A 144,179-nucleotide genomic window follows, 5' to 3' on the forward strand; every position below is an offset into this window, starting at 1 on the left:
TAAGATGTAGTCATTTTGGAGTAAGATATAACTCTAGTCCAACAATTAGTTTTCAGATTTCTAAGTACAATAATTTATTTTTTAAGTGACTCACATTATGAGAACATGTTATGGCAGTCTTATAAAACTAAAACAGATTTTGGTACTGAAAACTAGGGTGCTAATATAACAAACACTAGAAAATGTTGAAGTGAACATAGAATTAGATCATAGATAGATGTATTAATATTCAGATACATAGGAGAGAATCATAGATTGCTTGAAGAGTCTGCTAGTTTACCTATAGATGATAAAGATGATTCTGCTCAGGGATAAGTTGAAAATCAACAATATGTTACTGGAAACTTGAAGCAAGGTGGTCCTTGCTGGCAGAAAATTTGTAAATAATGCACTTAGATATGTACCTAAGAAGAATTCCAACTAAAATGTTGAAGGCACAGCCTGGGGTCTCCTTACTTCTTGTATTAAAATAAGAAAAGGAGATGAGTTGAAGAATCGATGGTAAGACAATTAATTAATTAACACAAATAAGAGCTAACAAACAACAAAGCATTTGATGGTTTAGAAAATTCTTTACCTATCCCAATAATGTATTGTAGAAACAGTGCCAATGGTGTGTCAAGGCAACATTTTGCTAAGAAAAAAAATTAGGTCTGTGACACTCAGAACAAATCAACCACTCAGCAGAAGCCAGAAATGGTGATGTGATTATCTAGGTGAGCTCTGTGGAGGACTCTCTTGCCTTATGCCATAGTCACCAGAGAATCACACAAGAGACTGAAAAGGTTTTGAGACTATTATTTTAGGAGAAACACTGCCAATTTGTATTGAAGGGAACAGAAATGGGATACAATGAAGGAAGAATGACTCCAAGGAAGAGCCACAACTTTCTAGCTTACAGAGGGTGGGGCTGCTACCAAGAGGTGGCAGAGCACCTCTTCAGGTCTATAGAAAACAGTGTCTAAGCAAAAATCCTTAATCCATTAATCTTAGGCCTGAAAACTCAATGAAATTTCAAAACTGTGTTCCCAAGTTGTTTCAAACCAATTTTTCCTTTTCTTCCTTCCTGTTTCTCCCATAGAAATAACTATTTTGTGTTGATAACTTGTTCTTTGGTCTTTACCTCAAAAAATGAGAAGGAATTTTGCTTCTGGATGGATCATATCTTAAATCTCCACCATGCCTGATTTAGATGATAGGTATACAAGATTTGAATTTGATAACAGAATGAATTAAAACTCTGGGGGATACTGGAAGAGGTAAATGTATTTTGCATGTAAGGAACTTTGGGGCTAAAGGCATAATATGGATTAAATTATGCCCCTTCCAAAAAGATATGCTAAAGTTCTAACATCCAGTTCCTCCAGTGTGACCTCATTTGAAAATGGACCCATGGCATTGTAATTAGTTAAGATGAGGTCATACTAGAGTAGGATGAACTCTCTATCTAATATGATTAGTGTCCCTTTAAGAAGAAGGCCATGTGAAGAGGGATTCACAAAGGGAGAGAACAAAGGTGGAGAGATTGGAGTTAATATCTGCAAACAGATGAACATCAAGTACCAGCCTCTCACCAGAAAGTCAGAATAGATAAGGATTCTCCTGCAGGTTTCAGAGAATGTTTCCCTTCCAATAGCTTGATTTTAGACTTCAAGTCTTGAGAACTGTGAGATATGCATTTCTTTTTAAATTGAGTAGTTTTTATTTCTGTGTCAGGGAAACTCTAAAAAAGTATTGCAGAAATATATATATATATGAACACACATGTATTACATGCAGGCTTTGCAGCAGGAACCAATAGGAATAGATAGGAACTGTGACATTCAAATAGCAAATGATCTGTCTGAAGGTTGCAACCTTTATTTTTCTACTGGATCATGGAAGTGTGGGTGTGAACCTTCCAGTTTTTCTAGAAAAACTAAAAAGTTGCATTTAACATAAGATGCTCTATATTTTAAATTATCAACTGAAATCAAACAAAATTGAAGATAATATTTGCCAATGATTTTAATTTCTAAAATTGGTGTTAAAGGTGGAAAGAGTAAATATAGTACTAATCGTGACTGAGAATTTTCTTGTACTTGTCAGCTATAGTCACTTTTGTTAACTTTTTAAATGTATCAAATAAGAAGTTTTTCTAACAGTTTTTATCTTCAATCAGAACATCTGAATATAATATAAAGGAGGAGGATCTGATCCATGATATATGATGTTTTATTCTATCTTTATTATTCTAAGAGAATGTCATTCTTATTTTTGATTAATAAAATTTTTCAGCATCATTATTTTACTACCTTGCTCAGCTGTTGGAAGCTATATGTATGAAAGATAACCAATTTGTTAAGGATCAAGAGAGCTATGGAAAGAAATGCATAGCAGAGAATGGAAATTGAGAAAGATTGAAGCTACAGTTTAAGCTGGGTTGTCAATGATGGTTCCAGTTATCTGTTGCTGCATGAAAAACTACTTCAAAAATTAGTGGTTTAATTTAGAAAGCATCACTAATGGACTAGACCAAACAGGGATTGAAAACCAAGTTGAGAAAATATTCCACTTAGAAATAAATTAAAACATGAGAATGAGGACAGCATTCAAGAACTCTCAGACATATCAAGAAACCAAGCCTAAGAATCCATGAGTTAAGAGTAAGGATCTGAAATACAAAATGAAGGGAGAGAAAACATATTCAAGGAAATTATAGCAGAAAAGATCCCAAATCTAAAGAAACATATGAACATCCAAATATAAGAGATATACAGAACTCCAAATAGACATGACCAGAAAAGAAACTCTCCATATCATATTACAGTCAAAATTCTAAGCCTGTGGAACAACAACAAAATATTGACAGCTACAAAAGAAAAACATCAAATTACTTGCAAAAGCCAACCCATCAGAATTATATAGATATCTCAGCATAAACTCTGAAAGCCAGGGAAGTGTGGAATGATATAATTCAAGCATACAAAGAAAATTACTGCCAACCATGATTCCCATGTCCAGTGATGTTTATTTAAAAATTGATGGAAAAAAAGACCTTCCATGATAAGCACAAACTAAAGCAATCCTAACCACTAAGCCAGCTTTGTAAAAGGTACTTGAAGGAATATTACACAGAGATGATGACCAAAAACAGTCACAAACATAAGAGCTCAAGTAAGAACACATTTTTTGAGGATAACAGATAAGTAAACGAGAATTAGCAAAGAACCAAATATGTTCAACCAATAACCAACAAACTCCAAAGAAGAGCAAGGAAGAAAAAGAGCAAAAAGTTCTCAAATCAAAAAGGGAAAATACTCAATGGAATTGCAGGAATAAATAAACACCTTTCAATAATAACCCTGAATCTAAATAATCTTAACCTTCCAGTTCAAACATGCAGATTGGCTGATCACATTAAAAACAAGATCCAACTATTTGCTGACTGCAGGAGCAGACACATGTAGACTAAAAGTGAAGAGATGAAAGTGACATACAAAAGTAAGCAGGAGAAGCTTTACTCATATCTGTTAAAGTAGAGGTCAAGCAAAAATTAGAGAAGATAAAAGTCACTACACACTAATAAAGAGAATGGCCCATTAAGAAGGTACAAGAATTATAAATTCAAGGGCATCAATTAGAGCCCCAATGGTTCAATTTCCTTGAATAGGCTTTCTATTCCTTTAGTTTGTATTTTAGTTCATTTTTCTAGTTCATGGATTCTTAGGTCTGGTCTTGATCATGTCCAAAAACTCTTGAAAGTTTTCTTCATTCTCATTTTTTTTCTTTATTTCTGTCTGAATGTAATATTTTTCAATTTTCTCTTCTATGCCATCTATTCTTTCCTTTGCTAGGTCTAGTCTATTGATTGTACTTTCTATTGTATTTTGATTTATTGAGATTTTTAAAATTCACAACATTTCTAATTTTCTTCATAATGTCAATATCCTTGCTGAATTTCCTATTAATTGGTTTTATTTTCATAAAATAAATGCTAGGGGACATAAATGGACAGCTAGATCCAGATACAATAATAATGGATAGAAATGTAAAACAGGTCCTGTTAGGAGGTGGGTATAAGTAGGAGAGGAAGGGTGAATAGACAGTGTAAAATATGTTGAATAAGGTCAGTACATTTTATGTACTTACATAAAGATAGAACATTGAAACATTTTGAAATTATTTTAAGTAAAGGAGAAGAGGGCGGGGTGAATGAAGGTGAGGAGTACATTGTAAACATCAATGAAACTTTCATGAGATCCATGAACAACTATTCTATGCTAATAAATATGTCTATAGAGGAAAATTTTTAAATCACTGGAAACAAAGTAAAAAAAGTAATCAGTGAAATCTTAAATTAATATCTTAAAGACAATCCTCAAGGTCTTAAAAAAGCAAGAACAAGCTAAACTCCCAAATTAGTATATGGAAAAAAGTAATAAAGATCAGGGCAGAAGTTAATGAAACTGAAAATAGAAGAATGATACAAAAACTCAGTGAACCAATGTGCTGGTTATTTGAAAATATAAACAAGATCAACAAACCTTAAGTCAAACTAACCAAAGAAAGAAAGAAGATCCGAATTAATAAAAGTAGAAATGAAAAGGGTATTGAAACATTTTGAAAAAAAGTTATATTCTAATACATTAGAAAATTTAGAAGAAATGGATTCATTTCTTGACAAGTGATCTACCAGAATTAAAAAACAGTACATAAACAACTTAAAGAGATCTATAACTAGCACTAAGAAATAGTCTCCCAACAAAGAAAATCCCAGTACTGAATAGATTCATTGTTGAATTCTACCAGAACATTAAAGAAGAGCTAACACCAATACCACTGAACATTTCCCATAAAATCAAAAATAACAATAAATAACTTATTCTATGAAGCCAGTATCACCCTGATGATATAAAAACTAGATAAAGATACAATAATAAAAACAATAGACATATTTCATTGATGAACATAGATACAAAAATTCTCAATTAAATACTTGCAAACAAATTCAACAACCCACTGAAAAGATCATACACATCTGAGTTAGTTTCATTCCAGGCATGCAAGGATGGTTCAACAAATGCATATCAATAAATGTAGTACAGCATATAATCATAATCAAAGACAAAAATCACATGATCATCTCAATGGATGAAGAAAAATCCTTTTATAAAGACACTAGGAATAGAAGGCACATGTCTCAACACAATAAATGCTGTACACAATAAACATGTAGCCAATGCTGTACTAAATAAAGAAAAATGGAAAATATTTTCCCTAAAATCTAGAATGTGACAAGGATATCTACTCTCATCATTGTTATTCAATAGAGCACTTGAATTCTTAGCCATGGCAATAAGACTAGAGAAAGAAATAAAAGGGTACAAATAGGAAAAGAAGAAGTCAAAATAGATCTATTTGTAAATGGTATGATCTTAAACCTAAAAAATACTGGAGACTTCACCACAAAATGCTTAGATCTGACAAACCTTTTTAGCAAAACAGCAAAATACAAATCTACAAAAATCTATAGATTTCCTATATATCAGTAATGAACATGCTGAGAAAGAAATCCAGAAACCAACTCCATTCACAATAGTCTCAAAAAATGCCTAGAGATAAACTTAACTAAGAGGTGAAAGGCCTGAGGAAAGGACTTGAAGACATTGGAAGATGGAAAGACTTCCAATATTATTCCAAATAATATTGTGAAGATGTCTGTATTATTGACAGAAATCTACAGATTTAATTTGATTACCATCAAAATCCCATGATATTCTTCATTGAAGTACAAAAAAACTATCATAAAACTCATAAAGAACATAAGAATCTGAATAACAAAGGCAATCCTGAGCAAAAAGAACAATCCTAGAGGTATCACAATACCTAACTTCAAATTATACACGCAGAGACATAGGAGCAAGAAATTAGCATGATATTGAAACAGAACCAGATATATAGACCAATGGAATAGGATTAGTGGACCCAGAAATAAATCCACAAAGCTATAGCCACTCAATTTTTTGACAAAAGTACTAAAAATATATGGTGGAGAAAAGACAGCATCTTCAACAAATGGCATTGGGAAAACTGAATAACCATATGTAGAAGACAGATATTAGATTCCTATCTCTCACTATGTGCAAAAATCAGCTCAGTGTGGATAAAAGATATTAATTTAAGACCTGAACTTTAACACGATTACATAACAATATAGGCAGAACCCTTGAACATGGAAGAATAGCCAATGTTTTTCTTGATAGGACTGTAATAACTGAGAGAATTGAACATGAACTGACAAAGGGTACTGCATCAGATTGAAAAGCTTCTGCAGAGCAAAGGAAGCAATTACCAGAGTGAAGACTCAGTTTATAAAATGGGAGAAAATTTTAGCCAACTTTTTAATCAGAGAAAGGATTAATATACAAAACATGCAAAGAGCTCAAAAAATTAAGCACCAAAGTAAATTAGTAGTCTAATTAATAAATGGGCAAATAAATTGAAAAGACAATTCTAAAAAGTACAAATGGCCAGTAAAAACATAATTAAATCAGTATCCTTAGCCAGAAGGAAAATGCAATCAAAATGACAGTGACACTCTATGTCACTGTAGTCCAAATGACTATCATCAAGAAAACAAACAAAAAGAAACACTGGTGAGGCCACGAATAGAAAAGGAACCTTATACACTGTGAATGCGAATGTAAATTAGTGCAGCCACTATGGAAAGAGTATGGATGTTTCTTAAAAACTAAAAATGAAACTAAGATATGATCTTATTATACCATTCCTTCATATATACCAGAAGGAATGTACGTCAGCATAACATACCTCCTTAACCATGTCTTTTGCCACACTATTTACAACAGCCAAGTTGTAGAATCAGCCTGGGTATTCATGAACTGATGAATGGATAATGAAAATGTGATATATATATAAACAGTATAGCACCATTCCTCCATAAAGAAGAATACACTTTTGTTTTTTGCAGAAAAATGAATGGAACTGGAGATTATCATATTCAGCAAAATAAGCCAGACTCAGAGAAACAAATACTGCGTGCTTTCTCTCTTTTGTGTAATCTAGATCTAAAGTGGAAAAGGACACATACATAAAAGGCGGACCATGTGTGGTGAACCCCTGGGAGTTGGGATTGGGAAAAGAAAGAGGGGAAGGAAGGGAGAAGTGATTAAAGCACATGTCTACACATATGAAAAGATCATAATAAAACCAAGTTAAAATTTTTTCAAGAAAGCTGAAAATGCGGTGGTGGGTTAAGGGGAATAAGAGAAAAGTACTAGAAGGGGAGAATGTGATCAAAGTACATTATGATTACTCTGTAACACCTCCCATTATATCATTAATACAACTAATAAAAATAAAAATAATTTTAAAAAAGAATGATGGGCAGTACATACTGTACTTAATTGACCTTATTTACTTAAAGTGATGAGCAATATATTTTCTGCAAAATGGTGCCTAAATCTGATTTCAGCTATTTTTAATATACACATTAGGTTTTAGCAATTTTGCCATAACTTCTCACTTTTCTTAACTCTATCAATATCATATTTATTTGTCAGAACTCTCTATGTGACAATTGCTGAAATAAATATTCTGATTCCCATTTAAACAGAAGATAGTCATGACCTATGGTTTTAAATACTTTCTATCAAATAATACCTGCAGTCCAGTTTGCCTTTATTCACAACCCTCATGACAGGTGATTTCTTATTGAAAATTACTCACTGAATCTTTTTTTGCCTCTAGATGGAAGACTCTTTTTACTTCCAAGAAAAAAAAATGCAAACTGACTGGCAGTGTGAGTTTCAGCCATGTGAAAAATTTATAAAGACTACATTTGTAACTCTGCATGCAATGAATATTCATACTGGCTGCAGAAATGAAAGGATAAATATTAATTCAATTTTCTTATTCTCAATCATTACGGCAAAATCCTTTTACAGCTGCAAGATTTCATTTGTTTTGGTTTCAAATAGTTACTCTAATAAATTAGCTTTTATTCATGTGAATATTAACTTAGGTTTTGTGTTTTGAAAGAGTGAAAATGCACTTAAATAAGAAAATCAAAGAATTTACAAGCCCTAAAAAAGGTAAGAAAATGAGCAGAATATAAAGCCAGGCTCCATTGCAAAAGCCATTTATATTATGTTTGAATAATGGTTTGTAAATGAAAACATACTATTTATAACACCTTTAAAAAAAGAGAACATTTATAGAAACTATTTATTTTTCAATGGCTTAAAACTTACTGAGGAAGAAAGTTTATAGATTTTTCTCAGAAGGAGCCAGCTTCTTTCTGTCTGGCCTCCTATAAACTGTTGGTAATTAACAAGCTGTCAAGTGCTCCTCTAAAACTTCCATGTCTCTAGTTCCCACGGGTGCCAACCAATATAACCACTTGTTTCAAATAACCAGATCCATACTATAAAAAGAATCATGTTTAGGTGCCTGCATGCTTGTCTCTGTTATCAGTATCTCTAAAATCATTTTTGGAATGCAATTTACAAATACTCATTTGCTTTATTATAAAAACATACCCTTGGAAATAACATCTTTCTAAAACTGAGTGTTTATTTTTACCATGGTTTCAAAATGTATTTATCTCTATAACCGCAAGAATAAAAGACACATCATTCTATCGATTCTGTATCATTTGCTTTCTTTCCATGTTGATTTGCCCCAGTTTACCACAGGGCACCATGATCCCCTAGAGAACAGTTGAAACCTGAATCATTTTAAGGGACTGACTGTTTTCATTTACTACTACCTATCATGGAAGAATTCTAGGGGATATTTGGGCCTCCCCTGCTTCCCAGTCATAAGGAGCTTACAGTTGAAAGTACTTTATGCTATGAAAGTTCAGAAATATTTCATTCCATTAGTTAGAGTATATTTTTTAAGATTTCAAAATGTCTATTTTGAGAAACAGACAAACAAAAAACAGAAGAGTTAAGCTATAGATGTAACCCTTCTCTTACTGCACTATTAATCTTGTGGCTCACGTGTTGCTCTTTCTAGAGCTGTAGAAATATGTTTGAACAGTTTGAGAAAGAAAATTTGTGTAAAGTCTACAAATTAAATAGCAATGATAAATTAACATCATACCCTAGTTAATCAGTGCCCTTTTGTTCTACTTCCATTGCATTTTATGGGCATGAACTGAAACACAAAGGGAGCAGCCTCTGACATGGTAAGACTAATATTTTTGAACAGCAAGTAATAGGTTATGACTGGAAATGTGAAGACAATGATATAATGATACACCAGTACATTTACAATGCCTGACATGCACTAAAATGCCTCTGCAACCTAGGAGTGATTAATATATTTTATATGATAGCCTTCTTCCCACACTCAGACTTGCATCCTTTTAAAGATAAGAAATGCAATTACTTGAAATAAATACTTTTTCCAGAGATAAAGAGGCCAGTTAGGCAGAATAAAGACTACCAGGATCACAAAAGAATTTGGGACTAACTTTACTATAAGGTTATTAAAATAGATTTAACTGACTTAGTATTAGAAGCCTTCCCATTTAATTGAACCTTGATTCGTATGTTTAGAAAGTGACAATCCTGTATAAATTGTTTAATTACTAGCTTAAAAAATCCATTCATAAGAAACACTCACCATTCATTCTCCCACATTCCCCACTATATTGTTCTGTCACTATATATGGTTACCTTAGGTTTTGTGTTTGCTTACTAAGAAAATTGTAAATTTTCTTCCAGTTTCTTTATTCCAAATCTTTTCATCTTATCTGGAGCATTTCTCATGGCTCAAGGCTATAAAACTTTCTTGAGGGAGGAATAGAACACTACATAAACAAGCATGTTTTTCTGAAAAAAAAAAATCCCTGAAGTTTTGTAAGCAATTTTCCTACTTGTTTGTGTAGATTTATCTTTTGTTATTACTCAACAGCATAATTCACAAAGCAATAAAATGAAGTGGTTTAGTTCCAGTACATTTAGTATTTTTTAATCTGTATACAAGTCTATATCTCTACTGTTTCGTAAAAGTTTGTATACATTAAACAATAATTGTTAGTAATTAATCCATGCCCATTATCCATGTTTTATACCAAAGGCATCTAGGAACATAGGTTTAGGGAAGTCATTTAAGAGGCCTCGTTACAAATAGGGAAGATTATTAACAAAGTGTAATTTCAAAGGCTATACAAATTACAAATATTTAACACTCCATTTGAGAGTCACGTACATAATAGAATGCACCAAAATTCTTTCAGTTTTTTTCAATGACTCATCTCTTACTCACTGCTTGTGATACTAGGATCATCATCACACTGCTTCAGAAGTAACAGACAGGTAAAAACAATTTCAATATCACCTAAGACAGATGTAAATTTTAGGCAGATTTAGTTGTAAGCTAAAGTACACTTTATAAAAGTGTGGTAGTATGAACTGACAAAAGTAATCATTCTATGTATAATTGTCAGATTCTTTTTCTACATATTAGTAATTCCAACTATCAAAGCTTGGAGACATAGGGCACAAAGTAGGCGACCCATTCTTTTCTCTGAGGTGATCCCATGTCTGTCCTCAGACACTCATGTTAGACACTCATTTTAGGCACTCAAACTATCACCTTCAAGAATACTTTCTTCAGAGTATAAATACCAGCTCTAGGGCTGAATACCTAGACCCTGTAGTCAGAAATAGTGACAGTGCTCAGTGATGGGAAGGTCATATGCACAGCAATGTGCTAGACTTCAGCACTATTATCCAGGGCATACCATGTTCTTAAATTAAATGTAGTGGAGCCTCTGGAATCTCTTTATGACAAGGCCAATATTGAAACCATTCATTTCACCAGTATAAAGCACTTTCTGACAATCCTACTAAAAATAGATATTTCTGATGGATATTTCAAAGTACTTAGTACTGATCTTTGAATTGCTAATTTCTGACACAAATAATCCAAGTGCTAACTATTTTTTCATCAGACTATGAATATTCAAAGTTTTGCTTATTTTTAAAGTAAGTGTTTCCTACATAGAATTCAACTTTGGTCAATGAACAAAGGAAAAATAAAACACTGTTGAATATACTATGTGCCAATTGTTAGAACAAGGAAACAGGTAATCAATTACTACGTAGGTATGGAAAAGAAGATAGTGAAAATAAGTCCAAAGGAGTTGATCTGAAACAGGTAATAGAAGCAACAGTAAGAAAGTTTCCAAAAGCCAGGGAGGGAAAAGCAATGTTGCCTAAGGATGAAAAGGGTACTCATAAGTTGTAGCTGTTCCAAGGGAATTGGGTGTAACCCATCGGCAAGAATGCTGAAGAGTATCTGGAATGAAAAGGAAAGTTGAAAGAAGTGATCTTTCATGTTACTTGCAATATCATAATTCAGTGACAACCACTTAAGTCTTCTTATTTCTTGACTATGTAGCAAAACAAGAAAACACTGGTTAAATTGATACATACTTAGCATCCTATTTATGCTTTGGTTTTTATAGGTAGATACAAAATTGACTTGTAGCTATATGATCCATCTACAAAGAGAAACATAATTGTTATAGCCTCATGAGAAGTCAATTTATATTTTAGAAAACTTTAAAGTGAACTTCATATAAATAGAGATATATATGTATATGCATTATACACTTATTATAAATATGTTATATATGGATAGGTAGATATAAATATAGATACAGATATATTAGTCTATTTTGTTAGGAATATATAGGGCTCAATGAGCCAGGCTTGAAAATTATTTAATTTATCAAATATATCAAACTAATTTTCTTGATTTATTTCTATATAAGGTATTATAGACACAAATAAAACATTCATTTAACTCATCTTGAACGAATAACAAAAGGTTTCCTTGGAAGGTATGTTTTACTGAAGTAGGAGTTTCTAAAAATAGAAAAGATTTATAGTATAGAAATGCTACAAGAGTAAAGGTAATTCTGAATAGAGTGAGCAGCTTGAGCAAGTAAATGCATGTAACAAACAGAACAATGAGGGGGTCAGACAACAAAAAGAGCATTATGGCTAGAACTAAAATAGCTGAAAATATCAGGAATTTGTGAGGTCTAATTTCATTGCTAAATATTATGCAGACGTAGATGAAGTAATCAAATAATATTAAATTAATGTTTCAAGATAATAGTTATCTGAAAGTTATTCACATATTTAAGTATAAATTAGTGTACCCACATTGGAAAACACATAATTTTGGATTGCTAAGCTGAGTAAGTGTATCCTTCTTGGCCCAGAAATTCTACTCAGATGTTTTTATTCTAGAAAAACCTTATGCATGTTCAGGTAAAATAAGACATGGACACTGGGAGAAATTTTCACCCCTGACAAAAAAATTGTAACCAGTTGAACATAATACCCCACAATAAAGAATGATTTACCATGGACTTTTACTTTATACAACATGGCCAAAATTCAGTAAAAAATTATAAGTCATGCCAAAAGACTAAAGAGTAGTCTGAAAATACAAAATGAATACATCAGAATGAAACTCAGAAAAGACAGAGATTTTTGGAATTATCAGAGCAGGAATTTGAAATGGTTATGGATAGTATGCAAATATTTCTAATGGAAAAGACAAGCAACACGATGGAACACCTGAGTAATTAAGCAGAAGATGGAATTGCTAAGAAATAATCAAAAGGAAACATTATAAATCAACAGCACCATAGTAGAGATAAAGAAGATATTTGATGTGCCCATCAATAGACTGACAGCCAAGGAATGAAACAGAAAATGCTTCATAGAACTTTCCCAAACTGAAAGTAAAGAGAAAATAGAATTTTAAAAAGTCGAATAGAATATCTAAGAAGTACCAGATAATTAATAGTCTGCAGTATCTATTTGTCTATCTATCTATCTATCATCTATCTATCTACATATCATCTATCTCTCTATCAATCATCTATCTATCATCTATTATTTATGTATCATCTATTATCTATATGTCTATGTATATTGGGAATATAAGGTGGAGAAGAAAGAAGAAAGGAAAAGAAGAACTATTTGAAGGAATAGTGAAAAATACTGACTAAACCTGTTAGGCATGGAGGTACACAATTATAATCCCAGAACGCATGAGGCTGAGGATGGAGGATTGTGAGTTTGAGGACAGCATGGGACACATAGCGAGGCTCTGTCATGAAGAAGAAGAAGAAGAAGAAGAAGAAGAAGAAGAAGAAGAAGAAGAAGAAGAAGAAGAAGAAGAAGAAGAAGAAGAAGGGGAAGGAAAAGGAGAAGGAGGAAAAGGAGGAAAATAGGAGAAGGAGGACTGAGAATTTTCCAAAATTAAGGGCATCTGGGAAAGTTAGAGATTACCAAGCAGAATAAATGTAAAACAAATACAAATAAAAACTACACATAAGCCTAGTATATTCAGACTATAGACATTGGAGACAAAGGAAAAGCTTTATAAATACTAAGACAAAAAGAACATCTTCATTATAGAAGAAGTATAATAATTGTAACATGAAAATCACCAATTTTCAGTTAGCTAAACTAAAGTTAAATACTTTTTCTGTATGCTAGAAAGGTCTTCACTATTTTGAGAGCTAAGGACCCTTAAATCATTATTCTTCTGTGATTGTTATCACTACAGAGGTGGATTACATAGTTCCTTTTTTAATGCTATCTGCTAGATTCCCTCATTATATTTGCTTTAGAAAACCTCTTCCAAAACGAAACTAAGAACAATTGTAAAAAACATTAAAATAATTGGCTGTCTTTGCCACTGGAGCTCATAGTACAACCAAGAGTGCTAACTACACGTTCCTCACACTTATGCATTATAAATAGAGGCTTACTTTGATCTTATATAGGACAGAGATTCTTACAATTTTTCCAAGGTGACATTTGATAAAGCAATTTTCTACATAATAAATGTCAGGCACACAGAAAAAAATGTCAAAAGCTAAGGACATCCAGTTTTCAATCTAGTCTTTTATCCAAGCTGTGAAACTTTTGCAGCTTATGCTACATCTGATAACAGTTACCAACCAGTTTTGTAATAGACAGTACTTAAAGAGTAAACTACTGTGGAGGCAATGCAATTTATTGGTTCACTTCATTTGGTGTTACTGGAAAGCTCGGTTGTTGTAATTGCTGAAGATTAAGAAACAAGTAAGATCAGATTTAATGGAGACCAAAAAAAGTTACATGGCATATTTGTGCAAGGGAAAAAACATAACTTTGTATGTTTTAACTTCTATTGGTTTGTTTTGTTTTTGCCTATTTTGTCTCATGTCAATGTAAGAGTTAATAAAATATGAATTTTAGTGAGTTTTACAGTACAGATACTCTATTATTGAATTGAGCTATAGTCAAAGTTTTCTGATGTGGAGTTTTGGGCTCACTGGTTTTGGAAATGAGTTTAGAACTATCTTGGATCTCACTAAGGACAACCTAAGCCAGGTACTTGAGAAATAGATTGATGATATCAAGTATCTGCAACCTGAGAAGTTAAGTAGATATTTTAGGCCAATTTTCTTTTCACAGTGCCTCACCAGCAGTAATTTATAAGGTGTAGCCATTGATTAATTCAAATTGTATGCATCAGCTTGAGCAAAATATGACTTCATCAACCTTTAACACTGACATCTACAAAATGACTCTGTCTTTTCATGAAGTTAAAGTTGATTGTTAGGATATTTTACATCATGAAAACTTTAAATAGGAAAGAACTTCTTTAAAAACAGAATCATTTAGAAGAAAAATTTTCAGTGACAATTTTACTATTTTAAATGGAGTTTTGTAATAAAATGACAAAATTTGATATTAGATGTATAGTTTGAATATACTCATTTCTCTTCATAAAGTATTACTTAGTGATATAATTCATAATTAGATTAAGTATTGAATTTGGGATGGATAGCAGAAGTGACAGATTTCTAGAATAAAATGTCCGTTAGTTTGCATTTTTCTTCTTCTTACAGCTAGAACACAAACACTGGGATTTATATTGAAATCATGACTTTTAATCTATGCACTTTGTTATCATAATCTATGTACTTTGTTTTATTTTATTGTTATTTTTATTTTATTATAACTAATATAAGCATGTTATGCATAGTAATAAACTGATAAATATTAACACATAGAAATCTAAACACTTAAACATATGACAATGATAATTTTAAAGTGTGATAATTATACAACTAAATTTGACTAATTTCATAAAGTTGGCACTTTTAATATGTTTTGTGTTTCTTGTACTCAGAAGCTGAGAAATTATTTTCTGATTAGGTAATTAAGGTACAAGAAAGGTATATAAAGTAGAAGAACACAAAGATAAAATATTCAGAAATACTTAAATGCATAAGTGATTGTTTTAAATTATAATACCTGTGTTATAAATCATTTTATAAAAATGGCAGAAAGAGGGCTGGCTATAGTGGTTCCTTGAATACTAGTTTCTCAGGAGGTGGAAGGGGAGATCAGGAGGTTTGCAGTTTGAGGCCAGTCCCAGCAAAATGTTTACAAGAACTCATCTAAACCAATGAAAAGCTGGACACAGTAGTAAGTGCCTGTTACCACAGCTACTTGAGAAGCATAAAGACGAGGATCATGGTCCAGGACAGCTGGGCAAAAAAGTGAAACCCTATCTCCCAAAATAATCAAAGCAAAAGATAATCAAAGCATGGCTAGTAGAGTGCCTGCCTGGCAAGCTCAAGTCCTTGAGTCCAAACCCCAGGACCATCAAAAGGAAAAAAATCACATGAATAATTTGCAGGAATTAGTGCTAACTAGACACAATGTCTGATATGTGTTCTGATTAAATTTCAATAATATATATTTAAGTTCTGTGAGTTTTTGATCTTATCCTTGGTATAAATAACATATTTCTGGATGGTACTCATTTCTCCCCATAGATTTTTTTTAATAGTGTCAGCTTAGATATTCATTCAGTCATTTCTCACCTAAGCATCTATCTGTCCAAAGGTCATTGATGGTGGGCCAGACTGAACACCAAGCTATTACTACAACATTTGTGGTAGTGAATCAGATCATCAGGGGTTTAAACTGCTAGCAAAAATATACTCTGTTCAACCCTATACAATGTGTAGCCCAGGAACCATCTCTTAATAGAATTTACTTCTAAATTTACACATGGTTTAAAAAGACAACTCAGTAGTGATGATGTTGACTCATTTGGCCTTCTTGCTAACCTATTAATATTCTAGGCAACTTAATAGTCATACTTAGTAAAATAACTATCATTTTATTAGAAGTATATTATGTATATGCAAGTAGATATTTAGCTCTTCTTACATTGGCTATTAATTGAATTAAATCATTATTTTAAATCCACATTCTAAGAAGTTAATCAAATTCTGTGCAATTCATCCAAAATAACAGAGAGAAGTCCTTATCTTAAAATGAATGGTTATTGGCCTTTAACATGAAAATTACTACTCTGAACATAGTGAAAGAGACAGCAAATGAACATGTGAGATTTTGTTGCTTAAAAGCATTTATTCAAATGTTAGTTTTATTTTTGAATCACAGAACAGCAAATTTTATGCCACTGTTAAACATAATTAATTATCCTATATTTCAAAAATAAAATAGAAATGCATCCAAATTTATATTTTAATGATACTAATAAGATCTTTGAAAACTTTCATAAAATGGTTAAAAGTAAGGCAAAGCTGAAAATAACCAACACAAGAAGTGAATTCATTCATATAAATGCACAGGTTATTCTTCCTAGTTCCTTAGGTAATTTCATTTTTTAGGGAGTACTTGTGTTTGAACTTAGAGCCTCCCATTTGCTAGAGAGGTGTTCTGTCACTTGAGCCACAGTCCAGTCCATTTTGCTTTTGCTGTTTTTCAGATACGGTTTGACTTTTTCCCAGGGCAGGCTTTGGACCCTCTTCCTCCTATCTCTGCCAATGGTGTAAGTGGGATTGCAGGTGTGACCATCGTGCTCAGCCTTAGACAACAAATTTTTTTTTTTTTTTACAAAAAGTATGTCATAAACCACACACCAGTGATACAGACCTGTAATCCTGGCTACTTGGGAGACTGAGATTGGGAGGATCAGCATTCAAGGCCAGACTGGGAAAATGCTTTATTCAATAGCTGGGTGTAGTTATTATGATACATGCCTGTTATCTCAAGCTACATGAGAGGCTGAAATCAAGAGGATTGGTGTTCAAAAGTATTCTGGGCACAAAAGGCTTGTGACAGCCAATCTCAATAGGGAAAAAAAAAAAAAACAAACTGAGTGTGATGGAGCTCACTGACATCACAGCAATGGCAGGAAGCTTAAATAGGAAAATTGTGGTTCAGGCCATTTTGAGCAAAAAGCAAGACTCTATCTTCAAAAGAACCAGAGCAAAAAGGGTTGGAGGCATGGGTCAAGTTATAGAGCACCTGCCTAGCAAGCACTAGCCCTGAGTTCAAAACAGAGTACTGCCCCTCACAAAAAAAGAAGACACATATCATATTAGTTTTCTAAATCTTCTGTATCAACTTACCCGAAGCGAACAGCTTGAAAAAACAAATATATTTTCTCCCAGTTCCAGAGGTAAATCTCAAATCAAGGTATCTGCCAGGCCAATGTGTCACCTGACGTTTCTAGGAAAGAATCCTTCCTTGCTTCTAAGTGTTGCCGATAATCCTTGGCATTTCTTGTTTTATGTCAGTATTACTCCAACTTTTGCTCCTGTCTTCAAATAATCATCTATCCTGTGCATCTCTGTCTTCAGGTGTGTCTTCTTATAAAAAGAACAGATATTGGCCATTAGGAACAATTCTAATACATTATAAACTTGATTACATCGTAAAGGCCCTACTTCCAAAATAAATCATATTGATAGATACAGAGGGTCAGGATTTCAATATATATTTTGGGGCACAATGCAACTCACAAAACATATCGTGAGCTAAATTAATGCATTAATGCATGATCTGTTTAAAATACACTAAGATGTAAATAATGTACATAAGACATGTAATTGAGTTTGGGGGGATTATTAGCGTTCATTCTAAAGGTAGTATAATATTCATTTTATGAGACATCCCATTGATATATTAGCACTTATTTATCAAGCCAGGCTCGGTTGCTTACACCTGCAACCCCAGCCACTAAGAAGGTTGGAGAGGATGAGGCAGGAAGATGGCTTGGGTAAAGGAGCTTGAGATCAGCTGGAAAACTTACGAGACTCCCCAACTAAAAAATATAACCTTTTGAAAAATAATTTACAATAAGCAACATTATGTTTCGGCAAGAAAAAAAAAGTGAACTATGGAACTAGCACTGTTTCTCATCAGATTTATTTATTTGCTTATTGTGACTATTACTTCCATAGTGTTCAGAGGTATTATTTATCTTAAGTGAATATATAAGGGTACATTTTGAATGGTTGGTTCTTTGAGAGGTCTGCATTTTTAATTTTTGTGCATATAGATGAATCATTACATTCCAAATTTTCTAGTTGACTCTCCCAACTATGGTTATTTTGTTTTAAAGTAAGGCATAGTGGGTTATTAGCTTGAGTAGCTAATCCTAGCTACTCAAGAAACAGACATTGGATGGATTGGGGTTCAAGACCAACCCAGGCAAAACATTTGTGAGACACCATCTCTACAAATGGCTGTGTACATTGGTTTGTGCCACTCATCACAGTTACATGGGGAAACACAAATAGGAGGATCCAGCCCAGACTGGCCCAGGCATAAAGCAAAGCCCTATCTTAAAATTAACTAATGTGAAAATGGCTAGAGGAGTGGCTTAAGTTGTTGAGTGCCTGCTTAACAAGCAGAAGTCCCTGAGTTCAAGTTCCAGTATAGCCAAAAGAAAAACACTGAATATATCATTAAAATTGTTCTGGAGTATCACAACTCCTGTCATCAAAGTGCCAGAGAATATATGCTGCAGGTTGTATGAGAGTCCACCTTTCCTGTTTTCATAACTGAAATGTTTGAATTGACTATTGAGTCTCTCCCAGTGATACAGACACTAATAAAAATCTTTAAAATACAGATATATCCTTCCTTTCATTATATATTAATACTTTTATGAGATGAGAAATTATCTTAAAATACACATCAGTACACGTGGTAAAGAAAGAAATGATTGCAGTTGAGTACATTTTACATATAATTAGAAGAACTTCAGTGTTGTATATATAGTAATAAAAGTCTATTTGTATGTATTTCATTTTATTCTCAAACTAAAACTTAATACAAGAATACAATTTAAACAGAGTTTTTAAATAGTTCTTACATGATATTTTTCTTTCTCAGTAAATAATTCAGAATTATGAGACCTAGAAATGAAATAATATTATTGAACTATTTTCATAGCTTTATTATGTATTTCATTAAGACAATATTAATGAATTTTCAGTTGAATGAGTAACATAACTATGAATTAAGTGACAATTTCTACTCTGAAAAATATCAGTTGAATCAGGTGGGAGAATATTTTTTCTCACATCAGAATGTTTCTTTGTAGCCCTTTCCAGGCAATTCCAATTCAATCCTACTTCCCAGGAAGTTACCCCTGCATGTTTTCTATCCTTGTAGACTGCTTTTGTGTCTGAGTTTTGTATACATTGAATCATTAAGTATCTACTCTCCTTGTATATGACTTGTTTGTTTGGTAGTCTATAAAATTCTTTCATGCTGCTGTATAAGTTCTTGGCTTTTTTTACTGCTTAATGATATTCTATTATATGATTATATTATAATTTATCCAGCCTATTGATTTCCATTTCTTGTTTCCATTTTTCTAATATAAGAAAAATATTGTCATGATAATGTTTATACATGTATTACTATAAATGATTTTCTCATTTTTTCCTGAATAAATATGTCTAAATGTGGAATTGGTGTGTCCCAGGGAAGATGTACATTCAAGTTCACACAAAAGTATTCAATGGATTTCCAAATTGGTTACAATACTTTACACTTCCATAAAAAGGTAAGTCTCAGTTGCTATATATCTTCCCCAATTTTCAATATCATCTATTGTGTTTTTTCCAACTAAAATCTTTTGATGATATTTCATTGTGGTTTGTATATGTAATTTCCTGATATATAAATTTGCTAAGTAGTTTTTCATGTGTTTTATTATTTTATTTTCAAGTCGTTTTTAGATATTTTACCTCCTTATTGTTGACATTATGGTGTTCTCATTTGTTTTGAATATAAACCTTTTGTCATAAACAAATATTAAATTTTTCTTAGGTTTTCAATGATTTATTATTTTCCTTAAAACAGTTTGGTAGACTGCATTACAACATTAGCACAGAGATACCATGTACCCCTTTTCCCAGTGTACAATATGTCTATACAAATCCAAATTAATTTGATGGATTTTATTTCCACAATTATGTTCACAGGAGTAAAATCTCATGATATATGATATGGTTAACCTTAAAAGAGTGTTTTTATGTGCCTGAAGTAATGTTATGAATCTCTTGAAATCATTTTTAACATAGTTTTTTCCTGATGGTAAAAAAGAATGTAAAGGGTCAAAGAATGATATTGCACTGTTGGCTTATAAGTAGAGGGGATGACTAAGTGGGAAATAATACAGCAGTGCAGTTGCTGTGAGCAGCCTGTAGCTGTTAGCCAGGCAGAAAGCAGCGACTTCAGTCTACTCTCTCAAAGAAATGAATTTTGTCAACAAGAAGAATGAGTTGGAAGCAGAAATTTTTTCACACCCACTAGATAAGAATTAAATCCTACCAATCCCCTGATTTCAGCATTGTGTACCCTAATCAAATAACTCATCCACAGTCTTAATCTTTTGACCTGTAGTAGTATAACTAATAAAAAGATGTCAGTTTAAGCTAAATTTGTGGTTATAAAGAAGGAAGCTTCTATGTTATTCATATCAAGATGTATACAGCAATTAGAAAAAAGAATACATTTTTCCTACTAGATTTGAGACATTGTCATAGCAAACATATAAATTGAGGGAAGGAGTTTAGAATTGGTGAGTAGAAGGAGTGCAGGAGAATTGTAAGTGGTATCATTAGAAAGCTTGTTCCCTTAAATGGACAGCTAGTAGAAATATGGGCATCAAAGGCAATGCTAGTTAGGGTTCAGAAGAAAGTGAGGAACATTTGTAATGAAATTCTCAATTGTCTTTACAAAAGTCTAATTCACAGAAACAAACCTTTATTAGAAATGTGGACTTTAGGAATGTTACTTGTGAGGACTGGAGCTGTAGCTCAAGTGGTAGAGGGCTTGTCTAGCCAGTGTGAGGCCCTGATTTTAAAACTTTCTAATTTATTTCTAGTCACTTGTGATGGCCCATGCCCTGAAGTACCAGGTATTTGGAAGATAGAGATAGGATCACTATTTGAAGTCCACCTAGGCAAAAAGTTACTATGATTCAGTCTGAACAAACAGCCAGTGTGTTGGCATGTGTCTGTGATACCAACTACTGGGAGGCATAGGTAGGATGATCAGGATCCAATGTTGTTTTGGACAAGAATGTGAGACTCTATCTGAGAAACTAACTAATAAGCTAAATGAGCTGGAGGCTTGTCTCAGGCAGTTAGAGTCCCTACCTAGAAAACACAATGCCCTGAGTGCAAACACCAGTATGACAAATCAAAATAAATAATAACAACAACAAAACTCCCACTGTGTTGCATGTGAACACTCAGAATGGAATGAAGAATATGTATATATATGTTATTGGCAACTAGAGAAAGTATATATAAAAGTGTAGGTAATTGTGGAAGCAGAAACCTTAATATTTGTCCTGATATTATGTGGGGAGCAGAACTTGTAAGTGACAAATGCCATTTGAGCTTTTGTCAGAGTGGTAAAATAATTATAATTGATGAACTTACATTAACACATCCTTATTACTCAATGAAAATCTTGATATTGTACATCCTGTAGGTTTTAGTGCATATATAGTGGCATATATCCACAATTCAAGCATGAATCAGAATAGTTACAAAGCGCTAAAAGTCTTCCATCCATCCATTCATCCATTCCTCCCGCCATGCTTGGTAGCTACAAATGCCTTTACTATTTCCACAGCATAACATTTTCCAGAATATCATGTAATTGGAATGATATAATATGTAGCTTTTTCATATGGCATTTTTACATAGTAATATCACTTAAGATTTCTTCATATATTATCATGGTTCAAAAATTAACTTTTCATCATTGACTAATATTCCACTGTATGGATCTGTCTGAGTTTATTTATCCATTAATCTAAAAATGACACCATGTTTGCTCCAAATTTTGCCAATTATAAATAAACTGCTATGAACATGTCTGTGCAAGTTTTTTGTGGCTATAACTGTTAGCATTTTGGATTGTACACACTCTAATATGTGTGTAGGTGTACTTGTTTTAATTTGAAATTCTTTAACATTTGATGTTACACAGATGTATTTGCCATCTCTGTATCTTCTTTTCTAGGGATCTATTCATATGTTTTGCCCACTTTTTTATCAAGTTTTTCCCACTTTTTTATCAAGTTTTTCCATTTCTTTTTGTCAAGTTTCAATAGTTCTTTGTATATTTTGATTAAAAATCTTGTATCAGACATAGCTTATGTAAATACTTTCTTTCAGTCTTTAGTTTGTCCTTTAATTCACTTCACAGTGTCTTCTGTAAAGAAGTTTTTAATTTTAATCAAATCCAACTTTGTCAACTACTTATTTCATGAATTGTGTCTTCAGTATTTTATTTAGAAATTTGCTGCAAAATTGTTGGTTATCTAGACAGTTTTATATGTTCTCTTTAGGGGTTTTGATAGCTTTGTGTTTTATATTTAGAAATATTCCATTTCACATTAGTATTTACAGCCATAATATCTTATTGATGAAATGTCACCTTCATTAGTATTTAGTGACTTTTTTAAACATATTCTGAATTAGTTTGGCTAAAGATTACTTTGAAAGATATGAGTAGAGCTACTCCTGTTGTTTTTATTTCCATTTGATTTGGTATAACATTGCCCATCTTTGCTCTGTGTCTTTCCTATGGTGATGAATTTCTTCTAGACATCAAACAGTTCAATCTTGTTTTTTAAACCCAATTATCCAGTCCACATCCTTTAATTAGGAAGCTAACACCATTACCCTAAGGGTTATTGTTGAGAGGTATTTGATAATTCCTGTAATTTTGTTGTGTTTTTTCCCTGAATGATTCAATATGGCACATTTTTTGTTCTTTTCTTTCTCTCTTATTCTTTTTAAGGGTTTGTTGATTTGCTGAGATGAACATGATTGATTTTTTTCTTAATTCTTATTATTCATTAATTTTTCTCATGAAACTTCTTTCCTGACCCCTCTGGATTCTTACTGTCTTTCTTCCTCATTTGTGTGTAGAATTTCTTTAAGTATTTTCTGCAGTGCTGGGTTAGTGATCATGAATTGCTTTAGTTTATGCATATCTTGGAAGGTCTTTATTTCTGTGTTCTTTTTAAAAGATACCTTTGTTAGATATGGCAATCTTGATTGGCAGTTATCTATTTTCATAGTTTGAAATGTACTATTTCAAGGTTTCCTGGCTTATCTGCTGAGAGGTCTGATACAATTCTGATGAGTTAACCATTTTAAGTAATGATGTTTCTCTCTTGAAATTTTTAATTTTTTTTCCTTTGGTCTATATGCTTACCTTTTTTAACTGCAATGTTATGTGGAGAAAGTCTTTCCTTAGCATGACTTGTTGAAGTTTAAAATGCCCCTTATACTTGGGTATTCATATATTTTCCCAAATTTTGGAAGGTTGTTATAATGTTTTTGGCTAGTATTTCTGTGCCCTTTGTTTGTATACCAACTCCACACTCCATCTTTTAACTCATTGATTCTTAAGTTTGATCTTTTATTAATGTCCTAGAATTTTTGAAAGTTGTGGATATTATTACTTTTTCTTTTCTTTATTGTTGAAGGTAAAAGTTTTTCATCCTTGTCTCCAATCCCTGATAGTTTTTCTTCAGCTTGATTAAGTCTATAGATAAGGCAGTGCTTTATATTGAGTTGTATTTGATTTATTGAGTTTTTAATTTCTAGGATATCCAACTTTTTTCAAATCACATTCTCTGTGATGAATTTGACATTGCTGAATGTCTTAAATCTTGAATTCAATTCCTTACTTCAGTCATCTCTTTATTTGATTCCTCTTTTAGACCTTGCAACCGAATCACAATGTTTGAATTCTTTATCATTTCAACCATTTCAATGTCTTTGCTTTCAATTATTGAGGAGTTATGAATGTTTAGAGTACTCACATTGCCTTGTTTTTTCACATTTTTTTTTGTTTCCACATTATGATTTCCACATCTGTTGCATTGCCTATCTCTTCCAGTTTTGTATGGGTATATTTTTAGTGTGAAAGCAAAGGTCTTTGGGTTTCACTCCTAACTAGCACTCAGAGGAGAGTAAGCAGACATTAATAATAAAAACAACATTTCAAAACCAAACCGAGTGTTTAAATGCTATAAAAATAATTGGAAACATTAACTGCACCCTCAATAAGGATAGAAAAGTCAGGAGCTAGGATACTTGTAGAATAAAGTAAGAATTTAAAAATTAATACAGGTAACAGTATTAATAGTTAAGTTGTAAAAACATGGGGAGAGAGAAAGGAAAAAGTACATGGGAAGGAAGTGTAGCAAATAATAGTGAGGGAAAACAATTAACAAACAAAACAAGCAATTAAATTTAAAAAGAAATAAGAAAAAAAAAAGATTTAAAGAAATAGCAAATTTGGTCTTCCTTCTTGAGTAGATACAGGATAAAGATGCTTCATTTTCTCCCATGCTTATCATTTGAGTTATTTGGTCCGGAGGGGGTGGGTGAAAAGGTCTTAAGTCATACTCTGTCTGAAGAACAAGTTAAACCAGAAAAAGGTTGCTTTAGAGGTAAGCCCAACCCTGCCCTTCCTACCTAGGCATACCCTATTATGACCACTTTTAAGCTGCATTCCTGACAGCATTTTTTTCTTTTGCAGGCCTGGCAACACCAAGAATGAAGGAGCTGCCCTCAAACTGCTTCTACTGCTAAGCCTGAGAACCTTCTGGTTGAAGTTTCACAAGATGTATTTGCCAGTGTGTATGTAGGTGGGGGGTCGGTGGTGAATCTCTGAGAATTGACAGTCATGCTCTCCGGAGTGTGATAGTAAGTATAAATGTGAACAAATGCCATCCCTGTTGAGAGAGACTGTATCTGGAAAAAATAGTTTATCATAATCAGGTTAATGACATTGATTGCAAAGCTCACTTTGGCAATTTTGAAAAATCGGGAATTAAAATTATACAAATTCTAATGATAATATTGAGATATTAGGAAAACAAATTCTTAATTTCATCCTACAGTTTGATTTGAAGCCAGAGAACAAACAAAATATCCTTTTGATACATTTAGGAACAGTTGTATGTTATTTGCAGTAGGTAATTACAACAGACATAATTGTTGTTTCAGCCAATGAAGCAAGAAATGAGGGAGGAAGGAGGAAAAGTGCCATCTCCTTTCATCTTTTATTCCTGTAAGTTCTACAACTAATTGTGTTTTTTTTATATGTTTAATTTTTCATGTAGTGAATTGTAGCCCAGTGTCAGTCTGGGAATTTTATACTACATGACAGGTGCGTTTCTTGACATTCTCCCTATACGATAGTTTATTAATTACACTATTCTCAAAGAGAATAACAATAGAAATTATTTGACAGGTCTCATCCATGGAGGTGACATATCCTGGGCTTATTTTATGTGAAAGTCTGCAGCTTGAAAATATACAATAGACCCTTGGTATCACTGCATATTTGGTTCCAAGCAAACTGCCACTGAGGAAAGATCACCAATGCTCATATTGCATATAGAGTTCAGTACTGTACTGCAGATGCTTGAATTATTTCTCCCATAAATCCACCCAACTTCCATTAAAAGCATATTGCCTTTCAAGAAGTATAAAATTTTCACTGTATCAAAAACTAAACACATTAACTTTTACCTTGCTTTTTTGGGCAGCATTTGTTATTTAAAGCATATATCCATAAACTTAAAGGCAGGGAAACACATAGCAGATCACACAAGGATTTAAATACAACTGATGATAACATGGGACTGCCTGAAGCTTCTTCACTTCAACTAAGCTGCATAATGCATATGTCAGAATTTAAAACTTTTGTTTTTGAAATTTCTTCAGATTTTAAAAAGCTTATTTTATTTTTACCATGCTTAGCTTTGACCAAGCTTGGTAAAAGCCATAATAAATTCGCAAATAAGTTGGATTTACTATACATGAGAATCTGCAAGACGACAAATGACTAGAACTTCAGTGGAAGAAAGCACCACAATAGCATTTGGGAAATGTGATCTGAACCAGTTACAAAACAGCAAGCTGCTGACATTTTCTGACTCCATGATAATGCAGATAACAGCTCTAGGTAAATGCCTAAGCTGCTTTTCTGAGCCTAATCTGGTCCATGAGACTGGTTAAGGGCTTTAGCTTTAAATGCACATCAGCATCTCTTTACTTAACTGTATCATCACACAGAGCCTAAATTCTCTCTGATAGGGCTGATTTTCCTACTCTGGCAAAGGTAAATATAGCTTAGCACTCATGTGTCAGTCCTTATTCTTCCATTACCAGTAGAAGCAAGTTTAAATCTCATCTACCAAAAACACAAAGTAAAAAAGTACTATGTAAATAGTATTGTACAGAACTGCTTCTAATGTTTGAAATGGAATAGCAGAAAAGTAAGTATAATAATTTCATTTTTGTCTGTTAACGCCATATATCATATGCTGTGAATTTTTTCTGACACTGAAATAGTTTAGCTTACCTTTTATATAAACAAATGAACACAGGATGATGAAAGCATCATTTTATTCTATAAAGAAGATTTAAATTATTAGTAATATTACAAAACTAACAATTTGGAAGGACATAAATCATGGTTATAATTTAGATATTTTTAAATGGAGAAAATTATTTTTGTTTTGATTCAATATTCTTTTTTACTTTAACCTAGAGATTTATGCCATGTATTATTTTATATGGACATCTGAGATATTAATTGGGATTTAATAAAATAATTTTGTGATTTTTATATGAAGCATTAAGAATAATATTAAACGTTTTAGTCACAGTTGAATAAACTAGGTAAGATGATGGCATTACATGAAGTAAACACTATGTTGACTGCTGAAATGCTTTGCTCTTCAGATATTTGAAGATTACTGGTCTCTATTAATGAATTTGCAAGTAATGATTATGTTGCTAAAATGTAAGTGTGTAAACTTCTGTTTAAATATATCATGTACATATATTTATTTATGAAAGATTACAGAGCTTCTAATTATGGATTTAGGAAGAAGAAGTTCATGCTCTAACATTAAGATCATTTAGAGGCATTTATTAAATAAACCACATGGTATAAGATAATGTTTGGGCTACTAATCAAACATTATGTTTGTTTTATTTGCAATATTAGGGATTGAAGTCAGGGCCTCGTGAATGTTAGGCAATTACTGTACTACTGAAATAAATCTTCAGTTCTCATATGGGTTTTTGAAGTAGTCCCTATGGAACTAAATGAAAGTGTTATGTTCTGGTTTGAAGTGTTGCAGGCCAGTGTCAAGGGTCCTTGCCTTTACAGGCCAGAGAACTGGTTTGTAAGGCAGCTGATGGATGAACCAAAACCAGTATATGAAGTAGGATTTATTAGAGAGAAAGGATAGGCTACAACTAGAGCAGTGCAGCAGAGCCTGGAAACTGGTAGCTCCCTGCTCAAATAAAGACTGGGGTTTTTATGGACATTTTAATCTGGGTTAGGTGGGTTCTTTTAATTGGCCATGGATTCACGGGCTTTCCTAGATGAACTAGTCTGTTTGCCCCTTATTGGGGGAGGGAAAACAATCTTGAGAGCATTTTGCTCATCAGCCCTGTGGTAGATCTATCAGAACCTGTATTTCAGGGTGCAGGAATGCAGGTTTATAACTCCTTCTCAGCATATAGAAATCATAGTGCTCTCCATGGGGGGGGATACTCACTCATCTGCCATAGGTCTCCAGACCCAACAAGTGCCCCCTCTGAGGGATGAAGACTCATCTAGCTACTTCGTGCTGATAATGGGGCTACAAGGGAATGGGGTGTGGTACTTATTTCAGGGTTGACCAGTTTAGTCTCCCAGGGCCCTAATAGAACAGGATGGAGGGCTCATGTGTAGGCAGAGGTGAGTATTCCTTGAGTAAGAGGTGGAGTTTGATCTGTTGGACCTGTTGAGATATGAATCTGGAGAGAGCATTTATTATGCAAGGCCCAAACAAGAATATTAGTAGGAGCATAAAAGAGATCTGGCAAGGGCTGCATATCTAGGGATTCAGATTCTGAAAAATCCTGTAACTCCCAAGAAAGCTCAAGACTATCTGCTTAATGGTCTAGGGGTATGGGAAATGGAGGATTGGGTTGATCCACTCATGACTCAGGGAAGGGGTCTGTCCCTTTTAGATCATTCTTAGGTAGGTGACCTGAGAGAGGCATAATTGAGCCTTTTCCTTGGAGATTTTGTATCCCTGAGAATCTAGAAAGTTTAAAGGGACTCAGTCATCCTAGAGATGAGGGGCTGTGTGGCTCCACACAGAAGTAAGTCATCAACATATTGAAGAAGGGTGGCTTCTGGATAGTGCCAATCTAGTAAGTCCCTGGTTAGGGCCAGTCCAAAAAGATGAGGGCTGTCTTTAAACCCTTGTGGTAAAACTGTCCAAGTTAGTTGTTGTGAAGGGTTAGTGGGATCTTCAAAGACCAACAGAGACTGACTGTCAGGATTCAGAGGCATGCAAATGAAAGCATCCTTTAAATCTAGTACAGAGTAATAGTGAATATTTTGAGGGTGTTTGAGCCAATAGAGTATAGGGATTGGGAACAATTGGGTGGAGGGGAATGACTGCTTCATTAATGGGCCATAGGTCTTGCACCAATCTCCATTTGTTTGGCCCCTTGCTAAGAATAGGAGTATTGTAGGGGCTGGAGCATTTAATTGGCAAACCTTGATTTTTAAGGAATTTATGATAGGTAAGAGGTCTCTTCGTCCCTCAGGCTTGAGGAGATACTGTTTTTGATGTGGAAACTGCAAGGGATCTTTGAGCTTTATATGAATTGGGAGGCCATTTTTGGCTCACCCTACAGTCATTCCATCAGTCCACACTGTGAGATTTACTTGTTCCTGAAGAAGGAAGCATTAGAGACAGCCTCCTGGGGGAAGTAGAATTTGAGCCTTTAGTTGAGATAGTAATCCCATCTTAGCAGGGGCACTGGAGTTTCAGGGACTGAGAAAAGAGTTGACAGAAATGGAGGTCTCCCAAAGAGGAGTTCAGAGGCAGGGTAAAATAGCAGTTTAGAGGCTGGCCAGATATGCCCTGAATGATAATCTTGTCATTGGACCAGTGACCAGGAGAGAGTGTTAAGACAGAGAAACGGTCTCCACTGCCTAGGAGGAAAATGACCTTTTGCTTCTCTACCATTATGGCTACCAGAGGCTCCTCATCATTGATGCTAAGAGACTGGATAGGAGTCCTGGAGACCCATCTATCCTAAGAGGTGGCACCCAGCCTTCCATCTAGAGATGGAGGTACTTAGACCTCCAGTGGTTACCTTTGCAGAGAGGGCAGGGTCCCAATGGGGGCTGGAGTTGTCTCCCAGGCTGTCCCCCTTTTGGGCATTCTCTGCTGAAGTGCTCCTCCTGTCCACAATGGTAGCAAACTCAGGATGTAGGCCCCTGTCAGATGAGGTACTCCCTGAGAGCTGCGATAAGGTCATGGTGTCTTTTATCCTTTTCTTTCTTTTTAGTAAGGTCCTAGTTATTCTATACAGATATGGTTAGCTGCATTAGTTTGTTCAGTGATTTTTTATCTCCTGCAACCACAGATTTTTGGAGTTTTCTATGTATATGTGGGGCTGATAGAGTTAAAAATTTATCTTTGAGGAGAACCTCTCCCACCTGTGACTCTGGGTCCACTGTGGTATGCTTTCTGACGGCGTCCTTAAGATGCTGTAAAAAGGTAAGAGGGTTTTCTTTAGGGCCTTGTTATACTACAGTCACCTGGGAATAGTTTAGAGGTTTGACTTTGGCTCTTTTTAGCCCTTCCACTGTGAGATGGACGAAGTGGCATTGATGCCAATCATCCTCCTCACCATTTTGATTCCAATGTGGATTTGCCAAGGGGACTGCCTGTGCCCCTGTGGGTATAGGCACATTTATTGCCTCATTTTCAGGTGCCATGGGTATTGGGGCTCGTTGTAGATGGAAATCATCCCCAACCTTGGTGGCTTGGGACAGGACCCATTGCTTTCTAATGAGGAAAGAGTCTGGTCTAGTGGAAGCATAATATCCTTCCATGCTAATTCAAAGGTTTGGATCACAGAGATAAAGGCTTGGATGTATTGGTCTTGGGCATCACTATAGCTACTCAGATATTTTTTAATATCCCTTAGATCTGATACTGGAAGGAGACATAGAGTTGTCCTCTTCCTACAATTGCCTGTTGAAGGGAGAAACATCCGTTAGGAGGTTCTGAATATTGGGGTGACTTAGAAGGTAGGGCAGAGGGTGGAGTGTAAGGACAGAGGCCTTGTCATTGGTAGGGGACTTTTTTGGTTCTCCTTCCCCATGTTTTATCCTGTGGCTTACAAAGAATGGCCAGTGTTTGAGTATCTAGATAGCAATTATGGAGCCATTCTGGGTGGTCTTGGAGATAAAAGAAAGGTTGTATATAGCATACCTTAGTCATTTTTCCTCCCTTTTACAGGTAAGGTGTAACTGGAGTATAGTATTATAATTTAAGGAACCCTGTGAAGGACACTTCTTTTGGTCACCCAATGGATACTAAGGGCAGGCCTCAGTACAAAGAAAGATGAGGGTTTTTTTTCTTGAGATTAATAGTGTCAAGGTCCTTCCAACATTTCAGTAGACAGGCCAGAGGAGACTTCTTGGGTACTGAGGCCAGAAGACTGGAGGGGGAAGGTGCCATCTAGAAGAAGAAGAACAACAACAACAGAAAAACTGAGTCAGTTCCCCTCTTGTTGGTATCCCAACTGGGGATTGACCTAACTAATGAAATCAGGTATCCACATCTCATGACTACTTTTGCCATCCGTGACCAGGACTGAAGGAAGTGGCTGCATCAGAATAGGGCCACCTGACTGACACAGTGAGAGAAAAACTCTAGGATCCTGCCTTTTAGCTAACAGCAGAGAGCCTCTTTAACAAAGGAATGCATCACCTGGACAGTTGCCTGTAAGGTTAGAGAAGGGCATTGAAAGGGGGTCCCCAGGCAATCACAGTGCCACAGGGATGACTAGCGTTAATATTTAGAGGGAAAAAAATTTTATACTGAGGCCAAATGTATAGGAAATTTTAGACGAGAAGCATAGCAATGCCCATTTTGCTGTTCTCAGAAGGTTATATTACTACTTTTCGGGACCATAACCTTGAGATAAAAACTGTCTCCAAGGGCTCAGCTGAGGCTTAAGGTAGGGCTGGGAACAGGACCTGCACCAAACTTCGCACCCCCCCCCACTCCTGGATGAGCGACCCTGTCTGCCCAGGCCTGGCCCTGCAGCACACTGTGTATGGCTGGTGGCTTTGGATGCATGCTGGTCTTTCTCTATAGATTAACTTGCCTATGATAGGCATTTCAGCTGCATCCAGGGGCTGGCATCCTTGTGCATGTGTACACCTGTTTGTTTTCCTCTTCCCCTGTGGGGGCAGGGTTAGAGTATGTGGGGGATTCGCAGTTTTCTGCAGGTGCCTTTGGTGCCACCAGCACCTCGCAGCTGATTTACAGCTGCTTTGGACTGAAGGGCCAAAGCATGTATGGAATGTCATGTACGTTTCTAACTATGTACAATTTTATATATGCCAATTAAAAAAGAAAAGGGTTAAAAATGATGGAACAATTGCTGCTGTACAAGAGTTTTTTAAAGTTTTTTTATTTCATTTTAATTGTTTATGTTAAATTATCACTAAATCTATTGAACGACATGAACTTAGTGAGTGATTTTTCTATCAATATAGCAAAGTATGAACCTGATCAACATTGTAGAATATAGTTTTTTACTCAAAGTAAAGGCTTCTGAATGTTGTTGTGGAGAAAAACACATCTCTAAACAGAATTGAAGCTATTGCCTATTCTACAACAACACAGATTTCTACCAACTAACCACACATGATTATTAAATGGGAAATGACATTAGTTTGACAAAAAAGTTACATTGGTTCATCAACATTTGATCTACACAAAAAAGTCATAATGGAGAATTTGAAGTATTAGCTTTGACAGAAAAAGAAATAGGTTTCAATTCTGTTTTATTGGATCATTTTGGCTAGAACTTTACAAGTAAAGTAGAAATTTTTGAGTTCTATTTTTTAAAAAAATTTAAATTAATGCCTATTAAATCTAGGTCCATTAAGAGTGTGAAATTACTCTAATCACACAAGTAGAAAACATTGAGAAAACAAAAACCAAAAGAATACTTTGTTTGAAGCCACTTAGGTGCGTTAGGTGCAACAATGCCTAAAAGACCTAATTCTGAAGAGAAATATGGTAGAAATAACTAGGAGCTGCTGGCTAGGGGAGGATAAATAGTATATATGCCTGGAAAGGACAAATTCTTCTGGAACAAAGGAAGCACGTAAACTCTTTTTTTCTTGTGAAACTGGGTCTTAAACTCAGGGCCTTCACCTTAAGCCACTCTACCAGCCCTTTTAGTGATGGATATTTTTGAGACAGGGTCTCACAAACTATTTGCCAGGGCTGGCTTTGAACTGTGATCTTCCTGATCTCTGCCTCCTGAACAACTAGGATTACAGGCATGAGCCACAAGTGCTCAGTGCAAGCTAAATGCTTAATGAAAGTTGGATGGGGATCTGGAAGAGTAAGCAGTATAAAATAAAATTTGTGTCAGTTGTAACCAATAAGAATTTGCTAAGTAAGTATTCGTTAGAGGGTAGCAAACACAGAAAGCTATGAAAGTCTTATCTAAATCTTAGATTCAAGGTCCAAGCTAGAAGTCAATTCAGAGTTGCATGAAATTAAATAAAGCTCCAGTCCCAGTTTAACTCAAATTATTATTCACTTCATCTTAACTCCCTGCAGTAGGAAATTAAAAAAAAATAAAAACATATTGCAGCAAATATGTTAAACACTTCACTCTTGACTACACTTTTATAAAAATTGGACATAGAAAAATTTTAAATGTATAAAAACACAAAAAGAGGGACAAGAAAATAAGGGATTCTTAGCTTTGCCTTAGGATATAGAAAGCTTGAAAGAACACTATTTATACCTTTATAACATGAATAGCTGAATGATCCATAAAATACAGAGACCAAAAAATGAAAAACAATTTGTATCCAAATATTACTGGAGTATGCTAATATGCTACAGGAAAACCCTCTCTGAGACACATGTAAGGGGAAGTGTTTAGATGAGGGGAAGCAGACCATTAAAAATCCCCTCAGATAATCACCACCCACCTACCAGGTGACATGAATAGAGCACAAAGAGAAACCAGAAACCCCCACACATAGCTCAGTCTCTGAATACATTGACTAAATATAACAAACCAAATGGGTCTTAAGCTTGAGCCACTCCACCAGCCCTTCCTTATCCACTCTAATCTTTATGTTTCTAGTCTTTTTACTTTCATTCATTCATTTTGTATTACTAAAATATGTTTTGTATTTGTGTTTTCTCCATTACTATTACTATCCAAATATCTTTGGATATTTGACTTCCTGAATGTTTCTGTTAAGGTATTTTACACCTATTCTACTGGACTATGTAATTTTCTTACCAATTTGTAAGAAAAATTGTTAACAATGATTCATTGTTGGTTATCACTGTTACAAATATCAACTGTGGTTTCTATTTCATTCTCATAATAGCATATGGGAAAACAAATGCTTTTATTTTAAGTAGTAAATTTTTTGTTTCCTTAGTAATTAGTGTGGTTTGTATCTATTAAAGTTGTTTTCTTACCTTGAACTCAGTAAGATATGCTACTATTATTCATTGTAAGGCTTGCTTTTATTGTTAAAATGTAGATTTGCAATCTAAATGCACTTGATTTTGTATAAGGCGTTAGATTGGCTGGATTTTCACTAATTCCCACATGGATATAAAATTGATACGGCACCATTTATTGAAAGATTCTTTTCTGCCTTGTTCTCTTGTGGTGCTTTTACACTAATCAACTGTCAACACACGCACAGTACTGTAATTTATAGTGAATTTATTTTGGTGGTCCTGTGGTTTGAACTAACAGCCTCCTGGTTGCTAGGCAGGCACTCTATCACTTGAGCCACATCCACAGCCCATTGAACTTTACTTATTTTTCAGATAGGGTTTAATGTTTTAGACTGAGCATGGCCTCAGCCCAAGATTCTCCTACTCATGCTTCTCCTATAGCTAGGATTATAGGCCCATGTCACAATATGTTACGTATAGTTTGAGATGGGGTTTTGATAAATTTTCCCTGGGCTAGCCTTGACTCATGATTCTCTCAACATCCATCTTTTGAGTACACCACAAAGAGCCCTATAGTAACATTTTTTAAAATAATTACTCCAGCTCTATTTCTAGATGCAAACACATAAAGGAGAGAAACTTAGACATTCAGATGAAAGTTTTACTGCTTTATTGACCTTCAAATCATTGTCACAATGTTTAATAGGGAAAGCCATACTTTATGGTCTCAGCTAATCAATGTGGGCTATTGTGCTAGTTAACTTTTATTTCATTTCCCTGGATGGATGTCTCATGTCTAAGTTTTTGGATGGAATAATCAAGGTGCCAGGACAATGGACTTGCTGAAGATTTTAAGAGTATTATCTCTGTCAGGTTATATCATGGATTAACTTTTAATTTATGTAATTGGGTAAGCACTACTAGAAGCTAAATGGGAGGGGAGATTTGAGCAATTTTATTAAGATATGCATAGGGTAATAATTCTGTTGATAGATATTATTGTTAGAAATGATCTTCCAGATGTCTCACAGAGAACATGTCTAAACATTTCCCTGAAGGTATTCCTAAAGTAGAACTTCTAGAGCTATGGAGAATGAGGCTTTTGTATTACAATCGATGGTAGACGTCGTTATTTTCCAGTGTTCAATGCTTGTATCAGTCTCAAAGTATATAGATTGCTGTGAGTAATCCCCAATAATTTATATGGCAATCATTTTGAATTGCTAACAACATGGGGGAAGTGAAATGTTTAAATGTTTAACCGTTTAACCTGTGATTCTCTAGTTAATAATCAAGTTGAGCATGTTTCTACATGGCCATTCATATTTTCTCTGTAGTTCTTACCCAAGGCATTTGGGTTTTTTTTCACTATTAGACATTTTGTATGTTTTTATACCATTATTACTGTTTTTGACATCTTTATTTTTATAGGTACTAATCCACAAGGAGTATCATTGTTACAAGTGTCTTCTTTCACTTTTCTTCTTGGCATTCAGCTTGTTTTATAGTATATTTTGATATAAAGAAGATTTTAGAGTTTTATATTTTTTATCCTTCTCATGTAAGTTGGTAATTACCTGGAAAAGATTTTGGTATATATGAAGCTGGCTTCCAATTTCTCTTGGATGATTCTGCATTATGTATTCAAAATTCTTTTTTTAAATGTTTTAATTGGTTTCTAACAGTTGTACAGGGATTTTGTTGTGAAATTCCATACATGCACATAATGTACTTTCTCCAATAAATTACAAAGTTAGTCATGTCATGAAGTTTCTTTACCAACATTATTCATTCTTGTGATATTGAATCTATTCTTATTCTGATAGTTTATTTTCTAAGTTATTGTAGCTTTATGAATTATAAGCAATGTAAGTCTTGTTTCCACATACTGTTTTTATTGGTGCATTGGTTACTTAATTTTAATTCTTCATAAGATATTAGAATGTATTTATAAGGTTTTATTCGTGTATACAAACACACATAGACAGCATGTTAAAATATGTTAGTATTTTATTTTTTCATTAAATCTATGGATTAATGTAGGTAGAGTTGACAAACTTACATGACGCAGCTTCTAATCATGAATGTTTCTCTAATTTTTACATATTTTCTGTATAAAATTTCAATAAATGCTCCCACTTTTCCAATGAAGTTGTTTCCTATCATTTTTTTACATTTATATTTTTCTTTTGTTTGCAATTCAGTGTTCTTTATAAATGGAAATATTTACTATTTATATTAACTTCAAAATATGAAATAGAGAAAAATCTGCAAAAAAGATTGTTTAAGGCTAAAACAACAATTTATGAAAAACTAAATGCTGCTGGGAGAAATCAAAGAATAAAGGAATGACTCCATAATTGGAGATATATACTGTGTTAATGGTAATTGAGAACACTCAATATTGTTAAGATGTTCATTCTCCATACACTATCCATGGATTCACTGCAATATACTTAAAAAATTCACAGGTCTTTTTTGTAGAAATTTTCAAATTGATTATGAACTCTTAAAGAAATGATGTAATTAATAATTACTATGAATTTAACTAATTCATAATAAATTTAATTAAATCATAATAAATTTAATTAAACCATTAGGAAATTCAAAAGCATGACATTTTCAATAAACATTTGCTCACCTTTGACATGGTTGGCAAGCACTCTGTCACTGAGCTACATTACCAACCCTTGTTTTCTTTTTTTTTTTTTTTGCTTTTTAAAATTTTTTATTAGCGTAAGTTAATTGTATAAAGGGGTTTCATTGTGATATATACACACGTGCATATAATTAATGGACTTTGACCAAAATCACTTCGTGTACATTAATTTTTCTAATCCTCTCTCCTTCCTCCTTTTTTTTTTTTTTAATTTTTCTTTTATTATTCATATGTGCATACAAGGCTTGGTTCATTTCTCCCCCCTGCCCCCACCCCCTCCCTTACCACCCACTCCACTCCCTCCCGCTCCCCCCCCTCAATACCCAGCAAAAACTATTTTGCCCTTATCTCTAATTTTGTTGTAGAGAGAGTATAAGCAATAATAGGAAGGAACAAGTCAACCCTTGTTTTCTTGAGAAAGTGTCTTATTATGCAACTCAGGCTGGCCTTCATTTTCTATGTAGCCCAGGATGGCCTCCAATGCTCAATCCTCCTGACTCTACCATCTGAGTCCTGGGTTTCAGATTTGTAGCACCATGCTAAGGAATGTTTTCAGTAATTCTTGCTGGGACAAGTGGCAATCCATATACAAAACAAATAAGCAAATAAGAGGCAAAGAAAACACCTTACGTCTATGCCTTGCACCAGCGATCAAAATTTACTCAAAAGCTTTAGGCCAAAAGTTAAATCATAAGACTTCTAAAAGGAAATACAGGAGACATTTCTTTTGTGAAATCAGGTTAGTGAAAACCTTTTTAAATAAGACACCAAAAGTACTAACCATAAGTTTACAAAAATGTTAAACTGGACTCCATCCAAATTCTTAACTATCAATTTGGGAAAAAAACCTGTTGAAAAACTAAAAGCCAAGCCACAGACTAGTGGAAAACTATTTTCAAATCATCTATTTATTTTCAAAGCATAAGAAAACAATAAATTTGTTTAAAAGATGGGCAAAGGATTTGAACGAATGAACACGAACTATACTAATAAACACATGGAAACACGCTCATCGTCACCACTCATATGAGGAATGAACATGAATACCAAAGTGAGAAACCATGACAAGCAAGACAGGGCAAGTATCAGAATTCAAGCATTGGCAAGAATATGGAGGACAGCATGGCTCATAAAGATTATATAATATTGAAAACACTTCAAATATCCCTTTCCAAATACTCTCCATGTAACGCAATTTTCACACAAGACATTTGGTCACTCATATTAAAACAGTAATTTTACTTTGATTCTGTAGGTTAGTTGCATCTGAATTATTTTCTCCTTAAATATCTGCTTGAGACCATTTGCTGTAAGTCACTTTTTAGTGCAAACTTCATCTGCAAATTTATAACAACCATTTTGAATGGAATACTGAACAGACAGTACAGTGCTATTGTATTGAGCTGCAGCCTCTTTCATGGAAAGTATTTTCATAATTTATTATACCTTAAATGCTTTGATTATATAAAATGAATCACATTGATGAAAATGTGTGATATATTGAAAATACTGGATCAAAGTCTTAGGATTATCGTTTCATTTATGGATCATTTAGTGAATGATTGAAACAGATACTACAAACTAGGTACATTTATCACTGAGTCATTTTAGTACCAATTAAATAAACTAATATATAGTTCTTACAATGTCCTAAATTTTCTATGAATCTATCAATTTTTAAAATGTGATTTATTAGTAAGCATATATCTTATGTGAATTAATCTCTCTTCTAGTAACTTCTGAATATTTTAGCTTCATTTTTGATTCAGACTTGAGAAATTTCCGTTAATTTCTTAATGTTTGTCATTTTCAAGTCTTGATATCATTTGTGGTGGCTGAATCAGTAGCTCTGTGGGCTTGGGGGCAAAGGGCACACAGTGCAGTGGTATAGGGGCTCAGTAGTATAGGACTCTCGGGGTTTAGCTCAGTAGTAGCATGTTTGCTTGCTATGTACAGGTCTTGGGTTTGATAACCAGCACTGCAAGAGGAAATCAAAACCAAATATCATTTGCTAAAAGATGAGTGGATTTTGTTTATTCCTATATTCTTTCTGTATATCTTTTTTGCTTATTCTGTACAGTTGGAGCCTGAAAAATTTTCTCAATTGTACATAATTATTAGAAATAACAAAGGTTTTCTAATATATATAATTGATCAATTTGCAAAATATTGAAATGAGGAGTATATTACTTTAAATATCACTAAAACAAATTACAGAAGTATGTTTTTACATTTTAGTTGTTAAGTGTTAGAAAATATTTCAAAGAATAATATACTATTATGATAACATTATCAATGATAGTGGATCAAAGTCATTGTTTTAAATTATCACCATTTGGCGGACTTTTCACCATATCTCATTTTGATTGTCTTTATCTTAACTTCTTACTATGGTGAATGATGTACTCTTGGTACAATTAAGATAAATGCCTGATGTTTCATTTCTCACTTTCTTGAATAACACTATTTATATTTCAGCATATGGTAGATTTTCTTACAGTACTGGGGATCAAACTCATGGCCCTGAGTATACTATGCAAGCCCTCTGTCAGTCACTGAGCTAAATTTCCAGAACAAAGTAGGATTTTTTGCTGGAACCTTTTAATTTTCTATTTTTTAGTGTTATTTTAAGTTAAATAAGTATTAAATAACATATTTTATTGATTATATATTGACTTGCTAGTTATTTAACATACAGTAATTCAAAATAATTATATATGAAGTAAACATTTTGCAATAATTTTATATTTTTTAATTTGTCTGCATTAGTAATATGAGTTTCATTGTGATAATGCCATACGTGCATTCAATGTACTTTGAACAGGTTCACTCCCCTCATTATATTACCATTTTCCCTCCCTCCCTCCTCGCCCTTTACAAACAGTGATGTAGTTCATTATGCTATCTTCAAAATATATATGTTGTATAATTCAATCCTCTTTACCCCTCAACATCTTTTTCTTTCCCCCATCCCCTTCCATTAATCCTCCCAAGACTTTCCCCTTTTCATATCCATGTCCCATTATCATCATAATTTTAGGTCTAGTTTCCAGAAATGAGTAAGAACATGTGATATTTGGCTTTTTGAGTTTATTTCATTTGACATGATGATCTCCAGTTCCATCTGTTTTCCTACAAATGACAATAATTTAATTTTTCTTTATGGCTGAGTTTGGTATATATAAATCATATTCTCTTTACCCATTCATTGATTGTTAGGTCCATAGGTATTATGAATAGAATTACACTAAACATGGATTTGCAATGATCTCTCTTGTATATTAATTTACACTCCATTACATATACACCCTAAGTGGTATGAAGGGGTCCTGTATTATACTATTGTTAGCTTTTTGAGGAACCTCCATACTGATTTCCTTAGTGGTTACCAAGAGTGTACGAGGTACACTAAGAGTGTACGAAGTTCCTTTCTCCCCTGCATCCTTGCCAACATTTGTTGTTTATTCTGTTGATGATTGCCAATCTGACTAGTTTGACATGGAATCTTAGTATAGTTTTGATTTACATGAAACTAGAATTTATTTGAGAACACTTAGTTTAACTTAAACTAACATTAAACTTCAATTAATTTATATACATGTGTAAGTATACATTTAAATTCAAGTAAACTTAAAGAATTTGTATCCAAGTATTTCATAAATTAAATTATTTTAGCATAGGTATGCCACAATTGTGTCACTCTAAAGATGAATATTTTTATCCTCTTCACATTATGATACTAACAATCGTCCGTCATGATACCTTACATGGTAATCACTTCTTTGCTTAATACATTCTTTAGTATCTCCTTCCCAAGGCCATTTTAAGCATTAATCCATTCATAAGGTCCCTTATGACCTAAAAACCTCTCACTATACCACATATATCAATATTGCTGCATTGAGGATTGAGTTTCCAACACATGAACTTTGGTATATACATTCAGATCATAGCAGACTAAATACAATGCATGAGAAAAGTGGAGAACCCAGAAGTGTTTGTTTTGTTTGCTCAAAGAGCTATAGGGAATGCATTCTGACTGAAACAGCATGTGCAAGGGAAATAGTAAGAGGATTGGAAGTTGAGAAATTTTTCAAGTGTTCATTCATATAGTGAGGTAGCCACTATTAGGCTGTCAGATGTTATCTTATGTATTGTAGAAAACTAATTGAGGAATTGAATAGAAGTGATATAATAAGATTGGCATATTCTAAAGATCATTCATGTTCCTTAGGGAAGGGGACTGTAGCTGAAAAATGAATGGTGGGAATGGAGAAGTAAGTTGCCTTAACAGTAGGATAAACAATAACAGATATAGCTGGAACCTATGCCTGAAAAGCAAGACACATTTGATGTGAAACAAAGAAATGATTCAAAGGTGGTACAAAAGTTTTCTCTTTCTTTTCTTTTCTTTTTTTTTTTTTTTCCAAAAGCAGAGGTTCGAGGTAGAAATGTGTATTTTAGTTTGGTCCAAGGAATACTTGGATACTTTTGTCAAACAAGCTTGATGAAATTTGAAAGTTATCAGAATATGGGTGGCATTTAAACTTAGTGGATGGCTGATATCACCAAGTGATGGGATGTAAAGAAAGAAAATTCAGAGAACTGTGAAAACAAGTGCTGAAATAGAAAAGATTCGACTTGAAAACACAGATTGGAAAAAAGAGAACAAAAATGTGATGGAAAACCAAGACAGTGAGGTGACCTGTAGGTTAAGTGAAGAAAGTAAAGACCTAGGCAGTAGCTAGCTATAATAAATACGACAAAGAATTTGAGCATAATGAAGACTAAAACTTAAGTCATTGAATTTGGCACTGTGGAGGGAATTGAGAGTCTTATCAAGAACAATTTCAGAAGACTACTGGGAATAAAACTTTGATGGGAGTTAGCATTTCACATTCAAGAAGAAAATTAAAAGTCTTAGTTCCATCCTATTCTACACTTAATCCTCTGTGCACTCTCCCCCCAGATGCTTTCATCATCTAAACTCTATCTAACTTTGATCCCTGCTAACTCTCCATTTCTTAGAATTCTGCCAGTTACATAAATGCATGTGGAATGAAATCATGAAGAATGTCAATGTGAATTTTGTAATAGCTTCTTCTTAATTGCAAAATTAAAATTTGAGAAAGTTATTAAAACTGAATTAAGCAGAAATTTGAGTAACTACTTAAATCCAATTTTTCATTAGATTGAACACTACATAATCCTTTTGCCCATTTCTTTATTTTCTAACATCTAAGAGTGATTTATCTTTCTTCTGAGTTCAACTTTCAAGTTAGTAATAAGAATGTAAGTAATATTTATAGCTTCTCATACCACAGTGCCAATAGAGATATCAATAAGCTTGGATTTATAGCTCTGGTTTAATGACAAATTTGTTATTTTTAAATGAGTTGTCATAACAGTAGGTTAGTTTTTATAACCTCAAATGCACAAAAGGAGTGATTAAAGGGACTTCGAAACAGTGCTCTTCTAAGTCTTCAGTTTCACATTTATATGTGAGTCCATTGTTCTATCTATGCTACTTCTGATTGCAATAGAAAATATCTGTTCCTAAAATTAAAACTCTATCGGATTTCTACACATTACCTTGCAGTGCATTTGCATTGATTCTACCCTCATCTGATTTTACTTTGTTTCTGCACTAAACAACTCTGTTGCCTAGAGACTTTTCTGACATTGTGAACATATTTGGAAGACTTAGGGTTGTCTTGTACAATATGAACAATTTAGGATCTCTGGCATCAATTTTTGCCAATGATATTTTTGACAAATGTAAATTTAAGTTAGGAAAGAAATATATCATTTGTTTCATTAAACTATTTTTGTCTTATGGATATTTGTGTGTATTGTGATACTCAACTATAATATTTTTCCTAAGGTAACTAGCACACTGAATAAGCCTGACTCATAAGATTTCAACGAAAAACAACTTTATTATTATTTTCATTATGACCATTTAACATTCATTTAGTAGAGAAAGTTTTTATTATGACAGTGCATGCAATCTCTGAGAGGAAGCATGATTTTTATAATGTACCCTGAAAAAAATGAAAAATCCTACCTTCATTTAAATCCCAAACAAGAGGTAAAGATATTTTCTTTAATGTAAAAGTTTGACTAAATATTAATACATTTTGTATTCTCATATACTGGCTATTTTTGCATATTAACCACATGACCAGTTTGTTTTCATGAGTGACAGTCCTTAAAGCAATTATAAGTTTATTAAGCAATAGCGGATGGCATACATGAATATTTAGGACTGGTAAAAAATTAATTGTGATGTTTTAATTAAATATTAATATTACCATTACTTCAGATTTTAAAGAAAAACGAAGTAGTAACTGAATAAATAATGGTATTTAAAATCATTAACAGAATTAGAAAATTATTGAATTATGAAACACTTGTGGAGAGTCATTAATCTTAAAGTACTAACAAACTGTGACCAAAAGTATAATTTTAAAAGGGTAAATTGTACACATTTAAATGGACTTTTAACATATGTACATTAGTAAGTTCGTTTATTTAAACTTTTAAGGATGTAGTATTTGCAAATGGTTAGATTTGGTAACTTTTGGATCTACAGAATAAAAATCATATTAATTAATGACTGTTTTCAAGTATTAAATTTATATTTTTTTCTAATTCAGACTTAGTTCTAGAATATAAATTACAAATGGTGAGCTCTCCCTGTAGCAACATTAAGTGCTCACTTAAATAACTTTTCCCTTAGTAAAAGTGTCAAATGCATCTTAGGTTATACATGATGAGGTTATACTTTCTTTCCAGCTGTACTAGATATTGAAAATTACAAAATGATTGAGTAGCTTTACTCATCTCAGGGGAATGATTCATCACTGAGTTTCACAGCAAAGTTATTATTGGGCCAAAGGAAACGTGTTTGGTTCTATGGTTGTTAAAAAGGTAACACAAATATAACTATTGGTCTTTCTTGAATATTTTCAGCTCTCAACTTTTACAACCATATTGTTTTTTTCTGTTATATCAGCTATATTAATTGATATTTTAAGAGATTTATATAGATAGCAAATATTACAACTTCACTATTTTAAAGGAAAACACAATTCACATAAGAAAATTTATTTTATTTTTTTCTTCTATTATTTTATCGTTTTTACATTTATTTACATGTGTATACAGTTTGTGTCACCTCCACTACAAACTCCCATTCCCCAATCCCCTACTTCCAGGCAGAACCTGTTCTGCCCTGTTCTCTGATTTTATTGAAGAGAAAACATAAGAGATAATAAGAAAGGCAAATCATTTTTGCTAGTTTGGGATAAAGACAGCTATACAGAGAGATTCCTAGCATTGTTTCCATCCACTTGTATATTGCAACCCCCATTAGTTCATCTCTACCAGACCTCTTCACTGCTTCTTGGTCCCCTTCCCATTGTGGCCTCTGCCAATTTAAGATTACTTTCTTTGCTTCTCAACAGGGAGCACATCAACCACATCCAAGTTTTAGGTTTTCTTTCCTTTCCCTATTTCTCCCATGTGTGTTCACCCCTTAGTGGATGACCCATGTCCAATAATATTACTGCATTTATTTTCGGTCTATAGTCCACATATGAGGGAGAACATGTGACTTTTTGGCCTTCCACCAAGAAGAATGAAATCTTGTCATTTGCAAGTAAATGGATGGAACTAGAAAACATCATGTTAAGGAAATTTATTTTAAAATTTACTTTTCCTTTGCAGAAACTAAAGAAAATCCCCTGATATTAAAGTGTAACATTTTCATAAATTTTATGTGCAGCTGTAGTCAAGGAGATTAATCACTTTATCTCAGAGGATAAAATTTCTTTTTCAAATTTCTGAACAATTTCAGATCAGAATTCTAAAATCTACCATTCTGTATAATGATCCTATACACATTGTGAACACTTAATCTCAATATTCTTTCAAATTGTAGTAAATTGTCCTTAAGTTTAAAGATGAAACCTGATTCTTCCTCCATGTGAGTATCATAATTATCATGCTCAGATGTTCAGTTTTATAAATATTTCCAGTTATTCCTAATAGTCACATATCTCTAGATGCCCAATTTTGGTAGAACTAGCTACAAATCTTACTGTAACTTCTATTTGAATGTAGAATAAATTATCCTTTTAAGTGCACAAGAAACTTCAAGGCTAGAGTGTTGTAAGAGAAATACAGGAGGACATTTTTCTCCATCTTTACTTAATGATGAGAGTCAGGATATCTTTCTTGTTTTAAAATGTTTTTAAAAAAAAACAACTGAATTGAATTTTGTTCCATTCTCTGGATCTGCCTTGATGAACCTAAGTAAGGGAAAAAGAGTTACACAACAGAACAAAAAATGATAAAATGTTGGAAACCCTTGGGCAAATGAAGGCTCCTGTGAATGAGGCTCAGTCTCCACCCTGTCTGTCTCTGTGTATCTGTATGTTGGTATAAGGAGAGGGGGCCTTTTCACAGTGAGAAACACATATGGGGGGTGGAAATCTGTGAGCTTATTGGATGAAGGAAAGTCTTGAAGTTTGGCTTTGACCATTTCTCCATGCTATCATTATATTTTAATAATAATTGTCTGACTCTTCACTAAAGTAAATGGCAATGACTGTCTATAAATAGTCATTAGGGTGGGTAAAATTATGTTTGGATGACAAAAAAAAAAAAACCCAGTTTTTAAAAGATTGTAATACTGATTGAACTACTCTTGACTTACTGTTCCATAAGTTCTTATTCTCCCTTTCACCTTCAGAGATATTTGTTTACAACCTGAAAGGCTAACTCCTTCAATTTTCTATATTTCTTAGAATGTTGTGATGAATGTTTGAAAGAGGGATTGCCTGTTGGAATAAAAGGCAAGGGATATGAGCCTCACTGGGTCTTGTGCAAATTGGAGATAACATGCTGAGGACTATTGTTTCTCTCTGTCCAGTTCAGCTGGAAAGACTAGAACTGTGGTTATTTTTATCCTTTCTCCATTGCATTCTGCATATTGCTATAGCTGTTCCTGTGGCATATTCACTTACTTTAACCCTACTCCTAACACTTGACTCTGTACTTCCACTCACAGCTCTAGATTTGCCGATGAGAATTATTGCTTGACATGCACCATGGACGGGGTATCTAACCACAGAAATAGAAAACCGCCTCAAATCACACATTTTAAAGACTATTGTTGGTTTAACAATAACAAATAAAAATCATAGGTGAGGGTTGTGAGTAAAATAAAACAAAAACAATAAATTAAATTTATACCAATTGAAACAGAATTAACAAAACAGATGGAATGATGCCTAATGAATAAGTAAATATACTTAAAAAGATAATGTGTAGTTTAAAAATTATATATTATCAGTATTTACAAACATACTTATCAGAGGTAAAATGCAAATAGCCTGAATGCAGGAAAACAGGGATTAATTATTTAAATTAATGAAGGGAAATATAAAAGCAGACAAATGTTTTTAAACACTTGAGTCTGGGATTTTGTTTCAAGCAAGAATATTATTCCTGAGCCACTGCTTAAAAAGAGTGCTCTCAATGGAGGCCTCAGAATATTTGTCATACACAAATATTCTGAAACTTAAAAAAGAATGTAAATAAATACAAGAACATGACAACAGAGATTAATAGAGATAATCAAATACCTTAGATTGTCTTTGTAAAGGTTAGTCTTTAATGCATATTAGTAATAAAAAAACTAGACATAATTTTTGAAAAAGAAAGGATCCATTGTCAACATTTCAGTAAGAAAAGAGGAAAAGGAGGTACAAAAATTGGAAATGTTGAGATTAGTTTTTCATTATTTTCACATGATACAATAAATTACTCTTAAAAAGATAAAAGTAACACAAATATAATTGAAATAATCATGCATTTTTGTAATAATGCATGAACAAATAATATATAATATTATGTAGGCCGGCAACAACTAATACAGAAGAAATAAAATATAATTGGCCAGAGGAACAAAAGATAAAAACAAAATAATGTCTACTCATTAATGATATGCATTTTTATATATACTTAGAAATAAGAAAGAAATGACAGATTTGCTTCTAGTCATTTGAAGAATTGCTATATTGTTCTCTGTAAAGGCTGTACTAATTTACATCTCCACCAATAGTATATATAAAACTTCTTTTTTTTCCAGTTCTCACCAATATTTGTTATTGGGGGCTTTTTCTTTTTCATTTTCTTCTTTTATTTTTTTGGAGGGGCACTAGGGTTTGAGCTCAAGGCTAGGCAGGCTCTCTAACACTTGAGCCACAAACCTAGTCCCTTTCCTTAGTTATTTTTCAAATAGAATCTTATCTTTTTACTTAGGTAGACTGAATTTCTCCTACCTATGACTTGTGCGTAGCTGGGATTGCAGGTGAGCGCCATCACCCCTGGCAATTTTTTTTTGTAGTACTGGGGCTTGAACCCAGGGCCTACACCTTGAACCCCTCCACCAGTCCTTTTTTGTGGAGGGTTTTTTCAAGATAAAGTCTAGTGAAATATTTGCCTGAGCCTGGTATCAAACTGTGATCATCCTGATCTCTGCCTCTTAAGAAGCTAGGATTTATAGGCCTGAGCCACCAGCACTCAGTTGTTTTTGCCTTTTTGATAATATCAATCTAACTTGAATGAGATTTATCGTTGTTTTTGATTTTCAATCTCTTAATTTCTAATTATATTAAACAATTTTCTTACATGTGTTCACTTTTTGTGTTTTCTTTTGAGAAATGGTTATTCAAACAATTTGCCCAGTTTTAAACTAGATTTTTTTTTCTTGTGGAGATTTTGGGTTCCTTATATGTAGGTAATTGTCCTCTGTCAGAGGAACAGTTTGCAAAAATTTCTCCCATTCTGTAGCTTGTCTCTCTGCTCTCTTTAGTATTCCCTTTGCTGTGTAGAAACTTCTTAGTTTAGCTAATCATAATAGGATCATGCATTGATTGAATATACCTGCACTCCCATTTTTACTGCAGCAATATACAAAATAAGACATGACATCAATCTATGAGCCCATGAATGGATGAAAACATGCAGAAAATGTGGTGAAATATTACTTAGTCATAAAAAGAATGAATTTCTGCCATTCACATCAAAATGTATGGAACAGTAGGACATTTTGTTAAGTGAAAATGTTATTTGAAAAAAATTCAACACAGGTAGACAAATATCACATATATTTCCTCATATGCAGAAGCTAAAAAAATTCAATTTAAATGTAGTATGGTCATTCATAAACTGGGGCAGGAGGAGATGGGGATAGAGGGAGAATGCCAAAGCCCAGATACAATAAATGGTTTCTATTTCTTGATAACAAGTTGACAACTATAGCTTGCAATAACCTATTCTGTGTTTTATGAAGAGCTGGAAGAGGGGAGCATGAATGCTCCAAACATAAAAAATGATAAGAAAATGGAAATGCCAATTACCTTGAGTTGGTTAGTACACTTATCTATGTTTGTTGAAGAATTACACTGTGTGTACCTCATGAATATGTTCAATTATTGCATGTTAATCAAAAATTTGAAATTAAGATGTAATTTCCATCAAGAAAAATTAAAACCAATAAATGAAGATAATTATCTGGATATTTGTAGACTTATTCTGTAATCTGGAACTAGATGGCAAATTTCAAATATGACATTTATTCAGATGAATACATAAATTCTATGTATTCTCAATAAAAGTATTGCCTAAGTTTATTAAACTTATACACTTAAGATGTGCTAAAGAAAATATCAGCTCTAATGAGAAAGAAAAACACCATTTAGTAGATACTATAAGGAAAACTGGATACTTATTTAGTACTATATGTTAATTTTGGTTATGGAAAAACTAAACACATAAATGAAAATTACATTATATAGATGATAGTTCAGAATATAGCAAAATAACTTTATGACAAAAGATAAGAAATTGTTTTTGAGCAAAATTTCAAGACATCCATAACTTAAAAATTTTATATGTATATTAATTAAAGATCTGTGAGTAATCACACATCTTTTAATTATGAAAATATATTTCCTTTATCTAATAATAAGAAGAATTAAAGCATGTATTTTTAAAAGGAAAACCCAAAAGTTAAAAGCATGAATACTGAAAAATGATCACTGGTACGTTCCAGAAATCTTATGAATCTGAAGAAATTCTTAAGCATGATTAGTAATGCAAAATAAGTGAATACTGAGAGACTTACCAAACACAATGTATGAAATGTCCTTGCATTCCAATTGAAGTAAACTAGTTTTTATTTACACACACACACACACACACACACACACACACATATATACACACACACACAGCTCTTTCACCAAAAGGGTATTTTAGTTTTTCACATAAAATAAATTAAAAGACATAAACATATCAAACAATGATTTTTCAAGAGTCTAGGCCCCAGGCATGCACTGATCTCTGAGAGACAAAGGACATACCACACAATTTATGTTTGCCCTGGTTTACATCACTCCAAGAGTAATTGAGTCAAGTGTAGAAGTCAGAAGCCCACCCAAGTTCAGGAGGCAGAGCTGAAGAATCTGAGTGAACAAGTAGGCTATAGTATAGAAGAAGAGAATGTTGCACAAAGGGAGAATGCAAGAGATCTTCAAAGACTGTACCAGAGAAAATTGGAGGTTAAGTTTGCCGATCCTCACATAATAACTGTTCCTAGGAGACAGTCTGGAAATCATCATAATTCATGGGTCATTTGGAACACAAATCAAAAAGTTCTCATAATGATGGTGAATGAGTTGTTCTAAATTAAATGTTACTTTTGTGACACCTAATGAATCTAAGGAATATGATCCAGAATGACCAAGTTGTTCACAAGTTACTTAACTACTTTACAAAATCAATTTTATGATTTATAGGAATACAAAAGAGTCTTCAATACGATAAAATTCCAACGTAGGGGACATTTAAAAATGGAACAAGAAAATATAATACAAAATTAATAAAAACTGGTAAATTTAAGCAGTTGTGGCTGAATTTTATTGAGCTCAAAAGTCCACTGTTTGCAAACTAAACATATTTCCAAGTCAACATGCTCTAATCAGGAAACAAAAGTAAAACTTATACATATATCAAAATGAGTGAAAATAAGAAAAAATTAAGAGTGTGAGAAACTGTTAAAACAGTAGTTAAGACAAAATTCATGGTATCAAACATTGGTATTTGGAAACAGAAATTTATGAAATTATTGACCTCAGCTTGCACTTTAACAACTCAGATAAACATCAAGCAAGGACTGAATGTGGGTCAAGTGGTAGAGTGTCTGCCTAGCAAGCATGAGGCTCTGACTTTAAGAAAATAATAGAAAAACTCAATAAAAACATAACAGTTGTCTGAGAATATATATTACTTACCAAAGAAGTCCTGATGATAACAAATTTTATAACATAGATGAAAGGGACTTGTTTTTAAAGATACTACCAAAACCTTCAGGTAGCTATAGAAAACCTGAGTAGCCTTATGTCATATTTGTATGAAAGAAATTTTATTTAAAAGTCTTTCAACAGAGGAAACTCAGGACCATATGGCTTCACATTTTATCTATATTTAAGAAAAAAATTAATTGTGAAACACCCAGGGAAAATGTTCTTAAAAATTATAGCTTACAATCAATTAACAAAGATGCAAATAAAAAGAAATGTATCTAACTCCAACACATTCTCATGATAATGCATCATGATTTATTATCATTTATCCTAGAAATTCAAGGATGGTTAACATTGTAAAAATAAAGTTATAGAATTCATCATATTTACAATCTAACATGAAATAGTCATATGATTATATAAATTGCAAGTGGAGAAAAAGAATTGGCAATATCCAACATTTATTCTTGCTAAAATTTCATGAAACTAGAAAGTAAGAGAACTTACACAAATTGGTAGAGCATGTCTGAAATCTTTGTCCAAAGATCAGGAACAATGGAAAGAAATCCTCTTCTATTCACCATTACAATGGATTTTTTAGCCATTATAATAAGTCAAGGAAAAGAAAAACAATGAGATAGGAGAAGAAGACTTAGACACATACATGAAGAAGCTTTTAAGTATGATGGATACTTTTCTCTTTTTACAGCAGAGATAATTTCATACCAAAACCTGTAAAATCTTGTAATTTAACTGTATTCTGATTCTTTTATGTCAAGTATGTCAATAAAACTGCTAAAGGAAAATACTGATGTCATTTATGTTCATTAGTCTGGCAAAAGAAAAGTGAATAATGCAACCTTTTGGTTTGGAATTGGGTACATAGTAATTTTCATGAACTGCTATATTTTATAGCAAACATTGACATTCTTTAGTTAGGTGCAGTGCAAATATACTCTATAAAAACTCCTCTAGAGGTTCTGAAGTTCTGTTTGTTTTGACAGAATTTTGGATGCAATTTAAGAAGCAATCAGTGTGGGGATACATAGGAAATGGTGGGTGATAAATACAGTTGAGTACCACATGACAGCTGGAAGCAACAGACTTGATGGGTTTGTTAATATATTGTACAATGAAGCCAAAAAACAAAAAAGCAAAGCAGCAGACTAGATGAATTTAAAAATAGTATGGAAATAACATGAACCAGAAAAGTTTCAAATTATTGCACAAGATCATTTTTTGTTGGCAAAACATTCTTAAAACTAGAATAAGAGCATTCATTTTAGAATGATGCATGACAACAGAAGCATTTACATCAAACAATAGCATAGTTACTTTTCTGGGATCTCTAGGAATCTCAGTAGTAAATGAGAAGACAAGAGAAAAAGTGAGACAGCAAAAGTAATATAGTAATGCAAATTAACAGCAATAATGTTTCATGAAGTATATAACTCAAACCTTTGCCAGTACATTAAAAGTTAATCATTAAAAATAAAATGTTACCTCTTTCCACATGTTCAGGAATTAATGAAATATTATATCCCTTATGAAATCAACTCATTATGGATTGGCCTTGTTTCGCTTGTCCAGTTTGATGTTGTTTTCTCCTTTTGAAACCTTGAGTTGGCACAGCAGGTGACTACACAACAGGTGACTTCACAGCTTAGTGCAATAAATAGAAGAGCATGAGTGGTCCACAAAGGGGGCATGAAGAGATAATTCATTTGGCTTCATTAGAAAAATATTCTAATGCCAGACAAGCTCTTGTGTAGCCACCATTAATGAGATTAACAAAACATTTGTCAGTAAAAGTTTCCACACCCAGTGTAGCACAGCTTCCTTTTAGTAAAAGTCAAGATTCTAGTGGGGAAACCTTTAGATGGTCCAAAAGCAGCAAGAATTGTCTCCAGAGAAAGTGACAGAAATTGAAGATGTGCAATCAAAAACCAAAGTTCCTTTTGTATTCTGCCCTGGTTGAATGCTAGGACAGTGTGGTCATTATAGTGGGACAGATAAGACTTTTACCCAGTGAAGCTGTTCTAAGCTCACACGAAGCTCTGAAGATACAGAAAGAAAATTCTTTTCTTCCATACCATTGCTTAGATGAACTTGAGCTAAATAAAAACACTGACAACGGTTGTAGAAATTTTTGTTGTACTTTGTCACAGCTGCCATTGAGCATTCATTGTCAGTTGGTTCCCAAAGAACATAACTGAATGAACAGTAATGGTCATAGGTACTGGGAATTCAGAACATCTGGCAGAGTATTCTTTTCACCTGTTCTTCTACCTCCACAGCTTCCTTGATTAGGATAAAAGAATGGGCTTACTCATGAGAGACTCTCTCCTCTAGGAACTGTGGAAAAAGTAAAGTAGTGTGTATTGTCAGTGATAAAATGTTTACAAAAACAAAGACTATGAAATCTATGTCTGAAGCTTTCACTGCTGTGAAGGTATGAATAGGATAATATGGAATAGGTGATATTGAATTAAGAAAAAACTCTGTCTCTGCTAGCTTGCCTGAAAAAGTAGCTGCATGCCACATGGATTATAGAAAATTCATTAAAAGGGATCTGAACCAGAATGTAGGGCATATTCCAACTAGGTTTTAAAATGCTAATTCTGGGACTGGCAGAGTGACTCAAGCAGTAAGAGCACCTGTCTTACAAGTGTGAGGTCCTGAGTTCAAACCCTGGTGACACACACACACACTCACACAACACACACACACACACACACACACCCCAAAATCAAACTAAAAATAAAATGGCAATTCTGCTGTGAAATACATGTTCTAAATCTCTGTCTTCCCATAGTTGTGTACTGAGGACTCTAAAATATACAAATGTACTAAAATGATTAATTTATAAATGTCATTCTGAGAGGTAAGCAAGTATAGTATACTTGGGTGTGAATGAAACAGTAACACAAAATTCATATTAGAAAATTAAGTACATTTTCTTAAAAAAATCCTCTTAAGACATATGAGATGTTAGAGATAAAGTGAGATATTTGATTAGAGTATGTAAGTAGTCTAAAAATTTTAAATTGTCTCATTTCCAGGTTACTTCATACAAAATAATAGAATGGTCTCAGAACAATTTGATTATGTTGGTATTACCTATTAGCTTGTTTCAGACATATTTGTTTTGCAAGCAACCAATCTGTCTTGATTAGAATTAGCATACATAAGTGGCTGAGATTGGTAGTAAGGGGAACAGTTAAATGAGAACCTGAAATGGACAGAGAGTAACAGATTGCAATAGGAATTTAATCCAGTATTCAAGTAATAGGATAAAATATTTGATTCACTCCGATTCATGGCTGCAAATTTTGAGCTGAGACTGCAATGACAAATTTCCTCCCCTCTCCTTGGGCTGTTTTGTCTGGATTTATGTATTTTAATGTAGATTCTTTTCCAGGCATAGATATAAATACTAAATTCATGACACATTTTAATCCAGTTATAGATTTAAGAAGGATGTGTTAGAAATTTAAAATTTCTTGGTTCTCCTAAATATCTTTACTATCTTATTGGGACACTTTTTAAAAATTTTATTTTCATTTCCTTTCTTTTTGGGCATTTTTGGTTACATAGTCTCCTCTTTATCACCGAGACTTAGAACATATTTCTATTATCTGAACAGTAGATTATGCTTTACAATCTACAAAAATATACTATTCTCCTTTGCACATGAGCTAGTTGGGATGGACTCTACAAATCCACTCATAATTAATCAATAATCATTAACTGCAAGACCCTTAGGTCATAAATGAAAATGAATCCATGAGTATATAGATTACAGTTTTAAACTTTTGTTCTTATGTAATTCACACTAAATTTAAAATCACCAGGATTACCACTACTTTAAACCAATAACCAATCAAATGCCAATTTGCGTATTAATTCATTGGAAGATGTATTTATTACATCATCTCATGAGCTGTGTCATCTTTAGGCTTAAAAACAGACACCTTAATATCTGCACAACCAGTAAAGTCACAGCTTCATGCCTATCAAACTTGAATGGGTCCTGTTAAAACATTTCAAAAACTCATCAGCATCTTTATTATCATGTTATGATGAACAGATTATAGTGTTACCCTTTTAAGTTAAAAAATGTGAGTATGATCTCTCCCTAATGAAATGCCACAGCTAGACACATCAACATGTTTCATGATCATTATCACAATAATCTTAGCACTATATATCCTTTTTCATATACAGCCAACAATAAAGAAAATATTTTATACTTTTCAATTATATTGTTACTATCCTCAACTCTTTCCCATTAAGGAAATTAATGTTTTTCCTGTCATTTTTAAGGATCTGCTATATTTCCACATTTTGTACACATTTATTGCTTACTAATAGGTTGTAGGACTCAATTTAATGAAGTAGGCCTACCTGCTGACATTCATGAAGAATAGTTACATGAATAAAAAGATAGATTTGATGGTAAGTAAACCTTAGAAATTAAGTACTAGCTTAATTTCCACATTCTGAGATTGCTGCTAGAGCCAAGCTGAAATGAAGAAAAGAAGAAGGAGGTAGATTAAGAGAAGGACTGAGCTAGGCAGGCACTCTACCCTTGAGACACTCCTTCAACCCAATACATTTCCTAGTAAATAGCAGTGGACTGGTGGGAGGTGAGGTAAGTAGCGAGACTCAGGCAAAGTGGGGAGGAATCCAGGAACCAAAATTCCCTCATCCAAGATGGCAACCTGAGCTAAGTGGTTCCTCCAAAGGAGCCCATATGCTCATGCTTAGTAGGTCCAGACAGAGCAGAGGGCAAGTCTACCATTGGATGGGGACTTGGGAATTTGAGTCATAGGTGGTGAGCCTGGTCATACTTTCCCTGTGACAAATCTGTGACTGTGGAGGGAAGTCCACTTATATAAGGTACTTAAGATAGTGAAAATTCTGAAGGTTGTGGCTGAGGATGTAATGCAGTGGTAGAGCAGGAGTTGAACATGTGCATAGCCCTGGGTTGTATCTGTACCACCAATTGAAAAAGAAAGGAATGGTGGTTGCCAGAAGAGGTAGGGAGATGAGAATGGGAAGTTATTGTTTAATGGGTATAAAGTTTAGTTTTACTTGGCTTGGGGTCTACCTCATTGGTACAGTTCTGGTGTAGCATGCATAAGGCCCTGGCTTTTGTTCTAACCCCCAAGAAAAAAATAATGTAAAAAAGAGTTGTGGAAATGGATGGTAGTGATGATTGCACATTATGAATGTATGGTCAAGGGTCTCTTAGCCATGTTTCTGCCAACACAGACCACTTACAACATAGTGGACATATTTCTTACAATTGAACTGAAAATCTTCTGTTGCCTATCTATGAGGCCGTCATCCTAAGGCTATAATGCAATTGTATTACCCAGTTGGTGCTGGTGTAAACAGACTATGCTGCTAGTCATGTAAAAGCATAGCACAATTATGTACAGTACCTAATAAGTGATGACAATGAATGACTATGTTACTGGTTTATGTGTCTACAATATTGTACTTATTGTTATCTCAGTGCATAATCCTTTTGCTGAAAAGCACTGATTTGTTAATGTCAGGGTTTGGGAACTTTGGGTTGGTAAAAAGAATTTACCAAAACAGAGAGAAAAAAAAAAGAGACAAAGACACAAGGAAAGCCTTTTCATAAGGGGACTTGAAGATACTAGTTACCTGCTTCTACTTCAGACTTGCTTTCTCCTTCCAGAGAAAACTTTGTTACATAGTTGCCAAATGTGTTTGAGTGAGTTTCTGCTCTATAAAATTGGGCACATTTCTTAACTTCTCTAACTTTTCATGATTATAAACAAAGGATAATGTTAGGTTCTACTTCCCAAGTGCTACTGTGAGGATTAAATAAAAGTAAAACACTTAGCTCAATAATTGTCATGTAGAGAATGCTCAAAAAAGAACTGCAGACAGATCAATAGGTTTATTTAGCATTCAAAAATACTAGATCGGTAAATCATGGAAATCATGTACATGAGGAGAGTAAAAAAGGGGATTCTGCTGGACATTGTTGTTCATGCCTGTAATTTCAGTGCTCAGGATGACTGGAAGTTCAAGGTTAGCCTGGATTACATTGAAAGTTTCAGGTGACCTTTGGCTACCTAGTGAAACCCAGCCTCAAAACAACAAAAATAATCAAAAAAGTGTTCTAGGGTTATTTGAAAGCATAAGGACAGAGCAACAATGTATAATAGATCCAAGAAACATTTAGTGAACAATTATGAATCTCATGTGCATCACAATGGAGCATGGTCTACACGTTTGAAGTTAAAGGAAACCAATTGGCGCTCTAGGGAGAGAGTAGTCACCAGGACAGATCTTGTTGCAGGGTGAGATGAAAAAACAAACTGAGGAATGGAGTGGTTTATTTTTTCTAATTTATGAATATGGTATTCAAATATGCTTGATTTGTTACTAAATACTTTACAACTAGAAATACATTTCACTTCCATATAACCCTGTGAGATAAGATTACTATTAATATATCCATATTATGAATGAAGAAACTGAAATACTTAAAGATGATGTGACTTGCCCAGAGCCTCACAGCTACTGATAGAAGAGCTGGGGTGTACATCAGGTTAGTTGCTGTAGAGTCCAAAGTTTCTAATGCACTGTGGTGCTCCTTCTGCTTTTTGAGGTCTGCCACTGCATTTTGAGAGCAGGAACAATTAAGCTACATTTTCTTACTTGAACTATGTTTTGCCTCCCATAACTGAATTTAGAGCAGTGGGTGGAGCTGATTATATTAGTAAAGGTCCATTGTCTTAGTTGCATAGGCAATTCCATAATGCAAATTTAATAATAACTCTGCATCATATACGCATTCCCTATATTGGAAGGTACATATGAGCCTTCAAATAAGCACTTTTTTCTATCACAAATGTTTTTATTAACAGTTAGTGTTTGAGTATTCTATGTATTTTAATGAGCTACTGAGAGTATTTCCAAAGACATAGATACCAAAAATAGAATTAAATGAATTAAGTTTTATCAAGAGAAGCAATTGAATAGTGCCTACAATCATTCATTTAGAATTGATCACTGGTTTTTGTGCATTCATGATTCATAAAAAGGGCATTTTAGAAAGTTTATGTTCCATGAGTTCCATAGTTATTTAGAAGTATTACATGTGGTCTTTGATGATCTATTGGCCTCCTTCCTCATGTTTGAACTCCCAAAATACCTGAAATAAAGGAAAAGTACCTGAAAATTCTCTTATTCCAAGACTTTAGAAACAGAAGTTAGTAGCATTTCCTATAAACCAAACAAAATATCAGAAAATAAGAGAGAATAATCTGAGTTTAGGAATGCTCTTTCTCCCACTTCATACTAAATTTACTGAAACCCCTTGGTTTCTTCAACAGTATTATACACTGCATTACATTGTGTGTGTGTGTGTGTGTGTGTGTGTTTTCTTGCAGTGTTGAAGACCAAACCCAAGTTCTTGCACAACTACACAAGTGCTCTGCCACTAAGCTACATCTCAGTCCCTGCCTTGAATTTTGTATTCCTGACCTTTAATATTCTGTAAAGACTTGGTAATCTGAAATAACTTCAGAAATAAGAGAAAAGTCTCCTTTGGCCTACCCCAAGTTATGTCTTGTCCTTGCATTTTAGTACAAAAACAAAAATCAAATAAAAATGAATAACACTAGAGCTTTCTTGTATGAAATAAATAATTTTTACCCAATGTCATTCCTTTCTTATATGCCTATTTTGTGGACAAAGAATCACTTCCACCTTTGTTCTAAGTTTATTTGGACTTTAGGCTAATACAAATGAAAATATTATCTGGATTAAAGTATGTCACTAAATTAGGTACTTTGTTTAGAATGAAACTACAGGGTAATTAACTTATCTAACTAGGTGTTGTCATGAATAAAAATAAAATTTCATTTTATGTTTTAAATTAACAAGATAATTTTGAATACATTAAAAATGTTTTGTCTTCTTTCTTGAAGTTTTTCATACATAATCAAAAAAAAAAAAAAAAACTAGATCAATGTAGTCCCAATCCAAGAGCATGTTACTTCATTTAAATGTATATTTCACATTATTCTGAATGCATTTGCTTCCCACTCATGATTAGAAATGAACCATGTGTTGCTAAGCATGCATTTAAAATGCAGCTTCAAAAATTAAAAGGCTAGCCTTTTAGTCATGTGATTTTGGCAACTCCTGCCCCACAATCATTGATCCAGGCATAACCACACCAGACACCCTGTCATGGCCTAGGAAGACATCACGTCAAGACAAGCTTCAGTGAACTCCAGGTGTCCAGGTGAGCATGCTCACCCTGCAGCTATTCTCCTAGGGTGGCTAAGGGGAACTTTCTCCATTAGCTCAGCAGAAAGTCAGTGATTGGTGAAATGTGAAGTCTGTTATTTTTTCTTATACAAGGCTTTTGTGTGGTCTTCATGTAAGGCTTGTGATTTGTTCTTATGTTAGGACTGTGATTGGTGCAAGTGGATGCTTCACTGTCATTGGTTCAAAATACAATGCCACATTTGCATGCAACACCTAACCCTTTTTTGTGGCTATAAAATCGGGATGTTTGGCTCCCTGCCAAGTCAGGCAAAAGACACCTTTCTGTAATGCAAACTGGTGTTACAACATTGGGCTCAGTTAAAGGCTTCTCCCAAATGATCTCTTCCTAATTGTGATTTTTGCTTAGGTAGAATGGACTGAGCTGGTAACATAAAGAGAAAATGGTGGTATAGCCGTAGCAGATCAGTAGCAGCTGCTGCCTTCGAGGAGGTGGTAACTGTAAGAGCAATGACATCTATAGCAGCAGTGGTAGCAACCGCAAGAAGACGAAGATTACAGAGAACAACACAGTGCAGAGAGAACAAGGGGTGGTGGAAGTATAGAGAAGGCAGAAGGCTGTGTAGGATTAAACGGGAGTGATGGTAGCCCCTGTCACCGGAAGAGGTTTAAGGAGTTGCCAAGAATGAAGGGGTAAGGATCCTGACACCCACGTCCTGAGAGCTGTAACACCAGCTCTGTAAGGGAGTCGGGGTGGCAATAATAAGGACCTAATACAAAGGTCCAGGAGCTTCTATTAGGAGGTGATGGTCCCAGTACCCATGGTTTAAGAGTTGCAGCACTACTGCTGCCACTGACCTTGGCTACCACTAGCTGCTGCTAAGACCTGAGGATTGCACTAGCTACCCAGCTCCGGACTTGTGGTAGTCAAAGCCCAGAGCAATAAACCTCCAATCTGAGCATGCAGGCCCTAAGTTTCTGGCCTCTGCAGGCTGGAGTCATATAAGTCTCTTGTTCTCAGCACTTGATGCTGCAAGTCCTAACCTTGTGATTTCCAAGAAGAGCAAAGAGACCGCAGGCAGCAGATTGGGTCATATTTACAACATGAATAATATAACACAGTTTTATCAGTTAGGGAGGGTCTTTTATTGATCAAAGATATAACTTGGTTTTGGTAAAATTTTAAACAATTTTTGTTGTTTAATGTTTGGATAAATATAAAAGATAATGTATAAAATAAATTGTGGTTTTATTTTATATACTTAAACTTGAATGTGTCTTTCTTTAATTAATCCAGTTTGGACCATTAAAAGAGTATACACGTAATTAAAGGCATGGTGTTGCCTCCATATTTCCCATAGTATTTAAATTATTTATTGTATGTATGAATTTCATTAATGTTTTCTATTTGCACTGTTTATGCTCATGCTTTTACTTTGCATATTTTCTTTTTATATGTAAATTTCAAGAAAATTCATATTAAAGTATATCATAATGCTTAAAATATGAATTTTATTTTTTATTAATGTCATTAATATAATATGAAATCTCAAAGTTAACTAACATATAATTATAATTGACCTAATTTTAAAGAGGTTATGTGATTTATTTTTAAAACAATGTGTAAGTAAATGTAAAATGATAAAATAAAAAAAATTTTTAAAGTGTCTTCTTATTAAATAAAGTTGAAGAAACATATAAAAATAAAGAAATATCCTTCAGTTCTTGAGCCAGTAACTAGCCTTGTAAATTTTGGTGTATTTCCTTCAATTATTGTGTACTTTTTAAAATTTGACTAAAAACATTTATTTAAAATAATGTTTGCTATCATGAACACCTCACATGGCCAAGAACTCCTTGAAATTTAAGCTTTTCTTTTTCTGGAACTGTAAGCTTTGCAAGGAAACTCAAGGGGTTTATGAGTTTATGAGATTTGAAATCATTCATTCAAATTCTTTACATGTAGTGACAGTTTATTTCAAAACACATGTATATTTTACTTTTTATGAAATATGTGAATTTAGCATTTTTCATTTCAGCATCAGTTTGATAACATTGTCTTAAAAAATAAGTGACATTCCAAGTATTTCATATTTTCACTTAATTAGATTAAGTATTGACATTTTTGCTCTAATTCTTAAAAATTTTTGATGTTTATGTTTGTCCAGTTTTTAACTTCTAAAATTTGCTGAAAAACTGATGAATTTGTGCAGCAATGTATTTTCTATGTGGGCAACTGAAACAAATACAGCATCTGTTAAATGTCTAACACTGATATTTTCAGTGCTGAAAAATAAACAGATAAAACAGAAAGAGAAAGCCCTCACTTTAATTATATTGACTATAGGCATGTAGAATTGAAGAGGACTGGAGCAATTGAGTAGAATGATAGGACTAGTGGGAGATAAGGCTGTGCACCCACTAATAAATGAACAAATAATATAAATAAACTGGCAATAATGGCTACCAAAATAAAATTACATATTAGGAAACTGAGTGTGTTATATCACAGATAAACCGATCTGTCAATTTGTGAATATTATTATAAGTCATGCAACATACTGCCTAGTCATTAATTTCTAAAAAGGTTATATTAATGCCTCAGCAATGCATGTGATGCTCGATTCCACTGGTATCAACACTATAGAATAATTGTTTCTATTTAATATGCTCTAGCTTCTGCCTCCTTATATACTTTGTACAGTTTTGTACATCACATTTTAAACATTGAAATATCTTCATCATTTTCTTTAATGAGCTCTACTAATATCTGAAACTCCCTCATCCATGAACTAATCTTTCCCACATACAGATATTTGGTAATATTTTGTTCTTTTTTTAGTCTAGTTTTTGTACAGTTTACAATGTTAACACATTTAAAATGAATGTCATTTGATGTCTTACAAAGAAGGTGGGAGGTAAGGTTCAGATTTCCTAGACACTCAAGACCACAGAATGGGAGTGACAGTAAAGGTTACAATACTTGTGAAAATCTTTGAATGTCCTCTTCCTGATTAAAGGGAGACATTTTTCTGTTTTATTTTTTAATGCACTGGATTTCCCTTTTCTGAATCCTACAATTTCTGACTACCAATTTATCATTTTGAAATTTTAAAACATAGTGTGAAAATGACAACTCAAATGATAATTTATGTGGAGTAGTCAAAACTACTTTTAAAATATATATAGCAAATGCAAAGTTTAAGTGAAAGAATCATTTGGTTAATTAGTCATTAAGTGGATTGCCTTGCTGGAAGTCTGAACAAGGTTGAGGAGAGAAGTAAAATAAAGAGGAGCTGAAGTCAAGGCAGAGGTCATTCAATCTGGGGCTCAAGGGAAATCTGGAGTGAATTGTGTCAAATATAAAGTGCAAATATAAAGTGAAAACTCTTGCCATGATTGCCTGAAATTTATTACATTTAAAGACTGAGATCTTTAACAAACGTTTTTCAGTAAAAACAAAAAAAGCCACAAAGAATAACTGTAAGCAAAAGGGAGTCAGAGAGATAATTTTAAATAATTACAGCTATAAGACAGATATTATAGGAGAAGCATGAAAGACGCTTACAAAAAATGTTGGAATGCGGAGAGCTAGTGAATGGAAAAATGCTGAAAAAAATCAATCTTTTTGAAAAAATATTTAATTGCTCCAAGTCTTCATAGGCAGATGAATCACAAGTTCCAGCTAATTTGCCAAAAAGCTCATGTGACTTTAGGTGACACTGGCATAAGCCTAAATTATGGTAATCAGTTGCAGTTTCCTCTAGCAGACTACAGGAACATTGATACTCAGATCTGCATGTCATCTTTTAACAGGAACCTAGGAAAAATGAATATGAAAAAAACAGTGTGACCAGACAGGACAGGATGTAGATTAAGTGATGTTTGAAGAGCAATTAAAAGGAAATTAAGGCTGAAGGCATGGCTTAAGTGGTAAAGCACCTGTCTGGCAAGCAGAAGTTCCTGAGTTGAAGTCCCAGCATTGCCAAAAATTCAAAAAAGAAGTTAATTTTTAGTCTTGAACCACACAGAAGATATCTATCCTTATCTCAACTGGCAAAAATGCTTTGTCTTTCTTATCATTGCTTATGTCTTCTCTTCAACAAAATTGAAGAAAAAGGCAGAACAGGTTCTGCCTGGAAGCAAAGGAGAGTTGGGGGAAGAGGGAGAGGGTGGAAGGGCAGGGGGGAGAAATGACCCAAACAGTGTATGTACATATGAATAAATGAATGAAAAATAGGTGAAACCCCATATTGAAAGTACCCAACACAAAAAAGGGCTAAGGTGGTAAAGCGCATAGAAGTTGAAAATGGCGCTGTCATTATAAGAGCTATAACACTTTAGAAAATTTACATTTAAAATTTAGAAAATTTCAGCTGATTTCAGTGGGCCTAAACCTGAATTCTCTAGACTGAGTACACTTTATCATCAATAAAGATTTTTATCTTTCCAGAAATGTTGAAAAGAGAGTTGATTAAAATAACATTTAGTCTGAATGACTTAAAATTTCTGCTTATACTCCTTTTCTAAAAACTTGGCATTGATGTAGTAGAAAATAAATTCTATAAACCAAAAGATCTTGTTTACCCTTCCATAATCTGGGTAAATTCAATCAAGAACCTTTGAAATGGAATATATTGTGAACTCGACTTGTATGGAATTGAATGACATATTGCATGTTTAAGTTTATACATGTATGCAATTTAAACCAGTAAGTCATAGCTGATAAGTCTCTTCAGAAAAAAAAAAATGTTTACCAGATAATTACAAAAGATACTGGATAAATATTGCACTGTTTTTCTATTAAGAATAATTACACTCAACCAAGAAAAGAAAGGTAGTTCAAGTTACTCATCTGTATTCATTCAGTTATTCATTATATCTTAATTATGGAACCATAAAAGTGTGCCAATAACCTTGAGAAAGATACCAAATAACTCCTATCATAAGAAAACCATAAGATAATAAATTCAACAGATTTACACTTCAAAGAGAACATGTGATTTTAGCTGAGTCTGGGAAGAAAGAAGGTACATTGAGAAGACAAAGAATTGGTTTTAGAAAAATAAGACAATTAATAAATAGATGGATGAGAGAAAGCAGCCAGTGTAATACTATTAGAAACGTTAAATCCCAAGGTACATAAGTTCGAATAAAACTGTGTTGAGTCTGGAAAAGTATGCTACAATTTAAAAATAGAAGACACTGCATGCAATGTAAAGTATGTTAAACCTTATTCTGTAATTGTTGGGTTATCACTGAAAAGAGAAAGAGAGATGAGTGCTACAATCTATTTTACATTAAATTTTTTTTTCCAGCATGAGAGTGTTGTACTTGAAGTGAACAGGACTAGAAAAGAACACCATTAGGAATGGTTCCAGCATAGGAATGACTAAACTGCACCATTAAGCAGGTCAGTAGAAATGATAAACTCAGATACATTTTAATGCAGTTAGAAATACAACTGATAATATTTAAAGTGGAATGTATGAAAGTGTCGTAAATAAGATTCTCTGGGGAGAGAACTCAGACAGTTTAGTACTCAAGATAATATCACTCATGGTGTCTATATCTTTAGAAAGTGTTTGAAGCTAAAAAAATAAAATAAATGGGAATGGGCAGAAGGAGAAAGTCAATTGGGGTACATTCCCAGACCACATAGGGAGTCCTAAGCCTGAGATGGCAAGTCAGGGATAACTGTATTCAGCTAAAATGGACTAGTCTGTATTAACCTCTCAGAATTTGTCATTGGATGTGGGCTAAAGGCAGTCTCTGAAGGGGTGAACATTGAGAGCTGTCGGTTGACACCACTACTAAGAGCCTGAAGCAAGTCTATCTTTGCAGAGAAGTAGAACACCCCTAAGTCCATCAGAGTAAATATAAGAGCGAAAGAGCAACCAAAGTTGAATGTGACATTTGCAATTTGAAAGAAGAATTCTGGAATGATTCTGGAATGATTCAATAAAATGATTGCAGGAAGAGTAGCAATATATTGATGATAAAGTGTACTCAGTCTAGAGAATTCAGGTTTAGGCCCACTGAAATCAGCTGAAATTTTCTAAATTTTAAATGTAAATTTTCTAAAGTGTTATAGCTCTTATAATGACAACGCCATTTTCAACTTCTATGCACATGCGGGATAGTGAAATGTTGTTAAACAAATCTCAGTAGTATGTATGTATTTATACATATATATACTGTATAAATGTGTGTACATGGCAATACATGGGTCAAGAAGAGTGAGAATGACTAAAAGTGAAATAAATACATACTCCTTCTGAGGAGTCAATAACATCTTCATCATTAAAAATAATATATTACACGAACAATGACAAATTATAAAATGCCTTTCAAATATATGCTACTATAAGAAATAAAAACGAGTAAAATGTTCTATATTAAGAAAGGAGATAATGAAATCACTCCTAATTTTTAAAATTTTTCTAAAAATAGCTAGTGTTCACTGAGGGGTTTTAATATTCAGAAAATCATTCTTAGGAGTTTCATGCAGGAAATTACCAACTTTTAGTGCTTTTTCATAACATTACATGAGATTTGACATGATGTCTTATAACAACTTCATTTTCCTCACAGGAAAAAAATGAGACTACTGCACAGTAAGAATTTGCAGTAAATCTCACAAGAGCTCAGTGTCTTGGCATTTATTGCCCACTGCTTCCTTTTGATTTAGCAGGTCTGCCCTTCAATATTTCTTTCCTCCAAACACTTGCCCAACTCTGTTTTTAAAACAATTTATACTGTTGGCACATTTTACAGCCTTAGGTAGTTTGTGGCATATGTTATTGTGTCAGAATAATCCCACTTTAGTATATTTAGAGAAATTTCTAGGCATCTTTGGTAAAACTCAATTATTTTAAGGGTCTATATCTCCAAGAAAGAACGGTTTGTTACCATCTACTGTTATTCCATGAGAGGAGTTTTTCTTTAGCTATTGTTATATATTTCACTGTTGGATTGAAGGAAAACAGTATCTGGAGATGGACTTATTGGAATTTTTCTCTTTAACTTTTGGACTTGTTGAATATCATGAGCAACAAAGTACACAACTTATTATAGGCTCTTGTCTTAAGCCTGAATTTGAAGCAAAACAGACTTGTTTCTTGAAAATTTTCCATGTTGTGTTTGAGTGTTAAGATTTTTCTTCATGTTTTTAAACATCCAGTGACATTTTATTGTCAGTAAACCTATCGGCACATGATTTATAACTATTCTGTATCTTCCATTACATTCTATTGAAACTGTCTCCTAATAGAAGTTGATTTAATTTAAATAGTTCTAATACTTCAGAATTTTAAATAAACCTTTCTTAAAAGATGATAGGGTAATGGTCTGGATTCTTATCACTAGAATGTACTCTGAATACTTTCAATGTATGTTGGCAGATTTTCTCTCTCATATTTAAAACAAATGTGTTCCTTTGTATTTATGACACATACACATAAAATTAGAGTAGAAGAAGTATACTTCATAATTATTCCTTAACTCTTTCTTGTCACAAGCCTTATCAGGTTTTTGTACTGATGAATTAATGGTACTGTGAATTCTGGAATCATACAGAGCATGATTAAAGTGGGTATATATAAATAAATATATATTGATATATGAATAAAAATATATATACATGTATTTATTATAAATAACTTACTAATTACAGTTGTAATGTCATTCAACAAGTTTAAAGATAATAATACACCTTTTCTTTAAGATGTCAAAAAGCAATGAGAGGTATTGTTTTACTATTTTACATAATCCTTTTGTCTCCATATGGAATTTTTATACCATTTGATTTGAAAGTAACAAATTTATGAAGTTAATATTTTGTGATTCTCTTTCTAATGACTCATAGTGTATCTAGTTTACAATGTAGAAGTTGCTTAGCCCTAAACTGATGGCTAAACACAATAAAAGTTTCCTTCAAACAGCATTTTCATACCCATACTTCCCACATTACATTTTGTCCTTTTAAACAATGAAGCTACAATATACAATTAATGCTACAGTTCAAACAGTGAAATGTAGTTTTTTAGCATTATGTATTGAGCTCACTAAGCATTAGTAATATGTTGTCTGACAATCTACACAGTAAAAATACAAAGTAGGCATTTTTTTCCTACTTTAAGAATGAGAAAATTGGTGTGAGCATAGTGGCTTATAACTGTAAATTCAGCTACTTGGGAGGCAGAGATAGAGAAGACCAGCTTGGTGAAAATGTGAGATACCATCTGAAAGCAAACAGGGTCGGTAGGGGATATGGGTATTGGTCAAGTGCAAAGCCCTGTCTTCAAATTCCAGTACTGCCAAAAAAGGATAAAGAAATTAAACCTCAAGTGAAAAACATAGTTTACTTTTGTTTCTTATTTGTGGGGGTATCTTATCTGATTCCAAATAGGAGTACATAGTTGAAGAAGCAACATGTTGCAATTAAAAACATACAGATAAAAAAAACAACTATTCTTATAAACTGAACAATTTGGCAAAATTTCTTCTTGTTTCCTTATTTGTATCATGTGTAGTGTATAATCTCTTCACCCAAGTTCCTGTAACATCATAAATTCCCAAACATTTCAGTTATGTCTTTTTACTACAGCCCATTGTCTCTGAAATAGTTGGAATCTTATTAGTATGGATGTGATTCAGTGAACAATTATAATTTAACACAGAATATTCCATACTATGTAATGGGGTAGTGATATAAACATGTTATGTACCTCATCTTTATCAAATTATCTAGTAGACTTACTAGTATACAGTGAATTATCAAAACCTGTTATTGAAAGTCTTATCCAATACTCTTTGAGTAACTGCCATGTGCTAAACCCCAGAGTACGGCCAAGAACAAGATCAAGCAAAAATAATTTCTGTTGCATAGAGCTTCAGTGGATAGACAGTAAGAGTAAATGGTAAATATGTAAAACAAAGGGACAAGTTTTACATGTTAAGAACTGTTATGAAGATTTTTCTATCTTAGGTCAAGGAAAGCATCTGTGATGAGATGAAGTATGAATCAAGTTCTAGATATCAGGAAAAATTGTACAATGCATTATGTGGAGAATATCACTCCAGGTAAGAAGATTAGGAACTGCAAAGTTTCTAATGGGAATGAAGAAATGAAGGCCCATATGTATAGTGGGTATCCAGAATCAGGAGAGGCATAATCGGGGAAGTAATATTTCTAAAATATCATGGAACTTACTTCAAAGAGAAGAGAGACACAAACTCAATTTTGGCACTATAACAAACATATGTGGGTACCTGAAATATATGGAGACAGGAAGTATATAAAATAAATTAAGGCAAAACAGTGAGCAGCTACAAATTTTATTTAAAACAAAAACAATGAATGACTTCACAAAGTTTTGTGGTTTTAAAACAGCACTTTGTTTTCTTTTTTATTTCTTTTATTCATATGTGCATACAATGTTTGGGCACTTTGTTTTCAAAATCAAGTTGTGGGAAGAAGAACCCTTATACAGAACAGTGACTAAGAAATGAAAGAGAAAGGACATATTTAGCATGCATTTGAAAGCATAGCTCATTATGAGTGAGTATGAGAGTTGAACTTGAGTTTTCACAAGCCTGAATGGAGAAGGCTGTTAAATGATGAGGCAAAACAATACAATGAAAATACTCAAATAAAACCAAAACCAAAACAGCAGTTAAAACATGATCAAAGGTGAAATTATTTTATAAAATAATAAAGGATAGACAAGAAGATGCCATTTTTCCTAATCAGGAAGTTATCAATAATATTTAATGAAGCAAATTAAACTGAATACTTCAGGAGGAGTAGTGTGATATGAAGGAAAGAATAAGAAAGGAGATATTGAGGAGGAATTGTTCTAGTTGGCCAGTGATTTTGTCACACACAAATGATAGAATGGTTCACTGGAAATTCATAGGAAAGATATGAATGGGGTCTTTCATCTTAAAGAGTACAAGTAGCTGCTCCCATAGTAGTGTCATCACAGCTCCTCGGGGCTGGACACATTACACGATTGTAAAATGTAAATACCTGAAGAGGAATCATGTAAAATCCAGACCTGGTGCAGTGAATATACCTTTTAAAAGATAATGAAATTTCAAAAACTTCCCCAGAGATGGACTTAAAGCTGTTTAACATTTTTAGGAGTTGATTATCTGAACTCTATTACAATTGAGCATAGTGATGATAATATATTTTTAAATTTTTTGTTCCTTCATTTTTAATTGATTGTATTATGATACCTTCATTCATGTGCACAATGTATTTCAATAGTTTTCACTTCTAAATCAGCTTCCCCTACCCCCAACCCACTTGTTCCTCCCCAGAAATATTTCCCTTTTATGATCAGATCCTCCCTTCCTCCTCTCTCCCTCTCTCCTCCCTCTTTATCGCTCTGTCTTCTGCCTCTCTCTCTCTGTCTCTCTTTGTCTGTCTCTCTCTCTTTACTGCATTTAAGAGCTATATGTGATATTTTCTTTCTGGATTTGTCTTATTACACTTATATGTAATATAAGAAATATATGTCTCCAGTTCCATATATTTTCCTGCAAATGACAAAATTTCATTCCTCATGGATGAATAATAATACTCCATCGTGCATGTATACACCACATTTTCTTTGTCCATTCATCTGTTGACAGGCACTTTAGCTGATTCCCCTAACTTGGCTGTTCCATAGCTTGAATAATGCTGTGATAAAAATGGGTATGGTCCTTCCATAATGGCTGGACAAACTTACATTCCCATCAATGGTGTGTGAGGATTCTTTTTCACTCCTGACTCAACAGTATTTGTTGTTTTCTTGACAATAGCCATTCTGGTTGAGGTGACTTGAGATCTCAATGCCTTTTGAACTTCATTTCCCTGACAGCTAGAACTTTTCTGTGTGCTTATTGTCCATTACTACTTCCTAGAGAACTGTCCATTCAATGCATTTACTCATATGTAGATTGGATTTTTTTCTCTTTTTGTTTAAAACTTTAGTTCTTTATATATTCTGGATAGGAAGTTCTGGCTAGATAAATAGCTGGCAAAGGTTTTTCTACCATTCCATAGGCTGTCTCTTCACACTTCTTGCTTTTCAGAAGCTTTTTAACTTGATGCAATCCAATTTGTCAATTCTCCCTATTTTTTAATGAACTATTGCATTCCAATTCAGAAAGTCCTTGTCTATACCTACATTTTGAAATGTTTCAACTACATTTTCCTCTAGTAATTTCAAAGTTTTAAGTATTGTATTAATGTCTTCATCCATTTTGAATTGATTTTGTTTAGGATGAAAGGTAGGGATATAGTTTCAGTCTTCTTTGTGGGGATGTCTAAATCTCCCCCACACCATTATTTTCTTTTGAAGATGCTGTCTTTTTGCCTACTTACATGTTTGGTACCTTTGTTGAGAATCAGCTGGCTGTGGCTTGGTGGGTTTACTTCTAGATGCTGTATTTATTCCATTGGTCTATGTATCTGTTTTGTGTAAGTACCATGCTGTTTGGTTACTATAGCTCTGTAGTATAATTTGAAGTAAGGTAAAGCATTGCTTTTTTTGCTTAAGATGCTTTGGCTATTTAGGGATCTTTTCTGCATCCACATGAATTTTTGTTTTATTTTTTCTATTTCTGTGAAGAACTGCATTGGGATTTTGATGGGTATTGCATTGAATCTATAGATTGCATTTAGTACTGTGGCCATTTTACAATATTAATTATGTGCATCTGTGAACATGGGAAATCTTTCCATTTTCTATTGCAATCTTCAAATTCTTCATTGTTTTATAGTTTTGATTGTACAGGTCTTTTATCTTCTTATTTATGCTTCTCCCCTGATTATTTTTTGAAGCTGATATAAATTGGACTATTTTCCTTTCTTTTTCTGCATGTTTACTGGAATATAGAAAAAGTAACTGTTTTTTGTATGTTCCCTTTGCATTCTGCAACTTTTTTGAAAGTATTTATCAGACTTAAGAGTTTTTTTAGTGACATTAGTCATCCTGACTGCAATCTTTGTATTTATGTTTTCTTCAGTAACTGGGAAGACAGGTGTACACCACCATGCCAGCTTTTTTTCTGTTGAGACCAGGGTGTCATGAACTACAGACTGGTCTGGAACTGCCTTGAACCATGATCTTTTGAATCTCAGCATCCTATGTAGCTGGGATGACAGGTTTGTACTGCCATGCCCAGCTTTGTTGATCATTCTTATAATCATTTTTTAAAATTCTTTGTCTGAGTTATTGTACATTTCACTATAATTATTGTTTGTTACTAGGGAGTTATTGAATTTTGGAAAAGTCATGTTGCTTTGTTTTTTGTATTTCTCATGCTTCTGCATTGGGATTCACACATCTAAGAGAAAGTCATTTGTTGAAAGTTTTAATCACTTGTAGTCATTTCACTTGTCCTATTAAGGACAGTGTAAAGGTTGGTTTCAGATACTATTTCCTACTACTAGACTGTGTTTATAGCTCAGTAGCCAAGCATTCTCCCCATGTTCAAGTAACAGAGCCTGATCCCCAGCACTGCATAGATTGAGATAAAGTAGTTCAGGACTCTTGTAGAAGGTTTGGTTGTACACTTCTGTGCTGCTTTCACTGAAGAAGATTTCCTTCTCTGTGTAGTGGGAACCACTGTTGACTCCAAGAGTTTTATAGCACATAGGCCAGGCAAGACCCCACTTGCTCCAGAAGTCCCCCCAGTTTGTATACCCAAGGAAAGCAGGCATCCAAGACACACAAACACTACTTTCTTGCATCACTGTCCTTATTCCTATTAATAATTCCCTCCATATAAACACGGGTTGCTCCTAAATCTCACTATAACAACCACAATATTAGTGGTTATTTCTCCCTGGTTCATGTTAAATTATTTTCTCTGACAGCATATCTTTTCATTTCTTTTTGGTGGTTTTCAGTTGAACTCAGTGCTTGTGCTTGCTAGGCAAGTGCTCTACCACTAGAGACATGGCTCTAGCCCTTTTGCAGGAACTGTGTGGGTCAATGTAGCTTTTATTTAATTGTATGATGATGGTAGTAATCATATATATATTTTTGTTTTATTTATCTTCTTTGTCTGACTAAGTACTCCTAAAATGAACATATGAGCTTTGTTGTTTTTAATAAAAAAAACACATAGCAGAGTTGTTGGTTTATAGTATGTATTTATGTTGAGTGGCTACCCAATTACTCCATCTGTCAAATGCTTGCAATGCACATACATAGATATTTTGTAAAAACACAGAATTTACTATTTTTTATTTTTAAATAAATATAACTATATACCACTAAAATGAAGTTTATTTATTTTTACATGATTTATGAGACATTTATCAAAATCATTTTAAGTGACAAGCTTGCTAGCTCTCACTTGTAAAATGTATACAAAATTACTATTCACTATTTCCTTTGACATTTGTTTTTTTGTATGATTTTGTTTGGATGTATTCTATCTGTCTTATCCCTTACATCATCATATCACATCTCTAATGTACAGGTGTAAACATGGAAGCACTTACCTTTTGCTAATATTGCTAACACATTTCATTCAGCATTTAATAACATAGTCTGTTGTTGAGTAGGTCTCATCTGAAAAATAGTATAAACTTTAGAAATGGCATTAAACATATTTAACTTTTATGTTACCTTAGGAAAAAGATTATAATGCTGAAATTTAAAATCAAAATCATTAGAATATCACACTTTGAGCACACCTAATACAAAATTCTTGAGATGAGAAATGTATTATATTTTGGAGTTTTTCAGGTTTTGCAATAATGTTTGAACAGACTTTTACTGGTTGAGTAATCATAATTCAAAACTATGAAATCTAAAATGCTCTAAACTTTGAAATTTTTGAAGTTTTTCAAATTGTATGAAGATGGCTTTTAGTCTGATGTTATTATTTGAGTTGTATCTCCCTAAAAATATGTTGAAATCCTAATCACTTGTGCTTGTCAATGTGACTTTGTTTGGAAAAATGGTCTTTGTAGATATAATTAGGATGTAAATTAGCATAAGGTCATATGAGAATAGAATGGATTCTTAATCTAATACTACTCTTTTTATAAAAAAGAAGAGACCTGGAAGTAGATACATAGAGAAAATAGATAATAAAGATAAGGCTAGAAGCCAAAGAATGGTAAGTAATGGCTTCTACAGGAAGCAACTAGTTATATCATGACCTTACCTAGTCTTCAGAACCATGAGATAATGACATTTTAGTGTTAAGCCAACATTTTGTGGTACTTTGCTACAGAAGTTCTGGCAAAACAATACAGATTAAGTATATGTTTAATCAATACATCAGACAAAAGCAGAACAAACTTCCACATAAATATTTGTATTTTGGATAACTGATATACCACAAAATTCCTCTTCAAAGAAAGATTTATTTGGTTAAACACATCTGGGAGATACTAGATAGTGTATCTTTCTTATGCAGTTTGTGAAGATTAATTTTACCTCTCAACACAAATGAGTAATGGGTGCCCAGATATTTGTTCAAATATTATTCTGGGTGTTTCTACAAAGATGTTTATGGATTAATGTTTTAATCTATAGAAATAAACAGATTGTCCTTACTGTGTATGGGCACCATTAAATTAATTGAAGGCCTGGCTTTACCCTGAGTAAAGGAACTTTTCTATTAATTTTATAGTAAATCTACAAATATGATATTGTTTAACCTACCTTTTCTGAATTTACTTAATGAAAAATATATTCATTGTAGTCTTATAATATCCCATTAATAAAAAATGTAAGGGTACAATTACAATCAGCTTTTAAGAGTGTTATATAACTGATAACATTTAGATTTGTCTGCAAAACAAATAGTTTCTCAATTTGTACTCAAAATCCATATCTGTGTGAAAGTACTTAGTATGATGGGTCTTCAAGTAGAAGTACTTCTACAGGTCTTGTCAAAATCATGGTAGATTGATTTATGCATCTATATAATGTTGGAACCCCAAAGTATAGTTTCAGCAATTATTCTGAAAGATTAGAAATCTTGAATACTCCTAATCCTGTTCAACCTCTGTTGAAGCCTTAATCTCATGTAACTATCAATTGGACTTAATCTAGGAATAGAGTCTTAACTGTTATAAGTAAGATGTAAATTAACATGAGGTCATAAGGGAATAGAATGGATCCTTAATCCAATATAACTCTTTTCCTTAGAATAAAGTAGAGCAGACATGGAAATAAACAGGGAAAACACATGTGAGAAGTACAGCTCCAGTTGAATGAAGGTAATAATGCAATTGAAATCTGATTATTATATCAAGGTTCATAGTGGATAATCTTTGATTAAAATAATTAAAACAAATTACTTTATGAATTAAAATGGCATGAAAATCATTACATCAGTGAATCATGTCAGCCATGCTATGCCGCTGCATGAACAGAATGGTGATATTTTAATTTTTCCATGAAAAACTCATTTATTTCAGACTGGGCATAAGGATCAGGTGGTAGATCTCATACCTAGAAAGAAGGAGATGCTGAGCCTAATCCCAAGTACAAAAAAAAATCTTATTCAGTTTATGAAAACAGGAATTTTGTATAAATGACCTGATTTGATCAGTTTTCTATGTACACTGTCTTTTAAAGCATGACACCTACTCAAAAATATGCTACTACTAATGGACTTTTAAAAATAGATTTCCTGCTTTTGTTAAATTGTATCCTTAATTATTCAAGATTGATTTGTACACTTTTAACAGTTGGTAATGCACCATAAAACATATTTGTGCAATTATATAAGATTAAATATTATAATTCTTTGAAACAATTTTTCTCATTTTTAATTACAGAGGTATTTTTATAAATTTTTAAATTATCAATGTAAGTACATGCCCTTTGATTTGAGATTTCTAATTTGATTTACTTCTGCTTTGTAATATGTCTCTTTCTGCCATCCCATTAGTCCTTTTGATTCAAGTGCTTAATGGGAAGTATAGATATTCTGACATAGGAACAGCAACGATGAAGTGCTCTGGCATTACAAAATCACTTCAGTGACTTTCATCTTCTAAAAGGCTAAGTGTGTAAATCATGAGATGGTAGTAAGATTATGATCTTGAGAGAAGTATTAAAGAGCACATCAGAAAAGAAATGAAAAAATGCAGGATATAATCAAACCCTTGAGAGAAACCTTTAAGAAAACTAAAGTGAGAGATGTGAAGGTATTAAGTAGATTATATAATTAAAAATTGGTTCTGTGTAATATCCTCTGTATGACTGATTTTAAGGTTTGTATTATACATCTTCTTTTTCATTGATTGCTGTTAGTATGTTCTAAAATATCCAAAATGATAATCTTGTATTCTAAATTAGATATTTTCCTATGGCTAAACATGATTGATTTAGCATTAAGGCCTTTTTGTGATGTTCAATGTCCTAAATAGTAAGTTGATTTTGTGAATCTCTATTTTCTAATATTCAGAAAGCTGCATATTAAATACTTAAGTGACTAGACAGAAAGTCATAAGTTTGATATGCAAGAAGTAAAATATTCATTGAAATAAAAATATTCATCATATAAGAAATCAAGTTTTAATTTATTATGTTAATTTGTATTCCCTGAAAAAATTGCCAAAAACATTGTATTTCTTTCAATTTCAAACATATTTCAGTATTTATTAAAAAGTCTGAGCACCAATTGGAAAAACAGCCTAAAAAGCTACTTCAAATGTTATTATCAATAGGAGAAGTACAGCTAGATACTTTTTTCCAACATTGAATGCTAGACAGCTAAAGGAAAAGATTAAGCCAGAAAGAAACTCCTCTTCAATGATAGGTGTTAGGTAGAAACATCTGGGTATGCTACCTTTATACAAAATAAGACAGGAATTTAAGGAAGTGAGAAGATGAAGATATAAAACCTCATTTGATGGAATATGGATTCATTCAAAGTAATCATGTTTAGGACTTAGATTAAAAAGCAAGATGGAATGCAAGAAGTGATACTCCAGTACAAAACAAAGAAAGGAATATTACCATATTCCTTCACAGTGACCTCAAACTAGGGGTCACACAGTGTATTACTAGATTCAAGTCATCCACTCAATGCAAATGAAACTTTGATTTAAAAAATATCATATTTTAAGTTGAGTCTATGGGTGTCATCTGTACCTGTCTAAGGAAATGACAATTTACTTAGTATCTCCATAGATAAGACAAAAGTGAAATCAGACCTCATGTGGTCATTATGTCCAGCTTGTTTCACCCAGCAGAATCTTTACAATGTTCACCTTCTTTGTGGCAAGGATGCATACCTCATTTATTCTATTTATTCTAAATTCTATTGTATTAAGTGGAAAAATGATACCTGTTGAAAATATTCTAGGAATGGGGGATACAGGGGTGGAGGGGCTGAATTCAAGTTACATCATATATATATATGATATATATATATGATATATATATATATATGATATATATATATATATATATATATGATATATTGCAAGAACTGTTGTAAATGCCAAAATGTACCCCCAACAACCAAAATAAAAATAAATTTAAAGATAATTTTTAAAAATTCTATTGTATAGAAATATCACATACTTGTTTACCCTTGAGGAATAGTTGATAGATATACAAAATGTTTCCACTTTTGGTTATTATGAACAATACTGCTATAAACACTCAGACATAAGTTTGGGACATTCACATATAAACGATGTATCTTGGAAGAAAAAAATCTACTTCCAAGTAAATACCAAAAAAGTGAGTACTCTGTGTTTGCCTTCCCAAGAACTGCCAGACTATTTAGCCAAGGAATTGCATCTATGTATATTCCCAGTAGAAGCACCTGAGTTTACAAAATCCCTATAATGAATGCATGGTAGATAGTTTATATTTTTGAAAGCCTTTCTTACTAAATTAGTTAATCTGCTCATCATGCAACAAATTTCTGTGGTTTGTCAGAGCATAAAAATATCTTTTTCATTTAATAATAAAAATACAGTCCAGTTTTCTTTTAAAAATCTGTAACTTTGATTTAATCTTAGATGTGATGAACTCTGAGGACAAATTTTAGGGGAATCATAACTGGAATTTAAGGCTCAGATTATTCTATTTTGAAATTTGAACACATTACTCTGAACTTCTAAATAACCTCATTCAGGAGTAGAAAAGAAATACATTTAATCAGAAAATTCCTATAAAATGTGATAGTGCCTGCCTGTAATTCCAGCTATTTAGAAAGTAGAGGCAGGAGAATCATCAGTTTGAAACCAACCCAGAAAGAAAGGTAATGAGATACTGTCTGAAAACACAATAGAAACAAAATGTGTGGGGTGGGAGGATATAGCTCATGCAATATCATACTGGACTAGCATGCATGAGGCTCTGGGTTTAATTTCCAATACTGTAAAAATATAAATCTTCAAATTCCTGAATTATTTTAGTGTACTTGAATTTTATTCTGGGATTTTTAGCAGAGAAGAGAGATTTAAAGTAGACTATTATAGATGTATGAGTCCTAGCAGAATGTTTATTTTGCTATGTGTAGGCATTAATAAGTAAGTAAAAACATGAAAAGAAATGAACATCATTTAAAACTAAACACACACTCACACATACTCAAATAAAAGTAACTGTGCTAGGTAACAGATATGTTAATATACTTGATATAGTAATCACCTTACTAACTCCCAATGTAACTTACATGTATGTTCAAAAAAATCAGGGCACATGAGAACATAGAAATAAATTCATTTTAACACAGTAAGTTTGATTTTGTTGATCAAACTTGCATAAAATATGGATACATATCTATGATTTCTAACATACTGGCTATCCTCTGTCTGTTACAGAATATTTTCTGTTAAATATGTATGTTATTAATAATACTTTCTTATAAATCTTATGTGACAATGACATTTTCTGGAAATTACATCTAATTCTGTATTTCATTGTGATACTACTTCTGTCATCAAGTATTTGAACATGTTTGCTGACCCAATAATTCTATTCTGAGATAATTTAAACTACATTTTTTTTACTAAAAAGTTTATAACTAGCTGTGTGTATGTATGTGTCTGTGTTTTAAATTAGGACACTTTAACTTTTAGACCAGCTTTACGTTTACAATAAAATTGAGCAGAATGTACACAGACTTCCCATATATTCCTCACCATTTCCAGACTTCCCACTATTATTAACATATTCACTAGTGTAGTCATTTGTGGTAGTCTATGAGAGCTAAGTTTATGTTATCAACCTAAGCAGACTGAGAAATGCCATATATTTGGTACAAAATGATTTCTATGATGTTTGACAATGAAATAACTCAATGATACATCTCAGAATATATGTCCATTTTTAAATAGTGCATGACTATGTATCTTTTATTAGTTCTGTTTCTCTTGAGAATTTGACAAATACATAATCGAATACCCTACATTGTTGTATTATTAACTAAACTCCACAGCTGACATTAAGACACAAATATAATGATATGCACCCACCATTGTAGAGTGGCACAGAGTAGTTTCCAGGCAAACAAAACTTCCCCTGTTCTTCACCTATTCATCTCTTCCTTTCTATGAACCTCTAACAACCATTGATCTTTGTACTGTTTTCATAGCTTTGGCTTTTCCATAATATGCATCATTTAAATAAAATAGGGTGCATCATTTTCAAATTAGTCTCCTCAACTCATCATTGCACACTTGAGGTTTCTCAGCGTCTTTCATGGCATATTAGTTCGGTTAATTTTTAGTGCATAATATTCTATTGTATGAAAGTACCTCTGCTTGTGTGTTCACCGGCTTGGTTTCAATTTTGGGCAGTTCTAAATGATGTTGCATGATATTTGCCTGCAGGCTTTGTGTTGACATAGTTTTTCAACGCAGGTTGTCAAATATCAATGACCACAATTACTTTATAGTGTGGTAAAATGCATATTCACTGAAAAGGAAGAAGAGATGAAATAGTAAATAAAAACAGATTCTTGAACAAGTCAATTAGCATCTCTGAACTACACTTGCCACATTGGTAAAACTGGAATTTTTTCCAATGGTTTAGTACTCTTAAAGTAGAATCATTGCATTTTATGTAAAATTTCATCGAGACATGTCTTATATAAAGACCTTAAAGTCACAATTACTTTTTTCAAGATGTATACAGAGAATCTATTAAAACAGATATGTCTTTATGACTTTTAAATTCAAATATACCTTTTAAAAGAATTTAATGGCTTTAAGAATAATTTAATGACTGGAAAAGTAATGGTCAATATAGACTGGCGAGGTCAAGGATTTCTTCAAAGATGAAGTGATACTTGATTTGTTAACATTTGAACATATTAGACAAACATTAAATGGATTACTCATATCTAAAATTGGCATATTTATTTTAAGTCTTTTTTAAAAAGTAGTTGGGCTTTAGCTAGACATGGTGGTGCTCAAAAAAGGTAGTGAGACTGTGTCTCAAAAACAAAATAAGAACAGAAGGGCAAGTGGCATAGCATTTCCTCAGGATGTGCAAGGCCCTGAGTTCAAACACTGGTTCCCCCTCCAAAGAAAACATTTAGTTTATTGGCTATAACAGAAGGCAGTCTTATAAAGATTATTTGGCTAAAAATCATGTCACTGTAGTCAAAGTGAGAAAAGGCTAAAAAAGCCCAGAAAGGATTTAACATGAGTCTTACACAACTCTAGTGTGTTCAACAGTGTCTTCATTCAAAATCATTCAGAATATTTTATATATCTGGAATCTGTAATTTTAAATCATAACCAAAATATTTATAAAGAATATTTATTCTTAAAGTCTATTCCTTTGTTGTTTTAATACTTTTTGATATTTTTACAAGTGCATAATAGAGTGAAAATTATCAAAAAAATATTATACTGAGTCACATTCCCTAAATTCACATAAAAATTCTGATAATCCAACTCTTTGCTAGGTACCAGTTTACTTAAATACAGACTACATGTCTAGAGTGTCCTCTGAAAGAATTGCCTTACAATCTTAGTCCACAGCACATATATCATTCTTATTAACACTCATAGAGAACAAGAAGCTGAACTAAAGTACATCAGAAAGTGTTTAAAAAGAAACAGTATACAAAGGATTTTAATTCCAGAAATTGTTCTAATACCTCAAAATTTGAATTGTTAAATGTGTTTAAAATTGTTCAAGTGGGGATATATTAGTCTCATAGTTGCTATTTCTCTTGATATATAAATTATATTTGGAGTAGAGAGAATGTTTGCATGTATACTTTCAGAAAATTTAAAAACCTGTAAAAAATGCAAGTGGAATAAGTATCTACAGATTAATCAGAGTACATTAAATTAAGAAATTAATTCTGAAAGGTTTATGGTAAGAGAAATGTATTTGATAAATAACATAACATGAAGGAAATAAGACAATAATACTCCAGATAAACAAAAGTAATGTCAAAATTAAAGGTTAAAAAAATAAGATAATTCTTCATTGTGACATGTTATAGTATTTTATTTGAAATTATTTCATAAAAATTTTTGGAGGAAACTGTTATTGTCTAAGACATTAAATACTAGCCCAGTGGTAGTTCACTGAGAAGATAAGTAAAGCTGAATTATACATGATGCAAATATGTTTTCACTTGAATAATTTATACAATTGTAAACATTGTATGAGAAGATTGCCTTCCCAAATTTTGTCATTTTTGTCCTTGGTGTTTCAAGTTAACTATCCTTGAGAATTCTTTGCATCACATGTCTTTGAAATTTAACAGACAGCAGCTGCTAATGACAAAGACTCTGATCTTTTATGGTCAGTTCATTGTTTTGACAGTTTTACCAAATAAATGATTTGCCAGACATTACCATAATATTAACCATCAATCAAATAGTGAAACTGGTCTGTACATGTTTAGTGTGAATGGGGAAAGCCAGATGGACAAACTGGCCTCATTTAATCTGACATTGTTAAGTGTAATTAAGAAATTCAGTAACTTATTCCCCTTCAAGATAACAGAAACAGATATCCATTTGACATACTGGGTTATAACATATTATAATAAAAATGGACTTTTGTAGTTAGAACATGCTGATTTTTTGCATATCATTTTATCTTTTATACGTTTGACACTTTGGCATTTTGATTAGTATGCATATTTTGGAGGGCAGACAGTAGATACTTATAAAATTTACATGTCCTTTATTGTAATTTATGGCTGCTCTTCTATGCTCAAAGCAGAAAAAAACAAAAAAATATTGGCCACTATTGAAACATGTTCAAGTTTTAATGAACTGTTTTTAACATTACAATGAATAATTATAAGGATTTCCATGATAATTGCATGTATATTATATACCTGTTTATAAAGGTGATGGGACTCAAAATTTCATCTTATTTCATCAGTGATAATAAAGATCAGATTTTTAACTTTTTCTTTCACCTGTATATTTAAATCATCTTTCACCTATTTTATTATGCAAGAGAGCTGAGCATCATTCCAAGGGAATCACTAGTATAATGATTTTGTAGCTTGCTTTGGTAGTATTTTCTTACTCTAATCTACATTCCATAATTCTATGAAACCTTATTGTATCTCCAAATTTTTAATATTTATATGAATAACTCAAGAGTAATATTACTTAAGAAATGCTGCATATCATGTAATTTTCTAGTTACTTCCAATTACTTTTAATCCTATAAGTTTAAGCTGATGCATTTGAGAGATTCAAAGATACTTGTAAGTAGTTCATTTTAGCCCATCTATGTGCATCATCAAGGGTGAGGTTAAAGAGGTCTTAGAGATTTATGATCAACCCAAATCAATCTCTTTAGGATTCTACTTAAAAATCAATAAATAAGTAATAAGTAACAACTCTCTTCATGACATGGCATATACTTGTGCTCCTTATCTCCCTCTTAATTTTCTGGTACAGCTCAGTATGAACATAGATAGCATAAGCCATTATGCCTAAAATACATCTTGAAAAATGGGTCCATCATTTCCTCCAAACCACCACAGACAAAAGAAAGAGTATACATTCACTTCTTTGTGAGCAAAAGTATAAATGTAAAGCATAAATGCTGGAGGCATTCTCCTTTCTCCAGTCCTTCATTTGAGTGAGTTAAGCCAGAGGGACTAGAGCAGAGTTTTAAAAGAGAGAGGTGAAAATGCCGAGCATTATTACCTTAAAATAGATGGGCAGACAAATCCAATAAACAAATCACAAGAAAAAGGATATATAAAACACAGCAAAAGCAAAAAGTGGGCATAAGAATTCCAGTAAAAAACACAATACAAAAATTACTTCAAAGTCAGATTGGTGGCAAGAACAGAAAGACCAGACTATTGCAAAGAACCAAGACAATGCAGTGTCCTGGGTGAAGTCCTGTCAAGGATTAATAGCTACTGCATATGTTTTGCTGTTTCATCCTTCCTCCCAGTTTTCAAGCCAAAATAGAATTGTAAACACAACAAGGGAATTGGACTATGAGCACATGATAAAAGCGAGAGCACACAAGGGAGGGGTGAGGATAGGTAAGACACCTAAAAAACTAGCTAGCATTTGTTGCCCTTAATGCAGAGAAACTAAAGCAGATACCTTAAAGCAACTGAGGCCAATAGGAAAAGGGGAACAGGTACTAGAGAAAAGGTTAGATCAAAAAGAATTAACCTAGAAGGTAACACCCACGCACAGGAAATCAATGTGAGTCAATGCCCTGTATAGCTATCCCTATGTCAACCAGCAAAAACCCTTGTTCCTTCCTATTATTGCTTATACTCTCTCTACTACAAAATTAGAAATAATGGCAAAATAGTTTCTGCTGGGTATTGGGGGGGTAGGGAGGGGGCGGAGTGGGTGGTAAGGGAGGGGGTGGGGGCAGGGGGCAGAAATGAACCAAGCCTTGTATGCACATATAAATAATAAAAGAAAAATGAAAAAAAAAAAAAAGAAAATGATGACACTAAAAGCAGCAATGGCAAAAATAATGTCAGGGATTTTAAGAATGCTCTCTCTACTGAAAAAATTTCTCTTGATGGAGGAAACTAGCTTTTGTTAGCACAAACACTACTCATGTTTCTGACTTGACTGTTTCTTCACAAAGAGAAGCCCCTATATTTAGAAGTGACATTAGTTAGTGCTCCTTAAATCATGTAAAAAGTTAAATCTTAGAATGTCTGAAAGAGAGAATTGCAAAGTTTTCCTCCAGAGAAGTTAACTTGTGTACCAAAATCCTGCAAAATTTCAATTATCAAGGACTTGAACAACCACAGAGCTCAATAGCAAATTTCTCTGTGGACAGAAGGGATCAATGACTGCCCACACACCAGCCTCCTGGCAAGACCCCTTTAGAGATCTTACCTGCACCAGACAGCCCATCACACCAAAGAAGACAGCACTCATAACCACCAAATTGACTCCCCACTACACTGTCCAACAATGAGGGGCAGCATCCATCATCACAGAGTCCAGCACACCACCCTTGAGAAGGAACAGGGATGTTGAGAATGCTCCAGTCAAAAGCACCAATACTTGGATTTAATGCCAAAAAAAATAAGTCCAGTGAACTGATTTTTTTTCTTTTCTTTTTTTTCCCTTTTTTCATTTAGTATTTTCAATTTCATTACTGCTACTTTCTTATCTTTATTCTCACTCTCTTCACTTTCTCTCTTTTTCTTGTGCTACAATCTACTGCTACCTACCTCACTTTTCCTGCCTTTCCAAATATCATCCAGCTTAGCCCTAACTTGCCCCATTTTCCATTCTCTCTACCAACTCTTTTCTCTCTCCTTTTCTTCAATTCTCTCTTCCTGTTTTCATCTTCCCCTCTTCACCTTCCCTCACCTTTAATCCCACTGACACTACCTCCTCCACACTCATCACTCATGAACTAGTCTACTGTACCAACCCTACATGTTACCCACATCCATCCTATCCCTCAGCAATCCCTGACACAAGCACCACTCCCCACAACTGAATTACATGTTAACAAACACAAGGGCCCTAACACTTTATAGCCCACACATCTCACCCACATTCTCCCTCTAATCCCATTCCTCCATTTCTGCCCCCCATAGCACCATCTTTGTAATTACCTAAGTATCTATCTCTTCCCAAACAAAAAATACCACCCAATTCCCACTGATTATAGATAATATAACCAAAGGGTTCTCTATATAATATATAAATAACTGGTCTGGAATTGAATTTTTAAATTTGAAATTGTAAATTTGTACCTCCTGGTCAGGAAACAGAAATAGCACATCAACCTAGCTAACAACTAAGCCAGTCATAGCACAGTAATTAAATCAAGTGAAAGATAACAGGTGATTATAACCTTTAGCTAGTCAATCAATAACATAGGAGCAGGGCACAAAATAGAATCATGAGGAGAAGAAGAAGCCAACCCCTCAAAGCACTAACAGTTCAATAGAAAATGTAGTGGAAAATGAAAGAAATGAATATACAGTACTGACCCCAGAAGAATGATGATAAGTATGTCCAACAGCTCAAGAAGGACCATAAATTCCCAAAAAGGAGGTTATAGAAGAACTCACAGGGATACTCATTGTGGAGTTCCAAGAGAAGCTTAAAGAGAACATACAAAGCCAACTCAAAGAATATCAAGACAACACAAATAAAAAATTTGAGAAGACATATAAACAGCTAAATGAACTCAGACAGAACTTCAGAAAACTCAAAAATGAAAATAAGGACACTATAAAAAAAGAGATATATGAAATTAAGAAGACAGCACAAGATATGAAAGAGGAGTTCAACAAAGACATGGCAAATCTCAGAAAAAAGAATCAAACAGAAATTCTGAAAATAAAAATTCCTTAAATGAAAAAAAAAATACATTTGAAAACCACTCCAGCAGACTAGAACAAATAAAATACAGAATTTCAGTACTCAAAGACAAAATAGGTATCAAAGAAAAAAACAGAATTCTTATACAAAAGACTCAAGAGCTGTGAAAGGAATATGTAAGAACTCAGCAATTCCACCAGAAGATGGAACCTGCAATAATGGGCATTGAAGAAGGAGAAGACAAGCAAGCCAAAGGTGTACACAATATATTGAGCAAAAAAATAGCAGAAAATTTCCCTAATCTCAAGACAGACATGCCCAAACAAAAATGCAGCAGAAGAACAACACAGCTTCTGCCTGGTGAAAACAACAGCTCTGATTACCCTGCACGAGCTGGCAGTCTTACCTCCCCTCAAAATTCCAACTAATCTATCGACAGAAGGAAGGACATACTACTCACAAGCTAGTCACCTGGTGAGACCACATCAGAATTTCTGCTTGCATACCAATACCAGGATTGGACACCTAAGCAATAAGTACAGAACTTTTACCAGAAGACTGAACTCTCTGTGGTACCTGAACCTGGTGGGTATTTTTATTTTTATTTTTCCTGTATTATTAACTTACCATCACTATTCTCTTATCCTTATTCTAACCCTCTTCACTTTCCCTCCTTCCCCTGCACTACAATCCATTGCTCTCCCTCCCAACTACTCTTTCTGCCCCTTCCCACCCACTCTTTCTCCCTACTTCACCTCCCCCTTTTGTCCTTCCCAAATCCGTCACCACATTACCCCTCCCACTACACATTCATGACCTTCTGACTAGTGTACTGTGCCAATTGTACACAACCCCAACCCACTGCAATTACTGACACATGCACCTAAACTACAACAGAAATACACACAAACACACACATAAGCCACAAAACACATGAGCTACTATATGTCTTCCCCCATCCATCCACATCTTTTCCTGTCATCCCATTTTTGTGCCACCTTTACCAATTCCCCCAAATCTATAAATAGCCTAATAACCATTATCCACCTCAACTTCAACTCTTTATAGATATTAAGATCAAAGGGTTTTCCATATAATATGTAAACAACTGGTATAATATTGAACTTGTGAATTTATTATTGCTGAATTACACCTGGAGGCCAGGACAGAAAGAGCACATCAACCTTGCTAACAACCAAGTTACTAACAACACAAAAATTAAATTAGGGAAAGAAATCAGGCAATGAATACCACCAACTAGCCTATCACAAGTATAGTTGCACAGCACCAAGTGGCATGATAGGAAAAAGAAGAGATGGAAACCATCCTCCTCAGAAAAATAATTCAACACAGAATTCACTGGGAAATGAAGGAAATGGATACCCAGATGCTTACCTCAATAAAACAATGATAAATGTCACTAGGGAGCCCATTGACACATACAAAAAAACCCTCAAAGAAGAAATTTTGGAAGATATCACCAAGAAACTCATGGAGAAGGTACAAACATGATTAACCAGAATGTACAGGATGCAATTGAAAAATTTCAAGACACCAAAAATAAAGAATATGAGAAGACACAGAAGCAAATAAAGGAACTCAGAGAGGACTTCAACAAACAAAGTGAAACAAAGGACACTCTAATAAGGGAGATATATGAATTAAAGATGACAACATAAAATACAAAAGATGAGTTGAACAAAGATATGGAAAAACTCAGAAAAAAGAATCAAACAGATAACCTGAAAATAAAAAAATCCCTTTCGTCAAACAAAAAACAAAGTGGAAGGCCAATCCAGCAGACTAGAGCAAGTGGAAGACAGAATCTCAGAGCTTGAAGATAGAATAGAAATTAAAGAAAAAAATGAACAAATCTATGTCAAGAACTGTAAAAGGAATATGCAAGAAGTCAGTGAATCCATCAAAAGATCAAACCTGAGAATCATGGGCATTGGAGAAAGAGAAGAGGTCCAAGGAAAAGGGATTCATAATATATTTAATAAAATAATAACAGAAAATTTCCCAAATCTAAAAATGTTATGCCCATTCAGGTACAGGAATTCTCCAGGACACCAAGCACACATGGCCAAAATAGAACCTCCCCAGGTCATATTATCATTAAAACAACAAGCACAGACAACAGAGAAAAAATATTGAAGGCTGTAAGAGAAAAAAAACCAAATGAATGTAAAGGTAAAACCATCAAAATAACAGCAGATTTCTCAACAGAAACCTTAAAAGCAAGAAGGACATGGAGTGAGGTATTTTGGGTACTGAATGAAAATAACTTCAACCCTAGGATACTCTACCCAGCAAAACTATCATTGAGAATTGATGGAGCAATGAAAATCTTCAATTATAAGCAGAAACTAAAACAATACATGACCAGCAAGCCAATACTGTGGATTTTGTAATGAATTCTGCACCTGAAGATGAACTCAAACAAAACTACAATGGGAAGTTTCAAACCACAGGAGAAGAAAAGACAGGAAATCAGAGAGTAGCAGCAATTCATCTGCACACAATCAAATCCTTAAACAACAAAAACAACTAAATGGCAGGAATCAAACACACCTATCAATATTAACAGTGTGAGCTTGATCCAAGATAGCAAGTGGGACACAGCCACAGACCTCCTGAGCTCCATGATCCAGGGACTTTGCTGAGAGGCTGAAATGCTTGACTGAGGTAAAGCACCAGGGAGAGCTGAAAAATTAGCTATCTGAACCCCTAGCTCATGGAATGCCTCTCCATGCCATGATATAGTAAAAGACTAGTTGGTGCTGCACACCAAGCCACTCCCCATAGGCCCATGGAGACACTGCTCCTCATATCATGGAATCTCTTATCCTCCAGCCCTGCTCCTCAGCCCTGCCAGGGCTGTGCTATCCCAACTCCCACCCCTCAGACCCACATGATCTCTGCCAATGAGCCCTTAAGGCCTGCCAAGCCAGTGATCCACAGACATTCAAGATCTCCACTGAGCCATGCCTTCAGGCCTGCATGATCACCACTCTACCGGGTCACACCCCCAACGCCTGCCTAGCTGGGGATCCACACATGCACAATCTCCTTTCTGCTGGGCTGTGCCTCCCAGGCCTGCACAGGCCTGCATGATATCCATACAACAAGCCTAATCAACACTAACAGTGATTGTTAATGGACTAAATTCCACCATCAAAAGACACCGATTGGCAAATTGGATTAAAAAGGAAGATCCAACAATCTGCTGCTGACAGGAGACCCATCTCCTTGACAGAAATAAGCACTGGCTGAGAGTGAAAAGCTGGAAGATTTATCAAGCCAATGGTCCCCCAAAACAGGCAGGGGTAGCAATACTTATCTGATAAAGTAGAGTTCAAACCTAAATTGATCTAACAAGATTAAGAAGAACATTCCATACTAATAAAAGGGGAAATACACCAAAAGGAAATAACAATTCTCAACCTATATGCACCCAATGTCAGTGTACCCAATTTCATCAATCATACTCTGAAAGACCTAAAAACATATATAAACTCCAACACAGTGAGAGGGGAAGACTTTAATACCCTTCTATCACAAATAGATAGGTCATCCAAACAAAAAATCAATAAAGAAATCCTAGAACTCAATCACACCATAGATCAAATGGACCAAGCTGATGTCTACAGAATATTTCATCCAATTTCTGCACAATGCACATTCTTCTCAGCAGCCCATGGAACCTTCTCCAAAATTAATCATATCATAGGGCACAAGGCTAACCTGAGCAAATATAAGAGAATAGAAATAATCCCATGCATTCTGTCCGACCACAATGCATTAAAACTAGAAATCAACAACAAAAAAAGCAGTAAAAAACATGCAAACAATTGGAAGTTGAACAACACATTACTCAATGATGAATGGGTCATTGGTGAAATAAAAGAAGAAATAAAAAGGTTCATGGAAGTTAATGAAAATGAAAACACAACCTACTAGAACCTATGGGAAACAGCAAAGGCAGTCCTGAGAGGAAAGTTTATAGCCATGAGTGCATATATGAAAAGGACAGAAAGATCTCAAATCAATGACCTAACAGTGCAGCTCAAACTCCTAGAAAAACAAGAACAAGCAAACCCAAAACAAGCAGAAGGAAAGAAATAATTAAAATAAGGTCTGAAATCAATGGAATAGAAACCAAAAAATAAATAAATAAAAAAATAAAAGAATCAATAAAACAAAAAGCTAAATTTTTGAAAAAATAAACAAGATTGACAGACCCCTGGCAAACCTGACTAAAATGAGGAGCAAAAAAACCCAAATCAGTAAAATCAGAAATGCAAAAGGGGAGATAACAACAAACTCCACAGAAATCCGGGAAATCATCAGAGACTACTTTGAGAGCCTGTACTCTAATAAATTTGAAAATCTTGAAGAAATTGACAGATTTCTACAAACTTACCACCACCCAAAACTGAACCAGGAGGTAATCAATCACCTGAATAGATCTATAACACAAAAAGAAATTGAAGCAGCAATCAAGAGTCTCCCAAAAAAGAAAAGTCCAGGACCTGAGGGATTCACTGCTGAATTCTATCAGACGTTTAAATAAGAACTAACAGCACCTCTCCCTAAACTGTTCCATGAAATGGAAAGGGAAGGAACACTGCCTAACTCATTTTATGAAGCCATTGTTACATTCATCCCAAAACCAGACAAAGACACCTCCCAAAAGGAGAACTACAGGCTAATCGCCTTAATGAACATCCATGCAAAAATCCTCAATAAAATAATGGCAAACTGAATCTAACAACACATCAGAAAGATCAAACACCAAAACCAAGTCAGCTTCATCCCAGGGATGCATGGGTGGTTCAAACATAAGCAAATCTATAAATGTAATAGAGAACATCAATAGGCAAAGACAAAAACTACTCGATCATCTCAATAGATGCATAAAAAGCCTTCTACAAGAACCAAGACCACTTCATGATAAAAGCTCTAAGAAAACTAGGAATACAAGGAGTGTACCTCAACATTATAAAGGCTATATATGACAAACCTACATCCAACATCTTACTTAACAGTAAAAACCTTAAACCATTCCCTTTAAAATAAAAAATGAGACAAAGGTGCCCACTATCCCCACTCCTATTCAACGTAGTACTGGAATCTCTAGCCAGAGTAATTAGGCAAAAGAAGAATTAAAAGGAATACAAATAGGTAAAGAAACTGTCAAAATATCCTTATTTGCAGAAGATATGATCCTATACCTTAAAGACCCAAAAAACTCTACCCAAAAACTCTTAGACATCATAAACAGCTACAGTAGGGTGGCAGGATACAAAATCAACTTACAAAAATCATTTGCTTTTCTATACACCAACAACAAACAAACTGAGAAAGAATATATGGAAACAATTCCATTCACAATAGCCACAAAAAAAATCAAATGACTTAGGGTAAATTGAACAACAGATGTGAATGACCTCTACAAGGAGAATTACAAACTCCTGAAGAAAGAGATAGAGGAAGCCTACAGAAGATGGAAAGATCTCCCATGTTCATGGATAGGTAGAATCAACATAGTAAAAATGGCTATACTACAGAAAGCAATCTACATGTTTAATGCAATTCCCATCAAAATCCAAATGACTTTCATCACAGAGATTGAAAAATCTACCCTGAAGTTCATTTGGAAACACAAGAGACCACGAATAGCCAGGGCAGTACACAGCAAAAAGAGCAATGCTGAAGGTATCATAATATCTGACTTCAAACTATATTACAAAGCAATAGCAATAAAAACAGCATAGTACTGGCAGAAAAACAGACATGAAGATCAGTGGAACAGAGTAGAGTACCCAGATATGAATCCACACAAGTATACCCACCTCATTTTTGACAAAGGTGCCAAAAATATACAATGGAGAAAAGACAGCCTCTTCAACAAATGTTGCTGTGAAAAGTGGTTACCCATCTGCAAGAAACTGAAACTAGATCCATGTCTATCACCCTGTACTAGTATCAACTCAAAATAGATCAAAGACCTAAATATCAGACCTGAAACTCTGAAGTTACTACAGGAAGGAGCAGGAAACACTGTGGAACAAATATAGTCAAAGACTTCCTTAATAGAATCCCAGCAGCCCAGCAACTAAGAGAAAGGATGACAAAATGGGACTTCATAAAATTAAAAAGCTTCTGCAAAACAAAAGAAATGGTCTCTAAACTGAAAAGACTACCCACAGACTGTGAGAAAATATTTGCTAGGTATACATCAGACAAGGGACTGCTAACAAAAATATACAAGGAACTTAAGTAACTAAACTCTCCTAAAATCAATGAACCATTTAAGAAATGGACAACTGAACTGAACATAACTTTTTCAAAAGAAGACATTTAAATGACCAAAAAGCACATGAAAAAAATGCTCACCATTTCTAACCATAAAGGAAATGCAAATCAAAACCACACTAAGATTCCATCTCACCCCTGTTAGAATAGCCATCATCAAAAACACCAACAACAACATGTGTTGGTGGAGATGTGGGGAAAAAGGAACCCTAATCTACTGCTGGTGGAAATGTAAGCTGGTGCAACCACTCAGGAAACAAATTTGGAGACTTCTTAAAAATCTAAACATAGACCTGCCATATGATCCAGCAATCCCACTCCTAAGGATATACACAAAGGAATGTGATACAGGTTACTCCAGAGGCACCTGCACACCCACGTTTATTGCAGCGCTATTTCACAATAGCCAAGTTATGAAAACAACCAAGATGCCCCACTACTGATGAATGGATCAAGAAAATGTGGTAGTTGTACACAGAGGAATTTTACTCAGCCATGAAGAAGAATGAAATCTTATCATTTGCAGGTAAATGGATGGAACTAGAGAACATCATTCTGAGCGAGGTCAGCCAGGCTCAGAAGACCAAAAATCATATGTTCTCCCTCATATGTAGACCTTAGATCTAGGGCAAATGCAGCAATGTGGTTAGACTTGGATCACATGGCAAGGAAAGAGCACATATGGAAGCTATAGGAATACGTAAAGAACCCAAAACATGAAAGTGTTTGATGTCCCCACTCCAGAGGAACTAGTGCAGAAACCTTAACACAACAAGTTATCATAAGCAGGGTATCAGGAACCAATATAAATATCAGTTAGAGCTGAATCAACATGGTTCGTAACACATGGGTACATGAAAGCAATAGTAGGAATCTCTCTGTATAGTTATCCTGAACTCAACTAGCAAAAATGCTTTGTCTTCCTTATGATGTTTATATCTTTACTTCAACAAAATTAGTGATAAGGGCAGAACAGGACCTGCCTGGAACTGAGTGGGGGAGGGGTCAATGTGTGGGCTAGGGGGGAGGGGGTAGAAACATACACGTGAATAAATGCACATGTGAATAAATGAACAACAAAAAAATGTTAATAGTGAATGTCAATCGACTCAACTCCCCGGATCAAAAGACACCATTTGGCAAACTAGATTATACGGTAAGATCGGACAATCTGTTGATTACAAAAGACCCATGATATTGACAGAAATAAACACTAGCTTAAGATGAAAAGCTTGAAGAAGTTTTACTAAACAAATGGCCTCCCAAAACAGGTAAGAGTAGCAATACTTATATTAGACCAAGTAGACTTCAAACCTACATTGGTCAAATGAGATAAAGAAGGATGCTTCATACTAATAAAAGGGCCAATACACCAAAAGGAAATAAAAATTATCACCCAATGTCAGTACACCCAATTTCATCAAACATACACTAAAGGACTTAAAAGCACATATGAACTCCAACACTGTGGTAGTGGAGACTTTAATACCACTCAATCAACAATAGATAGATCATCCAAACAAAAAATAAACACTGTAAGTCAAATGGAACTAACTGATGTCTACAGAGTGTTTCATCCAACAACAGCACAATACACATTGTTTTCAGCAGCCCATGCAACTTTCTCCAAAATAGATAATATCCTATGGCACAAACAAGCCTCAACATATAGAAGAAAATTAAAATTAGCCCCTATTTTCTATCTGATCACAATGCATTGAAACTAGTACTCAACAACAAAATCAACAGCAGAAAATTTGCAAATAATTAGAGGCTGAAAAACACATTGCTCAAAGATCAGTGGGTCATAGAAGAAATAAGAATGGAAATCTAAAGTTTCCTTGAAGCCAATGAAAATAAAAACACCACCTACCAGAACCTATGGGACACAACAAAGACAGTCCAAAGAGGAAAATCTATAGCCATGACTGCATATATTAAAAGACAGAAAGATCTCAAATAAACAAACTAATGCTACATCTGAAACTCCTAGAAAAACAATAATAAGGAAACCCAAAAACAAGCAGAAGGAGTGAAATAATAAACATAAGGGCTGAAATTAATAAAATAGAGACCAAAAAAAACAAAACAAAACAAGGAAAGAATCAACAAAACAAAAAGCTGGTACTTTGAAAAAATAAACAAGATTGACAAGCCCCTGGCAAAGCTGACTAAAATGAGGTGTGAAAAGACCCAAATTAGTAAAATTAGAAATGAAAAAGGAGAGATAATAATAAACACTAAGGAAATCCAGGGACTATTTTGAGAACCTATAATCCAATAAATTGGAAATTTTTGAAGAAATGCACAAATTACTAGACAATTTTGACCATCCAAAACTGAACCAAGAAGATATTAACCACCTAAACAGATCCATAATATGTAATGAAATTGAAGCAATAATAAAGAGTCTCCCAAAAAAGAAAAGTGCAGGACCTTAAGTATTCTCAGCCGAATTCTACCTGACCTGCATAGAAGAACTGCAACCAACTCTCCTTAAACTTTTCCATGATATAGAAAGGGAAGGAACACTGCCTAACTCATTCTATGAATGCAGCATTATACTCATCCCAAAACCAGACAAGGACACATCCAAAAAAGGAGAACTACAGTCCAACCTCCTTAATGAACATGGATGCAAAACTCCTCAATAAAATAATGGTAAAGTGAATTCAACAACATATCAAAAGATCATTCACCATGACCAAGTTGTCTTCATCCCAGAGATGCAGGGATGGTTCAACATATGCAAATCAATAAATGTAATAAACACATTAACAGAAGCAAAGACAAAAACCACTCGATCATCTCAATAGATGCAGAAAAATCCTTTGCTAAGAATCAACAACACTTCATTATAAAAGCTCTAAGAACAGTAGGAATAGAAGGAATGTACCTCAACATTATAAAGGTTATACTTGACAAACCCATAACTAACATCACACTTAATGGGTAAAAACTGAAACCATTTCCCCAAAAGTCAGGAATGAGACAAGGATGCCTACCCTCCCCACTCTTTTTCAACATAGTCCTCAAATTCTTAGCTAGAACAATAACGCAAGAGGAAAAAAATAAAAGGAATGCAAATAAGTAAAGAAATAGTCAAAGTATCTTTATTTGCAGATGACATGATCCTATATCTTACAGACCCAAAAAATTCCACCAAAAACTCCTAGTCACCATAAATTGCTTCAGTATTATACAAGGATACAAAAGCAACTTACAAGAATCAGTAGCCTTTCTATACACCAGCAATGAACAAATTGAGAAAGAATATAAGAAAACAATTCTGTTTACAATAGTTTAACCCCCCAATACCTAAGAATGAACTTAAAAAGGATATAAATGACCTCTACAAGGAGAACTACAAACTACTGAAGGAAGAAATTGAGGAAGACTACAGCAGATGTAAAGATCTCACAAGCTCATGGACTGGCAGAATCAACAGTAAAAATCGGTATACTACCAAATGCAATCTAACTGTTCAACACAATTTCCATCAAAATCCAAATTTCATATATCACAGAGATCAAAAAATGTACCCTAAAGTTCATTTGGAAGCACAAAGACCATGAATAACCAGGGCAATACTTAGCTAAAAGAGCAATGCTGGAGGTATCACAATATCGGAATTCAAACTATACTGCAAAGCCATAGCAATAAAAACAGCATGGTACTGGCACAAAAACAGATATGAAGACCAGTGGAACAGAATAGAGTGCCAGTATATGAATCCACACAGCTATGCCTACCTTATTTTTGATGAAGGTGCTAAAAGCATACAATGGAGAAAAGACAACTTCTTCAACAAATGTTGCTGGGAAAAGTGGTTATTTACATATGGAAAACTGAAAGTAGATCCATGCCTATCACCCTGTACTAGTATCAACTCAAAGTGGATTAAAGACCTTAATATAGGACCCAAAACCTTGCAATTAGTACAGGAAAGAGCAGAGAATACCCTGGAAACAATATGTGTAGGCAATGACTTCCTCAGCAGAACTGCAGCAGCCCAGCAACAAGAGAAAGGATGTACAAATGGGACAAAATGAAATCAAAAAACTTCTGCACAACAAAAGAAATGGTCTGTAAATTGAAGAGACCACCACAGAGTGGGAGAAAATATTTGGTAGCTAAACATCAGGCAAAGGAGGAAAGGGAAGGAAACCTAAAACTTGAATGTGGCTGATATGCTCATTGTAGAGGAGTGAATAAAGTATTCTTAAACTGGTAGAGACCACTCTAGGAAGGGGACTAGTATATAGTGAAAAGTTCTGTCAGAGATGAACCAATGTTGGTTGCAATACACAAGTGCATGAAAGCAACACTAGGAATCTCTCTGTATAGCTATCTTTATCTCAAACTAGCAAAAATGCTAAGTCTTTATTATTATCTTCTATGTTTTCTCTTCAACAAAATTAGAGAACAAGAGGGTGGAACAGGTTCTGCCCAGAAGCGGGGCTGGGGGGAGTTGTGGGGAGGTGGCCCAAACAATGTATATAAATGTAAGTAAATGTAAAAATGCCAAATTAAAAGAAAGAAAGAAAGAAGATGGGAGAAGATTTACCAAGGTAATGATCCCCAAATCGGACAGGAGTAGCAATATGTATATCAGATAAAGTGGACATCATTCCTAAGTTCCTCAGAAAATACAAAGAAGGTCACTTCATCCTAATAAAAGGAGCAACACAAAAACAAATAACAATTATCAACCTATATGTGCCTAGAGCCAGTGCACCAAACTTCATTAAACATACACTAAAATACTTCAAATCACACACAACTGCAACCCAGTATTAGTGGGAGACTTTAATGCATATATATCACAATAGATAGGTCATCCAGACAAAAATTCAGCAAAGAAATCCTAGAACTAAATGATATCAGAGATCAAATAGACCTGACAGATGTTTACAATGTACTCCATCCTGCAACAGCACAATGTACGTTCTTCTCAACAGCCCATGGAACTTTCTCCAAAATACATCATATCTTAGGTCACAAAACAATTTTCAACAAATATAAAAAAACTGAAATAACCCCCTGAATACTGCCAGAAAACAATGCAATGAAACTAGAATTCAATAACAAAAGAAGCGTTATAGAATATTCAATAACTGGAGAATGAACAACACATTTCTTGGTGATCAGTGTGTTATAGAAGAAATGAGGGAAGAAATGAAAAATTTCCTGGAATTTAATGAAAATTAAAACACAAAATACCAGAACTGATGGGATATAACAAAAGCATTTATAAGAGGCAAGTTTGTAGCCAGAGTGCATATAATAAAAATATTGAAATATCTCAAATAAATGACCTAATGTTGCATCTCAAACTCCTAGAGAACCAAGATCATTCTAAATCCAAAACAATCAGAAGGATAGAAAAAATAAAAATACAAGCTGAACTCAATGAAATAGAGACCAAAAAAAACAAAGAATCAATGAAACAAAAAGTTGGTTCTTTGAAAAAAAATAAATAAACAAGATTGACAAACCCCTGGAAAATCTGACTAAAAGGAAGAAGAAAAAGACCCATATTAATAAAATCACCAAGGAAAAGGAGAGATAAAAACAAAACCCAAGGAAATCCAGGCAATCATAAGGGATTATTTTGAAAATCCATATGCAAATAAATTGGAAAATCAAAAAGAAATGGACAAATTTCTTGATACATATGACCATCCAAAATTGAACCAAAAGGATATTAATTACCTAAACAGATCTGTTATATGCAATGAAATTGAAGCAGTAATAAAGTCTCCCAAAAAAGAAATGTACAATACCTGACAGATTCTCTGATAAATTTTATCAGACCTTTAAAAAGAACTAATACTAAAACTTTGTAACTTTTTCCATGAAATAGACAGAGAAGAAACACTATCAAACGCATTCCATAAACTCAATTTTACACTCACACCAAAACCAAACAAGGACACAACAAAAAAAAGAGAATTACAGTCCAAATTCTTTAATGAACATAGATGCAAAAATCCTCAGTCAAGTAATGGCAAACTGAATTCAACACTATATAAAAAAGATGACATAACACTACTAAGATTCATCCCAGGGATACAGGGATGGTTCAACATATGCAAATCATTAAATGTAATACAACATATTAACAGAAACAAAGACAAAAATCACTTGGACATCTCAATAAATACAGAAAAGGCCTTTGAGGAAATTCAATATCCTTTCATTAAAAAAGCTCTGATGAAGCTAGTGATAGAATTACTGTGTGTCAACATAATAAAGGTCATATAAGACAAATCTATAGCCAACATCATACTTAATGGGGAAAAAATAAAACCATTTCCTCTAAAGTCAACAACGAAACAACAGTGCCAGTCTCTCCACTCCTTTTTAACATAGTCTTGGAATTCCTAGCCAGAGCTATAAGATAGGAATATAAATAAGTAAGGAAGAAGTCAAACTATCCCTTTTTTGCAGATGAGATATACTTTACCTAAAAGTCCTGAAAACTTCACCAGAAAACTCCTAGATACCATAAACAGCTTCAACAAAGAAACAGGATAGAAAAATCAATCACCAAAACTCAGTAGTCTTTCTGTTCACCAACAGTGAACAATTCCACCTACAATAGCTTAAAAAAAAAACAACATGCCTAGGAATATACTTAACAAAGAATGTGAATGACCTCTACAAGGAAAACTATAAGCTATTGAAGAAAGAAAGTGAGGAAGACTACAGGAGATGGAAAGATCTCCCATGCTCATTGATTGGCAGAATCAACATAGTAAAAATGGCTATATTACCAAGAGCAATCTGCATGTTCAATGCAGTTCCCATGAAAATCCCAATGGCATACATCACAGAGATTGAAAAATCAAACCTACAGTTCATTTGGAAGCACAAAAGACTGCAAATAGCCAAGACAATAATGAGCAAAAAGAGCCATGCTGGAGGAATCACAATATCTGATGTCAAAGAATACTACAGAGACATAGCAATAAATACAGTATGGTACTGTCACAAAAACAGATATGAAGACCAGTGGAGCAGAATAGAAGAATCAGATATGGATCTACCCGGCTATACCCACCTTATTTTTGACAAAGTGCCAAAAATATATGATAGAGAAAAGACAGCCTCTTCAACAAATTTTCCTGGAAAACTGGCTATCTGCCTGCAGAAAATGAAACTAGATCCATGTTTGTCACCCTGTACAATTACCAACTCAAACTGGATTAAAGACCTTAATGTAAGGCATGAAACCTTGTGGCAAGTATGGGAAAGAGCAAGGAATACACTGGAAGCAATAGACATAGCAATGTCTTCCTCAGTAGAACTCATTTGGCTCAGCAACTAAGAGAAAGGATTGACAAATGGGACTAAATAAATTAAAAGCCTTCTGCTCCAAAAAAGAAATGGTCTCTGACTTGAAGAGGCTACCACCCGAATGGGAGAAAATCTTTGCCAGCTGTATACATCAGACAAGGGAGTGATAACCTGAACAGGAACTAAACTCCCAAAAAAACCTAAACTCCCAAAAAATCAATGACCTATATAAGAAACGGACAAATGATCTGAATAAGTCCAAATGGTTAAAAAACACATGAAAAAATGTTCACCATCAAGAACACCAAAAACAGCAACTCTTACCAAGGGTGCAGGAAAAAGGAACCCTCATTCACTGCTTGTGGGAATATAAGCTAGTACAACAACTATGGAAAACAGTATAGTTTCTTAAAAATCTAAAAGCAAATCTGCCATGTGATTAAGCACTACAGCTCCTAGGGATATGCCCAAAGGAATGTGAATCAGCTTAACAAGAAAGATATCTGCACACCTATGTGTATTGCAGTACTATTTGTAATAGCTAAGCTATGGAAACAGCCTAGATGCCCCGCTACTGACGAATGGATTAAGAATATGTGGTGTTTATATACAATGGAATTTTACTCATGAAGAAGAATGAAATTTTGACATTTGCAGGTAAATGGATGGAACTGGCAGAACATCATCTACAGTGAAGTTAGCCGTACTCAGAAGGTCAAAAGCCACATGTTCTCTATCATTTGTGGAATATAGACTTAACACAAATGTAACAATATTACAAAACACCTGGTCACACTAAGGGGAAGTTATGCATGGGAGGGATAGGGCAAGGAAAGGAAACTAAAAAACTTGAATGTGGTTGACTTACTTTCTATAGGGGAATAAATATAGGAATCTTAAACTGGTTGAGGACACCATGGGAATGGGACTAGCGAGGAGTGAAGAGACTAGGAGAGATAAACCAGTTGGGGTTGTAATACATGCATGGAAACAACACAAGGAAACTCCCTGTGTAGCTATCTTTATTTCAAACTAGCAAAAACATTATATTTTTCTTTTTCTCTTTTATCTTTTTTCTTCTACAAAAGCAGAGAAATGGAGGGTAGAACAGGTGGGGAGGGGAAGGATTGGCACCTGTGGGAGGGTAGGAGGTGGCAGAGGATAAACACAGTGCAAATAATGTGTACACATGTATGTAAATGCAAAAATGGTATCTGTTTAAACTGATCCAGGCATCAGGGGAGAGGAATGAATTCAAATATGATATATTTGATACACTGTAAGAACCCTTATAAATGATAATACTATAATGTACCTCTATCCAGCACAACAATAAGGGAAAAACAAAGGACTTGTAGGTATTGTGGGAACACATGGATTTTAAAGGGTGTTATAGAGAGAATATGTATGCCTTCAATTAATGATAGGGTGCATGTAACATACAGGCAAAATTTAAAGTGTCAATTTGAGCACTAAGGATGGTTCAAGTGGTCATATTGGCTAGTTGAAGACTTGATTTAATGATGATTCATAAATTTTAAAATTCAGATGCCAAAACTTCACTGGAATAATTAGAGAAGAAATTCTAAATATGTGCATGCATGTGTGTGTACATGTACACACGTGTGACGCCAGAACCCATTTGACCATTTGGCTAAGCAATGGATCTCTTTGACAAATAACTGATTGCATGCATAAAACAAAAATATCAAAGGTTATAGAGGAAACTAAATAGTGAATAAATGTGTACTTTAAAAAATGATATCATTATATAGATACATACATATGTGACTTTTGATAATATATTAAACACCAAGATAAAAATATATTTTTAACTACCATGTTCTTAAAGTATGATGTATGCAAGTGATGTTTTTAAATATTGGAAGCAGTTTATTTTGGCATCATATAAATTTTCCTATAGTTGGCAAATCCACAGATACCACTAACTTTTTCTTTCTTCCATTTCTAGTGAGAAGTACTAATGTTTTTAGCACATAGAAAATATTTTCCCTATTCGTATTCAAGGCCTGTCCTGTATTTTACTAATGTAGACCTATTTTTAAAAGACTCGTATAGAGAAAGGAGAATGAAGGCCCTAGCAGTTGTTTTGTTGAATTATATTAATAATATATCATCTTGATAACCACCTCTTAACCATACATTCCATAGAATCTGTAGCTGGGAATTATCTACCAGAAAGAAAAATCACTCTCTACTCAACTTTCAGATCTAGATAATTTGGTGTATAAACATTCAGACTTGACTGAAGGGTTGATTATATTTCCTTGAGGAAACACCTCAAGCCCTGACCTTCCTATCTCCATAAAGGGCCCTGAAGTTTCTGTCCAGAGCGGTTACATTGTAAGAAATGAGAAATACTCAGGTATTTATGGGATGATTAGAAACAGACTCTGAATTATTGCTAAACCTGGGAAAATGAAACGGAATTGTAATCTTCTTGGTGGAGAAGGAAGTTTGTAGATTAGGTGATAAGTGAAGTTTTGATTGGAGAATAATTTCAGACCTAAGATATAATTAATTTACCTGTTATGAATGCAGATTATGCTCACCCTGTCAAATTCCTCACACTGAATCCCTCACCTATAAAATAAAGCCTATTAAAGTAAGAACTATCAAATAAAAGAACCTAGGGTTATAAAACCACTGTGAATATAGGAAAACAACAGCATTAATCTATATCTCAGGGATTAGTTCTATCCTCAAAGATATGAAAATAATTCTTCTGTTTGTATTATGGAAAAAGAGTATATTTTTGAAAATAAATATAAATTACTATAAACTTTTTCAGATTATCTGTATAGTTTCAGATGCTAAAAAATGTATCTTGGATGGAGTAAACCATTACACTTCATGGCACTTCCTATAAAACTGTTGAGCTGAAAGTGTGTGGCACATGTAAAATCTGATAAAATATTGTCTTTAATCAGTAAGGTAGCAACAAACCTTCACTTTCTTATACCTGAACTTTATCAGAATTGGGTGCACAGAGTCCTTGGTTGTTTGGTATTATAGAGAAATATTACCATTAGATACATTAGATACAATGTAACATAAGATACATTATAATGATGACATAGTTCTGATTAAACTTGAACAAAAAGTAACAAGAATCAGAGTAAGTCATATTTATATATCTACATTTATATACCTATATCTCTCTATATATACACACACGTATGCACACATATGTATATATGTCATATTCTTAGACTAAAATTTAGTTGCTTATTCCATCAATGAATTTCCTTGAGCTACTGAATTCTGAGTATTATTGTAAAGCCCTTTGAACATGAAGGATATTTTGCTGCATTGATTGTAGGATTTCCTTGAATTTCACAGTTAATGTGCTCTACATTTTAAGGTATTGTCCTGACACATTTGCCAGAGCATCCATAATCTCATGAGAAGGACACAGGAAAAGAAAGCATTGAAATAATTTTTTGATATTATATGAAATTCCACCACTTGAATTTTAGAGATGAGTGGATCTAATGATATAGAAAATATATGTAGTAAATAAATTTATTTATTTGGAAATTTATTTATTCATTTACTTATTTGCAAATTCCAACCCTGTACAAAAATCAGGTCAAAATGGATCAGAGGCCTTAATATAATACCGAAACTTTGAAACTACTGGAAGAAAATATAAGGTGAATTCTTTAAGATGTAGGGATAAGTAATGAATCTCTAAATAAGAATCCAATTGCACAAGACATAAGATCAATAACTGACGAATGGGATTGCATCAAATTAAAAGCTTTCTACACAGCAAAAGAATTGATGAACACTCAGAATGGAAGAAAATCTTTACCAGAGATTCACCTGATAAGGGAATAATATCTAGAATATATAAAGAATTTAAAAACTAAATAACAAAAAGTAAATTATCCATTCAATAAGTGGACAAATGAACTGAATAGACATTTTTCAGAAAAGAAATACAAGTGACCAATAAGTAAACATTCATCAGAAAAATTCAAATAGAAACTACATTGAGATTACAACTCATCCCTGTCAGAATGACTATCCTGAAGTAAATAAATAATAACTGCTGGCAAGAGTACAAGGAAAAAGGAGCTCTTATCCACTGATTTGTGGGAATGTTAACTAATCCAGCCACTACAGAATTCAGTATGGAGGTTCCACAAAAAATTAATTCAAGTATGATATGTTTGATACATTGTAAGAAACTTTGTAAATGCAACAATGTACCTTCACCCAGCACAATAATAATAAAAAAATAAAAGCAGAGTTGCCATGTGATCCAGCCATACTACTTCCAGTTATATAGCCAAAAGAACCAAAGTCAGCTTACTGTAGCAAAATATCTGTATACTCATGCTTATTGCAGCACTATAAACAATAGCCAAACTATGGAACCAGACTAGATGCTCATGTACAAATAAATAGGAAAAGGAAATGTGGTATTTATACAAAATTGATTTTTATTCAACCATAAAGAAAAATGAAATTATTTAATTGGCTGGAAAAAGGATTGAATTGAAGATCCTCATATGAAGTGAAATAAGCCAGTTCCACAAAGAATATTATCATGTTTTTTCTCATTTGTGGCAATTAGAGAGGGGAAGCAAAGCAAAAAAGGAAACAAGGTAATGACAGTAAGACGGAGAGTACTGAGAAAATGGAACAGAAAGGGAAAAAGGAGAAGTGAAGGGGGATAAGAAAGTAATAGAGTAATATTGTCATAAAGTATTTGACCCCAGCCTGCTACGAAGACACACAAATGAAGCAAATGGCCACCAACTGTGCTGCTGCTTTCAGGCTGTCTTGGTAGAATAACTAGCGTGGAAGTGGAAAGTAGAAGTAAAGCTGGAGTTTCTCTCCCTTTATCTCTGCTATAAATACAATTATCATTATGGTTCTATCTTCTACTATGGAGGCCTACTGCATCTTTAGTTTCCACCAGTCAATTCCAGACATGAGTTTTAGTAACATGGACATATACATTTGTTCATGTAACAATTTGTTATTTATTTCTAATTATTTTCAGAAGTTGCTCATAGCAAATTGTTTGGGTTCGCAGCAATTGAATTATCTAGATAATCAATGTCCTATAGTAATTTTCTTCCATTTAAGTACTGTTGCAGTTAGTATATGAATAGTTTCACAGGTTGAAGGCTTGGTTCCCAATGCAATGTTCAGAGGTGGGGATTTGAGGAAATGATTGGACCCTAAGTGTTCTGCCTTCATCAGTGGATGACTCAATTGATGGATTCATAATTTGGTGGTACTATTGGGAGGTGGTGGAAAGTTTTGGAGGTGGGTCCTAGATGGAGAAAAATCACGGGGGACATGTTCTTGGGGTCTGTATCTTGACTCACGCCCCTTCCTCTTTTTTCTCTACCCCTTGTGTACCATAATCCAACTCACTTTGTTCCTGCCACATGCTCCCTGCTATGATTTTCCTTATTGTGCAGGGGTCCAGAAATGATAGAGTCAAGAGATCACAAACCTCTGAAAGTGTGAGTGAAAATAAATCTTTCTTCCTTTTAAATTGTTCTTTTAGGTGTTTGTCCCAGTAATTAAAAGTCTTACTAAAAAATACTTAGGGTTATGATCAGAGGTGTGACTCAGTGGTAAAATAAAGCTAAGCATGTGCAAAGCCCTCAGTTCAACAACCAGAACCCAATAAATAAATAAATACTTAGAGTTATTTATGCATTATTGATTGGATTGTGAATATACATAGATACTATTCAATTAAATATTGCATGAGCTTCTACTTAGGTATGTTATATGAATAGTTATAATGACACTATTTTGCTAATAAAAGGTGTTGTAAGAATTTCAAGTGACTGAATTTGTCAGAGGAAATTTTGAGGTTGCATGTATTTAGGATGATTAGAATATAAGTTAGAATGTCCTGAGGAAACACAAGTTATTCCTAATACAAATGTATTTATTGTATGTTTGTAGATTAGTAGGAAGATTGTCTATATTTCTGTACCTATCACTGTTTTTTGTTAAAGTCTTTCCTTATAGCTACCAAACATTATAGCATATTATTCCTAGAAAAAAGGTCTATTTTACTTACTTTGGATTCAGACATTAATAAATATATTTTATGCACATATTTTGCTAGAATAGTTATTAAATCAGTACAATATTATATCAGTAAATAGCTATATAATATCAGTACATCCTTAAAATAGGATAATAAATCATGACAAGTTAAAATTTACTTTGATTATAACAAAACCAATAGTCCTACATTTGAGTATAAAAAAACTAGTATAAATCTTAGGAGTTAAAATCCAATCATGTATACTTTCTACCTTGATAATTCTCTACTTTCATTTCCTTATTTGAAAATTCAAATTTCAGTCAAGTTCCTTCATCTTCATTTATATAGTGTAAAAGAAAGGAAAAACAAATAGAAAAACATCCAACATAATAGTTAAGCTTTTCTGTCTCTGTGAAATATAAATTCACCCAAGCTATAATACTGTTATTATTTTCTACCACCAAAAAATTTGCAGTGAATGGTTTGAGGTCAGAGCAGCTGATGGTTTGTGGTAGAAGTTTCTATATTTCCATTTTACTGAGATTTTATAATAAGAATCTTCTGCAAAAATGTATTTAATTCTACTGACTATCCAGACAATTTGAATTCAACTAAACTGGAACAATTAAACATATAATAAAAGTCAGGATCCTGAGATCTTGGTCTAAGCAATTTGATAAGCATTCTTTTCTTTACCCTTTTTCATCTTTACTTTCCTTTATTCAAAATGTCAACACTTACAGTTCAGTTGGCATTTGAAATAAAAGAAATCATATTTTCCAAACGTGCACAATGTTGATTATTTCTTTGAATGTACTATCATTTTATCTAAGCAACAGTAACATCTTAAATACCCTTTTTCTCCATTGACCTGTATCTTTCTTCCAGATTATTAAATGTAAAACCAGCAATTCAATCACTTTTTTAATCCTTGATAACATGGTCTTATCTAATATTTGCCTTGTGGATGTAATTTGCAAGGGAGAATTTCATTAACATTTAAGCTCAAGGAACAAATAAAGAAATGTAATTTGTTTTTGATAAATATTCTAATTTCAATAAATGCACTTATTTTCTCTGAGGATTTCATCTATAGGAACATATATTGCTGCTTATGCTGCAAATTAAAATCTCAGTGACACAGTTTTAGCAGTCCAAATGCAACCTCCCTTCTGCATATTTCCTAATACAAGTAAAGGGGTTTAAACACCACTGTTGCATTGCAGCTAGTTACATAGAAATATAAATGCCTCAGAACTCTGTGAAACTCTTGAAGATAGAGTAGTCATTTTAAATGAGGTAAGAGGATCTAGTACATGGTCATAAATTCAAAATAAAAAATAAATTAAAATAAGAATCTGAATATTTTTAATATAACAAAGTAAAATATTTTATTGGAGTACCTTTAAAACTGCCTCACTTCTACAGGAATATGATAGATAGATGTCCTTAATAGAAAGCCAAAAATCTCAATGTCAATGACTTTATAAATACATGGTGTCCATCTCATTGCAAAGTTTGTCAGAGTGACAATAGAAAAAGTGAGGATGACAGATCTTATACATAATTGAATGTCTTAAAAATCCCAGTTTGTAAAAAAATAGAATTTGTTATTATTAACATAACAAAAGACTGAATGCTACTATAGAACAATGCAGAAGAGAGGCAATTGGCAAAGGAAGTGAAAGTGACTGTGTAATATTTAAAAGAGGATCAAACTCAATAGCAATTATTTTAATACAAGCTAACATCTAAAATATAACTATTACTTTTTGGATCTTCTATTAATCACAATACTTAGATCTTGTGACATGTGTATGATTTGTATATTGATGACCCATTTTTTGTTCAGACAATTAATTAATATAGTTAATAATGAAGATTCACTATCAAAGTCAAAGGTAAAGTCTGAAAATAACCCACATCTGACTTCTGGGCATCTGGTACCCAGAGCCTCTGAATTTTCTCTTCCCAAAGAGATCCTCATGAGGAATCCCACATTCAGCCTGCCCTTCATGTATTTTAAAATCAATTCCATGAGAATGCATGACTTATTGTTTTGTTACATCCTCAACCCTATCTGTTACTTTGTAAAAAGCACATAATGCTTCCTGTAGTAGGTTGGTTTATATTTATTTAATAGTGTACTGTTAAGATTCAGAAAATTGAATTTAAAATGGGCAAAAGCCTTAATAGACATTTCTCAAAAGAGCATAAAAATGGACAACAGATATATGAAAAATGTCAGCATCACTAACCATGAAGAATATGTAAATCACAAGCAAAATGAGGTATCACATATACATGGAAAAAAGAAAATGGTAAAATGGGTGTCTGAAAATTCTGCTATTTAAAAAAAATGCTATGTATGTAGCAAGTACGGAAAACAGGAAGATTCAAAGATGGTAGTTAGATTCATAGGTGGAAAGAGAAATTGAAATACCAAAGACTACTCTTATATATATGTATTACAAAAAGAAAAACTGGATCAATACTTATTAATTTATAAATTCAGATAACACATGAAATATGAATGATATAATATAACAGATATAAAAAACATAAAATCTACATAGAGATGATGAATCTTAACCATTACATACCATGAGGTTTAAAATATACTTTGTAATTTATTTTTTGTATATAGATGTTTTTTATTTGTATATGTATCCTTATCTCAAACTACCAAAAATGCTGTCTTTCTTATTATTGCTTATGTCTTCTCTTCAACGAAATTGGAGAAGAGGTCAGAACTGGTTCTGCCCGGAAGGCGGGGGCGGGGGTGGGGATCGAGGGAAGAGGGAGGAGGTGAGGGGCAGGAGGAGAGATGGCCCAAACAATGTATGCACATACGAATAAATGAATAAATAAAACAAAAAATGCAATAAAGCATACAATGAAGAATTAGTATCCAAATCTTCATTGGAGAGCAATTAACTTTTTTAGCTCGTGATATTTCATGGACAAAACTCTATTATAATATATAGATCAGTAAAGGTTGATTTTTACATTTTCCCTATTGAGTTGCTAATATATGCATGGACTTTATCCTCTTGTCAAAAGTGCAGTTTGCAAATATTTTGTCTCACTCACTAAGTTGTTTTCTCACTTTCTTGTTTCCTTTTCTGTGCATTCATTTGATATATTCCATTTGTCTAGCTTTGCTTTTGTTTACTATATTTTTGGAATCTTTTCCAAAGCATCTTGTCCATTCTAATGTTCTGCACGATTTCCTCTGCTTTCTTCTCCTCATAGTCTCAGTTTCAGGTATTACATTTAAGTCTTCAATTCATTCTGTGCTGGTTTTGTAACAGAAATGCTACTGAATATTGTTTGCTGAAACTGCTCTGAAAATTAACTAAGTGGTCCCAACAAATTTTCATGGAGTATTAGCATTTTCTAAATATTATGTTACAATTTCTGCAAACAGTAACAAGTTGGCACCCTCCCTTTTGATTTCAATGCCTTTTATCTCTTTCTCAGCCTTCCAGACTGAGACTTCCTGAATTATTTTGTTACCAAGTGGTAAAAGTTGGCATCCTTGTCTTGTTCCAGATCTTACAGGAAAAAATGTCTACATTCAACATGATGCTGACTGTGAGACTGTCATATACAGCCTTTATTATGCTGAGGAGTGTCCCTTGTATACATTATCTATTGAGAGTTGTTATCATGAAGGGATGTAGAAGTTTATTGAATGATAATTCTGAACCTATTGCAAGTTTTGTCTTACTTTGTGCTAATGTGATGGATCATGTTTGCTGATTTGTAGATACTGAGTTATACTTGAGTATAACTCAGGTGAATGATTGTTCTATTTGTAGATACTGAGTTATACTTGAGTATAACTCAGGTGAGTGATTGTTCTAAGGTTTTGTTGAATTCAGTTTGCTAGCATTTTGTTAAGGATGTTATCATCCATGTACATGAAGTTGGGAGGCAGTTTTCTGTTGTGTTGTGTGGTTGGTGTCTGTATCTGTTATTGGCATAAGGGTGATGCAGGTTTCATGGAATGAATTTAGAATTCCTTCATATTTAGTTTTTAAAAATATTCTGAAGAAAATTACAATAGTTTTTATTCATTTAGCAATGAAACCAACAGGTTCTAATCTTTTCTTTGGTAGGAAACAGTTCATTACTGATTCAATTTTCTTAGTCATTATTGAATATCTGCTTATATTTTTCTATTTATTCTTATTCAATATTTTTAAGCATTGTCTTATATAAGATAGTTATTCAGGAAGTTTTGTTGTGACATTTATATTTACTTTACCCTCTTCTGACCTCCTTTACCCTCTTCATTTACCCTCCTCCTTCCAAAATTATGGATTTTATATGTTCAAGAATTTATCCACTTCTTCTAAGAATGTCAATTTGTTACCACATAGATGACCATAATATTCTTTCATTACCGCTTGTATTTTTGTGGTATCAGTTTTAATGTTTCTTTTATATGCTCTGATTTTATTCATTTATATTTTTGTTTGGTAGGTTTGCTAATTTTTTGTCAATTATGTTTAACTTTTTAAAAACCATCTCTTTATTTCATTGATCTTTCGCATTTTTGTTCTCAATTTCCACTTGTATGCAGACCAAAATATTATGAAACATTTAAAGAACTATAGCGATGTATTCAGACCATTCTCTATCCCTTCAGTTTCAGACAATATGTGTCATTATGGATAGAGTGAGCTTTTGATTTACATTCAAGGTTATTATTTATATGCAAGAATTTATTCCTGCCATTTTCTTGTTATTTTATCTGTTTTTAATCCTTCTGTATCTTCCTATTCTTTATATTTGTCTATTGGTGGATCTTTGTAGTGATAAATTTTGATTCATTTTGTCTTTCTCTTTGTGTTTCTGTGCTGCCAGTGAGTTTTATATATTTTCCCACTGTCATAGTTTTCATCCATTCACTGTGTCTGTAGGAGTCTCTCGGGCATTTCTTGTAAGGCTAGAACAGGGATAATGAATTCCTTCAGATTTTGCTTGTCTGGAAGCACTGAATTCCTCTTTCAATTCTGAAGCAGAACTTTTTTGGATATATTATAATTGGCTTTTCAGTTCCTTGGATCTGGATGTCTCCTGAGAACTAGGAAGTTTTCAGCCATTATTTCATAAAGTAAGTTTTCTATGCCTTTTCATAACTCTTCTTCTATAATTTCTATACTACATACTACACATATTTGTGTGCTTAATGTTCCTTCTGGCTCAGTGGCTTTCTGCATTCCTTTTTTTTTGTTGGACTGGATCATTTACAAAGACATGTCTTCAATTTCAGAAATTCTGCTTAGTTTGTCATTAAAACTTTCAACTATGTTTTATTTCAATAATTGAGTTCTTTATCTTCAAGATTTCTTGAAACTTTCTTGACTGATTTCTTGTCTGTCTTGTCCTTGAAATTCTCATTCACAACATAAACTATATTCCTAATTTTGTTGCATTATCTGTCTCTATTCCCTTATAACTTAGTGAGTTTCAGTAAGATCTTTATTTTTAATTTTTCAGATATTTCATAGATTTCTCATTCTTTGGAATCTGTTGTTGAAAAATTATTGTATTCTTTTGAAAGTCTAGTGTTGCCTTTTTCATTTTAAAAATTTCTATATTGATATCTGCACATCTGGTAGAATCTTTGCCTCATTCAGTTTTTTTTGGCAGTACTAGGATTTGAACTCAAGGCCTCATGCCTGCCAGGCAGGTTCTCTACCACTTGAGCCACTCCAACAGCCCTCTCACTCAGTTTTATGGGGGTTTTTTTGGTAGTGAAAATCTTTCTCATAGAGATGAGTCCAAACTTTGTACAGTTTCAGCTGTAATCAACTGAAATCAGCTCTGACATGCATGTGTCCCAATATTAAACTGCAGAGTGGTTTGTGGGGCTGTCCCCCAGATGGAATGTGGTTTTCTCAAGGGCAAAATGAGTTTGATCCATTAGACCAGTCACCTAGTTGCTTGCTTGTGAAAATCTCTGTGAGGAAAAAGGACAAGTTAGAGAATGTATACTTGGAGTTAATAAAACACACGGCAAGTAAACTACAAATATTAATAAGTGAGCAATGAGAAACGGAGAAAATGGGAATAAAGGATAATGATTTAAGATAAATGATGAAAATTATTTAGATGCTGGAAGAAGTAGAAAGACATAGCAAATAATGTGTATTATATTGAATGTTTTATAAGGGCATACATTATTAAAATACACTATAAATAAATATTTGAAATGAGACAAAGAAATTGCATAGAGAAGAATATGGAGGTAAGTAACAAAGGAACATGTATTTAATATTTTATTTCAAAATACATACAGAGAAAGTTGGTGAGCAACTTGTAGCTACCTGGAAGAATTTGCAGTGCCTTCAGCAGACATAATTGGATAAGTGTGGAAAATATTTAAGAAAAAAACAGCCTAAGTATATTTGAGAAAAAATAAAAGCAATGTGAGAAAATAATATACCTTACTGCTCAGTAATATTTCTATCTCTGAGTTTTCTGAGCCAAAATCTTTTGTTTTCAGTACTAGAGTTTGAACTCAAGGCCTTCCATTTGCTCACCACCTGAGCCACACCCCAGCCCTTTTTGTTTTAGTTATTTTTACAATAGTGTCTCATGTTTTTGCCAGGGGTCCAGCTTGGACCATGATTCACCTATTTAAATCTCCCATACAGCAGCAATTACAGGTGCATTTTACCATGCCCAGTTTATTGGTTGAGGTGGATTTCCCTAACTTTTTGGCCTAGGCTGTCTTCAAGCTGCAATCCTCTCAATCTCTAACACCTGAGTAAAGAATTATAGGTTTGTACTACTATGCCCAGGCAAGGGTAAAGTCTTAATGTTCATAGGCCGATTAAGGATTTATATCAATCCTATGAGGAAGGTGCCACTATCATCACCTTGTGAATAAGAAGTGTTGTTGCTTGGATATGAAATGCCCCACAGAATCATGTGTTGAAGACTTTGTCCCCAGGTGGTGGTGCTATTGAGAAGTGATTGAATCATAGGGAATTAATTCATACCTGAATAGGCTATTAGAAGGTGGGACCCCATTGAAGGAAGCAGATCATTGGAGCTTGCCTTTGAAGGGTGTATCTTGTTCCTATGTTATTTCTCTCTCTCTCTTGTTACTAGCCACCATGAGGTAAGAAGTTTTGTTCCACCAAGTGTTCCCAACCATGATATTCTGCCTCACCTTGGGATCAAAGATAATGAGGCCAACTGGCTGTGAATTAAAAACCTCTTTGAAACCAGGAGCCAAATAAACATTTATCCTTTAAGGTGTTTTTATCAGGTATTATTTCAGAATAATGTAAATTTTACCAATACAGAAAATCACTCTTCACAGGTAGTTTGTCCCTTTAGTGCTCAGTAAGAGTTTGAGTAAGTATCCATCATCAGAAGAATGCAGTATAATACTCAAGGTATAAAAAAGGAGGAAATTCTGTCATCTGCAGCAATGATGAAACTAGATGAAATTATGTTAAGTGAGCTATGACAGGCACAAAAAGACAAATAATCTCACTTTTATGCAGAATATGAAAAGTCAGTCTTATAGAAATAGTGTAGAATGGTAGTTGTCTGAAGCTGGAGACAGGGGCAATATTGTGAGGATTGGAAGGTGCTGGTAAAATAAACAAAGGTTTACTTAGGTAGAAAGAATAAATTTAAGATTTTTTTAATACATTGGGTAGTCACCAAATGTATAAAATTAATAACAATTTATTGTACATGGAACTTTGCTAACAGTACATTTTAAGTGCTTTCATCATAAAGGCTATAAGTATGACATTAATGCATACATAACCTTCCTTTAGACATTCCAGAATTCATCAAAATACCATGACACACAACATAAACATAAACAATCTTTACTTGTTGGTGAAGAATAAACTAAAAACAAAACCAAAGCAACATCAGCAAAGATGGAAAAGCCCTGTTGTGCTGATCTAAAACAGTTTAATGGGAGGCTCCTTCTACCTCCCACAGCCAGATGGTGGACGTTTGCCTTCTCCCTTCTTCTGCCAAGATGCTGTTGTTGCTGAGAACTGTCATCCATAATGGCCAAACCAACTATACATCATCAAGGTCATGGAAATCATTGAAATGAAACTAAAAAATATATTTTCATTTCTACTAGGTGTTTGTAATCATTCTTTTGAAATAATAACTTAATAATCATAAATGATTCAAGATCAATCATAACATTTTATTATTTGCATAATTCTTTATTCTAACTAAATACTGTTTTTAATTTTTAAAAAAGTGATTTAACTGAGATTTAAAACAGACAACTTACCCAAAACAGGAATTTATATACATAAAAAGTTTAATCATCATTAAGTATGTATTCATATATTTGTCTGCATGTGTATATATTTTATTTTTATACATAAATGAAAAACTGATATATGCCAAAACTACAACAAAAATGGGGGAGGGGAAGGTAAAGGAAAATGGTGGAGTGGGTGAATTCAATTACAACATATTTGATATATTGTAATAACTTTTGTAAATGCCATAATGTACAATTAAAAAAGTTAAAAATGTATATTGTCTTTAAGACACAGTACAAATATATAAAGTACACATAAATTTTTGTCAAATATTTATATCAAATAATCTAATAAGAATATCAATGATCATAGCTGAAATTCAGATTTGCTCTGTATTATGAAGCAGAAAACATTGTGAAGTTATACATATATCCATGTTCAACTAAAATTTCCTGAGGATATGTACTAATGTAAACCTATTAATGTGGCTACTATTAATAAATAATAGTAGCCACTTAAGAAAAAAATAAAATTTAGTGACATTTCTGGATCTATGTTGAATAGTCCTAACAGAATGGATTTAGGTAACAACCTCATGTTTCATTCCTGAAAATACATGACAATAATTGACTACAGTTTTTCTCAATGTGCTAAATGATTTATGGAGTTAAAGATACTATATTCTAGATTTGATGGCCAACAAAATTGTATCAATTTATGGGCTACTTGTGAATAGAGGTTGATTTTAAGTAAATTGTCAATATTGCAAACACTTTTGATATTCCACATCAAGAGCAAAAAAAGGAAATAGTTGTAAATGAAATTTTTGTATCTGCAATAATGGGTTCATTAAATCATTCATACAGAATAATATTCTACAAAAAATAATAAAATATCACTATTCTTGCTATCACAAGTGAACATATTCAGACAATGATTGTGGGATTTTTATCTCTTCAAAATAAATGCTTCACAGCTCCAATATAGTAATCATTCATAATCCTCTCTATAAAAACAACCAGTGAAGTTTCTCACTTTTGACTGTGGATGTAAATATAATAGGCTGACAGAATAGAAGCACTCCATGAGGTATAAACTCAATGATGTTACCTATTTCTTAGTGATTTTCTTTGTCACTAATTTTTACCATATCATTCAGTGATAAAGTATCACAGTTTAATATTTATTTTTCTATAAATCTTATCGTCATATTTTTTCTTTCATTATTTTTTGAATAAACATAAAAACCTCATCTATCCTTGTTAGTTTTCTTATTCAATTTTATCTATATTTGTGCAATCACTGGTGAATTCATTCTACCCTCATTCTTTCTATAGAATCATATTTTTAATATCTCATATCATTTCTTTAAATAAGATATGTTGTGAATAAACACACTGCAGTCCATGTTTCTTTACACTGGGGTAGTAAACTTATACCAGTTTTCTAATCATTCCTCTCACCTCAAGCTGTCACATTGAAGATGCTCTTTTTTTTCATATGTATGATTTTGCATTCATACAGATATTTTTAAGATAAGAAAATTTCTTTGAATAAGAAGGCTTAAGTTCTAAAGTAAGTTTCAAAAAACATTAAAATGTAGTCACACATTTTCCCTAATATTTGAAATACTTTCCAGTTCTTCATTAGATTTAATACTTAGTCACACATATGAATAGAAGTTTATCAAGATTTTATTTCATTTTTGTGCTCTTTTGTAACATGACGAGATGACTACAACATAATTCTCAGAACACATACTTCTGTTTTCACATTTCCTCCACATTAACTTCCATTTTCCTTTATTTAGTTTATCATTGTTCTCTAATGGTTACATTATAGAAAACATTAATAGAAAAAAAGCAGAACAGAAATGATTATCTTTTACTATTTTTATATTTCTGGGTTTTTTTTTCACTTTTATTGGAAATTGAAGTAACTTTGTTATTTTAAAATTCCACTTTAAATAGCATTCACTGTAAAACTTTATGGTTGAGCATATGATTCTTGAGCTGAATGCTAGACATAAACTTTATTTAGAAACAATAGAATAGAATAGACATAAACTTTATTTATAAACAATACATAGCACACAAGATGGTACAATCTGTTTCAGCCAATAATCCCACCAAAATTGTGAATTAAAACTTCAGAAAGAAGTTATATATTTATAAATACACAAGAAATGATTACTAAATAAGTCATAAATATGCTGGCTAGACAAAAAAATAAACTTTGCTATCTCTGCTTATACAATATCTGAGCAGTGCAAGGAGAATTCTCTGAACATTCTCAAATTCTGTTAACTAGAGATAGAGTTAAAATGTTCAACTCTTATTTTTGTCTTGCTCTATTGCTTTTTCTCTCTCTCCTTCTGTCAACTGGGATTTGATATCTTAGCCTTTAGCTTGATAGGCAAATGCTATACCTCTTGAGCCACACCCCTAGTCCTTTTTGCTTTAGTTATTGTTTTAATAGGCTCTGAAGTTTTTGCCTGGGCTGGCCTGGACCATGGTCCTCCTATGTAGACCTTCCACATAGCTGAGAAGACAGATGGTATATCAACTTGTCCAGTTTATTGGTTGATACCATGAACTTTTCACCTGAATTGGCCTGGAATTGTGAATTTTCCTGAGCTCTTCCTCCCATGTCAAATCCTTATTTTCATGTTATTTTTCCTGAAAGAATGATAAGGAACAGAGGCCCCAATACATTGAGTTATGGAAAAGAAAATCTAATAACAGTGAATCTAATCTTCCAGTGTTATCTGAGAAGCCCAGTTTCATTCTTAGCAATCATATTATGTTGTTTCTTACTGACCAAAGAAGATGCTTTGTCCTCCAGATTTTACATTTACTGAAGTGAAAAGCAAATTTATGTTTCTCAAGAGAAAAAAATTCTGCCTTCAAAATTATTAAAGCTGTCCCATTTTAGCACACAATTATCAAGTCAATCATTAAATACCTTGAGGGATAATTATACATATGTGGTATATACATATATATGTCTATATGTGTGTGATATAAATTAAATATTTTTAAATATAGGTAAAGAGTTAACTATCTTTCTTAATTGTGACCAAACAGGCTTGGGTCAACCCTGTTAATAAATCAAAAAATAGAAGATTAGGAGAAAGGTAGAACAAAGGCTTAAACCATTGAGTAGCAATCTTTTCAGCTTTTAAATGCATTCTCTTATAGAAAGCATAAAACTCTACATCAACATTTGTAAAATAATGCAAACTATTGGTGCAATCTGAGATTCAAAAAAATAAGTCAGTATTGATAATTGTTCTAGTTTCACCATCCTGAATTCATGTTCACTATACCCATTAATTGTCTGTAGTTAACTAGGACCTCTACTAAATTTTTAGAGAAGAATTTTATCTTCAAAATTTTTTGTATAGTTTCATTTGTCATTCTTAAGTATTGTTTTTCATTGAATAATTTATTCTAATTCAGTCATTCACTCATTTATTTATTTATTCATTCAAATGTTTTCAGCAAGGCATGGTGTCTCATACCTGTAGTCCAAGCCATGTGTGAGGTATGGTGTGTGATGAGAATTGTGGTCTCAGGGTAGCCCATCAAAAAGCTTAAGAATATATTTTTAAAATAACTAAAGCAAAACTAGCTGGAGTAGTCATGACTACAGTGGTGGAGTGCTTGCCTACCAAATGCATGGCCCTGAATTCAAACCCCAGTAATGTCAAAAATAAAACTAACAAACCAAAATTTAGAATCTCTTATATGTCCATTAAAAATTATATGTCAGTGAAAGTTATTTAAGTTCTTCGTGCCTTTAAATCATCATATTTTCTGAATGGTATATGCTTTCTTTGTAAAGAAATCTCAGCTTTCTTTGCTGAGATTGAAGAACTACAAAAACTATTCAACTTAAAATAACATCAGATGGTACTATCAATCAGAGAGAAAAGAAAAAAATGGTTACCGGTTTCAGGAGAAATGTAGTAATAGGCATCGTATTTATCCTCTCAAATGAAAGAACAAAACATGTACAAAGTACATAAGACATACATGACTCATAAGAGATTTACAATCAGACAGGAAAGGAAAGTGATCTTTAAATGACAGGAAACAAGTGAGGTAAGCTTTTGGATTTCATCAGCTTAATGCCTTGAGAGAGTTCTCGGCAATGATGCAGAGAATGGAGGACTTTACATTGAGGAGGAGTTGAAACTTGGAAGAGCAAGAAAGCATGACAGAATATTGAAGAATAAGCATCTAGACAAAAAAGGAACTTAAAAATTTCTGCAAAAGCTTTATTTGTTTAAGTATTTATCTAAATATTATTGATCAGCATATACTATTAAGGAAAATAACCTAAAACTGGGGAAAGAAAGACTCAAAAGAATTAGAAGAAACAAGGTGTAGTGCTTGCCCAGAGGGGGAATAGTGTGAATTCCTATCAGCAAGACTGACAAATCTCAAGATTGGTGAGGCATTGTGTAATGTATTATACACAGAAGTGACTTGTCTCAGCCATGTAAAATGATTACCTATAGAGATAGCAGTATTGTGGCTCTGTGTGATGAGTATTACCTTATAAAAAAAAAAACAAAAGGTTTTGAAATAGTTCCAAGTAGCAACACTTGTCCTAGTAATTGGAAATAAGCTGCAAGAAAATTCATAAGATCACAAAAATGTTTATCAAAATCCAGTCAACTGGAGCCATTACAGAATTCACACAAATGTTAGAATTAGCAGAAAAGAAAATCAAACAGATATAAACATATTTAAAAGTGAAGTAGGAATACATTTAAAAAAACAAATCAATCTTCTAGGGCAAAGCATTGTATGAAATAAGAAAATACAAAAGATAACTTTAATAACCTGTTAAAAGAAAAGATTAACACTAGAAAATATCTAATTATATGTTATGATTCTATTTATATAAAGCGCTAAAAACAAAAATTCACTACTTGCCTGTGAATACGTGGGACTCAGACAGGTAAGGATGGACCAGACTAATTACAAAAGGCACTGGAAATACTTGGGGCTGACAGACATACTCATTATCATAATTGTAATGATGAGTTCTTAAGTATGTCCTTATGTTAACACTTACTAAAGTATACATTTCAAATGAAGGCATATTATCCTGTGCTGACCGAACCTCAATGCAGTTGCTTTGATTTTTTTTCTTTAACTTTGTGGTGCTGGACATTAACCCAGGACCTCACACAGATTCATGACAAATGCACTACTACAGAGCTACAGCCCCCAACAAGCTTTCATGTTTTTAAGACAGTCATAATGTTATCTTATTTGTCTATTGGTAAGGATGTGGTCAGATAGCTACAGGAAAAAAACATTAAAATACATCATAACAAGTCTTGCTGAATAACTTCTTGGTTGAAAACAATCCCACAAAAAAAATTTGAATCAAATATAAAGTAGATTAGAAATAAGTTCTGAGTTAGTATGATATGAGATAAAAAAGTAATATGGTAGAGAAGGAGCAAGGAAATCAATTTATGTGAAAAATATATTCTTAAGAAATTATATGAACACAAGTCTAGTTTTTTCTGAAAATGTGATAGATATATGTGTGCTGTAAACTAACTAATACTTAGTTTAACAAAACTAAGAACAAATTTTAAAAACATATTTTTCTTATGTGGGGTCTTGATTATTAGTTGGCAGGTTTGCAAATGGAGAAGATAAGAATAAGATAGGGATAGGAATGTAGCTCAGTGGTGTATTGTTTGCCTAGCATGCATGAGTCCCTGGGTTCAATCCCCAGTACAAACAACAACAACAAAAAAGAATAAGACACATATTCCGTCTTCAACTATCAGAACAGGAAAGGAGATTGTCAGCAATACTAGAAGCTTTAGAAAGAAACCCCTCTCACATTAATCATGTTATTCTTAACTAGTAAGAAATTGCAATAGACTATCCATTAAGTATAGCAAAATAATCACAGCATCCATTAATGAGTTTATACTATTTTAATTTGTATTCCTTGAAACTCATACCATAATTAGAACAATTTTTGCATTCCCACAACATTTCAATATAGGAAAACTCATAAACCATATTGTCTGACTAGATATGCATTAATTTTTCCCAATTACATACACTTAGGGTTTTTCTGAGCATTCATGATTTATTTAAAATAAAATTTATTACTTCTTCATTAATGTTATCAAATTTCATCCCAGACTTTGCTTTCAATACAATCATTTTTTGCTCGTCTGACTGGCAAAACCAAAAGTGGTGCAGTATTTTTCAATAAAGCAAAGACAGAGCGAATCAGATGCTTATTCATAAAACAACCAAGCAAGACAAGCTGCATAAGCAGAAATACATCACAGAGCCAATTCACACTCAAACAGAACTGAGACAAAGCAGCCAGGTATGGCAAAGCTCCTTCTGAGGTGGTCCAATTTTAAGCAAAGCCCAGAGCTTGTGAATAGAGTCCATTATTTCTTCCTATTTTAATTCAATAGAAGCAGAATAAAGCAGATCCCAGTTCCATCAGCAAATTAGGTAGTTCCAAACACAATGGATTTTTCACTGGCAACATGGGACAGAGCTGGCAAATGGAATCTGAGAGCAGGCGATAAGAAGCAAAAGAGCCAAATTCTTTTAAACTTCACTTTATTTTAATTTTCAATTTGATTAAAATAGATTTCAAATATCCAAATTAGACATTCTGAGATCAATTTCAAATTGGGCAGAAATCAAACATTTAGGCTATCTAAATTCTCATTCCTAATATTTTGTAGAGCTGCCTAAATTAAATGACACTAACATTTTTTTTTTCAAATTTTATTGTACTTTACAGATTCTATAGAGTTTTAAAAATAAATTATGTTCCTTCCCAAATCAATATTTGTGTGTGCTTATGTGAGTGAGAATGTGTGTATTTATGATTTTTGTTTATTCATAACTTTTTGATAATTTCTTTCTCAAGGTTTAATTACATTCTTATTAGTACATATTAATGAGATTCAGTGTGGTATTTCCACATATGCATCCTGCATGCAGCATACATTGATCTTATCCAAACACCCTTCTTCTACCTCCCACTTCCCAGGCCTTACTAATCATTATTTCACTCTCAGGTTGACCATTTTAGTCACTGAAATTAACATTAGAATATATATATATCTTTTAAAATTTATCATAAATTTAATGCAATCACAACCTCACAATTTTGAATTTTATACCATTGTTTGGGCATGAGAAATGACACTTGAGAAAGGTTAAATATATAGCTACTACTGTTCCGGTGGGGAGATACAGAAAAACTGGAGCTCAGGCCTCAGCTACAGCACACGGCACAAAAGCATTTTCAAACTCACTCTTTATAGCACAGAACCCTGACCACTGTTTCTGCTCAGTAGCCTATATATTAGTGCCCTTTTCTCTCCACTATTCATTGCCTTCTTGCCCAAAACTAAGAATTCACATAGGCTTAAGATCCCAAACACAGTTACAAAAAACAGTTATAGATATAAAACCAGGTCAAAGATCTTTAATTTCATTATATTTTGTGATTGTCATCCTAGGAAATAAAAAAACATAAAACTAACGCCTGAATATTCATATAACGTTAAGGGAGTGATAACATTGAAGTATCTTGGTGAACTTAGTAATTAAGTTTTTTAATTTTGAATCAGTTTTTAACATTGGCTCATTTTCTTTTAATTCTCCTGCTTGCTGGGCGTCCTTGAAGAAATAAAAGATAAAGATATCATAGGCTTCATTGCTGCAAAGGGAAATAAAGCTGATTAACAGGGAATGATTAAAAATGGCAATGTTTTAGAGACAGTACTCAAGAGAATTCTTCACTAAGAGTTGATAGTGGAGAAGATGGATTCATTACTGATAGAAAATAGTATAATATTTGGTTAAAAGTAGAAAAGGAGTTCATATATTTCATATTAAATATTGATTGCTAGCACCATTATTTCAATTTGAGCAAAATCTCTCAACATTTAGGAAAAATGCATGCTGGAAAATCTAATTTGAATACCAGGGTGTTTTGCCTTATATAATTCTACATTTAGCTCCTGAGTTCATTTTTCCAAAAAGAAAAATATTTACAAAATTAGATGAAATTTCTATCTCTGCATATTTAAACAAGCAAACTTTCAACAATATCTTTCTGTGTTCTTTTGTGGCCCTTTGTGAAACTGTAGTCTTAGTACAAGATCATTTGCAAGATTATCTTGCATATGTTTTAGACTACTTTATTTCTACAAATACTTTGGACTACAAACATATGTACAATTTGATCTCATTGTGATACCATTATTAAGGAGATATTTGAGATATTTAAATTTTTAAATTTTAATTTAAGTAAATTAAATTTTTTTATATTTAAATTTTTTATTTACATTCAGTTCAACATATTTGATATTTTAATAAATTATTTAAAAATACACAATAGTTAGAAAATAGAATAATGAGCAACCACTTATTCTTTACTCATGTCACCTAAAACTTACTATTATACTAAGTTTTAGTTTTCTTTCCTCTTTGTGTGTACTAGTTTCATCATTGTTGTGCCAAAGTACCTGACAGCAACAATTTAAAGATGGAAAGATTGACTTTGACTCATAATTACAGAAAATTAATTTCATAGTCCTTGTCCTCAGTAACTCCAGGCTGATTATGAGTACAAATATAACTGTGGGAATGGGTGCCAGAGGAAGTTATTCACCACATGAGGGAAGGAAACAGAGAAAGGGACAGGATGATATCACGGACAAAATAAATCCCAGTACCCACACCAAGTGGCATACTTCCTCCATCCAGGTCTCACTTCCTAAAGATTACAAATCTACCCAAAACAGTATCACCAGTTGGGGACCAAAACACCAACAAATGAGCCTTTTTTGGGAGACACTTTATATCAAAAACATAACAGTCTGACCCTGGCTGTCAGAAGCTTATTATGATCTTATAATGAAAAATGAACTTATTAAAGTCTCTCCAAGAGTCCCCAAAATCTTAACATTCCTATCATTGTTCATAAATTCAAACTCAAAGTCTCCTCTGAGACTAAGTGCAAAGTTTTAACTGTAAATCCTTAAAAAATTAAACCAAATTAATTCTATTATACAATGAAACAGAGTAAATATAACCATTCCAAAAAGGAAGAATAGAATGAATAGCAAGAAAGGATTAAAAACAAGACCAAAACCCACCAGGACAAACATTAAATCCTGCAGCTCTATATCCAGAATCTGGATCATGGGGTGAAATGATTTGAGCTCCAACTGGTGTGGGTAGCCCCACTCCTGTAGCTTTGTCATTTGTAACCCACATGGGTTCTCTCTTGGGCTGCTCCCACCCATTTTGCTTGTGGCTTTTTTTCAGTAGCTGTCCCATATTTCTGATCCCCAATATCCTGTTGTCTCCATTGCAGTTTAGGCTTCATTCTCAGAGCTTCAAGCATCATCCTCTCAGAGACTGCCTGTAGGGATCCTGACCCTGCCACATATTACCTGGACTCCAAGGACTTCCTTTGAAATCTCACTGGAAGCCATCATGATACCACAACTCTTACATTCGTAAACCTAACATATATCATGTGGACAATGCCAAGGTCTGTTACCAGTTCGAATTGCAGCATAGTCCTCTTGGGCCATCCCTGAGTTCCTGGGTGGCCCTATGCAAATCACTTTCCTAGGTAGCACTATGCAAGCAGAGCACATTGAAGTTATTTTCTCAAAGCAAATTCTTTGGAATGAGCTAAAACCTTTGCACCCTTTAATTCAAGATGGGTGTGATCCAGCCAGTTCTTGAAATGCCTTAAAGGCATTGTTCTAACTTCTTTTGAACAATGCTAACCTCTTTAACACATATACCAGCCTTGACTTCAACTTTATTTTTGTTTTTTATTATTGTTTTTCTGGGGGTACATTGTGGCATTTACAAAAGTTCTTACAATATATCAAATATATATTTTTTTCATTAATGGATTTTGCTGGGTGTGGGTACATTATAACATTTACAAAGTTTCTTACAATGTATCAAATATATCATACTTGAATCCCTCCCTCCACTGCTCTAGCCCATCCCCTCTTCCCGATTCCTGGAGTAGTTTCAACAGGTATCATTTTGCATTTACATGCATGTGCATACATTGATTGGACCATATTCATCCTCCTACCCTGTTCCCTGCTGCCTCCCACCTCCCACATCATACTTGAATTCACTACCTCCATCATTCTCCTTCATCTTGTCCTCCACCATTCCTGGAATAATTTCAGCAGGTATCATTTTTCCCTTTACATACATGTGTACACAGTATTTGCACTATATACAACCCTTAATGTGCCTGATTTTGTCTTTTTGCCACTTTAAATTCTTCCCTTTCTGTCCAAATTGCAGGTTTTTCAAATCATTCCATTCTTTTTCCTTCTGATTCTTGCTGTAAACCGAGCTAAATGCAGAGAAATAACCATGCCACTTTCTGAACACTATACTGTCTTGAAATTTCCTTGAACGAATTAATTAGTCCATTGTCCTTAAATTCAGTATCATTCAAAGTTTCAGGACATTGAAAAATCTAGACTAATTATTTGACAGAATGTAAATAGGTGGTTTCTAGTCCAGTTTTCACTAGAGTCCTCATTGCCACCTGAAATATTATAAGTCTAGTCTTTGCTGTCTATCTTTCCATTAGCATTCTGATCTTTTGCGTTCCAATGGAATTGTTCATTAAGCCCTGCTTTGTTTTGATTGTCTCAGAAGTTAAAATCCATACGTTTTAACTCCACTCAAAGCATTATGGCCATGCGAGTGGATGACAGAAGAACACGTTCACCTCATGGTATGCAGAAGCAGAAAAGGTGCCAGGCACCCAATCCTAGTAACCTACTTCCTTCAGCTAGGTGCGGCCTCCTAAACTGTCTAGCACTTCTCAAAATAGCAGCATCAACTGGAAAAAGCACTCGATGAATGAGCTTCTTGGATGGACATTTCATTTCTGAACAATAACTGTGCATATCAAAAATTATGTGTGTATTAAATTGTGACCATTTGAGAGTAAGTTTACTTTAATATTATTGCTCTTAAATACTTAAGTGCATATATTTTATTAAAATGACATTCCCAGTATAAAGCTAAATACATATTATATAAGCTACCAACTGATTGTTAAGCAAACAGGAAAGTTATTTTGAAGTATGAAATATGCCCCTTAACTATAATTATTCCTGTGTTGCCTCAACTTTCTAATGAGTTCAAGGAAAATCATTCATTTGGAATTTTTCCAGAAGGAAGACTCATATTAGCATTGTATTTTCATAAATGAAAACAAAATCATCTAATAGTTATTTTTTCTTAAATAGGAATATAAAACAATTAAAGAAAGAGACAACCTAATTGAGACTTCCTTAAAGAATGTGATTGAGTCTATTTTCTTGGAGATAAACAAGGTCTCTAATATTGGATAAGTCCTATCTTTCACTCTCATATCTTAGAAATTTCTGTAGAGCTACTAGAAATTCAAATAAAGTCAGTCATAACAGTAAATAATGCACAGTGCTTATTAAGTTACCATGTAAATAACTCAGAATGAGTCAACCTTTCTTTAGTATATCATGTTAACCCAAAAAAAAGAAATTTTCCTTTTTGATTTAATGAACTACTGGAGTGTATTAAGCTTTGGAAGATGCCAATTTATTACTTTTTATTTCACAATTATTTTTAACAGTATCAGTGTTATTACTGAGAGTAATAAGAGCAATGGAAACACCATTAAATACTATTTCTAAGCTGTCAGAGTAGCGTGAAAATATTGTGTATGATAAAGAAAGGGTTAACATATTCTTGTAGAATAACAGCAATGCCTGTTATGCAATTGTCCCCTATTCTTTCTAATTAAATTTCCAGAATGATAAAAGAATACATGAAAGCAGGTTTAGAGCATCTATGATGTTTAATAAAATGCCACATGAAGATGTTGGGAAAATTAATTAATTGTATTGTCAATATAGTTGGGTTAAAATATATAACCTGTAAATACCATTATTAGATAAAATCAGATATATGTTTGGATCTATTATGATATAATCAATGAGAAAATAAAAATTTATGTCATATTCAAGCAAGTATTTTACTTGGTTTTCTTAAAATGTTTTTATGCACACAATTTCAAAATAGAGAGCAGTCACTAGTGCAAAATTAATGAAAAATTGTATTCTTTTTATGTAAAAGTGTCAATCATGAACATATACTATCTGATATGTAATTATATAAAATACGTACCCTTTATAAGCTCAGTAGTAATACATACTTTCTTCTTTTGATTCATTTTTTGATTCTTTACTTAGTATTACAAATGTCCCGTGTTATTTTACTCAAAAGAAAATGTTTTTCAATATTAATGCATCTTATTCTTGTTTGTTTTTAAATTAAATGTTGCCATTTGCTAATTTCTTAAAGACATAGAAGTCGATATCACTGTGACTTCCCTTTTCCAAATTTCATGGTGTTTCTATGCTTCAATTATGGAATTATATAAAATTTTTCTGAGATAGACTGTAGTTAGAGTACGACAAAATAACAACAAATGTCTCCAGGTTATTCAAATAGTATTTCCAACATCTGGTGCCATGACTTGCTGAGCAATGCAGTCATACTTGACCTGAGAGAGACCACACTACACAAGCTTCCATTTCAATGTTTGCTTGCCATGGGATCTTCTTTTACAATGTATTCTTGGTACAGCCATTCTTTCCTGTGATTTTGTTTTCATTCTTTGAATTGATTCATATAGCTTTCAAAATTCAGCAAATAAAAATTTTAAGAAAATTCTTAAAAAACACACAAACTGTAGAGCAAAAAGGCCTAATTTCCAGCTTGATAATTCCTCTGAGAAAATATACCTTACCAGATATTTTGTTAATAGTTAATTTTAAGGACTCTAAATGTCTAGGTATATATCAAATTATTATTAATCATAAAACCTTTGATGAAGTGGACTGCCTTCTCTATTTCCGTATATCCATCTACAGAAATTTTCACTGAGTGGTTATTGGAATAACTTACTTTCTATAATATCAAGCCTATTCTCTAATATCAAGCCTATTCTCCATTGAATGGGTCTTTTAAATTCATGAAAGTGTATGGTCTATGTTGTCATATGATTATGATTTAGAATCTTTATTCTGCTGTAGTGGAGAGTTACATGGAACAAATAAGTGCAGTCAACATATACCCAGATACTTTAGGTTCAAAATATAGATGATGAAATATATTTTAAAAGACTAGGTAAAGTAAATGATTTATTGTACATTAACATCAAGCCAAATATTTTTGTATTCATCCATCTTCTGTTGCTATTGCAAGATACCTATGTCAGAGTACTTTATAAAGAAAAGAGGTTTATTAAGCTCATAATTTTTAAGATTAAAAGCCTAAGATTGGGCATCACTGAGTAACAGTTACTTCTCTGTTGATCGTTCTTGACTGCATCACATAATGGTAAATTATGCCATGCCAAGAGTATCTATGAGGTAAGAGATAAAAAGGTACAGGAGAACAGAGCAGGTTTCTGAGGTTAAATGCTCTTTTTTAGAACAACCCACTCTGTGATAACTAAGCAGGCTCCCGCAAGGACTATATTAATCCATTCCAAGAGTAGTACCCAGAATGAGCTAATTAATTTGCACTAAACACTATCTCTTAAAGTTTTCTCCACCTTTTAATCTTGTCACATTGGGGAACAAGCTGCCAGTACAAAAATCTTTAGGAAATCAGTCACATCCAAAACATAGCAACGTTAAGCGTCACTGTTCTCAATATGCTTAATTATGCTTTCCTCTTCCTAGATTTTCTCCATGGTTTATGCACAGTGTAAACATCCAGCCTCCTAATTCATTGAGGAGGAAAAGGCAAGATCATTCCTTCATTTTTTTTGTTTCAGTTGATTCAGTATATTCAAGATCACACATTACAATCCATTTTTTTTATCCTGCACACTCTCTATAGTATGTCATTTTAAAATCTGTACCTCTGCTTCCAAGTTTGTATTTCCTTCATAAATCAATTTTAGTATTTGAAAAGACTGTCAGCAAATTCAGAGTTTCTTGCAACACAGCTTTTTAATCATGCAAATCATTTGCCTTGTATTATAAGAATTAATTTTTCAGTATTTCTATTTTGATTTTAATGGATGAACATCACTAATAGATTTTGTTCAAAGAATAGTTTTGTGACTACATTCTCTTAACATTTAATATCTTGCAAAACTATTCCTTGCTAAATGAATAAGGACTTTATTTTTAGTTCTTATTGTTCAACACAAAACTATTTTTTTAATTTCCTACATTGTAGGATGCTTCCATTCCTTTATACCAACAGTTTGCGTTACAGTTGTAGTTGGAGCCATTAATGTAAAAAAATCTCAGTATCTGTAGATACTTGGAAGGGATATGAGGGAACATGTAATAAATGCTTTTACAATTCTAGAGTGAGACAATAATGGTATGATTTCCATGTTCCCTTTTCTCCCCTTTTCCAGGAAACCACAAAGCATGTTGACTTATACTGTGGGTTTAGAAAGAAATATGTCATGGCAACTGGTGAACAATTGCAGCTTGGTTCCTGTGTATGTCCAATAGTGTGCAAATGAATGTCCATTCTTTCCATATTGAGTTTGGAATTATATTTAATTATTTGGTCAGAGACATGAATCTAATTATATATCCTTTCACCATCTTCTGAAAATGTGTAATGGTTTTATCATATTAAATAATCTGACTCCCTGTAGTGTAGCATTTTATTTTGGAATTGCTTCTCATTTATTCCTGTTTAAATTTTCAAGAATCAATGTCTTCATGTAGGTCAGATAAAAGCAGAGCTTGAAGTAATGTTTGAGTGATATTCATTTTAATTTGAAAGTGATCTCAGAAAATATCAATGAAGTAATGTTTGAGTGATATTCATTTTAATTTGAAAGTGATCTCAGAAAATATCAATGACAGTTGTAAAAATACTAAGCAAGGGAAAGCAGACAAAATAGGGGGACAAAATAGCTAGGAAAACCCTGGGAGACAATTTAGTCACCCTGAGTTATGCCATCAAAGGAGAGCAAACTTATGTGTCTATCCATTCTTTCCTATTATCCCTCAGTTGAGCATTACTTCTAAGGACAATTACTATTACATTGGATTTGTTCTGACTGAAAATATGTATGCTCCTATAGCAAATATTCATAAAGGGCACTTAGAGAGCTGAGATATTCTGTCACCAGCCTTCAACACAAGATGTGAGTGCAGACTGGGCATAACGGTTCACACCTATAATTTAGCTACTTGGGAGGTTAAAGTCAGGATGATCATGATTAGAGGCTAGCCAGGGAAAATAATTCTCAAGACCCCATCTGCAAAAAGGACCTCAGAGCAAAAAGGACTGGAGGCATGGCACAAATGGTGGAGCACCTGCTTTGCAAGCAACCAGCCCTGACTTCAAACCCCAGTCCCACCATGGCAAACCAAAAAACAAGAAAGAAAGAAAGAAAAAAAAAAAAAGAAAAACAAAACTCCAAAGATGTGAATGCAAGGTAGGTAGGAACAGGGCCACAGCATCTGCTACAACATCTACTGCACACTTACTAGCTGTCTGGAGTATGGAAATCCTTAAAAAATTTGATGTTATGAATAACATGGAAAACAAGTCTTAAGTATTAAAGGATTAACTAAATACATACATTTAAAGAAGAACTGCATCAATACAAAATAAAAACGGAGATAAATTATTTATGTTCAAAGATGAAGTAATTCTAGGAAAGAAATTGAAATAAGAAAAATAAGAAAATGTTAGCTAACATTTGAGTAACATGCTACCTACGTGTAACATGTTACTAGGTATCTCAATCTCCAAAATACTGACAAATGGACTGGGATGAGTCCTTGTACTATGAGATAGTCAGGACCTGATACAATGATTCACAGCAACCTTGGCATTTACATACTGTTTATTCTAGATGGAGCATGCAGAAAGCATCCATTTTGTTCTAAGTCAAGAGTATGCAAAATATTAAACAATATTATACATAGAAATTAAAGGATTTTTGAGCATCTTAGAGTCTCTTACAAAAATGGATGACACTGAACACTCTTACACCTTTGGGCAAAAATTATTGAACATGAAAGATATTTGGCCATATAGAGTTATCTTAACTCAGAATGTTTTACACTGAAAATGTACTACTAATCTGACCACTAGACTCTTGAACATGTTAAATTTTTTCCTGTACTGGAAGATGAAACCACCAATTCCATGGTTCACTATATGCTCAAAAGTTACATGGGTTGAAGGATTTTGTACCAAGTTAAATTTAGGGAACCTGTAACAATACAGGAAGGAGGAAAGGAAAGACTAAAATTCCATTCATAATGCAATTTATATGTAGAACATTTCATTTTTATTTGCTAGCATGAGATTGGTACAGATATATGTACCAGAAATTGTTAGAACATGAAGGAAAACTTTCTTTTCAAAATAATTTGCTTTGGGGAACCAACAGAAAAGAAATTGTGCTAAAATTGAAAAAACTGTTTTACACAGAACGAAGACTTGCATTTATGTGAAATTAAACATCAGTTTTTGAAACATGTCCAAAAACACCAAGACAAAACTCACCCATTAAAATTTGTACATTCAAGAAGAGATAGAAAATGATGTTTAAAACAGGAAAAAATAATATTTAAGAGAATATGTGAGTTCAATATCTTTGTATCTTTGTTCTAATATACATATACATATATATACACACATCCTAATGTATATACATACACACATACACATACACATATATACATATTCATTTTGTCATGTTGGTCTGTTCTAACACAATGACTGTTCTTCCTTCAAAAGAAACTAATATGGTCAGACACATAATTTTGTGTTTTTTAAAGAAAATTGCTGTGTTTGTGAAGTTGAAAAATACAGGTTTTAATAAAGGGAATCTGAACTACAATTTTTTTTGCTGTTTGAAACATAATTTATCCTTTAGGCTGTATCACAATTAAAGAAAACTATTATAGATGCTAAATCAAGGTGAAAAATACTCAACTTTTTATCTACCTTTTTAATATTTTATCTTAAAATTTATATACAGTAAAATTTACTCATATAACTATAACTTACTCAAACAAAAATTTCCATGTGTAGCTTTGTGAGTTATAGAGCACTGTAATTGACATGGAATAGTTCCATCACTTTAGAAAGGTTTCTCTTCTTAATAAAACTCGTTTTGAGGTTTTAATCCATGACAAGCACTGATGTGTTGAAAGTCAATAGGGCATTGCAGGAAGAAAGTCATGCGCTTGACTCTAGATGGAGACTGAAAGGGGCGGATATAATGGCAATTCTTACATACCTCCACAAACTTGCAGTTTTCAAAAGTACTCAGCTGTAAATAATTTTACATAATATTGGAGGGTTGCAAAAGCTATTACTTTGTTTTACATTTTTTGGCAGTACTGGTGTTTGAACTCAAGGCTTCATGTTTAAAAGCTATTGTTTGTAACAAAATATTAATTTTGAATATTTTTAAAATTTATTGTTAGCTGATACATGAAACTTTGCATATTAATGGGGTATCCTATAATATTTTGCTATATGTATACATTGTTTAAGCACATCTATCTCATCCAACATTTACCATTCCTTAATGGTGAAGCTTTCTTTTAAAGGTTTTTTGAAATCTACAGTGCATTGTTTCTATCAGTGGTCATCCGACTGCAATACCATAAACGAAGTACTTGGTTCTGAAAGTCGCACTCTAGCACTTACTAACCTTGTCTATTAGTTTAGACAGAGACACTTCACCAATTAAGAAAAACAGGGAAAAAGGATACTGCTTCAGTGAAAGGCTCAGGCTTTAAACTTACTTTCATCAAAAGGCAAATCTCACTAGGTATTTGAAAAAAATTGCTGAAATTCTGTGCTTCTAACAGGAAATTCATAGAATATATAGACTAGATACTTACTTGTGGAACCATAAAAAGTACTTGCATATTCCAGAAGGATAAAGTATATTAAAATAGAATATTTGAAGCATCCACATGTATCTGTTTCATTTAACAGTACTATAACTTTTGGCCAACAAATGTATAGTTGTAACCATGTGGATATTTAAACTTTGTTATAATAGTCATAATTATATATATATATATATATATATATATATATATATATATATATAACTTAGGATATAATATTGTATATCTTGAATTATGTACTATGAAGAGTTTATCTCATTTGAGGCACATCTAGAAAATAAGTCCCATATCTGTCCTCAAAATCTGACTGATCATTTATTTTACCTACTATACCAAGTTAACATTTTACAACAAAAACATCAACAATTATTATTACCTTCTGTTGTTTTCTTACCTTGTGTCTGGTTTACACATCTTTATAATCAAAAGAATCCCTGTTTGAAAACTTAAAAAATGAAAATGTCACATGATCATATAACATTTTAAAATACCTACAGATTTCCTTTTTTTCATAGGTAAAGCAATTAAACAGCAATACAGGAACATAATAACTCTGTTATACCAAAGTCATTCTGATTTTATGTGAATAGAGTTTATTTCAGACAGCCCAAATGATTGACTAAATGTAAATACATCAAAACCTTATTAATATTTTGTTCTGTGCTCCCGGACCTACCTTTCAGATTCTGTGGCCCTTTGAAATTATGAGAGTAACTTGAAATAAGTCAGAAACCAGCATAGTTAGAAGGATTTTAGAAATTTCTCTTGGCATTTAGAAAATTTAAGAAATTCATCAAGCATTTAGAAAATCCCTTTGATATCATGATTTCTGATGAGACATTATAGGATTCAAGGTTATAATTAACAAAACTGTCTCAGGCAAAACCCAATATATTCCTGCTATTTTAATTATATTTAAAATGTTTAAAAATTGTATTAAACATTTCTTTTGAAAATGTCTCCCCTTATATCATGTATCTTAACATAGAAATGTTTGTTATTTAGCTCTACATTTTAGACAAAGACTCTTTCTATGTCAGTTCATACAGTTGCCCAGAATTACATGCCAGCCTAATTACATAAAGCGTGAGACTTTGCCAGGTGCAGGTGGCTAATGCCTGTAATACTAGCTACTTGGAAGGCTGAAGTCAGGAAGATCATGGTTGAGGCCTGTCTGGGCAAATAGTTTGTGAGACCCCATCTCCAAAAAATATCCAAAGAAAAATGGGTTGGAGGTAAGGCTCAAGTGCTTTGAAAAAGCATTGAAAGCATGAAGGCCTGAGTTCAAACCCTAGTTCCACCAAAAAAGAAACTGAGAATCAAATTAAACATACAAATCAAAATGGTAGTAATTGTGCAACCAACAACTGGGGAGTCTGTTAATAGACTTCTAAAACATGAGTTAATGTATAAAGATTGAATCTTGTGAAATTGTTGATGTAAAGTATTTTAGGCTTATATGTTTAAATTTTCTATTAAAAATATAGTAGGTAAAAACAAAATGAAGAGTTCCAGGTGTGGTGGCACATGCCTGTAGTCATAACAACTAAGAAGGTAGAGATCAGGAGGACTGCTGTTCCAGGTCAGTTTGGGATAAAAGGTTGTGAGACTCCCATCTCAACATCTCAACATGAAAAGCATGGCATGGTGGTACACATCTGTGGTCCCAGCAACAAGCAACAAGGAAGGCACAGGTAGGAGGATCAACATCTAAGGCCAGTTCCAGGCAAAACACTAGACCCTGCATGAAAAATTACTAACTTGTGATTCATAACCTTAGTTCTACCTTCAGGCTTAGGTAGTAAAATAAGATTCTTTGTGGGTCTCAGCTTTTGAGACATTGCCTGTGATGGCTTTCTGTGATGTCCATTACCCTTTATTGCTGAGGACAGCAAAATGGTGCATTGATTTTTTTCAATGGAATAAATGGTGCATTTGTTATGTTTCTGGGCGAAAGCATTCATGGGAATCAGCAGAACTGTAAGTGAAGAAATAAGATGTCAAAATATTACACATGAGTCATTAGAATTAACTTCGAAAATAGAATTCCTCCTTCTACCTCTTCCTTATGTCATCTGGCTGCAGGAGAAAAAATATGATAAGCTGGTCATTGATTCAAAGCATACAATGCATCATTCAGTAGAGTACCTAACTCGGTACTGTGTTGTCTCCTAACTGACATCCTGTTGAATCTTCAATATTCCATTCCACTTCATCATTCAATGAGGCCATCTGCTTTGATTTTAATACCAATAAAATTAAGGCAAGTCAATCATTTGACTTACTAATTTTATTATAAAACAAGTTTTACTATAAACCAAATTTCACAGGGCCTCATGTTACTAAAGGCCACTGGGTCCTTATATATATATATATATATATATACACATATACATATGGATATATATATGACTCTATTTTTTCTTTCTTTCAATTTTTTTATTAGTGCATTTTAATCATACAAAATAGCAGGTGACTATACCAAGATTAACTCAAAATGGATCAAGGATCTTAATATCAGACCCCAACTCTAAAGTTGATACAGGAAAGAGTAGGAAATACACTGGAGTTAGTAGGTATAGGTAAGAACTTTCTCAATGAAACCCCAGCAGCACAGCAACTAAGAGATAGCATAGATAAATGGGACCTCATAAAACTAAAAACCTTCTGTTCATCAAAAGAAATGGTCTCTAAACTGAAGAGAACACCCACAGAGTGGGAGAAAGTATTTGCCAACTATACATCAGACAAAGGACTGATAACCAGAATATGTAGGGAACTCAAAAAACTAAATTCTCCCAAAACTAATGAACCAATAAAGAAATGGGCATGTGAACTAAACAGAACTTTCTCAAAAGAAGAAATTCAAATGGCCAAAAACCACATGAAAAAATGCTCACCATCTCTAGCAATAAAGGAAATGCAAATTAAAACCACGCTAAGATTCCACCTCACCCCTGTTAGAATAGCCATCATCAGCAACACCACCAACAACAGGTGTTGGCGAGGATGTGGGGAAAAAGGAACCCTTTTACACTGTTGGTGAAAATGTAGACTAGTACAACCACTCTGGAAAAAAATTTGGAGGCTACTTAAAAAGCTAAACATTGATCTACCATTTGATCCAGCAAAACCACTCTTGGGGATATACCCAAAAGACTGTGACACAGGCTACTCCAGAGGCAACTGAACACCCATGTTTATTGCAGCACTATTCACAATAGCCAAGTTATGGAAACAGCCAAGATGCCCCACCACTGACGAATGGATTAAGAAAATGTGGTATCTATAAACAATGGAACTTTATGCAGCCATGAGGAAGAATGAAATGTTAACATTTGCTGGTAAATGGATGGAATTGGAGAACATCATTCTGAGTGAGGTCAGCCTGGCCCAAAAGACCAAAAATCATATGTCCTCCCTCATATGTGGACATTAGATCAAGGGCAAACACAACAATGGGATTGGACTATGAGCATATGATAAAAGCGAGAGCACACAAGGAAGGGGTGAGGATAGGTAAGACACCTAAAAAATTAGCTAGCATTTGTTGCCCTTAATGCAGAGAAACTAAAGCAGATACCTTAAAAGCAACTGAGGCCAATAGGAAAAGGGGACCAGGAGCTAGAGAAAAGGTTAGATCAAAAAGAATTAACCTAGAGGGTAACACACATGCACAGGAAATCAATGTGAGTTGATGCCCTGTATAGCTATCCTTATCTCAACCAGCAAAAACCCTTGTTCCTTCCTATTATTGCTTATACTCTCTCTACAACAAAATTAGAAATAAGGGCAAAATAGTTTCTGCTGGGTATTGGGGGGGGAGAGGGAGGGGGCGGAGTGGGTGGGAGGGGGCGGAGTGGGTGGAAAGGGAGGGGGTGGGGGCAGGGGGGAGAAATGACCCAAGCCTTGTATGCACATATGAATAATAAAAGGAAAAAAAATTAACTCAAAAAATTAAAGCTGGTGACATTGTGACATTTTCTTATATGCACATAATAAACTTTGATCATACTCACTCTCCATTACCCTCTCTTGTTCACCCTCTCCCTGTCCCTGGTACAACCTTTGTATCTCAAATCAGTCTAAATAGCTCCCTTCTTCCTTTCATGTCATTTTATAAATATACAGATTACACATATATAAGAAAATGTACTATTTGTCTTTCTGAGTCTAGCTTATTTTGTTTAACATGATTATGTCTACTTTCATCCATGTTCCTATAAGTAACATGATTTTTTTCTTATGATCAAATAATACTCCATTATGTATATAGACAACATTTTTAGGGATTCATCTGTTCACATTTTCTTTTTTCTTCTTTTTCTTCTTTCTTTTGTTAAATAATATTGAGACAAGTTATCTCTACCATTTAACTCACTTAACTAAATGTAGTTATGTGTCAAATGATAAAATATGAAAGCTAGAAATAAATCGTAGTATCTGTTTATGAAATTTTGACATTGAAGCACTTTTCTTGTAATGTCATTTTAAAATTAAGAATCTAGGTCAGGGACAGAATTGGAGGACTGTGGTACAAGCCAGAAAAAAGTTAGTGAGAACCCATGTCAGCAAAATTGCCAGAGGAATAAGGAGGAGGACTGTGGTCCAGGCCACTAGACAAAAATGTGAGACCCTATCTGAAAAATATGTAAAGCAAAAAGGGCTTGGGTGTGGTTCAAGTAGTAGAGTTCCTGTCCAGCAAGTACATGTCCTGGTTTTAAACCGAAATACCTCCAAATACATATTATAATAGAGCATGTATCTGTATAGAGTAGTATATACAGATATATCTAGATGTATGATATATGAATTTAAACAATATGGAGACCTTATGCACAATTTAGCTTTCTTTTTTCTAAAGATATATATATATTTATATATATATACAAGGTGAAAAATTATACCTCTAAAACAAAATTAACAGAAAAATCAAGCACCCATACAAATCAATTTATCAATAATTAAATTTCTTTTCCTTTAAAATCAGGTCAAATTTAAATTGAGGCTGAATGTAATGTGGTATCCTGTAGTGAATTCTGAAAGTGAAAACAAAGAAAATATAATGGAAAAGCTGGGGAAATCTGAATTCAGCTTGTAGTGTAGTAAAGAGTATGACATCAATGCTAGTTTATCAATTTTGATAAATTTATCACATTTATATATGATTTAGCACTAATGAAACCTTAGATTAATAACTCTTTTGTAATTCTAAAATTATTTCAAGTTGAAAAATTCTTTGATCTCATCAGTATTTATCCCTATATGTAAACTAAATTAATTTTCTTCTTAATTTATAGAGATAACCAGGATTTCCCACTTTGTTTTCACCTAGAAGTTAGATACTGTGTAAATCTTAATGATAGTGTTAAATCTAGTAAAATTTAGCATCTTCTATCAGAAAATAAGGGAGATGATAGATAAGTAACTTAAATTGCAAAAAAAGCTGTGGCTTGTGACTTATTAATATATGTGTGGGTATAACATATACACACACACGCACTCTTTAAGGTGATGTGTAATATTTAAGGTGATAGTGTCAAATAAAAATTACCAGCTCCATCATCCATGTACAGATGTTATAGAAAATAGGCATTATATCCACAAATTCAAGATATTCCCCAGAGTTATAATTTTAAAATATTTTCCGTCGAAGTATATGTGTACTTTTTCTTTATGTGAGAGCTCCAATAGGAAATGTATTCATTCTGTCAATGTATTCAATGAAAACTTTAAAAGGAAATGGATAGTTTGGATGCATTCAGTTTGCAAAAAAAAAAACATGACCAAAAACGTACATGAGTCATTTTGGACACCATCAAGTTCTGAGTAGAATGAACATAATCTATTTTATGAGGAAAATTTTTAAAGTATAGTGAGCATGTACTGATATATTTCAGAGAAGGGATTGAAACTATTCCAAAACATACATTGAAGTCACATAGACAACATGTTCTATTATTTTTAACCTATAAGTATATAATGCTGGTAACTCATTAGCATGTAAAAAGTAAACATTCTTATTTTATGCTTTCATAGGGTCAAAATTCAATGAGCTGGTTAGTGGATTTAAAACCTTGACTACCCTCTTAAAATTGCTTAGAATAAGAATTAATTGTAAATAAAAACAATTGAAAATAAATATTTCATCATGTCCAAAGCAAGTCACTATAGGAGCTGTAATACTTAAATGGAAATCAATGGAGAGATAATTGGTAGAGAAATACATAAGTCTTTTTAAAGACTGCAATAAAAGCTTCAAAGCTTACACAGTTGTTGAGAGTTTTGCAAAAGTAAAAAGAACTTTTGTAAAATGACGACTTGAACATGGTGAACTGAGATAACATGAGAAGATAAGCACATGCAAGCTGTTGTGTTTGCATTGAAATAAACCAGCACTACAAGTAAATTATTTTGTAGTCAAAGCACAGCAGGAATATAGCACTTCCCCAGAGACCTTACAGAGATATCCCTGAGGAGAAGAGCACAGATTCAAGGGAGACTCTTAAAAAATGGTTTATATGTTAAAATTTAATGTACTAATAAGGATATATAGAAAACTTTCCATGTGTAAAACCACTTGGTATACTTCTTTTCTTGTCGTGAATCCACTTCTTAAACACCATTAGGTTATTTTTAAATTTAATTATTGATGTTTACCAATTGCTATCATATTTAAGCCCACTTATATTTGCACAGACTTTCACAAAACCAAACACATCTTTTAAGCGAAGTAAATTTAGAAACTCTATCTTCTCTTTATATAAACTTTTTACCTATTTCTTACAAAGTCTATGATTTTTATATTTCACCTCAATTTTTCATTGTTATTCCAACAAAGTAAATATGTATAAATATGTATTATATCCCCCTTGAATTTATAGTCATTTGTTGCTTTTAATAAATATCCATATGATCTGTAGCCTCATAATAAAAAGAAGTGTTCATATTTCATTTTATGGCTGTATGCTTTTAGTCATGTTGATAGAATATAACATTTTTAAACCAGTTCCTTAGTGATGGACATTTGCTTTTGTCTAGACCTTTGCTAATATGAAGAGCCTTATGACTGCAAATTTTATATTTATTTCTAATTCATTAAAGTTTACCAAACATATAATGGCTAGCTTAAATTATAAGACACATATGCATTTTTAACTAAATATTGTTAAATTACTCCCTATAGAATTATATGATTCTACAGGCTTAGTAAAGAAGTATGCTAATATTTGATTCTGCCATTCTTAAAAATATAGATAATTTAATGGAATTCATTTTCCATCTTTTATAAGAAGCTTGATAATATTCCTCTATTGTTAAAAGTCATTTGCATCTTTTCTGAAACCATTCTCCTTAAATTTCTAGACAATTTTCCCCAGAATTGTTAGGTCTTTTATTTCCTACTTTTAGAAGATATTTAAATATTAGATAAGGAAATAAGTATTTTTCAAATAAATCATTATCTTCTTATTATATTTATGGTGGTTTTACTTGCAATTTTTGATATATGTATTCTTGTGATTAAAAGTGTCAATTTTTCTTTACTGCTTCTGGATTTTTATTCAAAGCTTTAAAATTTTTGTTGGTTTAGGTTATAGTTATTTACTAATATATTTTAGTGTTACAGAATGTTTTCTTTAGTATTTGAATTTCTGATTCATTTGTACTCTATCTTTGTGTCTACCAAATGCTCTTTCAATATGGCTTTTTTCCCATGTAAGTATTCAATCTTGCCCAAACTGTAACCACATGAGAAGACATCACTTTTACATTTAATTTCTATTAAAATTTTGTCCTACTGTTGGCTTTCTACCATTTTCCAATAATTTATCTGATTATATAATACTAGAATCTTTTTTATCTTCACATAAATTTAGAATATTTTATTTATGTATCAACATATTTCTTATTCAGACACCAGTTTTATGAGAACAGAAAATCTCTCTGCATTATCACCATATTTAGAGCCAAGCACTATAGTATGTTCTATTGAGAACAAAGAATGTTTTAGGAGGCTGAGTATATTTGGACTAGAGTACTTTAAAGAAAATGTGATAACTTGATTGAAATAGTCTGTATTGTTTCAGAATACAGAGTGAGAGATGATAGTTTGAATTTAAAAGAGGACATAATCCATTTCAGTGCAAGAAACAGCTCTCATACAACTGAAATATCTCTAAATAAAAGAGTTATCTTACTCATTTAGAACCTGAGTGTATATCTGTCAGTTAAAATGTAAACTTTTGAGACTCTCTAGCTAATTTTCAAGAGACCTCCAAAGATACTTTATTTTATTTTTTATACAACATCACACATGTTTATTAGCCCAAAAAAGCAGTCATAATAAGGCACAGAAAGCAGAAACATACATTAGCAGTTAAAGGGTTATTGGTGTTGCATACAAATAGAGCTTTTCTTTTTTGTGGCCTTGGCAATAGCCATAGGGATATAAAATAACCTTCTGTAGCAGCTGGTATGGAAACTAAGGAGCACTCACCAACAGTACAGAGTGCATTAACAAAAAAGACAGGAGAATGGAGTTGGTTAGTGTAGTGCAAATGTCTAGGACAGAACTGAAAATTCAGTTCAATACTAAGAAGCAATACTAGAACTTGATAGTACTTCTCAGAGTGCTCACTCAAGTTGTATTACATACTATTCTAAATGACAAAAAGGTGCTGTTATTTATAGATACAATGGTTGTACAGTACCTTTCAAATCTGTAATTTATGTTTTATATTTTTCATTAAGAATTAACTACACTGAAGAGCTATAAATTATACTTAAGCAATTCAGCTATGAGAGTTTATAACAAAGAGATAAACCTTGCCATCCAAATTATTAATTACAGTTTAACAATAATCTCAACATCAGAAACCACTGTAGTTACTATTATCTGACTTATCTAGGCATCATTTAGTCTCATTTTCTTCATGGTTCAAAAGCTCATCATAGGCATAGGAAAACATCCAACTTTAGCAAAGTAACATTTAAAGTACACATGTCAAGTTAAAAAAAAGTTACACACATGACTACAATTGCAGCAGCTATTCCAAATGCAAGTTTAAAGTTGAAGCACTCATTAAAAAATTAGTACAAAGGGCCTTTAAATAAAATGTTACTTCTAACTTTATAAATCTGAAATTTCTTTATGGATGACTATTTAGAAAACTTGGTTTACTTAACAGTACTTCTTGCAAAGGAGAAAAGGAGACTGACTATAAACTACATCAGCACTTAAGTGAACTGCACTACGCTCGTGTGGCCAGAAAATTGCATTTTTTTGGAAAAGACAGTCTTTTACTTACTTATTTATTTGGATGGCAAAAGCTTGATTTATGATAACTGCAAACATCACTACTTTTGTAAGGTTATAGAAAAATTCTTAGAAAAAATTTCAAACATTAGACACACTGTTGAAATACTCATCCAAACACATTTTATTGAGATAGAACTCAGTGTGTTATACATATTGCTTCATGAAGAAATAATTACTAAAATGTTACCAAAAATATAATATCTACCTTTCTGATTCCTACTAACTATGCACATGCATACTGTTCCAAAATATACTAAGAAAAAAAGTAAAACAGTTAATATAGAATCATTTGCCTCATTAATTAAAATTCATTGGCAGACATGGCTGTTTATCTAGTACTAGATGATGTTTTTACTTTTAAAATATGACATAACATATGGTTGTATCATTCAGCAATTCATCTAATTTTTAAACCCATTTATATTTTTATTGGTATTACTGCATGAATAGTGTTTATAGATATTATACTTGCTCTATTATATGTACACATTTATGTGGTAATTTCTCTATTTCAAATATCATCATTTGGATTTCAAAGTGTAGTTTCTTATTTCTGCTGTAACAGAAAATGACATAACAATTTTAAGAACAACCAATACAATATCTTAGTGCATGTACCCAAATATTTATGAGAAAGTTCTGCCTTTACGTTAGCTGTCTTCATTCCTCTTTCACTGGCTTCAATCTAGTACAGGCTTTATCATCAGAAAACAGAATCTCATGCTTTATCAGCTTAATCATCCCAGTAAAAAGTCAACTCATCTTTTTCAATAATTCTTAATCATTGACTTTCATTGGTCCACATTGTGTTGTATGCACTTTTGGAAAGACTCAGGCCTAAGTCAATCCCTGACTGTCTCCAAATTAAATACTATGGACAGACATGGTGGTAAGGACATCACACTCTCAGAAGGAAAAAAAAATGTACTCTGCTACTAGAAGAAGGTGTCTGACTGTTAAAACAATAGTACTGACTGCCAAACATTTTCCTCCTGAATTTTGGGAGATGGTGAGTAATTCTAAGGTTATCTTATTCATGGTTCCACACCCATCATTATGAAATTTTTTCCTTATCTTTCTCATTTTAATTCTTCATTTTAAATAAGTTCTTCCTTTCACTATTTCCTGATACAATCATTCTTTCCTTATGCATTGGCTCATTTTCATTACCCATTTGTGGTGCCATCATGTTTTCCTTGATGCGTAGTGATAATAATACACAGACAAATAAAACTGGAGGGGGTTTTTCTGTGGAGTTTCTAATACCTTTTTGAGAAGCCAACATGTCATTGGGGTTTTTTTAATTTACTTTTCTTTTCTTTATTTTATTTTTTTTGTTTTTACATTTACTTACATGTGTACACATTGTTTGTGTCACCTCTCCCTCCTCCCACCCTCTCCCCAGTTCAACTCTTAACAATGGGAGACACATTTCCCTCATCTAGCTTTGCCTTCTCTAGTATTTTCAGGCTACTACTCTCTTTTGAATGTAAGATTTTATCATCCTGTCCATCTGTATAAAAAAAAACAAAGTTCCTATCAATAACATCTTTATTGAGATTGTATTAGAACTGATACCACAGTGCTGTTTATTCTTCTCATCCAATAATTTCGAATGTGTTTCCTGTCATTCAAATCTATGTCCTTCATGATTGTTTTGTAATTTTCCTCTTACGGATTTTGTAGCTTTTTTGCTGAGATTGCACAAAATTTTTTTTCCTAGAAACTCTTTCAAAATTCCCAATATTTAACTAAAATACTTACTTTGCAATACAAAGATATAATGTTTGGCTGGGGCCATGGCTAAAGTGATAGAGTGATTGCCTAGCAAGTTCAAGACCATGAGGTAAAACACCACTACTACTAAAAAAAATGAAAAAGAAATAATGTTTACCTTAATAGCCAGAATAAAAGGGTAATTGGACTTACAGATTTTAAATATAAACTAATTCTTCTTACCTCCCTTTTCCTTCATACACACACACACACACACACACACACACACACACACTGCCTAGAACTAATTCGGGGAACACATACTAAATGAGATTTCAATCTATACATCCATTTGTAACACCAGCCTTAACTTGTAATTTTCACCTTTCTATATATTTAGATTTTATAGAGTCTTAGCCTGACAAGTACAAGTTTCTATGGATTATCTGGCAAGAGGTTTATCTAGGACTCTTCTTTTTTTTATAGGAATCTTCTTATATCTACACAAGGCTATGCTCTCTCTTGCTTAATAGAAATAACAACTTTAAGTGTGATAAATGATTCACTAAGTATTGCCTTTGGTACTGATGGCTTTTGTGTTTGTGAAATGAACTTCAGGGTTGTAATGCTGGAGGTACTGCAGTACCCAATTACAAACTGTACTACAGAGCCAGAGCAATAAAAACAGCATGGTACTGGGACAAAAACAGACATGAAGACCAGTAAAACAGAATAGAAGATCCTGATATGAGTTCACTCTCCTACGTCCACCTAATTTTTGGCAAATATGACAAAAACATACAATGGAGAAAATACAGCATCTTCAATAAATGTTGCTGGGAAAACTGGCTATCTGCCTGCAGAAAAGTGAAAATAGATTCATGTCTGCTACCCTGTACAAGTATCAATTCAAATGGATGAAGAACCTTAATATAAGGCCTGAAACTTTAAAGCTAGTATAGGAAATAGCAGAGAATACACTGGATTTAATAGGCACTGACTTCCTCTATAGACTAAAATATCTCAGCAACTAAGGGAAAGAACTGACAAATGGGACTACCTTAAATTAAAAACTTCTTCACAACAAAATAAATGATCTCTAAATTGAATAGAATCATAGAAAATCTTTGTCATCTATACATCTGACAAGGGATTAATAACCAGAATGTATAAGGAGCTCAGTGCAAGGAATCTCTCTGTATAGCTATCCTTATCCCATCTAGCAAAAATGCTTCGTCTTTCTTATTGTTGTTTATACTCTCTCTTCAACAAAATTAGAGATAAGAGCAGAACAGATTCTGCCTGGAAGCAAGGGAGGGGGTGGGGGATAGGAAGGAGAAATGGCCCAAACAATGTATGCACATATGAATAAAAAAATAAAAAAATCTAAGCTCCTCAAAAGTCAATGATACAATGAAGAAATGGGCAAATGAACTGAACAGAACTTTCTCAAAAGAAGAAGTCCAAATGGCTAAAAATAACACATGAAGAAGTGCTCAATATCCCTGGCCATAAAAGGAATGCAATCAAAACCACATTAAGATTCCACCTCACTCCTGTTAGAATGTCTATCATCAAGAACACAACAACAAATGTTGGTGTAGATGTGGAGAAAAAAAACCCTCATACACTGCTGGTGGAAATGTAACTTAGTACAATCATTACAGAAAACAGTATGGAGACTCCTCAAAAAAACTAAAAATAGAATTGCCGTATGATCCAGCAATTCTACTCTTGGGATATACCCAAAGGAATGTGACTCAGTTTACTACAAAGGCACCTGCACACCCATGTTTATGGTAGCATTATTCACAATAGATAACCTATGGAAACAGCTAAGATGCCCCACTACTGATGAATGGATTAAGAAAACGTGGTATTTATATACAATAGAATTTTATTTAGCCACAACGAAGAATGAAATTTTGTTGTTTGCAGGTAAATGGATGAAACTGGAGAACATCATCTGAAGTGACTTTAGACAGGTTTAGAAAGTCAAAAGCTGCATGTTTTCTTTAATGTGTGGAATGTAGACCTAATAACAATACAGCAATACTATGAAAAACAGGTCACGCTAATGGGAGATCATATATGGAGGGGTAGTAAAAAGAAATTAAGGTGAATATGGTTAATGCACTTTCTATACAAGAATGAATGTGGAATTTTAAAACCTATTGAAACCATAATAAGAATGGGACTAAAGTAGAAAAAAGAAAAATAGAGGCGATGAACCAAATCAGGCTGTGATACATACATACACGGAAGTTCCGCGAGAAAACTCCCTGTGTAGCTATCCTAAACAAGCTAGCGTGACCTTTTTTTTCTTTCTTTTGCAAAATTGGAGAACAGGAGGGCAGAACAGATCCTGTTTGGGGGATGTCAATACCAGTGGGAAGAAGGAGGTGGGGAAAGGTATAGGAGGGTGAATATGGTGCATATACTGTGCACACATGTTTGTGAATGGAAATGTGGTACCTTTTGAAATTATTCCAGGAATGGGAGGGGGTAAAAGAGAATGGTTGAGGGGGTGAATTCAAGATTTATATATTTGACACCTTGTAAGAACCTTTGTAAATGCCACAATGTACCCCCACCCTGCACAGCAATAAAAAACAAATAAATGATTCATTTAATCAGGGTTTGGTGTAAAGTATTTTTTTCCCTCTTTTTTCCTCTGTAGGACTACTGGCTAACCATAAGCAACTTACAACTCACATTTCTGGAGTGTATAATTCATGAATAATTTTTATACATTTCATACATTTCTGAGTTTTATAAAAACATGGAAAACCAAATAAGATGGACAGTTAGAATTTCTCAAGAAATTGAGATAGTCAACAAATGGATAGAAAAATTAAAAGGAAAAATAAGAATATATTAAATCTCACCATATATATTTCTCACTTCTTATGTTCAGAAAGTAAGTTTTCCAAAGATATTCACTGTAATTCTTAAATAGTACAACTCAGAACAAGTGTAATATTTACAAACATTACTTTAAATGTTAAAAACAAGCAATCTCTTAGTGTAGGAAACCCAAATCATTGTCCTAATTATTAATTTAAATATTTATGAATTAAATATGTTATTTCAGAATACATATTTAATGTTAAATCTTGAGTATTAGCATTTAGTGCTTG

The sequence above is a fragment of the Castor canadensis genome, chromosome 6 (genome assembly GCF_047511655.1).
Source record: "Castor canadensis chromosome 6, mCasCan1.hap1v2, whole genome shotgun sequence".
NCBI classification, from domain to species: domain Eukaryota; kingdom Metazoa; phylum Chordata; class Mammalia; order Rodentia; family Castoridae; genus Castor; species Castor canadensis.